Source organism: Salarias fasciatus, chromosome 19 (genome assembly GCF_902148845.1).
Source record: "Salarias fasciatus chromosome 19, fSalaFa1.1, whole genome shotgun sequence".
Lineage (NCBI taxonomy): Eukaryota > Metazoa > Chordata > Actinopteri > Blenniiformes > Blenniidae > Salarias > Salarias fasciatus.
This window is the reverse complement of record NC_043763.1, coordinates 15,513,767-15,645,638: the sequence shown is the minus strand read 5'-3', so window position 1 is coordinate 15,645,638 and position 131,872 is coordinate 15,513,767. Positions and strand designations below refer to the sequence as shown.

The window sequence follows — 131,872 nt, the reverse complement described above, 5'->3', positions numbered from 1 at the left end:
ACTTTGCAAAACAAACGGCTGTGCTTTTTGTGTTCACTGCAGCTGCAGATTTTAGTTATGATGACAAAAAATGCTCACAAAAAGAAAAATGATTGGCCAAAAGTACAATTCTACATGTATAAAAGCAGCAAGCCACAGTGGGCCTGAGTGGGCGACGCCTCTGCAGTCCCAGAGGAGCGTTTCGGAGATGGGAGCCACTGCAGTATCACCCTTCCCCACCGTAATGATATTTCTCATTATGTTCAACTTAAAATAAAAACAGGTTTGAGCACAAAGTTCCCACTCATCTTCCTTCCTCTAACTTTCCCCCCCACACAGTTCACCTACAGTGCACGTCTATTGCGTTGGAGCTAATTTGCTTACACAGCAGTGAAGTCACGACGACGTAGATTCTTCTTCTCTTCCTGTGTTCGTAGTGAAGCTGCCAGAGGTTGCAACTTTTTGATCTGTGGTCCACAGGGGAATTGGAAAAGTGCGACTCCAGGCAGCTTTCTGATGTTCGCGCTGATCAGAAAACATCCAAACTGGGTCGCACGAAAACACACACACACATACACACACGTGAGTATTAGGACTGTGTGAGCTGTGGCATGCATTTTGTCTAAATGGCCTGGAAGCCAGCAGAGCATGTCGCATGTAGTTAAGGTGACCCAGGTGGTCTAATTAAAAAACTTCACTGCAACCCAGGCCATGCAATCTACTGAAAAAGATATTCTCAGCAACCTCACTTAACCTGACGATCAGATTAAATAAATATGAAATTCGGCATGTAGCTTTAAGGTAAAGCTTCCTTTTCAAACAGGACTTGATGCTATCGCGCTAATAGTAAGGAAAAAAAACAGACGTCCTGTCTCTGCGCTTGAGAGCTCACAGGAAACATTCGGGCGGCTGCTGTGTGATTATGAAGACAAGATCAAAGTCGCTCCAATAGGCTGTTATTATATCCGCCGCAGCTTTCCCTTTTACCGAGAGCGTGCTGTAAACAACGCGACGAATCTAGTTTTCTCATCGCTCTCACCAACAAACGACTTGAATCACTTCTGTAATGATCTCAGCTCAGTGTAAAAGAATGAGAGTCGATCTGCTTCTCAGTGATCTGTCAAAACAACGTCATGTTATTAGCTGATGCACTTTTGCCAGTACTGCGACTGAATTAAAGCACTTGAGGTGTGTTTGGCGACGTTCGAGTAAAAGGTTTTCGCGCTCGGGGCTGTGCGCCCTTAAAATGAATTATTTCACACATTATAAAGGATCCTTGTAAAGAATCCGCAGCCTCCTCGCAGATGCGGCATCAAAGAGCATGAATCAAAGTGAAGCAGGGTCTGTGCGGCCCGGTGCAGAGGACGGCTTGTTAAAGGAGCGTCGCCACGCTTTAGTTCCAGCCGTGTGGGAGGCGGGGGTCATCCTTGACCCTCTGGTCAGTGAAAAGAAACGGACCTTAGGACTTTCCTCACCGGATCCTTTCTTGAAAACCAGGGAGCCCGTGTGGTGGCAGCAGCCGATCAGCGCCATGTCACGGGAGGACAAAGAAATCAACCCGACAAAACTGAACTCCAAACTACAAACCAGCCTGCAGAGAAGTAGTGGGTGTAGCAGAAACTCACAGCAAACATTTTCATAGTGCAAAGAAAACATGAAAAAGCAATGCACCTACACACACACACACACACACGAGTCTGTTTTGTTGGGTTGAGCAGGAAGATACAGACAGACTTCACAGTCCCTTTGACTGAAGGAGAGAAGCTGCAGCACAGAAATTACAGTGAGAAAGCTTCAAAACAAGAAACTCTGCAACTGACCAGGAGTTACTTCAGTCCCAGACATGATTACAGTACACAGAAGAACTCAAATCTAAAGACAAAAAAAAATAAATAATAATAATCCCTTGTGTTTTACACAGCATGGAAGGAAACTTCAGTGCTTAGTGTAACAATGTGATTGCTATTTGCAAAAAAAATATTAAAACTTAAAAAAAAAAAGTCGTTTTAATGCAGTTATTGAGGTTTCAGTGGGCTCATTACTTTACGACATGTGAAAACTGAAAACTTTCCTCTCATCACATAACTCCAGAGACTTTTTGGGCTACTCTTGGATTGTCGCTAATAACTGCAATGACAAAAAACATTTGTCATCATGAGCCACGATGGCGGGAACAGATATAGCTGCACTCTTAAAAAAAAAAAAAAAGACTTCTTTTCTTCAGTTTGGCAACTTTATTCTTCCCAGAGGTATAAGTTTAATTGATTTTCTTTCCACAGCAGCGGGTAACATGGGTTTCATTCATTCTCATTTTTTTTTCTCCAACTCCAACTTACAGCTGCCGCAAAACAGATTAGTGTTGTTTCCCGATCAAAAGAACATGTTTCACGGCAAAGTGATACCGTGGGGCAAAAAAGTATTTAGACAGCCTCCGATTGTGCAAGTTAACCCCTTTCTGAAAGAGGTCTGTATTTTTCATCATAGGTACACTTCAACTGTGAGAGAATGTGAAAAAAACAAAATCCAGGAACTCACATTGTTGGATTTCTAAATAAGTGTTTGGCAAATAACAAAACTTCAACTCAACACTTGTAATATAAGTTTTGTTGGCAATGACAGAGGTCAACTCCCTCCACAGATTTTCTATGGGGTTGAGGTCCGGAGACTGGCGAGACTCCAGGACTTTAAAACGCTTCGCAAACTTCAGATTGGCCTGGACATGTTCTGGCTTAAACGAGGAGGCACATCGGTGAAGGCAGGTTTTATAAGACTGCGACAAAGTCAAGAAAAGAAACTGGAGAGGAGGCGGGCGGAGATTCTAGAGGGAATCTCTCCATTGAGGTGACAGATGTAGCTGCCTCCTCTGACTGGGTGATGGTTTGTGTAACGTCCTGCAGGAAAACCTCGTGTCATGTCACGTACGATCTCGAAAGGAAATCAAATTCTCTGATCTTTTCAAAAGACCACACAACAATCAGTTTGAGTTGTTGACTCGGCCTCCAAACTCCCCAAATATCAATCCAATTGAGAATCTGTGGGAGGCGATGGACAAACAGATCAGCTCTCCGGAGGTCCCACTTCCCAACTTGGGCGACTTGAAGGATCTGCTGCTGACTTCATGGAGGCAGATTCCCCAACACACCTACAGAGGTCGAGTGGAGTCAATACCTGGATAATTCAAAGCTGTTAACATTTAATTATAATTCTACGACTGATTGATATATATTTAGATATATGTCACATTTTCGTTAACAGTCTTTTAAAGATAAAGTCCAACTTTTTTTATTTTTCATCATCAACTGTAATTGCTGCTTTGTAAAACAGCTTTATTAGAATTTCTGCTTATGCATGAAATAATAAATGTGTTTGAGGCTGTGGGGACTTTTTGGCTTCTAAGATTGAAATTCTCCATGTAAAATCTCATCTGTTTATTCAGTGTTACCTTTGAAACCCAAAACTTGATCAAACCCTCCTCCCTTCGAGGCGGCCCCTGCCTCGGCTGTGTCACAAATCATTATCCGTGCTACATTTCACTGTCTGGTTCTTCCAGACGCCCATGCTGTTTTGATGCATGCTTCACAGTAACGCCAATCAATAAAAAATATTGGACTTTGGTGCGCCGGCTCTTCGCGGTGCCCCGGGGCTCGCTGATGATGTACAGGCGATAATGAAAGGTCAGTCGCTAATCGAGCCGGCCTGCAGAGATGGCGGGTTCGCGCCACGCAGTGCCCCAGAGGGCCCCTCCGAGAGGGGCTATGAAAGTGTAATGCTCTACAGTAGACCGGCGGCTTTCATGGTGCTCATGTTGGACTCGCTCTAACACTGAGACACACAGCTGAACTAATCTCCCCTGTCGAGACACGAGGCTTGTTTCTATCTACAATGTAGTCCAACACGCACGAATAATGAAAGTGCATGGTGGCACATGGGAGGGATAAATTAGAGCAATTTCTATCCTGCCTTTTTTTTTTCAGGATCATGATAATAAAAGGAATAAGTTGGGTTTCAAGTGAATTAATTTTTCATTAAAATAGATTTGAATAATATTTAAATGCTATGAATAATTTGTTATCATGAAATAAAGCACGGTGCACAGTCATGAGAGCTGCATGGGTGTGCAAGAGGACATACCAGATTTTCAAAGGAAGTGACCCTCAGAAGGATGCCATATGATGCTTTAACATTCCTGTGGAACACCAACAAAGCAATAAAACAAAATGTTGTTTATGGCTTGAAAAATGTTTTTTAGCTTTAATACTTGAGGATTGGTCTTTAAAAAAAAAAGTTCTTTTGATACCTTTTATATGATCTGTTGGTGTTGTTTTATATCACTATGACTGTGTTTAAAGATCTGCAATTTCTTTTGTAGTTGAAGGAACACAAAGACCAGAACAGTGATTATCCTACATCTGTTCTCTGGAAAATCGCACCCTGATCATGAAATGACCAGGCACACACACCCCTGTTAAATCGCCGAAAATAGACAAATCCCCGACTACCTACACAAATAAAAAGGACACAAGCCAAACGGAAAAGGATCATTTCCGATTATCCATTTAATGGTGTAAAAACATATTGAGGACAAGCAGATGGAACTCCATATTAATAATTGTGTTTACGGCTCCTTAAGTTGATTTTGGCAGCCTTCAGTGTGTTGGAAAAGTTTTCACCAGAAGCGTATATTTATCTCTGTTGCAGAGAACAGCAGGAGGAAGCGAGGAAGCAAGTTCCCACGGTATTTTTGAGACTGATATCCTCCTCTGCCCAACAAAAAAATGTTATACGCTAACACACACTCACATACTTTTAACATTATTTTTTTATTTATTTAACACCTTTCTCCATTGTATATGGTGAAAAACATGCACTGTGAATGTTTGAATATTAATGGCTGGTGGTTTCTTAAGTTACCTGCACAGTTTAATACATTTTAAATCCACATTTCTGAGAAGCACAGTTCCACTTCATTTGCATTTCTGGTCACTGGTGATTGTCAAAACAGATAGAAGTTGTCAAGATAATTACCAGTGTAATCAGCTTTCTGGCAGTCATCTTCCATTCAGCGCTGTTAAATCCTTTCCAAAAAGAGTGTAACACATTGAATCTAAAAAAAAAAAAAACAAGCTTTGTCAAAAATATGACGGGAGTCTTTTTACCTCATGTTTTGTGCACTAATTTGAGAAAATCTCCAGTGGATTAAAGACACACGCCTGTCGTAATCCATTTAGTGGGACCGTCCCTGTGGTCACATTTTGTTTTTCTGTGAATACTTTAACGTCAGCGCCTCAGCCGAGCGTGTCCTCTCACATCTCCACAGCGTTTCCGCAGACGTGCACTCTTAAAAGAGGCGCATCCGAAACGACGGTAATTAAGACGAGCGGAGCATTTTGTTCCAACGGTAGCAGCCCCCAACACACACACACGCAGACACACACCTCCATTTAACCCCACTCTGGTCGTAGTGGAGCACCACTCATCTCCTCTCTGTGGAACTGCCCCATTAAAACGCCGCTTGTGGCAAAGTGTCAGCAAGAGGTGCAGAGTGAAAGATGAGAGCAATAACAGAAAAGAAGCGCATCACATTGCATCAGTAGGCGACCCCCTCCTCCTCCTCCTCCTCCATCCGCCCAGCATGGACCCCAAGCTGACACAAACCAGTGGGGAGAAAAGACGCTGGATGTGACGTCCACTTTACAGACTCTCCCTCCCCTGAGCGGAATTAGCTCGGCCTGGGAACTTATGAAGACGGCCGTCCCCGCAGAGCGCTACGTGCGTGTAAAGAATTACAGCTGGCCGCCCGGAAGGACCGCGGTGTGAATTATGCTGAGGTCTCGGAGAGTTACAGTTGCATTAGAGACGTCCTCTGGGCTCCTCTTGCAGCCCATGTGAACGCCGGCCCTGCAGGCAGCTGAGTGCTCCGGCTTCGATCCGCCGCGCTGCGACCAAACCCGGAGCTTTAACCGTCTTCTGAAGGTTCACAGACAAAGAGCAACATGCCATCTACTTAACGGCGTTTCTTCTCAGTGTATGTTTGTTCTTACTTTTTAAATCTTTTTCCTGCAGTTTGCCAGCGAGACGAGCGACCGCAAATGACTAATATATATGAGCGTGGATTCGCCGCCGCGGTCGTCCCGCAGACACTACATCACAGAGGGAGAAAAGCAAAGCTAGGTGCTGATTAATTCAAACATTAATTCTGCTTACAACAAGGCTCCCAGTCAGCTTTAAATAGGCCCATTGTTCAACAGAAAATTCGCTCTCGCAAGACAAAGTCGTCTTTTCAAGGCGGCGTGCCTGTCAGAGAGTCGCCAATTAATTTGGTTCATTCTGGAGGGCTGGCCAATGGCGGTTAGTTTTACACCAATTGCTTATTTCACATCTCTATTCAAGCCACAAAAAAAAAAAAAAAAAAAAAAACTGACCTACTTGCAAGCTCTAACGTTTCATGAGAAGCTGACATTCGCGTCAACTTCGAATCACCACTGGAGGGATCGTCTTTTAGTCGTTGTGGAGGAACGGGATCAGGAGTTTTCTCGGGACGACTGCTTCCTCTTCATTTTTAGAATAAAGACACCATAATAATAATTAAATAAAAACAATGGAGGCATTTATTTTGTTGAAACACATGAAATAATCCATAGCAAAGCCTCAAGGTGTAATGCTTGTAAGCTACATGTACAGTATTGTAGTGAAGACCACCTACACCAAGACAGGGTCAAGACCAAGACCAGAGGAAACAAGAACAAGACATGAAGAGGTTTAGACTGGTCTCGAGACAAAGACCAGCCTCCAGTACTACAACTCGATATACAGAGGAGGATAGATCAAAGATATGGTCATTTTGATGTTCAAACTTTGCTTTTGTGTTTCCGATTTTTAGCTGAGAAACAAAATTTCCATTTTCACAGATTTTGGCAAAATAATATGGTGATTAAAGCAAATTTCTAAAAGTACTGTTTGCAAAACACGAGTGCATTCCAATGTGTGTTAATTTCTTCTTTGCCAACCTCTGGTGTCTGAAAGATTTCCAGTTGTGCATTGCAGTGTTTGGAGACGGGGAAAAGGGGAAGGGGCAGAGCACAAAAGCCGACTCCGCTCAAGCAGCCTTGTTTTCATCACAGTAAATCTTCAAAGACACTGACCAGGTGATTCATTATTCCGGGATGTTTCGGAGGAGGGATAAAACACCTCCCTGGCACCTGTGGAATCAATAAGAAAAATTCACTCGAGGACAATCTTCCAACGGGTAAGATGTGTTCACTCTAATTGTCCGCATTGGCACAAGAAGAATCTATCCAACAATTACTGGTTGAATGTCAGCCAGCAGTCAAAAGGATGAGGCGGGAGTCAGCGGCTTCGCTGGATGAAGAGGTCACGGCCATGCTTAGAGGGGTCAGGAGAGCTAATTAGATGGAGTGAAAGACGGCAGACCTGAGGGGGTAAATGCAATTACCAACAGAATGAAAGACAGAGCGATAAACCCCTGAGATATCCCATGAAACTTTTATGTTTTTTAACTCAAAAACCCCTCACACACCTGAAGTACAAAACCAAATCAGTGCAGCCCTGCGTCAGTGGGTGAGCTCTGAGCGCTCAGCCAGCAGGAGTCCGACTGCACAAACAGCTCTTGGCTCATCACCACGCCGCAAACAGTCTGATCATAGCGAGCTGGAGCGATGAATCTGCCTCCCTTCTGTCGGGGAGTTTATGGACAGTGCGACGGCTGCGATGATGATGTAAAAATCTTCTGGCGCGTCAAATGAAATGATGAACTGAGAAAAAAAAAAAAAATCGCAGTGCAATGAGATAACAAAGATCACCTGCGCCTAAAAATATACACAGCCCCGTCTCAGCGGGCGCCGTGAGACGGGTAGAACTGTCACTTCAAGCGCTTCTGGAAAGAGAGTCGGCGTGAATAATCATTACAGCCTGCTCAGCTTTTTCTCCCCGAAAAGCAGCAATAAGCAGAAGGGGTAGTGCTGCAGCATGGATCATATTGTCGGTTTGATTGTTTGATCCGGGATGAAAGGCGCACGGGAAACCCAGACGGCTGTCTCTGCTTGGCTTGCTTCCAAAGGCTGCCGCCGTTTGGAGGCGACTGGGAGCCCCTCAGCAGTGTTTGGGAAGGATGTCTGGAGGAATTTAAATCTGCAGGAGACCGCGGGTTAACATTTAACAATGTCTGCAGGCGCAGTGGTAATAGGAGCAACAGGGCATAAATGTACCCCCTAAAGAAAACTCTCGATACATGAATCAGCTTTGTGAGCCCAGAACACTTGCATGTAAAAATAAATCATCTGGAAGAGCTGGGGATGGGAATCACTCTGACATACATGGAGAAATGTTACAGAAGTGATTGGATTCTAAGAATTCTGTGAAACCCTACAGTGTTTTTTAAGTACAAAATTCCACTATATCTATAATTACACTCTCAGTATAGAAAAAAAATATTAACCAATGCCCAGAATGAAACACTAGAATGATTTCAAAACACTATGTATTGCTGTATGTATATTATTATATATCCCGTAACACCAACACAAGATTAGATCTAAAGAACAGCAGGCAATTTGAAAGAGTAATGTCAGGAACTTGCTGTGTTTACAAATTCCCTCTTGTTGCAGTAGTGCATTCCTTCAGTGAGAGCGCGAATGATGCCATCTAAGCCCCAGCAAACACCAAACACTCATTAGGAAAAGTCTGAAGAGTGGAGATTTGATGAGTCTGAACGCAGAACAATTATTGCACTGTAAAACAAAGAGAGGAAGTGACAGACTTCACCAGCTTCATATCGCCACCGCAGCAGATCCGAAATGATTTCACATCTCTGCACCCCCCGTCGGAGGTCCGCCTCCCACAAACCTGCTGCAATAATCCAACTTCCATTGCGTTTTGAATGCAGCAAGGATGAGACAGTTAAGTAGTGGGATAAACCCTACTTAGCAAAATGTGTTGTGTTCACTACTTTTGGCCTGATTTAAAAAAAAAAATGCCAGCATGAATGTGGCATGAACACTACAGAGCCAACTTTCCTCTTTCATGGTGTGAGTTGAATTGCAAAGGTGAACAACGGCTCCAGTGAATAACTGAATTTTAGCAGGAGAGAAGAAAAGCGATGAATCATGCAGGTCAGGTAGAAGATGACAGACAGGTCTGCATTTGGAGGGTTGGATCAATGAATGAACACTGGGGATCAGGTAAAAACTTATATCTGAAAGTAAGATCAGTCTCCTTTTTTTCTTTTGTTGTAATTTGTATCCAAGATGACAAAAACAACAACTGGATTCATAACACAAGGATGCAGTTTTGGTGCCTTAAACCTATGACTGCTCCCCAGTGTGTCCCACTGTAATCTGATTAAGGAAGGACCAGTAAAATGATAAATACTGACGACAATGAGAAAAAAACCTTTTTCTTCTTATCAGGTCATCAAAGAGAGCAATGACCACAAAACCTAACAGATATGCTATAGAAAGTGTTAAAATTCTGTATCCATTACCGAAAAAACTAATTTTCAAATGCTACACACCTGTCCACCTAAGATAACACTGGTATTCTGCCTCACTACATCAAAGCTCCAGTGTCTTGTGTGTTGGCACTAGATAGTAGCAAAAGGTCGACAGTGACCCAAAGAGGATGCCATCCTGAGGATACTTCACAGATGAGCATCTGCATTTGAGCGCACAGCTGTGTCCACAGGAGCAGAGAGCTGAACGAAGACGAAATCCTGCAGGGGGGACTCTGCGCCTGCCCGCTCAGCTCTGAGTAAAGCAGTCCCGCTAAGCGCCACTGGCACATGGATTTTAGGAATCAGAAAACAAGTTCAAAAGGAGTGGAAAAGCTTTGGTCATGACCCAAAAAAAGAAACCTGCAAGGGACAAAGCAGCACACTGGAAAAAAAAAAATATATCAGCCTGCTAACAGAGGGAGGGCATTGCAAGACAGATCCCACTAGGTGTGTTAAAATACATTCTGATCGGGTAACATGGGCACGACTGGGAAAACTGAGAGACAGGAACTCTGCTGTACAGCTCCTGATATCAGGGAAGCACGCACTAAATAAAAGGAGACACGTAGATTCAGTGTGCTGAGCTACTGTAGCAGCTGTTGCTGAAAGGCTGCAATGAAAGGTAATGTCCCCTGGAGTTTTTGGTGCAGTGAATTTGTGAGCCTCACTTAGTTCCAATTTCCCCCTTTGACTTCTGCTGAGAGCGAGATTCGCAGCCGGAGACGACAGCTTCAGAATCAGCCGCGAGGAACATACGCGCGCCCTTTGCATCGCGTGTTATTAACACCCAGAGTCAGCAAACGTGAGAGGAAGATAGGCAGCTTGACGCGCGCGCGTGCATATTTACCAGCGAGGGCGACCAGAAAACACCAGTTTCACGGTGTAATCGTGGCAAAATGGTGGAGCGGAGGCAGGTGTTTAAAGGGCTCCCAGCTCACGGCACGACAAATAAAGCATGATGAGCACATGTGAGGCGTGAAATCCCAACACAAACACAGGCAAGAGGTTGGTTCCTCTGAGCTAGTTTATCAAATCCATTGCAGCGGGCATGAAAACAGGAGAGACAGAGATGCACATGTACAGTATGAATACAGTATCAACAACGAGAAACATTCTCCTTGGAATGTATCCATTTCAAAACAAATAGCATATTATCTCACAATATCGAGTGCTGTTATCCATCAACGAGCCTCTGATACCGGAATTCACAGAAGAAATTTGGTAGTGGTCCAACTACAACTCAAACAACAACAAATATCAAAATCTATGTGGCCTCATTTCATCAACCATCTGACACATTTCCACTTTGATTCAGTTTACTAAAACACCTTATGTTAAGTGCTGGGTTGTGAATATCTTGAATCTACCAGAAATAGATTTCATGTTTATGTGACTTTGGAACGATTCAGTATCGTTCAATCTCAACATGCAAAAAAAACCCACTTTTATTCCTAACAAGGGCAGCGTAAGATATCATAAAATTACTGTGTTTGCAATATTAACATGATATATACACACTGGAAAATAATGTGATAAATTATGCTTTCTTGTGTTCATGCTTTGCTAATTCCAACTGACAAAAGAGTACAATTACCTCAGTGAGTTTTGTTCTTGATTTACAGCTCTAATATAATTTCTTGCCTTTTGACCACTTTTGACAAAAAAAAAAAAAAAAAAAAAAGCTCAATGAAAAAATTACCAAAAATAGCAAAGCCAATTCTGAAATGCTGCTTGTGAAAACTGCAGAGAGAGGCGCACGTGATGGAAAGAAATGAGGAAAGGAAAACACACAGCTCAGACCAGTTATGTTCAAGAACAAATCACCAAACAAAGCATCTCCTTAAATATTTGTATTCATCATAGACCAGATGGTTGTCACGAATACCCAGCAACATTATTGCCTGTTAATGTAATACTGTGCAGCCCTACACTCCGGATATGCCATATTTGATGTTGTAAAATTATTTGATAAAGTATATACTGTAAACTCATTGAGCAGGGGAAATTACAGTCTTTAAAGCATGCTGAGGCTCTTCCTACAGCGTCTGACATCCATTCAGTATTATTATAATCTGTGGAACCATTGAAAACTACCTGCACTGTCACTACACAAAATCTCATTAACGCTCCTCTTTTTGATCATCTTAACGTCTCGCGATCAGTCAGAGACGGAAGCAGCTTGCAGTGTGAATCTGTTTAGCTGTCTCCTCTTCTTCTTTTTTTTTTAAGTCATTATAATGATTGGCCTGTGGCAGCAGACCACAGTACAGCTGCACAAGAGAAAATGAGCTTCTTTGAAGTTCCCTCTTTTGAATGGCAACACAGATTGTTGTTGTTCGGCCTTGTTTCAAACCTGGAGTCTGCTTTGAATCCCCACAAAGAGACCTGGCTTATTATGGCCCCAGTCGCCTGTCCATACTTTCGCCTTTTTAGGAAATGACTAGTAATTTGAATTGGCAGGATCATGCTTTGCTGAGCGAGACGGAGCTTAGATGTTGGTGATTGTGCTTCCATGATTCATTGGTATTACGTGAGTCTTTTTCCAGACTCCACTTGTTTTTTGGTTTTTTTTTTCGTATCAGCATTTTATGTCATCTTATCATCTACGCTATTTTGCCCAGGACAGCATGTGCTGAGTACATCTGGCTTTACCTCTCAACCAGAGTGTAATTTTTCAGGAAGTTACTGAAACATGAAGAATAGAAAGCTATTTTATGAATACACAGTTTTGCAGAACTGTAGTTGGTGAAAATAAAATGTTGGGAAAGTAAACTGTCCAGAAGGACTAAAAATAATATTTAAAGACTATTTATCAGAGCTTACAAGTTATTTTTGGGTCGAGAATTTGGAGAAGTGGGCTTAAGCTTGGAATACTGAATTTATAGATTGGAGTCCCGATGCCTCTTAACAAAACCCACACCAGCTCCCCAGCTGATGCATTTCCTATAATGTGTAATACACTTATCTATGATGGGTTAAATACAGCAAAAGTAATTTGTTCTTTCTTATTTCAAAATAGAACCTTTAATTTGTAATAATTTTACCTGTCACCTTATGAAATCTTAATAGCTGATGACAATATAACACAAGATTTCCAGAACGAGAGTATCTGTTCTTTAAACAAAGTGATTATTTATCTAATGACAACGAGGAGAAGGAGGAACAGCATACCTGGGATAAACTGTCAACATATGGACAGCTATTAAAATTGAAGCTGGTGATTATATAAGGCTGATGATATGTCCCGCTTACTGTCATATTAGGAGTTTAATGAATTAGTTACTGTCAACAAAACACATCTGAGACCCCGGTTACACAGCAGCACTTCCAGTGAATACACATCTTTTTTTCTCATTCTCATTTCAGAAAAGTTTTGCCTTCAGATGGCAACATCGGTGTCCATCTAAACAGCAGAGACACTAAAAACGACGGACTACTACAGGGAGCTGTTGATTCTTACTGTAATGAAACCACACAAGTACAGAGAACATTAGAGCAGCAAAGTTAGATTGCTATATTAATGTCTGAAAAATGCTCATTGAAACTTCAAAACGTGTAAGTGTGTCATGAATTTTCTAATTAAAAACTTTCACTTTACTCCTAAAAGAAATTACACTCAGGTGTTGTTTTCCACGCTGGATAAATTCACACCTCATTTCTGGTTTGTGAAGGAAAAATTGGAATTGATCCATGAACAGGGCAGAGTTTGACTGCAAATTGAGGAAAGCGGGGTTTCCTGGAGGCCCCGGAGGCCCCGGAGGCCCCTGGAGGCCCCCAGAGGCTGCTCCCAGGCCGGTTCTGCCCCATTTCTCATGGCCATGTAGGTTAGTGGGGAAAAAGGCTCCATGCTAAAGGGAACCTAATGGATGCTGGCGGCGGGCACAGCGCTGCCCGCCCGGACGGCGACAGGAGCCCGTCTGTCTGTCTAACGTCAGATGAAAGGAGATGCGGGGCTGTCACTGCTCTCAATCACATCTCTCTGAGCCAAAACAGCGACTCTAATGAAGTGAAGTGCAGACACAGAGGCACAACCGCACGCTTTGTAACCACAGAGCTTTCAGAACAGATCACTGCTCAGTCATCCAGTTTATCTATTTGTACTTAAAAGCCCCAATTAATTGTATTAGCAATTCATGAGATATTTACCGTGCCAAACACATTACCGGTTCGACTGGAAGGAATTACCGGGACGCAGGTTCCTTAACGCTAATTTGACAATAATGAATTGTAATTCATTTGAATTTCAAAACAAGAAATAAAATCAACTTGATATGTTGCTAATTGTTGCGAAAAGACATAGAACAGGATGCAATAAAAGCCTCATAATTACAACCGTGCCTTTCACGGCTTTAATGAGAAATTTCACATGAATCTAAAAAGACCGGGATGCGTAAGCAGAGGTCTGACTGAGACTCAACCGAATCTCAGGATCGGGACTGTGCTTCCGTCTTCACTGAGGTGATGCCAACATGCAATTAGCAGATCTAACGTTGTTAACACTCTGCTTCAGTTTAATGTGATAACTTTCACAAAAGTGCCTTTTTTTTTTTTTTTACACCTGAGAAAACAAACAGTACTTCACCTGTAACCGCTTCATACATACGACAGTTTCATGCAAGGTGTTCAAACTGTGATTGGAGCCGCTCACGGTTCACTAACTTAATCAGAGGAAACAGAGTCGCTGACTTTGCAATCAGAGGACAAAACTGAACAACGGAAATAAACTGGGAAAGTTTGTTGTGTGTGGATCCTGGACTGGACTCGGTCTAAATTCCTAGTTTTGATCTCCATGAACTTAGTATTAAATTGCACCAACTGTCAAGAGTGCTATATATTTAAACCTACTAAGAGCACTTAAGGACCCATATGAAACTAGTATTTAAATCTTTCTGCAGGACTTTACAGAGGCTTCTTACACCGAGGACGCTGCATTAAATACTATCTCCTGGGATTTTCTTCATTATGAAGCATCACCAAATCCATTTTTACTGTGGCCCATCTTGAGGGATTATAAAAACTATTTTTCTGATTCACATCTGGAGCTGTCTGCTATTTTGTTGGCATTGACTATTACTTTATTAGTATTTTATTTCCATGAGGCTACATTTTCACATAAACTTCCATGAGATATTTTGATCTGTTCTTTGGAAGTGACTTACAGAATAATTTCATTCTGATCTGATTTAGTTCACGCCTACTCTGGAAAGCAGAAACAGGAATGCTGTTGTCACTGCTTTGGACTGTTGCAGTGAAGCTGGAACTGACTGTGAAGCAAAACTCTCCAAAACTGTAAGTGATGACTGAAAAAAGTGGGGTTGCAAGCTTTGCTCTCTGACAGGATCTCTTTTAGCCATCTGGTCTGAAATACAGAGCTCGAAACTCCACTACTGAAAGCCTCCCTGGCAAAATTTAACCCATGTCAAGACAGCAAGTCCACCCAAGGAACAGCTGGGGAGAGAATTACAGTGTTGTCCAAGTAAAGTTTAACAGCAGCCCATGTGTAAAATCCATTTTTTAAAGGTGTTGTGCTTGTTTATGCAATATTTCCCAAGGGTGACCACCACCCCGCATTCCTTTTAAGAGCTTAGGTGTACCAACACTTTGTTTGTGATCTACATAGATTTGCCAAGTCGTAGTGAAAGCGACAGCTGGAGATGAGGACTGACTTCACTAGTGTGAATGAAACTGTTTCATTTTGATCACTGTTTTATGTCAAGTCAAGCACAGAACACAATATCACATGCTTCCAGATCCTGTTCCATGCTGTCATTATCGCTTATTGAAACACTTGAAATATTTTTGGAGGGATTGTGTCAAAGTTGTTACAGCAGTTCAGCTTTCAATTCACCATGGATGGATGCATAGATTTGCACAAGTACCCATTTTGGCAGCAGACAAGAAACAAGACAATTCGGCCCAAAAAAAAAAAAAAATTAATTTGTTTTTGTTTTTCGCATGTGTTACAACAAAACGAACGGTTTGAAAAAGGTGTCACACACTCATTTGCCAGATGCTCAGCTGAGGAAAACTGTGAATCCGCTCACCAAGTCAAATGATGAGCTCCACTCCTCCAAGTATCACACAGAGGCCTCTACTACACACTGCTGGTCTGGGAACAGCTTCGAACCTCCGTAGATAATATGGATTGAAAAAGAGGTTTGAAAGTTGGTTTTTCCTATTATTAATGCAACCCTGAATATATCAAGATGAATGGATTGACTGGATTATTACTTGACAAGTTATTGGTACACATCATCTTTTTTGAACAGGATCAAATTTTGATGTGTGTGGAGAATTGAACTGAGAGACTTTATTCAGCCCAGATGGAAATTTTTGAAAACAAACAGGAACCCTCCTCATATTTATCACAGGAATATGCTCTTAATCTTAATCATGTGTCACCGGTGTCTTTCTGCAGGTCAAACACAAGCTAAAAAGAAAAATTAGCAGAAAAGCCAGAGCATTTCCATTTGAAGGATTTGGTGCTAATAGTGTGTGAAACTGTGAAATGAGGTGTTTCATCTGGTGAGGTTTTTTTTTTTTTTTTTTTTTTTTTTGCTGGAGCCTGGTTTAATTGACCATTTTTTTGTTTTTTTTTCTCCCACACCTGTCACAGCCAATCGTGAATGAAAAAAACAATAAAGGTATCACCTACACATTTGCCTCCCACTCATTAGGAGGCATGGAAATGAAATGACAGGTGAAGACAACAGCGCTTCTCCATGAAAAAGTCTGCTTGCCGAGTTGAATGATGAGCTGGGATGAAAGCGGAGACATGCAAATTTAAAATAAAGCCTCCCTGCCGTCAAAGGAAACAGAGTGTGCATTGACAAGGAGGAATTGCTAACTAAACTAGAGACACTGAAGAGGAGAGGATGATAGTGCAATGTAATTTTTATAGAAAACGAGCGGATGTTAAGACGGGTGTAGAGACTGCATGGGGAGGTTAATAATGCTGCACAGAGCTGGAGACAGTTCCCAGGCTTCGGAATGAGAACATATATTTTCACCGGTATATTGCTGTTTGTCTCTGTATTGAATGTTTGACCAAAAAAAAAAAAAATTGCAAATCAGGTACATTTACGTCAGTGCCGAGTTTAGAAAAAGCAGATCTGCTTATGGTAAATATAGTTCAACAATTGTGGAAATGAGTTTATTTGCCTTCCTGCCAGGAGTCTGATTTTCATGGCAACACTATCAACTGTTTCATCTGCAAATGGAAACCTCTAGGCTGATGTATAAGGAAAGATTAATGACATATCAAAGCAAGCGGAGTCAAAATTTTCCTTTAAGTGATCGCTGCTATTTCACACTGATTTTGTAATTTAGCTCCAGCTTCCAATCGACAGCCAGTCGACGGTGGAAAGCCATAGTAAACCACAGCAGAATATCAAACAGTTATCTACATTCAACAAACACAAGATCGTAATAAATATTTAGAAGTAGGCATCTGAGACATATTGGGAGAAATATGATAATCCAACATGTCTCATTGTTGCTTTTCTGAAATAACTACAGCCAGTTTTACAGAACAAAAGTCATTTTTAATGTCTCAAAGTATTGGAACATACCTGTTATGTGATGTTTTTCTTCCCAAGAGCTTCATTATAAATTGAAAAAGATTAGCAAGCACACTATTTTTTTTTTCCAATGAAAATTCTGTTCATCATTATAACAATTAGAGACACCTATGCTGTAATTAAATCCACTGTAAGCCGTGAAACTTGTTCCAGTCATTATCTGTGATAGCACGAGCTGCCTCGCTGATAATAGACGTCTGGTTGTCATTATTGGGTACATCACACGTAGGGAGGAAACATAGCTCACTTTTGTTCAACGGTTAATTTAGAGAGGTCTTACAAGTAAATGTGACACCGCAGACACCAAGCAGCACACACAGATGGACGCAGACGTACAGAAGGGTGAGTGAGAAACTCAGACACAGGAGGACCCAGTGAGGGTGAGAGGGTGGAGTGACAAATTCCCCAAATCATGTATTAATGTATATATGGTGATATAAAGATCGTTGTCTTGAATGTGGCTGCTGTTGTGGAAACTAAAGCTGTTCAGCTGTTTCACTGAGAACTAAGAATTTCTTTTTGAGCATCTGAAGACAGCAGTTTTCGAAAAGCACTCCCAGAAATGACTTTCGAGAGCACGCCATAGCTGCAATCAATAACTTTTCATGCACATACACAAGTAGATCAACAATCATCACAGCGGAGGATTTCAGAAAGCTGCTTGAGCTGTCAATATGTTTTTAATTAATCAGTGCCTCTCCGACCAAGTATACATTTACTTCCATTTTCTCCAGCATCATCTGGATTAGTGGAGACGCATTTATCACACACGCCAGATAATGAGTCGGCCAACGCGATGAAGAAATATGGATAAAAATGTGCTTGAGTGATTGCACTGTACTTTGGTCATATGGTTGCATTACGATAAACACATCACCAGCTAATGGCATGCTGTACAAAGAACTGCCTTTCCCCCTCTCTGCACATGCAACTTTTCTGAAACAAACATTCAAAACAATGCTGTTTCTGGCAGATTGTTGTGCGTAACCAATCTCCTAAAATGAAGATCAAACTGTGAGACAACAGCATAATGGGATAATGACGTAATGAGACATGAATCATGACACAGGGAACAATGAGCTCACAACAAATGCAAGAACACTGTGTGACACGTAGATAAAGCACGAAAATAAGCTTTCATTTGTGTAAACACAGATGTCAAACCTAACAATACAATAGGACCTAACTTTTGTCCAGAATGATACAGGCATTAAAGCATTGACTCAATTTTTTAATCATGTATAACAATATTTAGAAAGAAACTGTTATGAATGAGACACTTTCAAAGCAAATGACTTTAGCCAGAGGGTTCCTGCTGTAATCTGTACGGACAAAATTTCAAATGTGTGAATTCCAGAATACGCCGGAAGCCGCTACAAAGCAATACCTCAACTAAAGTTGCAGATGTATTGGAGGAGACAAACATGATTGTCTGAGCCGTGGTCCGAGTGCATGAAAACCTGTAAGGAACAATGTAATGCAATCATAGCGTAAAAACATGGTCAGTAAAGTGGTTATTGGTTGGTTCTGTTTCAACTTGGGGGTACTTATAGAGGCTGATTGCATCAGTGTGTGGTCTGCAGCCTCAGAGTGCTGAAAAGGTAAACTTAATCCATGCAATGTATTTTTTAGACCAGTGCTCAGCAGGTGGCTGCAAAGTGGTAATAATCGAGGCTTTGGGGGAATTTAAACTGGATACAAAAAGGCAAATGCATGCTCTTATGAATTGAAGTTGAGGAACCTTAAAGTGCTTTAGAAGATAAAAGAATTATAACATGAAGGGAAAAGGTCCTGAGGCATGTTTATGTAAAGTGTGGTACTGAAGTACAGTAGACTCAAACGCTTATAATTGGCCATGATTGTGGTAAAGTAGAAGAAAGTGCTGCACGTCCCATCAGAACAGGAAATGTATGAAAGATAAAGATAAAGACAAAAAAAAAAATGCATTACAACAAAATGGATGGACAAATTGAAGTTTCTGGGTTTCATTACTGTCTTACTCAAGGGAAGTGGTGATGTAGAGATCAGAGGAGTGAGCTTTTCATCAGAATGTCACCGGGTTCAAATCTCTGTACCTTCTAGAGATTTTGCAGGAGGAAGCGAAAGGTACTGCCTGTTCCTAGCTTAACGAATGACGTTCCAAGACTGCTAAATTCTCCTAATGCACTGCAGAATGGCTGATAAAAAATGACCCCAACATAAGAAAATCCCTCATTTATTACGACGTTCTACTGGCAGGAAGCAAATCTGAAGGTATATACCACCAATATTTAGTTGTTAATATTTCACATTCACTAAAAAACCGTGTTATAAAAACAAGAATATACATTTAATGAGGCACACTGGGCAAAGTCCTCCGGCTGCAATGTGCTTGTGTTGTGTTAGTGAGGCTGTAGCTGCAGTGCTGCTCACAGAGCAATCACATCAGTGGGCCAGCCAGGGGGGTGCACACACTTTGGAGTGGCTGTTGATGGTCAGTGACCTTGAAAATTTCAGCCAGAGCCAATTTTGTTCTTTTTTCTGTAGCCGACTAGCTGGCTGGTGGTCCACATGGGCTGGCTGCCCAAGTTTGCTGTTGCTGAGCTCTAGAAAAAAAAAAAAAAAAAAAAAAGGAAGTTCTTTTTTAGGGGCTCACAGTGCTCATGTGGGTCGTTGATATATTCAGTAATGGAGAGGAGAGGTGGAAATAGAGCAAATGCTGACAGGACTCAGAAGAGGTTGGCCAAAGAACTTGTAAAAATAAGAAAAGAATCATGTAAAAGCTGTGATAAGACAATTCAGAGGACGATTTGATGGAAAGAGTTTGTGTTTTCGCAAAATATTTAGCAGCAAGTTAATTATTTAGAGCTATATTCGGGTATTTTAAAACCGAGTATGTCACTGAAACTGTAACTGAAAGTCCAGGAAGAGATACTCCATCCATATGGAGAACCGTTGGCTTTACTGCTGAGAAAGCACACCGAGTCCCCAATGTCTCACACTGAAACAGGAGTTAAGTTCAGCTGTGCAATCTGAACCATCGAACTGCTTCTGACTGAAAAGATTTTCCACATTTGCTTATAGCAGAACACGCAGACACGGTGTAAAAACGATGCTGATGTGAAAACTCGGATGTATTTTGAATGTAGCAACACAGATAAGCAGAAGCGAAGTCCTCTCTGGACACACATTTTTCCAGGATGAAGCACCAGAAAATGTGGTTCTTGCTCGGAGACGCTCAAAACGACCCGCACTTCAGTTGCTTTGTGTTGTATCTCTTTCCACCAGATGCTACCTCTTTTGTTTTGAGAACTCCAGTGATACATTAAATTTTATTTGTAGCTTTTTGGAATTCAACATATTCCAAGATAACTGCTCTTATTTTTCAGAAATAAGAGCGTATTTTTCACTTACATCTTTGTAATGTCAACATCAAACAAAAAAAAACATTCAAAAATCCCAAAATAACATAATAGTTTGTGATTTCAAAGTTTTAGACTGTACACCATCACAAAAAAGTCAGCATTTGGCTCTGTGGGTGACATAAATTAATAATATTAGTGCTACTCTCTTATAATGTGTGACTTGAGATGGTAACCCTTGCACAATGAAAGCTGTTTCAAGGAGCTTCTTTGTTTCAGTCATGCAAATATTAAGAACGAAACATGAAAATTAAGATTTACTATGTGAGCTTTACAATATATTATCTCATACTACTATTACAGTTCATCCATACATTCGTCTTCTATACAGCTTAACCAGAGCTGATCACAGCTGACTATAGGCAGAAGAAATGGATACCCAGAGGAGGCCCTCAGTCGATCACGGTGCAAATTAGAGAGTCAGACATCAACACTCACCCACAGTTTTACCAATAGGCAATTCAAAATCAACAAATAACCTCAAATGCACCGTGGAAGGATACGAGTACCCCCAGTAAGCACACACATACTGTTACATGTGCAGGGAGAAGTAAGCTCTATAAGAAATGTCTTGTGACTCAAACCGTACGGTTATAGTCCCTAAGCTACTGTTGTAAATGCATTGAAGGACAGCAGGTAAGCTGTACAGAGGATTGCTCGATGCAGAATAACTCAAAAGACAAATTAGAGCAATAAGGGAAGCTAATGCTTGTAAGGGAGACACAGACAAGTGCAGATCTCCTGCCCGATCGATCTATTGTGGCCCAAAACTCATCTCACTGTTTGCTGCAGGGAGCTGTGGGGAGGTACAGTATGATGTAGAGGAGGTTTACCTGAGGATTATGCCTGAAAAGCCTGGAGAAGATAGCTGTCTGGTATCTATAGCCTGTCCATTACTACTTGACTCAGAAACTGTCTTAGTCTTATCTTGCAACAGGCCACAGGAGGCTGCAGAAGAAATTGAAAATAGTGGCAAGAGACCGAGGGCGGACACCACCTGTGGTCCGGTGTACAGACACTATTACTCACGCTGAGGCAGGACAGTACCCAAAATGTGGTTAGATGAGTGGCTATACCATTTGGGGCTTTCATTGTAATTGTGTTACATAATTAGAGCTGACTGTTTGCAGGAGCAATCCACTTTCTGAATCGCTGATGAGCCATTTAGAGCCAACAGCGTCAGCCGTCCCATTAGTATCGTGCTGAGACCATTAGGACTAATATTAGTGAATTACTGTGTATACAGTGTGGAGATAAATACACAGTGCAGGTATTTGTAGTCCTTTCAGTAACTCAGCCAAACTCCTGTGATGGAGAACGGCTGGCTGCTCACCACACTTCATGTCCACTGTGGAAGAGTGACTATAGACATTTTCTGTCTAGTCTTTGGGAGAAAAAGAAACAGGGATGTCTGAAAATGTCAGAAATATCCTCAAGAAAAATAAAAAACACAGCATTATTAACATCTATTAAAGTAGTTCCCCCGGTAGAGGTGTGCAGACAGTCACTCCTGGGAGATATGGTGCAATTTAGAGCAGCATAATTGAAGTAAAGCGGGTGGAGAAAAGGCTATGTCTGGGTCTCATACGGTGTCCCATTAATTTGGAGTGACATTATCCCCAGAAGAGGAAATTAAAAGGCAAACACAATGTGTGTCGCCGGTGGATACATCCGTTTGTATGACCGAGCTCCATGTAAATGAAATTAAAATATGACATCATTGATTCGCTGCTGTTCACTGACTCGTGGCGGTCGCGAGAGGGCGCTTTGCACCACTCGTCACTCATCGACGTCACTCTGACGTACCAGGAAGTAAATTGAACACCACAAACAAAACTGGAAGTGGGTCTTCTCTATCATTAAACTATGCGCTGTGGAAACAACGTATGAGTACGAGTATGAGATGGTTATTCTGTGATAGTTAAAATCATCTCCTTTTAAAAAAAAAAAGGCTGTGAAGAGGCGAATAATCTTCCCCGAGAAAAAGGAACAAGTAAGTCAGGACATCAATGCTTGCATCTGACAGTGTTCGCTCGTTAGCATGCTAGTCTGATTTACCCTGATAGAGCAGTATATTGACGTGCTCTTTTCCACAAAACAAGGATAGAGACTCATAAAAGGTACGGCGCTTCGAAACGTGATCGTGAATGCTGTTAAACCGCGGGGGTCGGTCGGTTTTTTTTTTTTAACATTCGCTTTCACGAGCAGCAACAAAAGACGCTAAAGGAAGTCGGTATCCAGTTAACAAGGGAACCATTTAATCCGAAACACCAGGCAGAAGTTTGTGTCGAGATTGTCTGACACCAAGTCGCTTGTAAAATATGTTTTATTAAATTCAAACTATCTGCTGTTGGTAGACATCTCTAACTGGTAACACTAAAATGTCAGCCTGTAATTAAACACGTATGGCTGGTAAATTCGGCTATGTCTTGATCTACTAAAGTGTAGATAATGGATTTGCAACGTATTGTTGGGTGATTTGCGCAATCTACCCATGGTGCTGCACTTTTAATTTGTGATTGCACTCTGATTGTGCTGTTTGCATAATCTATCAATCTTGCACATTTTGTTTATTTCACATGGATTAAATGTCAGTGCAAGTTGGTGGGTTGAAACATTAGAAAGATTGGAAACATGATTAACAAGTCAAATTATGCAACTTATGACCAACTTTCAATAGAGACGACCTCAACACCCTAATTTTGAGAAAATAATAAAAGAAGAATGAGGCTTTGGTGCAGTGTGTGTGTGTGTGTTTCAAAGGTTGGTCAAGGGAGGGTTTTTTTTCTCAGCTCAATTATTTTTTTTCGAGGAAATGTTGATCATAAAGGCTTATTTTGGACTATTTTGTTAAAAATATGCATTGCTGTAGCTGAATTCAATGTAGCTAATAGAAGAAGGGTTTTAGAGCCAGACCGTCATTGTAGTCGTGAGAATTGCAAGAAAGTATCTTAAAATTTGCCAGTTATCTTAAGTTTAAAACTTCTTAACTTGTTCCAGAAGTACTTTTTGATTTTTTTTAAATCTCTAAATAGCCCATGGATCTATAAAATCTTTATTGTGTTAAAGATAAAATCAAGTCAGACATTAGATGTACATTTATCCCTTGCAGCATGGCGTATCGATGTTGTTCAAGCTTGGTAAAAGTGCTCTTCCTCCAAAATCTTAAAATCATTTCTTCACAGTATTACTCGGATGTACTGTATGCAATAGTCTTGTCGAATGTTGCAATATCAATATGAATTGTGTTAAATGTTAATACTCAAGGCAATGATGTTTATGTTTTTGAGATTTTTTTTTTTTTTTTTTTTTTTTTACTCTTCTGGTAGTTGTGTGTGATTAACATTCAGTTCAAAGTCTGCTTGTTTGTAGAGTGATGATCATTTTCTCATTCTAAAGTAGATTCAGCTGTAGTTTAGCAACAGATTCCCAATCAAAGCAGCAGGTTTGATTCCTCTGTCTTTGCCTGACTCGGGCTTTTCAGAGTTCAGCGGTGCGATGTCTTCCGGTTGCCCCCCCCAGTCTCCCGCTGTGGCGAAGTCTGAGGTAGCAGTGGAAGGAGAATGCCCGCTGCTGGCTGCCACCTTCGCTTACTGGGACAACATACTCGGCCCGCGAGTGCGTCACATCTGGGTGCCCAAGGGCGACCAGTCGATGTTCCTCAGTGATGGAGAAGTCACCTTCTTGGCAAACCACACCCTGAACGGGGAGATTCTGCGCAGTGCCGAGTGCGGCGCCGTGGACGTGAAGTTCTTCGTCCTGGCCGAAAAAGGCGTCATCATTGTATCTCTGATCTTTGACGGCGAGCTGAAGGGAGACAAGAACACATGTGCCTTGTCAATTATACTACCTCAGACAGAGCTGGCCTTCTACTTGCCCCTGCACACCATCTGCGTGGAGAGGCTGAAGCACATTATCCGCAAGGGACGCATTTGGATGCAGAAGGTACCTTGCTATTCGCACTCATCCCCTGACCTCTCACTCCCTGACTTCATATTCACACAGGAGCAGGCAAATACACCCCCCCCCCCCCCCCCCCCCCACCACACACACACACACACACACACACACATGCACACACACGCACCCATAAAGCCTTCTTTGAAACCTGATTGTGCCCTAGTTCTTGATTTTAAAAGGATATTAAGTGATCTATCACATTTGTTTTGCCCATTTGGGATTGCGGCAGCATTAGCAGAATAATAAAGTTGCCATTCCCGAGCACAGAGGAGTAAGTCGACTAATTAGGTCTGAGGTCTCCGACAGAGAAAGCTGGTGAGCAGGTAATAACTGGAACAGAGCAGAATAACATGACGCACGACTCCTAATGAAAAACAGTATCGCCACAGCAAATACCACCGCAGAAGAACAAGGATGTTTATAATTGTTTTGTTTTCTGAATCACATCCCTTTTTTTTCCCCACTTTGAAATGGCAAAATATAGGTTTTATTTAGCCCAACGCGCTTGCGGTGTTTGTGTTTGACACACTGCGTGGGAGACTCATGCTGTAGCTACATGTGAGATTCTTGATTTCTAGAACTGATATTAATCATCCAGCATTGACAATTCTCAAGGCTCCGTTGTCCTCATAATGCTATATTTTCTCAACCTCAGAAGTAAATCCTGCTTTAAAGGGGACATAATGTGGTTCTCTAGACACCAGGGGTGTGGAACTAATCTTGAGTTCAAGAGTATTTCTGTCCATCATTACTCATCTTTTCTCTAATGTTGCCCATTGGCTAACTTGAGGTTGAGTAATATTGAGCTCTTTGTTTTTATTTGGTGATCAGTTTCTGTATGACAGTGCCTTAAAGCCTCTGGTTCTACATTTCGCTCTGACTCTGGGTCAGACATACACCGTCATTTCTTGTGCCACAGGCATGTCTTTTCATGGAAACGAGCTGGTTGCCATGTAGACGGTGACACTTTCCTCGCATCAGGAGTTGAAGCCAACAGTCGCAAGCCTCCATTGAAGCAGACATGCCCTCAAATGAGTCAAGCTTAAAGTGAGCCTGTTATGTCAGGTGGAAAATGATGCTGTGACCTGGAGCATGGCTGTAACATCTCATCTGGACTGCAGTAGCTGTGTGTGGGGTGGGGCAAAAAAAAAAGGAGAATTCCAGCATTGATCCCCTCACATTGTTTCATTATGCTGTATTTTTTGTGTTCTGAATGGAATATTAAGCACAAACTTGGTGCTGGCGCAGGTCACCCAAAAGGATGGAAGAGCTTGTATTTGTGAAGATTAGAAAGTCAGTTGTGTGTTTATCAGTTTTTGTGTGAACACAGTGTATTCCAGGTAAAGTAGCGCCTGAGAAAATGAGGCTGGTGTCAAATTACACACTCAATTCAGTATGTTGGCAGACTCATCATTTGAAAAAAATATCTTCTTCACAGTTTTAAACCAGGAGAACGTGAGACAGAGCTGAAACACACAGCTTTTATCAGGCAAATGATGACTTGGGCAGCTTTGAAAGAATTTTTCATCTGTTAGTAATAAAGAACCATTAAGCAGTACACGGATACATCAGAATCTCCTCATTGGTCTCCTCACCTCCATCACCTTGCTTAAAGTGTATCTGTTATTTTTCCCTCCAGGGAAACAATATCATCTCAATACTGAGCGTGGAGATCGTCCTCATCATGAAGCTGCTGGCCTCGATGAAGACTCACAGCGTGCCTGAAGATGTAGATGTAAGCAAACGCACAAACAACACCGCAAATAGGTTTTGTTCCATGTGACAGCGGCGGATCGGAAAGGAAATGAAAAGGAGGAACATCAGTTGTGTTTTTGTGAATACCAGCAGCGGCGCAGTGAAAGATACTGTCATTCACTATTACAAAAAGTTCCTGTTTGTCTTTGTTATCATTTCCATTCCTGATCCAACGGCCTTCAGACATGGCAGAATGAAAACAGAGTGGATTACGTGTCGTCTCAGCATCACATTAGCTGGATCCGAAAGAATTTTTCAATTACAGCTTACATATAAACTTCATTTCGTCTACTGTTTTGAAAATTTCATCTTTGGTCTGTTTCCAAGAGGTTTTTACAGAGGCAGGTTCTGTCTGTGCCTAGATTACCACCCAGTGTGATTCAACACATTTGTTTCCTTCTAATATGCAAATGCAGAAACACAAAGCTGCTCCACAGAATCTTTCATTGTCATTTCTATTATTTGCACCCTTTTTTCATCGGAGAATGTGCCCGTCAGCACTTTTACTCTTTTGTTTTAAACCACTTTTCTAAACTTCCTCATTTATTCCCCCCCCTGCTGTGCAGATAAAAGACACGGTGCTAAATGACGACGACATCGGGGACAGCTGCCACGGGGACTTCCTCCACACGTAAGTAAGCAACCCGCACATAGTCGAACGGAGACAGATGACGAACAGCGCCCGTTTAACACCCATCAACCTTCAAACGATGATTAATAGCTCTCGACGTAGCCAAAGTTTTCTCCAGAGCAAGAACGACGGGTCGATCGCCTGTAAGCATCGAGTGTCAGGAAGGTCCGGCATCACTATCATCTTAGCATCATCGGAATTTTTGATAAAGAATGTAAATGCTGTATGTTATTTCAGTGGATGGGACATTTATTCTGTTCATGACCAATGAACAGATTAATTGTTTATATTTTATGTCCATATACATCTTTAAACTAATCCTACATTTAGGTTTTGAAATGCCCAATGAAGCATTTTGTTTTTCATTGATTACTGCTGCAGTTTATATTTCTAATTACCATGAAAACTGTGTTTGATTGCAGCGCTTTGAAAAAACCCAGTAAATGATGTCTTGCATCAGCCAACGATTAATCAGTTCCCCGAAGGCTGTATACAGCATGTGTTTGTTCTGGCTCAGGGAGGAGGCCGGTCGCCATAAATTATTCTCTTCTGTGAGAACGAAGTCTGCACTGTGGTCAGATTTTTATTTTTACCAGAGTTGTGAGACAACCGTGGCTGACAGCAATCACCTGTCTGTAAAATAAGTCAACGTTTTGCTGCCCTGACCAGAAGAGCCTTCTCCGATGTGGGGCTTTATGATATTTATTTACATTGATCTGGCACTTTCTGAATTATTTTTGCTCTCACTTTTGATTTATTAAGATTAATGCTGAATTGATTTTTGTAAATCATTCAGAAATAAACAGTAAACAGAAGTAAACATCTAATTTGTATATGTCTATCATTGATACAGTATATTGGGCGTATTTCCTTTATAGCCGGACCGGTGTAAAAAGATTCATGCACATGATGAATATTTTGAGAAGCAAAATATAAGACAATGTTACACACATTTTCTAGCTTGAAAAGTCTCTACATTAGGGTAATTTCTCCTCATAAATATCTGTAAAACTAATATTGATTCACACTGTCTGATTAAATCATGAATGACATGTTAAATAAAAACCCAACCTTACATATGATTTATTTAAAGCAGTGGCATGTGGTTGAAAACCTAGGCTAATTTTGTGCAATAATTTTATCATACTTTATGTATAACATTTTAAAGTTAAATGCATCAATCAAATGAATTGACTGGAGGAGAAATACATAAAAACAACATACAAGCAGCAGCATCTCTGTATATGATTGAAGTATTAAAAAAAAAACAAAAAAAAACATGTGCACTGCATTGATTTAACCTGAGGTTTGCTGTGAATGCTCTGTTTGGATCAGGTTTCCAATGTTTGTACAGCATTGGTTGACAAGATAATGTAGCTCGTGTCAAATTATGGGCACTCACTGCCTGGCATTGGCAAGCTTATAAAGCTGCACAAATGAATGGAATAAAGGTTTTTTTTAATTTTTTTCAAATATATCCTGAAAGTCACTGGAGTGGTAGTAGGCGGGGGTAAAAAAAAGGAGTCAAATTAGAAACTTAAGGATCACAGAGCTGCCGTCACCTTCACTGTAAAGCCTCAGAAATGCTTCTCAGACACGGCTCCTCCGTCTCAGTCGTGCTTCTTAAAAGCAGTCAGTAGTAATCAGAGCAGCGCTAATGAAGCTAATCAGCTCTAATTTGCATGTCCTCCTCTGTGTGGTTCAGGGCGATCAGCTCTCATCTGCAGACGTGCGGCTGTTCAGTAGTGATCGGAAGCAACCCAGAGAAAGTAAATAAGGTGAGTCCACAGACACATCTGTAGTATACACGTACACGAGTCGAAAATTATACATTAGGAGTGTGGTCGAGCTGTTTGGGTTTAATGAGCCCCGCTTGCGCATTAGTTTTATTTTTCAGAGTCAGTCTGATCTTGGCAGCACAGTCGCAGAAGAAATATGGAAAAAAAAATAAATAAAAATGAAGCTAGTTGGGCTCCATACCTGAGGTAAAAACTCCATAAGCTGAGATCTACAGCATGAAAAGGCTGCAGTTTTTCTCGGTGAATATCAAATGCACACACAGCATTAATTTGGAGTTTCATTGGCTGGAGGCCTGAATTGAGCACCAATTAAATGAAGAGATTTTTGTACTTAACAACTCGCCCTGAGCTCAGTGTCACATTAAGGACTTTAACCAACATGCGGCTTCTTTGGTAAGTTTAGTGCTGAGATGCTGCTTGTTAAATCAACTTTCTGCTGACAGTGTGGATGAACCCCAACCCCTGAAATGAAGTCTCAAAACAACCTCATTATCTACATTTGCACAGGCATTTACAGCACTGATAGGAGTTTAGAGGATTTTTTGGTAGGAAACAAAGCCTGACTAATTGTCGCCAAGCGGCTGATGGATGAAACGGGGGGTTTTCTTGCAGATTGTGCGAACTCTGTGCCTCTTCCTGACTCCAGCTGAGAGGAAGTGCTCCCGCCTGTGCAGGGCCGACTCCTCCTTCAAATACGACACCGGCCTGTTCGTCCAGGGTCTGCTCAAGGTAACCACCGGCTACTCATACCAGAGTCAAAGAACCTGCTTTTTGTTGTATTTTGTTTGCCTTTTTCATGTTTCCAGTGACCTGATTTCTTTTTCAGACAAAGATATTTTGTTTGCAAGATTGTTTTCAATCTGTGTCGAATTCAGATCTATTTAAGTACCCATATGTTCTCCTAACAGCTACGCCAGAGATAGGAAACTGCCACAAAGATGGAACTCTGTCTTCCAGAAGGCCTATTCGCAGTGAAATGCCACCACCATAAAGAGTTATTTGTTCATTTTGGCCATCAGTGATTTACTAGTTCTACGTCTGTGAAGATTGAAGTAGAGGCAGTGAAGCCGGATGAGTTCAAGTACCTGGAGTCAACAATCCCGATCGATACAGTGCTAAAAAAAAAAAAGGTGAAGAAGAGAGTGTAAGCAGGATGGAGTGGGTGGACTGATATGTGACAGAAAGACAGCAGTTGGTGTTTAAAAAAAAAAAAGGCAGTTCTGAGACTTGCGATGACAGTTTGGAGACAGCGGCACTCCAGAAGCCGAGCTGGAGGTCGCAGGAGTGAAGTAATGAAGACTTTCATTGGGAATGACTAGGATGGATTAAAAGGATTAAAAACGAACAGACCAGAGGCGTAAGGTTGAGCAGTTCAGAGATAACGCTAGAGAAGCCAGGTTGTGATGACTGGAGGACCTGCTGAGGAGGCACAGTGAATATAATGAGACAAAGGATGTTGGAGATGTGGTTGTCAAGCAGGAGGAGAAGAGTAAGACTTCAGTGCAGATTCGTGGACACAGTGAAGATTAAGATGCTTTGTGGAACAGGAGATAATCGAGTGAGATGGAGGTGGATGACCCCTGAAGAGAGAAGAAAGAAAGACGCTATAAACGTCTTTATATCTGTAAATTTAATTTGGTGTATTCAAGATTTTCAATGTCAATGTGTTGGCAAAGCAACAACCTCAATGTCACAACAACATCTCAGCTCACCTCAAAGAATATTACACCGAAACAGTTCTCCACCTGCTGCAGCTGCACTCCAGCGAGTTAATGCTTGTTTTTGAGTCATGACCTCTCTCATACGCTCGCATGGTTTGTCATACTTGAGTTCGACTTGAATTATTGAAACAGTGTTTAACCAGATTAATTCATCTGGAGAGAGAAACCGATCATAAAGGGAAGTCCAGTAAGACAGTATGTTTCTAAGTTTGATAACTTAATGAATTAATTCACCACAAAGTTAATCAAGAGAAACGTTTTCACAGCTGTCTGAGTTGCTGGGTTTTTCTCATTTGTGTCTATTTCTGGGAAAGATAGAGAATATTGTGAATATAATTACACAGTAACATCAGCTTGAAAATCTATAAAGGGTTTATCTTAGCAGTTAAATAGTAGTTCCTTGTTATGTTGGAGTGTTTGACTCTAAAAAGGCTCCGTTGCTGCTGAATAGGCCCGAGGTCATGCAACTGTAGAGAAAAATCAATCCAGCGGGTTAAATACATCTCTGAAGAACAACTTGCTGCTGCTTCCTGATCCGAATGAAGGCCAGTCAGTACAGACGTAATGGGAGCAAAGCTCCGCCACACCTTCACAGCATTCCGCTGTTACTCTATGACCTTCTGCCTAACAATGCGTTTTGCCTTTTTTCGCTGGCAAAACAGCTCTGACTCATTAAGGTATGGGTCTGTTTTTCAGCACATCCCACAGATACTCGTTTTTGACTAAAATATGTGAAATATGAAGGCCATGTCAACACCTCAAATAAGATTTGTTCCAAAAATGATTCCTTAACATACTGTTGAACCATAAAAAAGTGTTGCAACATTTCTACCTTAAAGTGGATTTGGTTTGGAAATATTCGAGTAGTAATTGACTTTGAATGGCTTTCCTCCATCGCTTCATCATTTTTTAAAGCCGTCTCTCTGGACACAAGACAACAGACCGGGGCCACGTGTTGCTTGTAAGCTGGCAGTTCACTATATGTTGTGTGTCTGTGAGCTGATTGACTTGAACAAGCCTCTGATGAGTCCATCGAATGCTCTGGAGTATGATGTGATCGCCGGTTCAGTGATCCAACTGGAAAGTCTGATCTTTGCACAAAGCAGGTGAAATGATAGATGTCGCTCATTAGCTCCAGTGTAATTGCTGACTTAAAATGTGCAACATCCATTTTCTGTTAGAACTTTGTTCCTTTTTTTTTTTAAGTTTCTGGATCTTCAAAGTTTGTGGCATTTCCCAACTTTACATGAAACATCAGACTTTTTGATGTGGTCTCAGATTCCTCTGTCCTCACTGTTGTTTCTCGGTACAAATGCTCCAGAGAGCATACAAAGACGGGCTGCATTTCCCCGTTCACTTTGGAACTTTTAGATTCAGAGCGGTGCATATAAACACGAGACATCAATCGGAGTTTGGAGATGAAGATCACAGACTTCAAACCCCTTTTTTGTTCACTGGCCTTCTGTAGTCGCAGCCTTCAGTACCTCAAGAGTGTGTGCGACGTGCTGATTATGAGAAGTTCTGCTCCGGGTGCATGTGACTCGGGAGGCACATTGCGGTCAAGTATAGAAGCGAGTTTTCTTTGCGAGGCAGATGGCTCATTTTGACAACAGGAACAGACTGAAAACAACATGAATATCAGCGGGAAGCTTGTTGGTTCAGTTGAAGAGGTCAGTGTGGCACATGCTGGCTCGCTGAGGCTCTGCTTATAGATATTTGCATCACATATGACAAGATTAGCTCCACTAAACCAGATTCCACTGACCCAGGGAGAGAAATAAGGTTTCGCACGGACACATCATCGGCGTCCCTGCTTCCGCCCTCTTTCCCAGGACTCCATGGGCAGCTTCGCCCTGCCGTTCCGCCAAGTGCTCTACTCCCCCTACCCCACCACACACATCGACGTGGACATCAACACGGTCCAGCAGATGCCGCCCTGCCACGAGCACACGTTCAACCAGCGGCGCTACATGCGGTCGGAGCTGAACGCGCTGTGGAAAACGGACAGCGAGGAGGACATCCCGCCGGAGACGGTCATTCACACAGACGAGACAACACTGGACCTGTAAGCCACGCTCAGATCCGTCGTGTCTTTGAGTAATGACTTCTGGCTTTTGATTAAAAAAAAAATCTCACACTTAATAACCCAAAACACTCTCTTTTTCTTTAGGAATTTATTTCAAGATGTCCCACATAAAGACACTCTGGTGAAGTCATTTATTGATGAGGTGAGAAGAATATGCCAACGCTTCAGATGGAATATTTTTTTCTGCAACTTCCATCAAGAAGCAAGAAACTGTTCTTATTATCTTTCTGTTTTTATTTGCTCCCACTTTATGATGGAATGACTGCAACCCATATGAGATGCCACTCTATTAATATCTCATTAATATCAGAAATAATTTGTGTCTTTTTGATCACATTTTGGCAGTCACTCAGTTGTTAGACTGGGAAATGTATCGTGTTTAAAATTAGTTTGTAGCAGTTTTGTGGGAGGTGCATATCTCTAATTGTCATAATTTTAATTTATGGCCGTCTTAGTGTGCTTACAACAGAAATGGATGGCCTTTTAGTTACTTGTGAGTCATTACAGACATTTTTGCAACTTAAAATATTATTGGATTCCTAAGTTGAGGTATTTCTGAAGCTGGAGTATTTCATGTTTGGAATTTATGATTTTGGTTGGGTTTATTCCAAAAGAATTCTCCAATGAAAGTCACCTATACACACTACATCAAAACCTGCTAACGCTTTCATTCATTTATTCCACCAGATGCCCACCAGTCTTTTCATACTTCCATCCCCCTGAGCTCTTTATTCATCTGTCCCCCACTCATCCATCCATCCATTCTTTTATCCTACTAACTTATCCACCCAGTGAACATCCATCAATCTATTGTCCATTCGTCCCACTCTTCTGACCCATTATCCATCCATCCATCCGTCCATTCATACCATTCGATCCAAAACTAACCATCTGTCTGTCACTGCCACCATCCATTTATCCACCGGAGCACCTGCTGAGCCATTCTTATCACACAGCCATCCGTTCAACTCACGAACCCATCAAACTGCAGACTGTCGACCGATCCATTTACTCCATCTATCAATCTCTTTTTGCCCACCTTCGATATCATCTTTTCTGTCCATACCACTGATATAATCATCCACTCTCATCCATCCTAGAAGTACGAGCAGTTTAAGATGTGAGAGCAGCCAAATCTGACTGAAGTCTTATCTATTACCATGGCAACCTTTCCCCTGGCTGGCCACACACACACACACACACACGCACACGTAGGTGATGGTCATTGAGTTCATTACCAGCTTCGTTCTGCACGCTGTGTGCTGTTTGTGTCTCACATCGCTGCATGTGGTTTCACATTTGAACTTCAAGCAGCAGATAAAATGACAGCAGAAGCTGATGTTTGACGCAGTGTATCCAGGAAAGCCCCTTTCCAGGTCTGTCTGTGTGGGTTTTCCACTTGGATTTCATTCTTGGTTTGCTTGGTAATGTGTTGTAACAGAGAGCCAGTTGGGACTTGTTTTTATCATAATTAAAGCAAACTTGATTTTTTTTTTTCATTTTTTTCTTTTTTTTTTGACAGCGCTGTGTAAGGTTCTCAAGGCGGAACAAGTCAATTTCTTGTCATATTTAGTTTGAGGTACCTTGCTGCTGAACACTGGCTGAGATTTGTTTCTGGCTCCGCAGCAAATACTTCAAATACTTGTTCCCATGTGACTGAAGTAATCTCCAGAGGCCACAGACAGGGAACATTAGAATTTATTCCCCAGGTGCGACCCGCTGTTGGTTTCCATGAAACAAGTCTCAGAGTTGAGGTTGCAAGTTTTCCTCACAACAGCAACAAGCAGTGTGTGTGTGTGTGTGTGTGGTTTTTTTTTTTCTTTTCCTCAAGGTTAGCACAAAGGAGGAATGGGGGGGGGGTGTATTATTCCTCCTCTCCCCCACTCCCACTTCTTTCCCCCTCAGTAAAGCCACAGCCCAGACTACTAATTGACATCCTGTGTCTTACCCAGGTGTTCATGCTGAAGCCGGGCCTGTCCCTGCGGAGCACCTATCTGGCCCAGTTCCTGCTGCTGCTCCACAGGAAGGCCCTCACGCTGCTCAAGTACATCGAGGACGAAACGTAAGGGCTGTTACTAATAACACTTTAATCCAAGTAACTGAGGGACTAACGCGTGGCTGCGGGCCACTACAGCCGAACGGTACGGGTTGTTAATTGACTTGTTTTCTGTGGTTGTGTTTACCGTGACGGTACGCCATCGCGGCTGACCTCGATTTGATCCCCACGTCGCCCTACAGCCCGCCTTCCCAGTGGAGACAAACAGAGGCCCTCTGGAAACCTGGTAGTTAAATAGCTGTACCAATGTTTTCTGCATCTCTGTGTGTTTACTGTGGAGGGATGGAGAGAGAACAGCAAGCGCAGAAGGACTACATGACTATAAAACTGTGACAATTTTGAAGGATTCAACAGTTTTCTGAAAGAAATTAAACACTAAAAAACTTCAGTTATTAGTCCTGATGCATCAACATCCTCATTGAAGCCACAGAGGATCACAGTTATTTTATTTTAGGTACAAAATACAAAGACGTAATCGTAGTAGATTTAACAATTTCAGTTCAGTTCATTCATCTGTACACTTTGCTTCAGCTTAAGGCTCTGAGGTGCTGCAGCCAATCCCAGCGGGCTAATTAAACTCAAGCGTGTCTTTGGACTAGTGGGAGGAAATGGGCGTAACCCAAGAAAACCCCACACACCAGGAGAACATGTCAACGCCAAAAAGACCACAGTCTGACATGCTCACCTACGGATATCAAAAGAAAAACCTCCCTACGTTTCTAAAGAATTTCACTATCACTAAATAAATTCCTTCGTACATCACTGTGATTAATATTCATAATTTTATGATGTTGTTGGGACGCGTCGCTAATCGATAGAGAGGTTAGAACGAGGAAGTGCGGGGTGAGTATATACCCATATGGAGCAATCTAAAGGAAGTGGAGCATCCCTTCCCCTGCCATCGTAAATTGAGTCGCACAGAAATAGGGACAGCCGGGATTCAGCTCACTGCAAATGCCTAAATCAAGATGAAGGGAGGCGCGTCAAGGAACAGCCAGAGTGGAACGCAAGGAGGCGAGGGGACCGGGCACGGTAACTTTTTACAGGAGGAGGAGAGCAAAGAATGGAGGCACCAGGAAACTAAACTCCTGATCAGATGAGTCATCCTTCACACTGGTCTGAACAGGCACACGAGTATGACTGGGAGGCTTTTCTCAACGGATCCATAAGACCGAGAACTCATTTTAGTGACCTGCAGGATCTGTCCACAGTAATACAGAGGCTGCTACAGTAGGTTTACCTGATCAATATACAGATTATTCAGCTTATTGCTGGTGTTCAGTGAAAACATCTTAAATTATTACATTGTAAGATTTTTTTTTTTTTTTTTACATCTTCCATTTGTATTTAAATCTTCTATGATGTTCCGACAGGTTTTTTTTTTTTTTTGTCTTCAACTGTAAGACTAATGTAGTTTATGTAGTTGCAACACTGTCATCAGCAATCTGTTTTCATGATCTCACTGTTTGGTGCCATGTCATGCTGCCGCTTGGGGAAAAAGAAAAACAGAAGCAATCTGTTTTCTGCAATTGTAAAACAACATTCTCAAAGATGAGTCAGAACCTCTCATCATGTGTTGAAAACAAGGTTTGAATTCCAAGACCCCCTTTCACTTGATGATCGTACAGATTGTTGGGAGCGCTCGCTCTGTTTTCCACCTCAGCGTTCGCGCCCATCGGTGGAAAATATCAGGGAACTACTTCAAAGATGGTTCAAGGATTTCTTTTGGTGAAAGATGACATTCCTCTTGATTGTAACTCTGCCAAGTGTGATTTGACAATTCTTCAAATCATGTTAATATATATTTCTCATTTGACGGATAAAAGCCAAAACATCTGAAAATATAGACGAGGTCACCGATTCTCCTGATAGCTCCTCATTCTAAACACTTTAACACCTTCCCCTTTCAAATCAGTGTAAACAACCAGCATAAAAAATTTTTTTGTTTGTTCATGAACATTTATTTATTTATCAAGCCACAAAAAAGCAATTCCGGTCTTGTTCAGGAGAGGCATGTTTTTGTCAAGAAGAAATCCATTTGATTTGTGCATTTTTGGAGGAAGAAGCTCTTTGAATTCCTTTTCAAGATAATGAATCCTTTATCCTGTAATGGCAGCTCCCCCCATGTACTCGGAAAGTAAATATATATATATGTCACACAGACTTCCTTGATCCCTCCAGCTCACCTCAAGACCAGAAATAGTGTTTGCTTCGTCATCATCGTTATCTAAACCACGTGTGTGCTGTTTTATCCTTGGCAAGAAACGCTTGTATATCTACAGCCGTTTGGCAGAAAAGGGAGTAAGATGGCCTTCGGTGGCCTCACATGACGTTTTACAATAATGTGTTTCTAATCCAGGCAACACGTGTCTCTGTTTTTTTTCCCTCCATCTCCCAGATCTATTGAATTACTCCAAATGGGTTCAGTTCCCTGAAAGAAAACAAAATAGACAGTTGTGCTTCCAATCACACTTTGCTCCCAGCGGGTTCTAGTTTTCTGGCTCAGCTCCAGGAAACTTTGTCCTCGGCTCCCTTCAATTCATCGGAGGGCTCTGCAATCCACCGTGTCTCAGTTGAAACTTGTCATGCCGCCCTCCCCCGTGGTGACCCCGGTCATCGCTCCATCTGGGCTCGACTCATCTCCGTCTGTGCCCAGCAGCGGCGAACCGACCTTCCCGCCACTCGTCACTTCGACAAATCATTCCTCTGATTGTTTGCCTGTTCTCCCGTCAGAAATAATCCCAATCCCGCCGCCGAGCGACGGCCCCGACGTATCTCACTCCGGAGACGTCTGTAACTGGACGAGCAAAAGCCATTATTCGTGAACGCGTGCGAAAGCATAAAAGCCGTCTTGTTTACGGTGCCGCCGACAGGCAGAGGTCAAAGGGCGCGCTATTTTACAGGTGCCTCGACAAGATTGTTTATGCTCAGTTGCCGTCCCCCAGCAGCATACATAATTCATGGTGGCGCCGTGCTCCTGTGCACAGCTGCAACCAGGCGAAATGCTAATAACACAGGTGCTCTGACCCGGAGGTTTCGAGGCTGTTATTGGTTGCGGGCGTAACCCGACGTGTCCGTTTCTCTGTCCGTGTCTTTGACAGGCAAAAAGGGAAGAAGCCGTTCAAATCGCTGCGCAGCTTGAAGACGGACCTGGATCTGAGGGACGAGGGGGACCTGAACATCGTCATGGCCTTCGCCGAGAAGCTGAGGGCGGGGCTCCACTCCTTCGTGTTCGGGAAGCCGTTCTACACCAGCATGCAGGAGCGGGACGCGCTCATGAGTTTCTGAACGGCCGCACGCTCCGTACTGTTGTTTTTAATATAAAGGTCTGGCTGCCAACGCAAGTGTTTCTCTACCCTTTGCTGAAATTGACAGAACTGTTTGTCTTCCTGGTGCGTCTTGACGTGAAGTGTGATTTCAAAGCATGGGTTTCACTGCTGTTATGAGCCATTCGAGTTCAGCATTTGATATATCATCTCGGTCATCTGTAAGCCTCGTGTGAGTATAATGTTTTTCGAAGACTGATTCTCGGCTGGATAAATTATTCATGTATTCTTTGCCTTCTGTTAATAGAGGATCTGTATTAATTCATGGTGTTAAAATTGGCTGAGGTCCCCACCAGGACATCCGTGATATAATTTAAAAAGGTATTTATTAATCCCCGACTTGTTGGTGTCTGTGCTGCCAGATTCATACAACCACCTCGGCTGGACCTCTGCACCTTTTGAACTTTGAATTTCAGTTCAGTTAATGAAGGCGTTTGCCGAATGTGGCCAAAAGGTTGTGAGTAATCATTGAGGAGACAAAACCACTGTAAATGAAATTTCCTGACGGAGCAGATCCGTGTGCGGCGCTGACAGAGTGCCATCATTAAATCCATTTACCCAGTTGTGTGTAAAATGGATTTTGTTCCTCCTCCCTCAGCAACAGCCAAGTTATTTGCAGGAAGGATTACCCGGCTTTACAGCAAACATAAATTTGCAGCAGTCTTAAAGCCAACCAATCTTATTTATGTGTCATTGTAATATGGTGACATTTGTGTTATATTTACGGTCTTGAATGCTTTTTTTTTGCACTTTGAGATACGCCCATGCTGATTACAGATATTCTCTGCTGCATTTTCACTACATGGATCATCTGTTTTTTTTGGGGTTTTTTTTTTTTCTTGATTGTACCTCAGCTTGTGCAGACAACTCAGTGAATAATAAATGACAAATCTCTCATCTTTTATGACGTCTTCAACTCCTTCAAACTTGATCAAAGTCATCTGCATAGGAATGAATAGTTAAGCAGTTCTCTGATGAGGTGTGTGTGCTTACTATAAATTTTCCCTGAACTTGCTTTATTTGCCTTCACTCTAAACTCACAAGATCACCGTTTTTGGGTCAAGTCTTTCAATTCTGTAAAATTACTGAGTGCATTGTTGTGAAAAATTTATCCTGGAATAAGAATTCTGAGAGAAAATGTCTTTTCTGGTAATTTATTGAAGCTCCAGGGCACTGTCCCACACAAGACCGTGGGGTATTTAAGCACGAAGGTGGGGGCTGTTTCACCCCAAACACAAACAGATGCTTCCTGTCAACCATCAATGCATATGCATACACATTATTTTCAGACAGGCGTGTCTAGTTTCGGTCTGCTGTCATGATTCTTAGAACCTCTTAAGGCTGTCGATATGTGTGCACAGAGGTGAGATGAAAATGCTCGTGCAGCATTTTAAAAGTTTCCATACATGTATTCAAGTCACTTGGAATTTTCCTCATTTTGAAACAGTAGTTTAAAAAAACAAAAAAAGTTTTCATGCTTAGTTTCAGAATCTTCCGGAATCCAAAAGTCTAAATTACGCAGGTTATAAATGCCAATGGTAATTAAATTTTCTAATTTAACACTGGCCATTGTGAGTACAAAGGCGATATTCCAGTTCTTAATTTTAGATGTGCTTTGTGTGGAGATCCAGCCTTCCTCCCTTCCCTCTGAGAATGAGGTTATCACCATGTTATGATAGCAGGTTTGTCAAGTAAGAAAAAAAAGATACAGAATCTTTTCTGCAGAGGAAACGAAACTGCTTGTGCACAAAGTAACAGATTTTTATGGATACAGCATTTTTTTTCAACGGAAGCGGTTTCAACAGACTTCACGTGATCAGTCACGTTCGCCCATTCACACCATCTTTCAGATAATTGGGAGCAACTTGGAGTTCAGTGTGCTGCTCAAGGATGCATGAATGGGGTAAAATAAAGGATCTAACCATCATTCATGAGTTTGGAAAAATGACACACAGCCAGGGTAGAAATATTCATCCCAGTTCAAAGCTGTGGTGGATTTAAGAACTGAGGACAGCTGCTTAGTAATGTCCAAACCTTCCTTTAATATATTATCAGCTCCATCCGGTAACATAAATAATGTCAATACCTTTGTGCCAAATCAATCACTTCATCCATCCTGCCGGCACTGGGCTCAGCAGTACTCCGCTGGATTGGACCTCTTTGTACTGCTGAGCTACATTTGCATTTGGAAAGAGATTTGAAGATTTTTAGTTTCCACATGTCAACATGCCTGCATTAAATTAAAAATGAAAGAAATATAGTCCTCTGTGAGATATAGACCATCTGCTGGAAGTATTTTTAAGAAAACACTTGTCCTCCGAGTTTGATCAATTATATTGATTTCTCCTCATCAGTGGCCCAACTCAAACGGCTCAGGGATCATCAGTCAAATAGGAAGTATAAACAAGGTACAATACAAAATATTCGTGCAACTTTATTCTTATATCATGTTGTGGGATTAAAACCATTACAATTAAGTAAACTTGAGCACTTAAGTAAATGCTTATTAATATCAGTGAAGTTAAAACTGTCTTTAATAATTTGAATCAATTCTCTTCTAGTTTCATTATTACAGCGTAGTCTCAGAAAACGTCACACATCTTTGGACTTGGGGCGGTTATAGTACAACAATTGGACAGCTTCTATCAAAGTATTCACCCAAATACTCTTCAATAAAAACTAAGAGTCAAAGTAGTAAAACCTAAACTTTTTGTGCCGTTGAATATCTTTATTCTTGTTAAATATCAATAAACAGAAGCCTAAGCATATGTGATCATGACCTGTGAGGGTTGGTACTGAAGGATTGTGAAAACCTTGGTTGTCTGATGGAGTGGCACACTGTCCAGGCCCTCACTACTCATAATAGCTGGGCTCTACTTCAGTACCCCATGGCCCTACCCAGGACAAAGCAATGTGGAAGATGGATGGATGTACAAAATGACAATTTGTGGTGTGACATACGTAAAATGATATTATATCTGATTTGTTCATTTACACTGGGAGTGTGATTACACCACCTTATAATAGATGGATGCATACTTTATTAATCTTGTGGGAAATTCAAGAGTTCCCTGGCTTACATAAATACCAAAAAGATAAGACAGCCTCTGAGGTAAGTATATACATAAAAAAAAAAATAAATAAATAAAATGAAGCATTTAAAAAACACTTTTCGTTTGAGGATCTAAATGCAGTATTTGCACATTTCAAGGAACAAAAGGTTAAAATGACTGAGGTGCACAATATTTGACGATTAAATTGGTCTTTAATGTGATCCTGACTGGCTGGCTCAGGTGTGGTTTCTTGGGGATGGAACTCGACAGATGTCTTCCACAGGGAGGGCACCTTCCCTTGATGCAGGCTCATGTTGAAGATATCTTGGAAAGGCTTTCCCTTCTCGACAGCACAGGCCTTTGACATCCTGAGATGCACACTGTCCGGTCCAGTCCAGTCCCTGCTGACATCCTCTCTGGTTATGGTGGTGGGGAGGGGATCTGTGACCTCCACCTCTCTTTCATGTTGTTTAGTTGGATATTTCTGCTCCATCTTTCTGCTGTAGGAATCCCTTTCATCTCGCAGACAGACCTTGAGTTCCCAAATCTAATAATAAATGATAGAAGGTTTAAATGTAATAGAAAAAAAAATATATTTATTTGAGTTAAATTAAGAGTGAAATAGGTTTAACAATCAGTCCTTACTGGTGCAATCCACTCCATGTGATGCACATTGATTGCAACCTTTCAAGTTTGCTTTTTTTTCCTGTATCAAGTGAAAACGATTATTTTTTTTTGGAGTCATTTCACAAATATTGATTCTGTACATCATAAATAAAACTTGCATTTTCAGATGACATGCAACACTTGCCTTCCCCCTCTTGCTGTGTGGTGAACTGTGACAGCTTAAAAACTGCGCCGCGCAAATCCCTCTGTTATAAAAACAAATGCGTTGATTGGTTGACGTAGCCGTCAGTCAGCTATTAACCCCGCCTCCCCCGTTCTTTCTCCCTATTGGTCAGAATCTGACAAGCTCGTCTCCTCCTATTGGTGGATTCTGTGACTGCTCTCGACGGAGCAGGAAGCGCTCCGAGCTGGCCGCCTGCCAGGTAAATATTAAACAGAGGATGCTAGCTGCACCCGTGTCCGACGCGACAAAAGAGCACCAACTCCGGACCAACTGGAGCAAAGATGAAACCACATGCTTCTTCGACGACGTTAAGGTAAATGACGAGCTCGTGCCGACGTGTTTTTAGAGTTTAAAACGGGAGAAGTTGGAGGGTGCGGCCTGCTGTCATTAGCTTCAGCTAAGCTCACTGCTAACGATATTTAGCAGTTAGCGTGATAACTCTGTTCTTTGTCATATTGAATGTTCGTGAGCAGAAAATAGGCTGGTGTTATTGGGACCGATCTCTTGAAGAAACGAGACCACTGTGTGATTAACACAGGCGATAGGTCGCATTAAGTCGGTGTAGCAGAACTGAGGATAACAGGAAATTACTCAAAAGCTGGGATTAGCTGGGTGTGTGGTTACTTTCAGGTTTGGATTCCAGGTTACACCTCCAGTCACATAAATTGTAATGACTGTTATGGGTAATACATCTGGTCCTGGTAAACATAGACTTTATTCCAAGGCAGGTCGATACCATCACTAATAATAATCATGATGAAATGTCCTCATGGGTAAATATTGCTGGGTTTAATGATACATCCCAAGTCATTTACAATAAGAGCAGCTGATAAATAGAAACTGAAACTGTTAGTATGTCAGTCACAAAACAACAACACTGGTGGTCATCAGTGTTGTTTCCTTAGCTAAACCTGTTGGCAGGAATGAAGCTTAATGTCCAATGACTAGCTGTTAACTTGTAATTGTAAGATTGCTAGTAAAGTGTAATGCTCTCAAACATGAACATAATATAGATTGAAGTTAATCTTGACACTGAAAGTAAAATCTGAATGTCATTTTGTTTATATAACATGAACATGGTCATTCACTACCATTGAGTTCATTGTAGTTCTTGCAAATGATGTGAATAATGACAAAATAAACAATTAATAACAATACAGCTCTGTTGATGTATTAACCCTCTAAGTGTGGCTATTCAGAGTATATTGTGTTTCAAGTTATTCTTATTAGTGTAAGGAAATGTTGGTCTTCTCATATGTGGAGATAATACATTAGTCAAGTGTGTGTAACTCCCCAAAGTCTTTACTGATGAAATTGTCAACCATCTGCTGTTTTTCATGCCCCTATTCCATTGTAGTGTGACAATCTTCAACTAATTGAAACACAAAATTCCAGGATAAACGACTATTAAATCTATAAATTTAATGTGGAGTCACACTGCACTGTGTTGTTTTGTATGTGTTACATGAATACTTCACCAACTTCCCGCAAAAAAAAAAAAAAAAAACATTGTGAAAGAGGCAGTAATGTGAGTTGTATGAAAATAGTTAGCCAGTAAATGAAGGGTATCTCTCTGCAGTCCAATAATCACTCTGTGATCTGTTGTAGTGGTCATAAAAGAAGCGCAGGACCCTGACCCCCAATGAGGACCCTGACCTGGACCAGACTGACATGCTTCATACTCATTTCTTACACTTTCCAATTTAGATAAACTGTATTGTGAAAGGTGTGAGGTGTTCTGCGGCATAAAGACACATTTTTTAAGTAATGTTTTGTGGAAAAAAAGTCTTTCAAATTACAAGCAAAACATTTGCAAAATTGTGACATTCAAGGAAATGATGTACATTTTTTTCTTATTGCAAATTTCCTGAGTTATTTTTGCGATTAGTTTTATTTGTCACAGCTCAGTGAGATGGGAGCTTAAAGCAGGTGTACTCCTTCTTGTAGAGAGGTTTGGTTTGGCACTGTCTCATCCACCTGTTGTAGGAGTCTCATCTCAAGTGTCTGAAGGGTGGATATGATGAATGCAGGAACTTTGAGTGTTATAAAACACTCAAAGCATAATCATATTGATGAGGCTAAATTGTTCTTTTTCAGTACCATGACATATCCCAATCCCACAAGTACTGTAACATGTATTTGCTTTTTCTTGGCTATACTTATTTGAATTCATTTCCATTGATAATTCTGGCCTTGCATCTGAAATCATTACTACCATTGCTTTCATAAAATTATTCACAATAGGGAATTTGAAGAAACAATACTGTGATACTTGGATGCAACCTTTAAAACCAGAGAAATGCTGATGAATTGATGATATAATGTGGAATCAACATGATATAATTAAGTATTACAGCTTTACCAGCATGCATAAACACGATTTATCATGACAATCTGCTTGATAAGTGTTTTTCCCCTCATATCCTCACATTCAAAACACTTAAAAAGTTATTTAATAAGGTGTGTGGCCTTTTTCAGTTTGTTAAGACTGAGTCGGTCTCATTTGACATTTGGAATTTAATTTGGTTCATCAGTATTGCTCTTCCTGTGTCACATCAGCAATATTTTCCGGGTAGATATTGGATTTGTTTCATGTTTCATACAGATTTTGTCACTGCATTTTTAACATTGAGGGTGCAAAACATGATGAGCATATCCTCTTTTGTTTCAGACAGATTGGAGATTTTGAAATCATTTCTGGCTGCTGAAAACAAGTGCAGCTCAAAAGGCTCAATACCTAATTGATTTTCGAGCTGTTTATGTGAGACACTTCAATTTGTTTGGAATTGTTTGACTTCATTAGATGCTGTAGAAGTGCACATGTGCCAAGCTGGTTCTAAAAAGAAATATTTCAAAAAGTTGCAATTGTTCTCCCCTAAAATTCATTGTCATTAACATGTTGAATATTATGATTTTTTTTTGTTTTGTTTTTAATTTAAGTTCTACTTACCTCTAGTAGGAACAATTGTGTTACCATGACATGAAAACTGCTGCATACTGGCATCATGAAGCAGCTTCAACTTGCAGTGCTGATGTTACTGAATTCTCTTTTAACCTTTTGTCTGAATATAATAAAAGCTTTTCTAGAAATATAAATATGGCTAAAAGAATCTGGCCTTTGTCAGGATTAATAAACATGTGACTTCGTCTTAAGAGTTGTTCAGTGCCGGTGAGCTTCCTGACGACTGAGAAAACTATATGAATGTTTTGGTTAGTAGTGACATGTCCAGTTCTGTGAATGTTTGGATGCAGAAGTAATGAAAGTGGAAACATGGATAATAGCACAACTTCTGACGTACCCATGGCCTTCTATGTTGTGAAGAGCTCTGTTGGGATATGAAGATGGTGCGGGAGCAGTTTCCAGTAGAACTGCATGTCCTGCTCCATGCAAAGCTTCAGAAGTACTGCATTTACCGTGCATGGTTGGAATACTACAGCAATGTCGTAATGCTTTGTTGTCAAACTGGCTTCTAAAGAATTGATGATACATTCGTTCTCTTGTAAACAGATCCTTTTATCAGTTTCTCTTAACATTGTTTTCTGTTGGAAAGTTACGAGATGCACTGCACAGTTGAATATGTGAGATATGTTGGGAAAGTCCCTGACAGGATCAGGTTGAGGTGCGTCTAAACTGAAAGTTAGTACTGGGATTACAGATGACAGTATTGAGTCAGTGTCAGGTTTATTCAGCCAAACATGCTGAAAACATCAACCTGCTTCACAGGAATATCTGCTCTGAGTTCACAGTGACTGAATCACAGCTGGGTCACGTGCACAAGGTCATACACAGGTGAAACATTTATTTCGTGGGATTTCTAAAAACTTTCACAGACTGAGTCACCTCTTTCAAATTAGCCAGACACTGACACTCTTCCCCAAACTGACTTTCACAATGCAGACCTTTATCATTATGGGGTGATCAGTGTCCTGTGGTGCCCCCATTAAATCAATAACACTATGGAATTTTTAAAGTATGATTAGTCTAGTTTAGGTATTGAATTTACAATAAAGTATATTGTTGATTTAAAAAAAAGTGTATCAGATTCAGTAGAAGTTAAGATGACATCCGGTCTCTTGATTGCAATGTTGGTGTTATGTTTGCATGTCAGCATCGTTTGTTATCTGCCAAAGTCATTGTACCATCTGGTTTTTGACTCGGGTTGCTTTCACATCTTCAGTGGGGATGAGGATCTAAATTTTGATTGGACCAAAATGCAAATTTCATACTTTGTAATGGTTGTAAAGGAGTTTTTTTTTGGCACACTTTGTTTTGCTGATGTGGTGCCAACTTTCTCCCATGTTTTGGAGTGTCATGTTTCTGTGACAGCTGTGCATGATGACATTGGGCTTGCTGCCATCGTGCTCATGGCTCACCATGGCTATCGACAGGCTATCACCGCGGAGTCGTCACCATTCCATCATAGGACAAACACTGAGGCCGTCACACATACCCAGGTTCATTTCCTAGGACTGGTGATCAAGCAACCTCAAGTGCGTGTTTGTGGACTGCGTGAAGAAACCAGAACAAAACCCATGTATGCACAGGCAGAATATGCAGACTGAGCATCAATAGGCTGTTCCGTCAAACCTGTACTTGTTCCGTGTTTGATGAAGTATATGCTCCTGGAACAACCAACATTGCAGAGCTTATTGGATTACACAAGTGTTTTTCGCACAAACTTGTGTAGTCACTGAGGCAGTTGATGTGAAGTATTGTGTTATCCTGCTCCAAACCTTGGGTGTAAAGTCATTCTTTTGGAGCATAATTTTTGTATAAAAGTCTAAACTTGAGCTGATGCATTCTGTAAGAGTTCGCATTGTGTTTGGTTCCATCTCAGTGGTTTTACAGCCAACATCATTTAGGGTGGATTAGACCAGGATTTGTGTTCGTGAGTGTGTTTTGGTGCATAGCAGCAGTTGGGTATTTGACTGGTAAGCACAGGCTGACTGAGATCACAACATGCACTTATAACTCCACACACACAGCTCCCTTCCACTCACAAACAAACACAGTAATCCTTCCTGTGCAGGCCAAGTTCATACATGCAAATGCGGTCAATGGCCTCACCTCATGCAAAGTACGCCCATCGCGTCATGTGTTTTCTGTGCCTGGAGGTACCAGCTGTAAATACCTGAATATGTTACAGCTTAAGCGCGTTGGCAGTAATATTTTGATGAGAACCTGCAGTTTTTTTTTTAGTTCCTTTCTAAATATTGATCTCTTAGAAAATGCTGTTTGTTGTGTCATGACAGACGGACATGAATCTCTTCACATACCTTCATGCAAACATGAGGATGTCTGCCAGACAAGGTGCTCAACCCAACAATGGGAGAAAATAAGGATTTGTGTTAGTGTCTCGCTAAAGAACACAGTGACACATGTACAGGTGAAGCTGGAAATTCTACCTCAGTGACGGCAGGGATTTTCATTTGTAACATAGCTTTAAATTAGATCTCAGTCATGTGTCATTTGGGTGAGAAATTATGTTGTTTCACCCCAGAATCAACCCTCCACAAGCAGCAGGACTGATGTCTTTTCCTTTTTTTTTGTCTTTAGATCGTACATGTGGCCGGCAGTGTGTGTCTCTCTGTGCCGTGAGGCCCGAGGTCACTGCTATCAGGGATTTGTTCTCAGACTAATCTGACCTGTGGCTGTTTCAGTTGTAGACATCGACCTGAGAGCCTGTAGCCATGGATGGCCATGCTGCCAAAAACAATGAAAGCACCTTTCCCAGCTTGGGGGATCTGGATGACTTCCTCACCAAGCACAACTCAAACTTCATCTGGCTCCTTGCAGGTGAGTGCGCTCCATCTCTGACCAGTGTGGAAATTTCTCAAAAAGTAATTATAGGAAATGCAAACTTGAGTAAAGCTGCGGTCACACCCTGCTGAGCAGTTGCATGGTTCCACTTACTGGAGTTATATTATTCCTATTTCTCTCACTTCATTAAAAATTAACAGTTGTGGGTTCTTTTTTTTTCTCATTTGGCATACATTTAGCTTTTACTCATCTAAAAATAAGCACACAGATTTATGTTTGAGATGCTTACAGTCTGTTCTTTCACACAGATACATTTGTTGAACTATTAAGATTCTATAAACTCTTATGGCACATATTAAATTAACCAAAGTCTGGAGGTTTAAAGCACAATAAAAGTGGAATATTCACATTATTGTTCTCATCTGATGAATGATTTTTAGTAATATTTGTTTCAGGCTGCAGAGTCTGAGTGCAGCTCCCAGCAGAGGTTTGGCGAGGTTGTTTCCGCCAAAACAGGGTGAAAATGAAGTTCCACTATACCCAGGGTCTATCGCAGGGTTAAAACATTCACACTCACACCAGTTGCCTAACACACATGCTATCTTCACGCAGGAACTTAGGTAAGCTCCTCTTGCTGTGAGAAGAGAGCGCTAACGATTTCACTGCCATACTGCTCCGAAATCCACATTATTAAAAGTGTATGGAAATGTATTCTTACGTATAGAGAACTCATTATATCGTAGTTTTTCACATTCTGGACACCTCATTACAGTAGGTTTTAATGGTTCACAGCTCAATTTTTCAAATCCATCCTGCACTTGCTTGTCATGTTACTTACAGCAGATCACCTGGTCATTAGTTTTTTTTTCCACCTTCTCACCAGTTTTCTGCAAACCAATCAGTCTTTTCAAAAGGTTATATTTTAGCCAAACGCCACGCAGAGTATTTAGAGTCATGAGAACGTTCTGCAGGTATGGGTTCCTTTGCCTGTCCTCAGCATTGCGTCCCTCCAGTGAGCCAAGGCTTCCGCTCATTTCTTGTGTCACTCACAGCCATAAATTGGGCCATTTTTATTTTCAGTCTTGGCTCAATTTTTCCTGATTGGACATTTTGCAGGGAGGCTCTCTGCACAGTGAAACAACTTGCTGACAACAGCATCAAATGGTTGTAATTTGACCCCAGCTTTGGCCTCTGCTTTTTGAGCAGGGGATGTGGAGTATAGGTGGATAGATGGGTAAAGAGGAGTAAATTTATTTTTAGGCTCACACACATTACTGATATTAACAAACATTTTTAAGGACTTATGAGCGTCGGTTTATAGATTTGAAATGAAGTGCAATTAAACTTTTTTTTTCTCCTCCCTTTCAGCCACCATTCTATCCTGTGGATGGATCATCTACTTAACTTATTACAACTCACGCAACATTGGCCTCATCCTCACCCTCATCATCAACAGACTGTACAAGGATGGCTACGTTCACATCGGTACGTTCAGCCCCGGGGCCGGCCGACTCCGTCGCACACTCGTAAACAGGGCGGAGCGCTGTCAACGCGCTCCGTTCTGTTTGCTGAATATTTCATGATGAGCTACGTCCTCTGGGTGATTATCGCCACTCCGCCACAATGGCACGGCGCGCCGAACAGCAGACCGAGCTGGAAATCATTTACCAAGCACCTCCAGACCATAAATCCTCATGCATCTCTGCTGGCATTTTATAGCATGTGATTAGTTTCTTCCCAACCACATCAATTCCTCCACTAAGGAAGACCTCTTGGCAGCTGCGTGCGCCCCGTTATTCACCTGCCAGCCGAGAGTGAGTCCCAGCATGTCATTTGGATGTTAAATCTGAACGGAGACTCGCTGAAGCTCCTGGCACCGGGGCGATGAATTCACAGCACGTCACGGCGGCGCATGTTGACAGAAACCTGCAGCGAACTGAGGAGGAAGTGCAAAGCGATTAGCGAGGAAGTGTTAAATGTTTAAGAGCAGGGCACGGCTTAGTTACCCTGGCTTCACCGACACATGTCTGCACAAAGCGAGCAGCGTGTACTGACTAATGTATGACTGGGAGATATTTAATTACTTTTTTGATGAATAAACAATATATTCTCAAAAGGGGAAACCGATTAAAATGCTATTTAAATATTTAAAAACCATGGGGGTCTCACAGGTGTGCTGCATCTGCCTCCAGTCTAGTGGGTGGGGTGCAGCTTTCAAGCAGGGCACATGCAGAGCCATCAGCAGGAAGGGCGCCACATAAAACACTTGCTGTGCGCTGTCACTCTGCGAGCGCGAAGTAATTCACTCGGAGAAAGACGTGCCTTCAACCAAGCCAGTCCATATTCAGCGTTCCGTCACAGTAACAGGCCCTGACCCGCGCGCTGAATAAGATTATTCTTAAGGATATGCGATTGAAAAGCTGTGCAACTCTCACACTCGTGTTTTCTCCTTACATCAATTCCACCTTTTGTTTAGGAGTGCTTTGACTGAAAGCGAAGGCGCGTTGCTCGAATTCAACGTGCCGCGCTGTGATAACGCCGAATTCTCAGTGAGTGATTGTTTCTCCGCAGGCTCCTTCTCCTTCTCGGTGCTGTCGGGGAAAGTCATGTTCAGGGATGTCTACTACATCAACCAAGACATGTCTATCAGGTAATCTGAGCCGGGCCTCATTGTTTGCTTCTCCTTCATCATCCTGAAGCTCGGTCATTGATTGTTTTTGTTTCCCCTCTGCTGCAGAATACAGGATGGCTTTCTCATATTCCGCTGGTGGAAAATGTATAACCCCAAACAGAAACAGCATGGTGAGTGAACAGGTTTGGCGATGTATAGGAACATACTTGAAGAGTTTGCAGATTAATAGTTTTAAAAAAGAATTAATTAGTCACTGAAGAACTTCAATCCATTTTATGGCACCTGTGTGTTCTCATCTCAGAGTGACGTAGCACCTTTTAATGACACTTTTAAAATGTTCTTCTGCTGTTACCTTCAAAAGCATAACTCTTTTTCACCAAAGTGGTCCTACCATGAACGTTCAGAGACACCAATTTGAACTTCTGGGTATTTTATTTTCACCTGACATTAAAATTGTTGGCCGACGAAAAGGTTTGAAAATTTTCTTTGTTTTGTCCTCCTGTAAGCTGTGGTTTCCTGTTTTCGCTACTGTCATTCTGAGAGTGTTTCTCTGAAAGTAGTCTAAGATGTGTGAGTATTTTACCCTTTCATACTGTCACTTCGTGTCAGTGCTGATGAAGCAGTCTCACCTAAAATCGTGTTCTTTAGGTGCCAAAAGATCTCGATAGAGCTGCTTGTTTACACTGTTTGAGCGTCGGCATCTCGGTGTACGTGTGCGAAATCTTCACATCGCAGGAGCCTGTAATGTTGGAGGCAAATGAACTCAATGCTCCTGAATGTATGAAGCAGACTTTTAAAATGTATGCTTGTCAAACTCATGTTAAAAAAAAAAAGAAAAAAAAAAAAGTCAGCCAGGAGTGGAAGAGCACTTCAGACTGAGATCAGAGTTGTATTTTTTTGTCCTGCATCAACAGACCCCAAGGCAGAGACCAGGCTTTCCGTGACAGTCAATGGCTTCGAGTTCCACGTCTACAATCGGACCGACCTTTACGCCCGGCTGCAGGAGACGTTCGGACTGGATCCCACGCTTCTGACGCCCAAGAAAGATGAGGAAAGGGGACGAGAGGACAGAAACCAGACACTGGAAAGGTACCACCGAGGACTCGTCACACAGCTTATCTTTTTGGGGGAAATCGAACATGGACATTGATTTGAAGTTAGGTGCTGCTGGGAATGCAGACAAGTAGCTAATTGCTTGATAAATTGCCAGTTCTTACAAATTTCTACAATGACAAAACGGTGGAAAACAGATACTGGCGTTAGTAATTACTCAGTAAATAGCTTCTCAATGGTGCCATGCAAGAGTTTGGTGTCGTCTTATTAATCCAGGTCGTCAGTTCAGCACGATTGACTTAAATGTGTATTTAAAGGAGTGTTTTGGAATGAGAAACGGCTGCTGCAGAAGCTGCAGAATCTCACTCCCTGTCCTCTGCGTTGCTATAAAATGCATGAGGAGCGCAGACATATGTTGTCATTTCTCACTGACAGCGAGATTAATCGTACCCACCGGAAAAGTAGCACTACTCAGCTGTTGTGAAACTGAGTGTCTGTTGCATCCTCGTGCAGCGTGAACATCCAGGCAGAAAGCACAGATCCGACGTCGTCTTGGCGGTCCCTCATTCCTGTCATCAAAGTGAACATCAGCACCGTATGTACGGCTGAAACGCCATTGCTTTTCATGGACTCTGGAAAGAAAGCAGGATTGTCTTTACTGCATGAGCGAAAAACACTGTTTTGGATTCTTTCCTAATACATTTGCCTTCCCTGAAGGGTCGCTTGGCGTTTGGGAACCACCACCTCCCCCAGACGCTCTGCATGAACTTCGAAGATGCCTTCCTGACGTACGCCACCAAACCTCCATCCAGCCACCTGGACCAGTACATGCACATTGTCAAAGGCTCGCTGGAGAACGTGCGCGTCATGCTGGTTCCCAGTCCGCGCTATCTGGGCATGCAGAATGATGAGTAAGTCGCCTCCTGATGTGGGGGGAGAAAAAAAAAACACATGACCGTCCTCGTTATCTTGCCTGTTGCTGCTATGCCAATTGATGAACTCGATGCTGTGTGAATCAATGAAGCTGAGGCAAACCTGATGAAAAAAATAATATTAATAGCATCATGAACTGTTCAATGTTTAATATGAACCCCCCCCCTCATAGTGTGAGCTCATGTAATCTTACCTCTGAATTTATGGATTGGCTTTGTGCCAATGGTGGAATATAAGCCCTGCATTTAAAGGCTGTAGTGCGAAAGATCTGGATTATATTTACGTTAAAATAATTACAGTGATCTCAAAGGTAGAGTAGACTTCTTAAAAGTCGCACTTATTTACCCACAGTAACTAGAGACCGGCACTCTTGGTTTTTCAGCTCGGTCATAGTAATACATCTATTTAGCTTAAAGCATTTTGAGAAGCCGCTCTGCTGAGGAATGGCTGTAGAAATACCCTTTGCCACTCATTTTTTAAGCCCGTCATAATGACTGCAGAGAATTAAATCATTACATGGCTTGAAATTCTGTGCAGCAGCGCTCTGCCCATCTTTCTTCCTACTTCTTATTTTCATCCTCAAGACACACACCAGAAATATACATATTGCAGCATGTGTGTGTCTGCGATGTGAATTTCAATCACACGCTGGCAGAGGACCGACTCGGGGTCTTTCTCTCCTTGTTTGTGCAAAACAAGAGCTTATTTAAAATGAATTACTGACACGGCTTTGCATTTCGCAGCGATGAGTCTCATTTAGCTCACTCAGTTGAAGCTGCCTCCCCTCTACAAAGGTTAGGTTATTTATATCCAAATTGGGCAGTTGACAATTTTATTACAAAAAAAAAAAAATGTTGGCAGAATGTTTTAATCAGGAGTCCCCTTTTCTCTCCCATAATTTTTCACCTGCCAGCTTTAACTGTGCTGCTTAATAGGCGGGAATGTCTTAAACCATTATTCACACTTAATGTGAATGAGGGAAACGACTGAGGGAGTAAATGCATTAACCCTCGGTGATTAAAAAAATCACTCCTAATCAGGAACCTGGCAGCTGTAGGCATTCTTCAAAGCCTTGTATGATCCCAATCTCCTTAATATCATCACGTATGTTGCAGTTTGAAAGGGATGTTGACTGAGAAGCAGCAGAAATATGTGCAGACTGTCTTCATGTCAGACTCGGGCTGAATATTTAACTGGGTGGTTGGCTGCTCGGTAGATGTTTTGAGGAGAATAAGTTCTGACACCTATTGATTGCATGGACCCCTGTCAAAACAGCCAGAGCCGCTCCGCGGCCCGCTGTGCGTCTGTCAAGAATAAGCCAAAGAGTTCCTCACCTTTCCCCGTCGAATCTGGTCTCGGCATTGGAATTGTGACCTTGTGGGTTTTTTTTTCCTCCATCTAGGCCTCCCAGACTGATGGGCGAAGGTTTCGTGGTGATGCAGTCCAACGACGTCGACATCTACTATTACCAGGACGAACCCGGTAAGCTCATAACTGCAGACAGACTCTTGGAAGTTTCCAACGTAAATGAAATTGGCACGCTGTTGGAGAAAGGGCTCCAAGCCTTTGATGCAAATTGCAGCCAGTGATATCCAAGCCTCTCCCTGCAGTCTTTCAAAGTTCTCAGCGACAGAACTTGATCTATCCCCGGACTAACGCGACTTGTCATCTCCTTCCTGAGTGGAGGCTGAGCAGCCTGGGGTTATGTGCACATGGGGAATAAATCCACAGGGAAATGGATTTTTTTTTTTTTCAGCCTCACACTGCTACATTATTGGCTCCTATTGTACACATCATTACCAGCAGATAGACAGAGTGAGTAACTGGTGGATGTCAACTCCAGGATGAAGAAAAGGAAGCAATAATTGTACATCATGTCACTTAAAAAGGTTGATTAAAAAAGAAAAAAAGAACATTTGTGACAGGTCTGTTTCTGCTTTGTATTTGTTTGTTGTTACCTGATGATTGATGTGTGTTTGTAGGCCTGGTCCCCATGGAGCAGGAGGGCGGCGAGGAGGCAGAGACATGCAGCGAGGGAGACAAGCTCCAGGATCTGCCTCCGTGTTGGGGGCTGGACATCGTCTGTGGAAAAGGAACGGACTTCAACTACGGGCCGTGGGCAGATCGCCAGAGGTGAGGAAGGAGCAAGCGCTTTCAGTCTTCCTGCTGCAGTATGGCGAGCGATCACTGGGGAAAACTAACCAGCCCGGTTGAGCGCTGTTGGCTGGTTGCTCAGCTGTTGGCACTTGCATGAAGTGGATTGATTACAGGCTTGAACTTGTGTATCTGTATCTGAGGAGCTGAAGAAGGAAAAGAAGAGATATACAGTGCACTATTTGTTGTTGTAACGCAGGAGGTCTGCTGAAGGGTAGACCTCCAGAGAGTGGCCAGTAAAGTGAAGAGAGGCCTTCAGTAGGTCAGTGTAAACTTGATATGGCATTTGACATTCTCATGGAAAAGAATGGGGTGTATTTTGTAAGCTTTTGAAAAAGATAACTTGATGTCAAGCCTGCAGACTTGACATTCTCACATCCTCTTAAATATAGCTTTTTCTTTTTTTTCTTTTTCATTTACTTGGAGAGTAAAGATGATAAAGACTGCGTGTCGAATGGGGAATTTTACAGCAAACAAACTGGTGCTTTGCAGGGACTGCCTGTGGAAGTTCTTCCTCCCTGCTGACTACCAGGCCATGAAAGTGACCGAGGTGGCCCAGCCAGGAAAACCCCGGCAGATCCAGGCCTTCGAGCTCCGCATGAACATCATCGCCGACGCCACCATCGATCTGCTCTTCACCAAAAATAGGGTGACTTTTGCACTCTCTGCCCTCCTCGCCGCTCTCCCCCGCTTTGATCTTTCCCCCTCTCCCGGCTGCCTCGCTCGCCGTCTTTGTCTTTATTGCTCACCATGTTTTAGCAATTGATATTGCTTCATGTTTTATGCTTTTTCAAATTTTCCTCCTGGAGTAGTGCGGGGATGTTCGCAGCGCTATGTATGTGAAGCGCATCCTAAGTCCCAACATGAATACTTGTTGAAAATAAAACTTGAAACGGCTTGATTCAGAGGAGGTAGTCACTTTCTTACCCCTTTTGAACACTTTTTTTTGTTCCCATTAGTTGACTCTCTTTTATTTTAAGGCTGTAAAGCCCTTTCTAATAATTTGACAGCATGCGTGATATTTCTGTTTGCCGTCTCGCCCCTTCTGTTCTCTCACTCTGTCTCGCTCTCTCGCCCTCGCCCTCTCTCTCTCTCTCTCTCTCTCTGTTACTAGGAAACCAATGCCATCCATGTGAATGTAGGTGCAGGCTCTTACCTGGAAGTCAACATCCCCATGACCGTGGGAGAGAACGGTAAGAGTGTGCTTCACAGGAGACAACAACCGGCAGATTAAAATCTCACAACGTTAAATGCCACTCTCGCATGAGATCAGAGTTTAATGCAGATCACACAAACAGTTTTTCCATTATGTGGCGATAATCCATGGGGCAAATATAAAAGTACAATGACTTGTGTGTGCTCGAGTAGAGCTGATTATGCGTAGTGATATCTGTGTCTGTAATGAGATTTTTTGCTTACACAGCGTACGCATGCAATCGGATTAATGCACAGATAATGTTTGGTGTGTGCATACTGAGATTTTTTTTCTTGAGATTAGACCTGTAAATATGTGGTTTCAGTGCTACCTTTGGAATTTGTTCTCCTGTTAAGACAGGAAATTTGTGTGAAGCAATGTGTTCACCCTCAGTCTGGTCTCACAGGCATACCTTTGTCAAGAAATGTTCTTCGCAGGTTTCCCAGTGTTTCATATCTGAGCTCTTCTACAGTGTTAGAGATGTGGAGGATGTTGAGCTACTGTAACATGACACAGTGCAAGAGTACAAGGCTGTGCCTGTCAGTCTATACCGAGAGAACTATTAAAAATTGATACTATTGGTGTTTTTGCTGTCATCGGTTGAGGGCTTCCTGCCAGTATATATGTTTTTATGGGTTTCTGAACAGACATAGAATTGACTTGCAGTTCACTGTGTTGTGAAAACAGACCAGATGCCTTCCAACTGGTAAGTTCAAAAATGGCAGCGCTCCAACAGATGTCACAAGGAATGATTTAAACAAATGTGAGAGAGCCACACGAAATGAGAAAACCCAGCAGGGAGGCCAAACAGGCCGTGTGTGTGTGTGTGTGTGTGTGTATGTGACAAGGAAAGCAAGGCGACCGGTTTTACTGGGCGAGACGTAGGTGGCCGTGTAATCTCACATGAGAGGGCCTTTTTAGTTGTGTGACAGGCTATTTTTTTTTTCACAGCAGGTATTCAGTCTTAGCAAAAGGCACACAAGTCACAGTAAATGGAGACCAGGCGTGTAAGCACTCTGTAAACTGGACAAAGTGTTTGTTTTTTTTTTCTTTGTTGTCTTCTTTGATTGTGGAACCACAAGCAGACGAGCTCCGCAGCAAATACACACTGCATGGAAACAGTAAAACAGTCTGAGGACTGGGTGAAACCTTTTTGAAAGCAGACTACAGGAATTTCTCGGTGTTAGAACTGAAGCCGTGTGAGATACGTTTAATAATTGATCACACTGAGCAGATACGATTCTGCCTGTCATCCTTCAGTAGTCTCCTCTGCCCCCAGAAATGAAGTTATCATAAGCAGCGCTTCAACTTCTGGTGGCAAATGGCATTATCTGCGCTATCCCAGCTGCAGCTGTGACTTTAGAGAATTGATGTCCTTGCATTGTGGCCTCTGCCTCTGCCTCCAGGCTACTCCCCCACTATCAAAGGTCAGCTGCTTCATGTGGACACCACCAGCAGCATGCAGTACAGGACTCTCCTAGAGGCCGAGATGTTGGCTGTAAGTAGAAGACAAAGCGCTCAGAAGATGTTGGAACTGTGTTCTCCATCAAGTGAGTGTTTTCTTCCTCTCATTTTTGTCTCAGTTCCATGTGATAGCCAGCTACCCCCGGGTGTGGAACATGCCCCAGTCATGGCAGTGTGAGATCGAGGTGTACAAAGCTACATACCACTTCATCTACGCTCAGAAAAACTTCTTCACCGGTGAGTGAAGCAAACCCCACTACTACACTAACATTTAACACTTTCCAATGCACAAGGTTTTTTTTTTTTCTTTTTAATCTCTCCTTCTTTCCCTTCTTTTTAGATTTAATTCAGGACTGGGCAAGTGACAGTGCCCCTGATATGTACTCCTTTGTGCCGTATTCTTGGAAATTCAAGATCCTTTTCCACCAGTTTGAAATGATCTGGGCAGCAAACCAACACAACTGGATCGACTGTTCCACCAAACAGCAGGAGAATGGTGAGGAAGACTCTCGGTTACATGCATTGACCAAGAATGGCAATGTCTGCGGAACTGATTGGCCAAATAAAGAGCAATGTGATTAATTTAGGTGTTTCATCAGGAAACACTAGGAGCCTGGAGACAATTTCTACAAGGAAGTTTGATTTTTAACCTCTTATGACTCACATACCAACTTTCATTATTCCCCATTACTTGATACTATAAATGAGAAAATATCAATACATGCGTGTTAATTTAATAAACTGAATTTATTTGTGTGCAGTTAATTTTTTGATATTTGATAATTCAAAAAACCATACTGCTCATATGTCCTTGAGGTAGAAGTAAAAGTTTTGTGTCTTTCAATATAATTTAAAATGAATTTCCTATCTCGGCTTTGCATTAAACTCTTCAGTCTTAATGTTTCTTCTGGCATCAGATTCAGTCACTGAAGCCAATTTCTCACTTAAAGATGCAATGAATGTTAACGTTAAACTATGCCCATTTTCATTGACGTCTTTCCGCTTTTTGGAACAGCAGTGGAGAAGCTATTCACGATATTGAATCAAAACGTTCCTGATTTATCATCTCCTTTCCGTTTTATGCAGCCCTATAGCTCACAGCACTGTCTTACTTCTTCTACTTCAAAAGTGAAAACGCCATTTAACGATGTAGCGTAGCTGACATGATCTTGTAATTTGACATTGGCATCATTTGGTTTTTAATTCCTTTTACAAAAAAAAAAAATAAAAAAAAAAGAGTGAGAAAAAGATCTGGAGCATTTGAGGAAGACCAAGGTTTCTCCTTGTATTAAAATATTTAATCTAATTATTAAATGCTTATAATGAACTTCAAGAACATTATTACATTTGTCACAATGAATACTGCACTAAAAAATTACACAGCCTTGCTTATGTTCAGTATTCCTCCCATTGTCATTAACATAATTGACAAGATGTTATGCATGGTGAGTCATTTGCAACACAACCACATCCCTCTAATTGTGCTCCAGTCTGGGGAAAAAAATACATTCTTATCTGCTGTCAAAATTAACCAAGACACAAGAAGCGCTTCCCTAATGATTTGCACAGCATGGGGCGCAACAATACCGAGTGAAACATTACGGGTGAAACATGGGTATGATTCCACTCTGACAGGTAAAACGAACAAAAATTAGCCGCCACAGATAACCAGAGCTGAAGTTGCTTTTGCTCTGTTTCAACAAGAATGAAATGACACGCTGTCCTGCAGTCACTCTGCAAGCTCCAAAAAGCAGCCGTGTTTGGATAACCGCTTAAAGACACTGCTTGATTGATTGCTTGATTCGTGGCAGAAGTTGGGGGGAAAAAATAGTGGCCTGTTATACAACACAAAAAAAAGGCTTAAATTCTTGTTTTTTTCTGCCACTTAGTCTAGATCATATTTAGTTCATGAGTCTTTATAGTTAGTAGATCTTTATTCCAGCTGAAATGAAAGATATTTCACAGAATTTGTTGAGGAGCATTTATAAGAAGTAGTTTTTTGTGAAGTAGCAAATATTTCTGTCCTGCTTTGTCTGTTTGGAGCTTTACTATTAGCGAAATAGGCAGAAATCCAGCCGCAGTCATGAAGGCGATCAATACTGTAATCCCTCCTTAACACTGGACGCCTGCGTCCACGACAGGATACTTTAACTCTATTAACTCATGATATATTGTACAGTATATACTTCACTTAATCCCAGAGCAGGGCGCACTAATCAATTACTTTATTGATCTTCCATAGTGTACCTGGCAGCCTGCGGCGAGACGCTCAATATAGACTTCACTTTGCCTTTCAATGAGTTTGTTCCAGCCACCTGCCATACCCGCTTCAGCTTGAAGGTGAGTCCGGCTTTAAATCAACACTCGGAATGGCATTTTTCACTCAAGTGCGCTGAAGTATCGCCGCATTCGTCAGATCCTTCGCCCACAGACGTCTGTGGTTTGACTGCGGCTCCTCTGTCCTCCGCAGGCAGAGGACACAGACATGCGACTGTCCCTGCCGGAGTGCCACCCGAGCCGCTATCCCCTCCTCACCCTGGCCAAAGACTACCAGAACGTCAAGCTGCCCCCGGACATGTTCATGCCAGGAGAGAACCAAGGAGCGCCCCCTCCGAAACCCAGCAAGCCCCGCTGGAGGAACATCACCCACGCCGAGTGAGTTCCACCTGGGACTTTGCTTCTCTCTCTCTTTTTTTTTTTTTTTCTTTTTCCTCCCTCTCTCTGGCTAAGAGCACAAAGTGAGCGTGTTCGCAAAGAGCAGGATGACTCACCATCGTAACACTGACTCACATCTTCACAGAGCTTCAACAGGAATCAAGTAAATGTAGCAATAACCTGCCTCCACTTTTGGTCCTCCGGTTGCTCGAGATGGAAAAGAGTTGCTTATCAAGGTTATTTTGACATTTTGAGTTGCGGTGGTCCAAAGTTATAAGCTGCCGTGTAAAGTCAGCTGATCTCCTTCAGATTTCTTCCTATTTATTTGCTGAAAATACGGATTAATTTATGAGAGACAGGATAATAAACAACTACGCCTGCTTCTACACTGATCACTTTAAAACTGTTAGTAATCTCAGCTTGGACCAGAGAGGACAGGAGTTGATGCATCATTTACTGTTACTGCTGAATGAATGACTCTACATCTCCACTAGGTATTGCAACTAGTATTTGCTGTACTTGTAATGAACATTCCCTCATAGTCGGAGAGGAATCCATCCATCCATCTGTAGTTCTTCAACTGCAAGCAGAAATCATCTTTCTGTATTACCTTAAGATTTCTTCTCCTCCTAAATGCCCTCTGAACTTCCACTCCCTTTCAGTGAGGTCATGAAAAACTGTGGCTCCACTTTATTTTCATCTTCATTATTGCACATCGACACGGCCCCCCTTTCCAAGAATGCTCCGACACATTGCCATTTACCACTTTGTAACCCAGAGGTCACCAAAGTTCAGCCCAGCTGAAGCTGCGCTGCTTCGGCAGCACATGCTTCGTGCACTCTGTAAGTGATAACTCCATCTATAACATCTAGATCATTCATTATGCATAAGTCTGGGCCAGACTATACTGATATAGCCCTGCTAGAGACCTACTTACCCCCCTCCGGGAGGTTCCGATCGAAGGCTTTCTGGACCAGCGCACCCTGTGCTGCCGTGAGAGCCGGCGCGACCTATTTGCCGCGTTTTGCCTTTACTGTACGTCCTCCACCTGCATGGGTCATAAAGCAGATAATGAAGTGGAAAATGCAGTTGAAAGGGCGATAAAGCACGTTGATGGTGTACTCACTGTACATGTTTGTCGTCCTTCCACCAGAGCTGGCTGGGTGGATTGCTGGAGCGTGCCCAACTTCTTGCTCATCATCGACTACACCTGGCATCCCATCTATCCCCAGAAGGCCGACGAGCAGCTCAAGCAGTCGTGTAAGCTCAACACCACGTATCAGTTCTTTGTTCCTCACAAAGCCGGCTTTACAAAATAGAGAACAAACAAACTGTCAAATCACTGGGGTTTTTTTTTCACGGTCTTAACGTCGGTGTGATTCGTCACCCAGTTTCTGAGATGGAGGAGTCCATGCTGTCAGCTCTGCGGCCGCCGGAGCACACCTCGGTACCTCACAACACCCAGCAACGCTACACCTCCTCGTCTGCCTCGGCCGCCCACAGCCGGGCCCCCACTGACCCCTCGGAGCTGCCCCCCGACAGGCTGCACGTGGAGATGGAGATGTCCCCCGACTCTCAGATCATCCTCTATGGGCCTTTGCTCCGAGCGCTGATCGCCATCAAGGTGACGCACCTATTCATTTGGAAGCCGTTGTTGATCCGTTTCTAAAAATAAAACCATCCGAGCAACAGGCCGTGACTCAGCTTCCTGAGATCCTTTCCGGTTCTTTTTTTAACAGGAAAACTATTTTGGGGAAGACGACATGTACACGGACTTCGAGGAGGCCGTGTCCAGCCCCGTGTTGTCGACCTCCACCTCCTCAGGCCTTGGCTGGTCTCCGCTGGGAATGGAGGACAGCGAGCGGAAGGAAACGTCAGACATCCATCCCCTGGACCTGCGGCCTTGGGATATCACCGTGCTCATAAACCTCTACAAAGTGCACGGCCGGCTGCCAATGGTAAGACCGATGCCTGCCGGGAGTTTGACGGCTTGGGTTTTAAAGGAAAGCGAGAGACGTGGGAGCGGTGTAAAAGTGCTGCAGATGGGGTGCGATAATAGATTACGAAACATTTCATCCCAGCAGTGTGGAATAAAAACATGTGGTCGTGTTTGTGTAACACAGATTCTGAAGGGGGATTCATACAGCTGAATGTATCCTCTCACACTAGTTTTACCAATGTCGTTTCAGTCAGAGGTGGGTCAGTGTGCCTCAGACACTTCACGCAATCGAACAACAACTCCTCATGCCTTTCTAATGAGGAGAACAAATTGTACATCTGAAGACCTTCAGTGAGATAAATAAAGCTATTTAAAGCATTCAAACTGATTTGAACTCTAAACAGGTTTAAGTGCCCCCTTTGAAAGTAGTGGCAAGAGAAAAATCTCAAGCTGATAAAGAAGAGTGACGCACGCAGAGGAGCACGATTATGTAAATCCATTTCTGTTGCACATTTCATTCACTTTTAAGAACATGTGCTCATCTCTTGATTTTGAAAGGAAATGTTTTTGTCTCCATGTCTCCGTGGCGGTTTGTTTATGAAAGTGAGGCGATGCGTGACCGCGCGTGTTTGCTTACTTTGTTGTGTGCTTTCAGCACTGCAGCAGCGAGGGTCCTGAGGGTCCGTCAGGCTTCTTGGAGCGGCTGTGCTTCGAGATGAAAAAAGGTTACAAGGAGACGATGCTTCAGCTGCTCCTGTCTCCCATACACATCTTCGTCAGTGACAACTACCAGGTAGCAACACAGCACAGCCGAACAGATACGTCATGATGCTCGCAGAAATAAACATGTCTGTTAAGATTTAGGATATTTAATCTATTTGGCTTGAGTTGTTAATAAAATGCAACAATGAAATTCCCACAAAAGTCTATGTTTTAATCTTCTAGCTGAGAGAGTGGCTCTGTCCTCAGAAAGCTCCCGGAATAAAGCCTGCAGTCAGTGTTGCATAACTCACTTGCAACAGCCACATGTTTGCATAAGCATCTGCATTTTGTAGAAGCATACAAAATTCCTGATCTTTAGCCACTCGCTGGATCCTGTTTGCTGCTGAGTGAATAACTTTCTCTAATCCCTGACAGAGGACGTGTCGTCCTCATCCCCCCTCCTTCAGCCGGATAATCAGCACTTTTCACTGTACGTTGGAGGGATATTAGAAAAAGCGGCTACAGGTTGCGCTTCCGGAGACCGTTGCTCGAAACATTGAGCGCTTTCATATCGCAGCAGTGTCTGTGGGTTTTTTTTTGTGGCGTAAGCTGAAAAACGAGTTTGAGTTAATCCCTTCCTTTCACCCTGCAGCGTCCGACAGCGGACGGCGTGTTGCGGGACGGCCACCTCAGCCTGTCGGGCCTGCAGATGAGGGCCCACGCCATGTTCTCCGCCCAGGGCCTCCCTCTGGGCAGCGACACTCTGGAGTATGCCTGGCTCATTGATATGCAGGCAGGGGGGCTCACTGGCAGGGTCACCGTTCCACAGGTTTGTGCGCACTAGCGTGTGACAGTGATGTTTTTCTCTGAGAAGTTTCAACAGCTTGTCTTTATAAACTGCCTCTTCCTCCTCATCCAGATCTATAGAAGTGAAAGGCTCATCTTTGGCTTCACTATAATGTTCTGGCAGATCAAACACTATTCGCTCTGATATGAATGCAGCATCTTATCCAATTTCCAATGTCAATATTTCAAATTTATTTCAAAATCCTTGATCATTCGCTGTATTTGTCGTCTGAAATGTTCGTGCGCTGTGCAGGTGGCCAGTATGATCGAGTGGGGAGAGACGTTCCTTTTCCACGTGGTGTCCAGAGAATTCCAGCTTGACCAACCCAAGCCGTCTGTCATCTGCCAGCACGGCGTCGACCGGCGCATCTGCGACGCCAAGGTACAACGCCGCGACGTGTGGTACCAATATGGTGTCCTCGGGTTTTCGCAGTTTCGCCACGGCGGCTGTCGAAGCCGGGGTTCGAACCACTGAGCAGCTGCATGTCTGGAAGCTGCTACACTCGGTCAGAATGTGTTTGGGAGCAGTGAATGTTTGTCACAACACAGCAGAGGGAAAGGAACGGCTGGGATGAGGCTGTGTGAACATTTCTCTGATGATGTGCAGTGTGACTCACAGCTAACAAAGGAACTTCAACCTGAAAACCCGACCACTGAAAACAGCTTCTCACCTCACAACACACATGAAATTGACAGGATTGAAGGTGCATGGTCCCCCCATCCCTTTTATGTTTAATTTGCACAATTTATTAATTCTTAATTATTTTTACTTTTATTCATTTAGCGTCACCAGTAAGAACTGCTGATCATTCATTCACTGTTTTCTCAACAATGACAGGAGATGGAATATATATTTTAAGAACAGACTTGAGCCCAAGTCTATTACGGCAGACTCACTTAACACCGATGTGTGTGCAGGCAGAAACAAGGTGTATTTCACAGAATGTCATGCTTATATGTGAATGCTAATGAGGATGTTTCAAAAAAAAAAGAAAAGAAAACAGCCTGTGAGTCCTCATTAGTTGGTGACAGCTGAGCAGCTGTGGCCACAGGCAGTGTAGCTGGATGTAAAGCTCCGGCTGAGAACTCCACAGCAGCTCAGCTTCTTTATCAGCCACTGAAAAGTTTCTGGTCTTTCAGATGACCTGCCTTCCTGGTCACTGCCGCACATCCGAGGAGCTCAAGTACACCATGACACGGCTGGCGATGGATGGAGTTGACCTCTTCATCGTGGAGCACGGGTGTGCTGCCAGTGTCAAGGTAATTTCAGTTCAATTCCATACTATTTATAAAACACCAAACATAACCGTGTCATGTCATGGCTTTTCACTTTCAAGTAAAATATAGAGGTTAAAAGAAAAAAAAAATCTTAAACCGCCACCTGAACGAGCCTGAGGAATGATGCACGGGGAAAAACTTCATTTTAAAAAGTTGCTACCTCTAACAGAGCCATTTCAAAGAGATGCTCTCTTCTGCTTGGATCAGTTGAAACTTGAAATCATTAAAGAGACAATAAAGCAACAAACAGGTTGACATCAGACAGCAAACTCATCAACATGCTGCAGACTGATGGTTGAGAAAGACTTGGATCATCAACTTCCAGCTCGACAGCTAGCGATCTCTGCAGGAAGGAGCAGAAAAAGCATGCAGCGATGGCATATCAATGCATGCGAAGTGAAGAGTGCTCAGTGTAAGTGCTCTAGCAGTCGAAACCCAGCAGATTAACTGTCTGAGCCAGCGGTGGGAAGCTGCTTTCTCCAAATGGTCACATGAAAAATTACTACTGTTGAGGTATAAGACGTAAGTTGACTTGAGTTTTAGTAAGAGTTATCTCTTTATAAAAAGCTTTCTCTTTTCAGTGACTTTTATGAGCCGTTATTGCCCCTTAGTCTTTTCCATTCTCTGTCTAGAAGTCATAACGTTTTTCTTAATTTTAAGGGAATAAAAACTGTTTTTGTCATTAACCATTTCTTCCCACTGTGAAACACAAACCTTTTATGAGGTAAAGATTGCATTTTCTGCTAACCGCAACCAATAGGCACCACCAACAATGTAATAATGTGCAAAATGCGACCATTTCAGATGGAATAAAGCCAATAACAGTGAATTGAATTAGATCCGGGATTCCCCAGTGACACCCTGAAATCTGGTCAAGAAGAGCTAAAGGACCACATATGGCTCCCAGGTCTGGTCTGAGCTGTTAAATTCTATGAAATGATTTAAAGTGTGGGGCAGATAGCAATATAATAGCATCTCTGTATGTTTTTTTGGAAATGATACAAGACTGGCATCAGAGATTGATTAGTGGAAATCCAACTTCAATACGTTGCTGTTTATCATGAGATTTTCATCAATATGTGATCCAAGCAGTTTTGAGAGAAGCATCTATTATGCATTACGCACGGCTCATTGGTTTCCATGGTCTTTGCACATCCCATTTCTCCGTAGTTGTTTACTTTTCGGTTGTTGTTAGTATTTTCGGAATACTTTCACAGTGCCTGGGGAGCAGCAGTGGCACAAGAACACCATATTTAAAGCCATGGAGGAGATTGGTTGTAGGAGTGACTTTGAGGTAGAAGATTTATCAGGCAGAAAGGATGAGGAGTTACGCAAGGTAAAAGTCATGGTCGAAGACTGCTTTGCGAGCACTTCTGTAGTTAGAATATGTGCTTCTTTTTTAAACTTTGATTCCCTTTCAAGAGCTCAAAAAGACATTTTGTACACTTCAGTTACTATTCACTGTCAAAGAGCTGAAAAGCCCACCTGATCCGACTTCAACCTGTGGAGGATTGATGCGGTTACGTTATCTCTGTTCAGTTTGGCACAGATGTTGTCAAGGAGTTTGTGAACGAATTAAGTGACATCTCTTATCATGGGAACGTTGACGTAATGGTATTGCCCCTTGAATAACAACGCGTTTTAGTCGAGCATGAATAATGTGATTCCTCCCTTTGTGTTTCAGAGTTTCACCAGGCACCAAGCAATAATTTTACAGGCACTGGGGGTACATTCTCTGAGGTCTTGCCTTTACATAGGAACCAAGGTTATGCATGCAGACTTGCTAATTGTGGAGCTGTTCTTGATTTATTTTGGGGATATCTAATTAGGTGAAAATGGCCTCTTAACACCTTGGGGCTTAAAAGGGTTGAGAGCTCAGAGTTCACAGGTTCTGCAAAGCCCTGCCCTAGGGGTTTCACACACTTGACCTATTTTGTCCAGCTGACAATAAAAAATGTCAGTCATGATTCAGTAATAAATATCCAGTGATGAATTTTTCGCAACTAATGTAAAACTGCTCCATCGATATGGTTTGGATATTTTGAAAACATATTGTGGTCCAATAAAAAGGTAAACCATCTTCAAGTTAAGTTATAATCTCTGACCAGAAAACTCAAATTCAGTCTTGGCCTGTGCAGACGTGGTACTGTAAAGTGATTTCTGATTTGTCTCTTTCCCCAGACTGGAATTGTCCGTGTGGCCAACTGCAATCTGCACAACCAGGCAGTTGGAGAAGGCATCAGCGCCGTGGTGCAGGACGTCAACATCAGGCAGTACATCGAGCAGCAGCAGCACAGCGAGGCCACCAGGCTGCAGCTGGCCGGACAAGGTCAAGGTCCCGGTCAGCCGCTCGGTCTCGGCCAGCCTCCCCTGCTGCGGCGCTCGGTCTGGCTCGAGGCGGGCTCAGTCAACCTGAACCTCATCACGGCCGATATCGCCCTGGCCGCCGACCACCCAGCCAAATGTGAAGTCCAGAGGCACTTTCTGGAGCTGCACGACGCTCAGACCAAAAGGTACAAAGCACACTTAATTTGTTTATTTGATTTTCAAACCATTTCTAAATACAAAATACTCCCTCTTCCCCTACTGCTGGACTTGTTTAGGCCGCCGGCCACCGTTGTTCCACTTTATTTGTGGATGTGATTCCATTTGTTAGCACCTGCGAAATGAACCGCAGCACAGTGGTCATGATCCAAACGGCTCACGGAGCTGGAAATGCTGAGTCCCGTTTTCAGAGTGGAACCGACTCTCTGTCCACATGGCAGCAGCGCAGAACGAGTCACTCAGTCAGCTCTTAATGCAAAGTGGTGCTGTTTAAACAAAATGAGTTTGTAAGTGCTTTACACTGACTCTGTTTCATGATTGCAAACCAGAGAACTAGCCACTTAGTGTTGCATTGAAGCCGACATTATGAAAGTTTGCAGTTCACAACTATCTGAAGGCCACTTCATCGAGCATTTGGAAGTTGACTGAGATGTTTATAAACTGAAAGAAATGCTCAAGACGTGTGTCCCCTGTTAGTAACTGCGACTCAATGCAGAAGTAGCAAACAGAAGCCCGTAAAAGCTTTCCAGATCACTGCAGTAGGCCTTTAGCCTATTCTTCAATTCATCTCAAGAAATCTCATTAAGGCTGTGTTGTAAAGAGGATGACTAGCTCACTCCCGCTGCTTTGACAGCTGAAGGACAGCTCAGTTAGTGGCCTTCAGGTCAGACTTGTAAGATCAGCAGGTGGAAAGTCCTGGCATCTTAACTCGGATCTTCAGGCATTACAGAATCAATTTGTCATCGAATCATATAAGCCAGTCTTACAAACTCAACACAGACGCAGAATATACTTGCTTAACAGTCACCAGCTGCATGTACAGTCCACTGTAATACACACATTCGATATTACACACCTCTTCCAATAATTCTACCCTTTGAAAAATCATTTGAAGTCTTACTGTAATTGTTCAGAGAGTTTTGAGGTTTACAGTTGTAAATTACCATGACATTATGTGAAAGGGTTTCTGTTGCAAGCATTGATTGGAGACATTAGTCCATCTTCTACACTGTTTCATCCCCAATAAATTTGCATGATGACTACACTTTTGCCTCTGGCCTGATCAACCTCTCCCGCTTCGTCTCCCTGATCTTCAGACTCTGGTTCCTGTGGCCAGAAGAAGCCAGCATCCGCAACAAGAAGAGCAGGAACCGCTGCGGCTGCCTCGGAGGGTGCCGCTTTTTCGGCGGCACCAATATGGGCCTGGACTTTTTTAAACTGGAGGAGCTGACGCCCTCCTCCTCAACGGCGTTCTCCTCCTCCAGCACCGAGGCGGACATGTGTTACGGCCAGTCCCTGCTGCAGCCTGGGGAGTGGATCATTACCAAGGAAACCCCCAAAGTGGATGGTATGGATTGGCTCAGATTTACTCTATATGCTGTTTTTTTTTCCCCTTTCGTAGCCTAAATCTCCCGTGAAGTTGCTTCGGGGGTTTCTTGAGGATCCTCAGCAAAATAAAGATTAGTTCCAATCGATGCAATTTAAATTTAATACTACTAGTGCGAGGGCTGAGTTCTGTCACCAATGTAAATCCTTAACGGAGAACTTTTTTGTATTTATGACCTTAAGCTTTTCGTCTTTACTTGATGCTCCAAGTGTATCCAAGTCTATTTTCTCATTATATTCATGCAAGGCTTTCTGACACTGGTAAAACAGCAGCACAAGGCCGTCGGATTTATGCAACGGCTCTTTATTCTGTTTTCTCAGGGAGGGTCGTGGGACTGAAAACAGACACGCACTCTCCTTGCCTGCCTCCGGAGCTGCCTGAGCGGCGGGCTCAGCAGCATCTGAGTCTCCAGGTGCCTCAGCGCTCCCACAGCTCCGCCTCGTCCTCGGAAGAAAACAGCACCTCCAGCGCCGCCCTGCCTCTGCTCGCCGGAGAGAGGGACAGCCCGTCGCCCAGCACGGAGGAGCGCATGTTCCCCGTGAACGGCAAGAGCCCAGCTGAGTGAGTAACAGTCACACGCATCTCATTTGGTGCCAGTTCCTGCGATTGTAGCGTAGTTTTTCAGGACCATCTGAGTACGAGGAAAACCCAGCATCGGGTTGCATCGGAAATGAATCACTTGAAGACATTTACAGACTTTTAGTTTCTCGATTTAAGCAGCTAAATCATCTCCCAAAACATGTGATGAAACATCCCCAATGTGCTGATTTACACAATTTACAATTGTTTTTATATATCTACACCATCTGCAGATATCTGCTAAGCTTTGAATTATTGTTTGAACAACATAATGATAATAACCTAATCTGTTCTTTCACATTTAAACTTGCTGCTGGTTGTTTTTTCACAATTCAAAAACAGCTTTTCTGTCATTTCCATGTTTTTTTTAAAGCATTTGTTTTTTTTAAGTGAAATAATTTATTTGAATTCAAAAGTTGAGATGAAATAGTTTTAATAAGAGATTTTGCTAATTATTTAATGTACTTCTGTGCAAAACTGACAAATATCATTTAAAGTGTAACATCATTGAATACTTAATTTAACTCCACATAGACTTCAACAGATTTATCTCTGTGTGAAAATCCACTTCGGCATGGCCTTGTTCATGTTATGTAATTGGCTTGGCTGTAGCAAGCCAGTCATTAGCTATTGTTCCAATTGCTAACAGGAAATGGGAATTCCAACAATCTGCTCATTGTGTTTTTGTAGAAGGATCATGTGGGAGCTATAAAAAGTGAGATCTTTAATCAGACCTGGCCCATCTGTGACCAGAAAAAAATGTATTTCCATCCCCTCCAGGATGTGTTGGAGTAGATCTCCACCCTGTGTGATTGTTCATCTCTGACAGTAGGGAAGGTTAGAAGTATTGGTTCTAAAAGTGGGTTCTGGTGGAATCTGATCTCAGTGTCATTTTTTTTCTTCTTTTTCACATCTTCTCTATCAGGAAGTGTGTAGATGTGGTTTCTCGTGTTATTCATGTTGGAGCCTGACTGTCGCACGCTCTCTTGTTTGGTTGCAGCACCCTGGGGGAGGTCCCGGAGGTCTCCCCAGTCTCACCCAACAGCTCCCAGGACCGCTCCTCGGTGCGCTCCCCCCTCTGCTCCCCTCTCAAACGCCAGTCCTCTGTGCACTCGGGCCGGCTGGGCAGCACCAAGAGCCTGTCGGCCGCCGTCTTCACCGACAAACCCCCGCCGGTGCTGTCAGGAGGCGTCCAGTTCAGCAGCGAGGTGTCCCGCAGCGACGAGAACGTCCTGGACTCTCCTCGCCAGCGCAGGAGCTACGGCTCATTTCCGTTCACGCCGTCGGCCGACTCCAACACGTTCCACCAGTACCGCTCGGCCGACTCCAGCATGTCCGTGGCCGACAGCGAGGCCTACTTCTCCGCCGCGGAGGACTTCGAGCCCATCAGCAGCGCCGACGAGGGCCCGGGGACGTACCCGGGCCGCAAGAAGAAACGGCGGCAGCAGATGCAGCAGCCGCAACAGCCGCCGTATCACATGGAGAACTACAGGTCAGCCCCGATGACGGCACGCTGTGGAAAACTCTCCAGATGCTGCTAAAACTCCACATAAGTTTTCTGAGTCAAAGCTTTTGAAAATTTGAGAGGAGACAGGGCGCGTGGTCAGATCAAGCACAAGGTTAAGCACAGGATTAAGGTAACGTTAGATTAAAGACGGCTCACAGGAACATCAAAGAGCCTCTGATTTCTCATGTGTACAAGCAGAGGAATGAATAACCTGTCTCGCACAGTTCTGACCCTGCCGGATTCCTTTAAGTGTTAAACCTCATAAATAATGTCGAAGAATCTCTCTGGATTCATAATTTACATGGTGGAGATGATGATGATGGCGAACGAAGGTGTTTGGTTCTCAGAATTCAAATTAGTGGTAGTCGATTGCAAAAGATGAAAATACGTAAAATCTGTCGTCTTTTCAAAACGAGCACCAATTGTTTTGGAACTGCTGTGATGGCAGGGATCATAGTGAAGCCTGCAGCAGGCGGTTAACAGCAGCACCATATAGCTTTGCAATGCATTACAAATGCTTTGATGGAGCAACGCAAAGAAATGCGTTAGCCGTGTTGTGTCATTTCTAAGTGCAACACCCAACAAGTTTTGAATTTCATCATGTAAACCAGCTTGCCCCAGAGCCAAACATGCGGCAGCGCTCAATTTATGTGGTTCCATCATGCATGCATGGACGGCTGTGATGGAGAGAGGGGTTCTCGCAAATGAGATGTTTGATCCATGTGCAGCCACTTACTGCTGCTATGTTTCATAAATTGGATTTCACTCATGTTTTCCAACTACCTCGTCATTTTTCTATTACCATAAATTGTTCTGGCATTGATTTCAGCACACTTTCTGATTGTTCCAGCCTGCATAAAAACACAAAATAATCAATTTGCTCTCGTGAAACCTTCCAACTGGTTCGAGCCCATGGAATTGCAAGGCTGAAATGAAGAAACACAGTTCAGTGCAGCAGAAAATTATTTTTCTCCAGTTGCTGTGTGTCGGGTTTGATGGGTTTCTGCATATGACCAAAGCCTTGTGATTCATTTGAAGCCCTCACTGTTAAACATTTTGACCTCCCCTACAGCCGGAGCTCCATCTACCACAGCGTTGAAGGTCCCCTTACCTATGTTCTCAACGGGGAGCTGATAACTGAGCCACGCCCCCTGCCGCTGCCTCCCACACTGCCCCCACTGCCGCCTGTGCCCCTGCCAAGCCACATGTCTCAGGCCTCCTTCGTGTCCGCACTGGCAATGGAGGAGGAGAGCTCAGTGGAGGCTGAAAAGACTGCTGAACCGGGCCCGGTGACCCGGCAGCCCCACGTGATGGTGTGCTACCAGAACTACCTCGCTCACTACCAGGTCCGATCCCCGCACTTTAATACTGCAGCATTATGTTTTAGTCGTTGTGTGTTGTCTCCCAGTGATACTGTCATGTCATTTTTCCTGATTCGCCATGCTAATACTGATCACGCAGCTTGACTTCCTACATTACTGACTTCTTTTCTGGAAGCATTGTCTCAGGATAAGTTGCAACACTGCCACCCAGTGGCTAAAGATAATAGCACATTAAGTTTTCCAGTTGATTTTCTTTCTCGAGCCCCTTTGAGTTTGTTGTCACTGTACTCATATTGGCATGTACTCCACATCTGCATCGTTCTGTACCATGCAGCCTCTAAACTGTGCAGTTGTGTTAACCATCTATATATTACACTTAACTTCTGCCAGGTCTCAAATTGGTCCGTGAAGCAGCCCACCAATAAGAGGACGTCAAAGTCTTCTTTGCACCGCCCCCTCGACCTGGACACACCCACCAGTGAAGAGAGCTCCACTTCTTTCGACCAGCTCTCCGTCCCCAGCTTTAAGGTCTTGTTTTCTGTATAAAGTTTGTACTGTACTGTGATGCAGTTTATGGTCAAATCCTGTCTTTAGATATGGTATAAGAATTTTGTTCACATTTTGATACTAAAGCTGTTTGGTTTTTGTGTGTTTTATTTCCTCTATACAGGTGATCAAACAGGGCCTATCAGCCAGTTCTCTGTTAGACAGAGGAGTTCAGCTGATGGGAGAAAACAACAGGTATTAAAACCATTTGTTACTGTTGCATTCTTCTTTTAAAAGATGGTGGAATTCTGAGTAAAATGCATTTGTGGAATGAAGGGCAGAGCGAAGTGTGAGACTTCTGGCCATCAAACATTTTCCCACTTTCACAGCCAACTTGTTTATTGTTGTTTGTAATAAATATAAACTGTCAGAGAAACGAATCTAAAGGAATGTTAATGTTGTGGTGGCTGAATGATTTCACCGTCGAGACATTTCACCTATTCTTCAATGAAAACAGTATCTGCCGTAATTCATCTGCAGAAAGTTGCAGTAATGAATTCTGTTTTCCTGATAATTACACATTCCCTCAACCATTTCTTTTGCCTGCGTTTACAGTACACCATACACCCCTCTGGATAAGAGGGCCATGGAGAACACAGATGAGGATACAACCACAGATGACTGGACTTTGGAGCAGCCTCTGGCACAGACCAGAACCACTGCCATCGTGGAGGTTAAAGGGGCCATCAACGTGGTGCTCACTCCTCTTGTGGCTGAATCTCTGGACAGGTAGCAACCGCTTTTCCAGTTTTATGACTCCTTGATATAACTATTTGAATTTTCTAACTATTATTTGAATGCATTAATACATAAAAAAATGCAGTGTTAGTCTTCAGTACGAAGTGTATGTTATACACGTCTAGACTGACGATGCTGTCAGCTGCAATATTGCTGTTTGACAGCAGCACGCATACTACGAGACACTAATTCTACTTAATGTCTGTTAGGCAAACAGCTGCCTTAAAGTCTTCTACAAGCTGTCCTTTCTTAGTTGAAGGTTATTTTTAGCCCGAGGCTGAGATGTGACCTTAAGCCAATTTAATCCCTAAGCACAGTGCATCATGGATCTAAAATTCTGCTGACAGTGCTCCGCGGTCTGGCCTCATTCTTGATTGTCTGGCATTATGAATCTTTAGTTTGCCAGAGGACAGCAGTACTTGGGTAACTATGCTCTTACACTAACTGATGTCTCGCCTAATGCACTTTGGGAAACGGAGAGTGCTGCCAGATTGTAGAGAAGTTGCCAGCATCGAAGTAATAACCCATTAAAGTTAAACATCAGCATTTTACGCTGTCCAGGTCTGATGATAACTTCACAGTATATCTGTAAGACGCTTGTAAAACAAAGTAGTTATGATGGTGTTTTCATGTGGCTAAAACCAGGTGGTGAAGCCCAGTTGGGGTTGCTCACATGACAATAACAAACAGCCAACAAACTGGATTAAAATCCAAGCATAACGTATAAACGTGTCTATTTTCAGGTACATCGAGTCCATGGTCCACTTTGCGAGTATCCGACACCCAGCAGCCATTCTGGATGACCTGCATGGAAAAGTTCTCAATGAAGCCTATCAGATCAGCAAGTCCACCGTCACCGAGTCTGTAAGTACAACAACAACAACACAGCAAATGCAAACGTTCCCCAATCCGAGGGTTTGGACAAATCATGAAGAGGAGTCAGGCGTTATCGCCCAGCAGCTGATGTCTCTCTGCTTTGGGTTCGGATCCGCACAGAGCCAAACGGGCAAGCAGGAGCACAAGCTGTCCAAGACAGAGGGCACCACCCCTGGCTCCCTCAACATCTCCCACGGCCAGACGGACCTGTCCGTCAAACCGGATAATGTGAAAATCAAGGGCCTCCAAGCCAACGTCTCCATCCCCAAGGTGAGTGCCATGACCCGGAATAATGAGAGGCCAACAGCGCTTCTCAAATTGTGCTTCCCCCGCCAGAGGCCCGGCAACAGGCACCGAATCATGAACGTCACTCCGCATTTAAACCAGGAATATATGACGTCTGTGTTTTCTTTTCATGTAGAATGGGGGGAAGAAAGCGTACAGGTTATAAACATAGTGCGTCTCTTGAATGTAGTCTGTACTGCCAAAAATATCCAAAACAGCTCTGTAGAAATCACATATTTGTATGCAAATTTGTTAAAATCAACCAACTACGCAGCAGGTCTAATTAATATTCTCTTGAGTGTTGCAACATTCGAGCAAAGAACTCGTCTCTTTGAAGATATACTTGTGTACTTTACAATGTCCTCGCAGTCAGAGTTGTTAGATCAGCGTTGGACGGAGTTCTGAAGTGCTATTTTCAAGTGTTTTTGTTTTGTTGCGTGTCGCTTGCAGGTGAACCTCTGCCTTCTGCAGGCCTCGGTGGAAGAGGGGTCACCGTCGTGCTCCAGTAAGTGCGTCACGCATGTGTCTCTGGTGGCGCTTTGCTTCGACAGGATCGCTACCCAGTTCAGAATGAACAGGTAACTCCTCCGCCGCCCGTCTGTGTTTGTGTGCATGTACACTGACGGCGCTTATTTTAAATTAGCCGTGTGCTCTCAGGAACGAGCAACCCCTGTTTTATGAGAGTGGAAAACAGTACGTAATCATATTCATTTTCCGTTTCACTGCTTAAATTGGCCATAAGGTTTGATCGAATCAGCATCCAAGCCATAAGTACACCCACAAATATTTTTTATTATTTGTGCATTACGTACAACCGATAAACATTCACAGTTCTGTTGGGGAAAAAAAGAACCAAACCTTGAATTTTAATATCTGCTTGAGTGCTACAGCAGCAATAACCTCAGCCCAGCTTTTCCTGTCACTGCTTGTTCAGAGCTGCACAGTGTTCAGCAGGGTTTTCGGGCCGTTTTCCAATAAAGCGCTGCTTCACTCAGCCAGGCCCTTAAGGTCTGCAGTGAAAGACAGTCCAAGCCTGTCCACAGCATCTCAAATCAGATCGAAATGTATTTATATATTTTTCACTTTGCATGTTAAAAACAACAACACAAAGGTCAGTTTTAACCTACTGATGATGTGATGTTGCAATAGTAATCCTGTTATCGCTGTATAGTAATGTCTGTTTGATTCATGTCTGAGCTACATCTGAATCACTCTATGACAAAACACATGCTGTTTTTTTGTGTGTTGGTTTCAGGGGTATTGTAGAAGAGACTCCCAACACCACAGAACATGGGCGACCGTCTGTCATGCTGGAGAAGTACGCCTCAGCCACCAAGATGCAGCCTCAATCCTCTGGCTCGCTGCGCTCCAACGCAGGCATCGAGAAAGGCAAGGAGATCGCTGCCAGACTCAACATCCACCGGATCCACAGCCAGCTCCGAGGCCTGGACTCCACAGGTCAGGAAAACAATCCCAAAGTAGCCCTTTTTTTGTTTATATCACAAAATGCTTTTCGGTTGAAAGGTCACCGACACTTTCTCCCTCCGTCTGCAGACATCGGCACATGTGCGATTACAGCAATCCCCTTCGAGAAGTCCAAAGTGCTGTTTGGCCTGGAGGAGTTGGAGGAGTTTTCTATGGTGGATGAGACCGACGCTCAGGCCTCGGCAGGCGATCTGGGCCGCTCCGCTGCGTCTCTAGAGAAATGGGGCTGGATCATGTTCGAGTGTGGCATCGAGAACCTGACAGTCAAAGGTAAACCGGTCCCTCTGTGCAAGGATCACTGCTGCTTGCAGCCAATCAGGCTGAATTTGAAAAGAGGAGGCGGTGATAGTTGGAGATGTGCCGTGATCTGTGTGACAGGAGGCCGACAGTCAGGAGCCGTCCTCTACAACGCGTTCGGCGTGATGGGCCGCTCGGACGCCGCCGGCAAGACGGGAATGTCAAAGTCCAATGGCTCCACCGGCTCTCAGACAGGAAGCGGTTACAGCACCGACGTGTCCGATGACAACCTGCCGCATGACGCCATAAGCCCCGCCTCCGATGTCAACGAGCATTCGGACTCGGACGACCAGGTGAGATACGCACGCATTGCTCCAGGACTTTTTGTGCCAACGTGGGGAAAAAAAAAAAGTCTGAACCGATATCGACTTTAAAGCAACCTGCAACTCTCCAGTGATTAACAAGACAAAGCCTTTTTATAAGTTATCGTGGCATTTATGGGCTGGAGAGTTTAGCTCCACTTTTTCATTTAACGCTTTTAAAAAGTCAGCAACTTACCTGTAGTGTGTGAAGGCTTTAAAGAGTTTAATGTCTCCTTGATTTTAGTGTAAGAAAATAAGTCAATGTTTTCTAGCCTTAGAAACATGAAAAATAATATAAAGAAACTCATCTATCCAGTTTTAATCTTGTCTGTAGGCTGATGGTTACCTAATCTCTCACTCTGTCAATTGATTGACAGCTGTGAGTGGAATATTTTTGCATCGTATTCCCTTTTCTTTCCCTGTCAAAGGTTCCCACTTTTCATATGAGTCATCCTGCGCTCAATTCATCCAGTAGAATTGCATTTGAAGATAAACACTTCACCTCTGCACCAACTTGTGAAAGCAGCATGAACTGAGGGGAGTGTGTAACACACATTCAGTGTGATTGGCTCCTGAAATGTCAATCACCTCTTCAGTATGCTTTAAAGTTTTTTTTTTTTTTTTTCACAACATAAACGCCTAGAAATCAAATAACAGTTGATACCATTTTGAAAAAAAGTAGAAAGCTTGTAGTATGAAGGTGAAGAAGTAGGAACCAGAAGCTACTGTTGGATCTAAGTCTGATGTCATGACGCATCTTCAGTGGCTGACAGGAGTTTTCAGATGTGCAAAATTTTACACAGGAGCTCAGAGTGAAGCAGATAAAAAGCGAGGTCTGTCCAACCGACAGAAACCAGTGGGCCTGTGATGCACCTGTCTGCAGCCTGAAGAATCCTGAGAGGAAAAAAAAGTCAAGCGACTCAACAACGTATCGAAATGCAAAGAGGATATTTTAGACTGGTGCTGGTCAATTTATAGCCTTCAGAAATTGTACTTTTTGTCTGAATAATTTTTTGTCTGAATTTGATGACCCAAACTTAGGTTGTTTCGTCAGTCAATTTTGACCAATAAAAGCAACAGAAAATGATACACAATAAGAGAATAATGTCGAATGACAGGTAGAAATGCAAGGTTTAAAAAAATGCTCTAACCAGCATGTATTAAAATGAGAAGTATCCATGTGGGACGAGCAGAGAGCAGCTCGTCTGTTACGAAGCGCCAGCAGAGAGGCATCTGATTTATCCAAAGTTGGCCCACTACTAGTTGTCATTCAGGTATGGGCTCTTTCACTCTCATTAACTTGTGCAGCGACATTGTCTGGTAATCAACATCAGACTGATTGAAAATAATCAGATCAGGCCTGATTAGAGTAAGAGTACACGCATCATCCAGGTCCCACTGCGCTTCTGAAAGTAAATTGACTCTCTCCTTGATGGTATCTTTGACCTGTCATCATAGAGAAGTGCAGTGAATCTTTTCCCCGTCGCTTCATGTTGAATCCCTCCCTCTCCGGCTCTGCAGGACGAAGGGGTCGAGTCGGACGACCTGAAGAAAGACCTCCCCCTCATGCCCCCGCCACCGGATTCCAGCAGCATGAAGCTGACCATCAGAGAGATTTGGTTCAGTTTCGCCGCGCCCACTAACGTGCGTTCACCCTCGCAGGCCATCTCCAGGTACGACTGCTTCTTCATTCACATTTCCAACAAACAGCAAAGCTCTGAAATGGCACAGTTCAGTTTAGCTGCAGCTATGATAAATTGACGGATCAGTGTTTATCTTGCTGTGTGTCCGTGTGTGTGTGTGTGTGTAGGCAGCTGAATCTGCTCAGTACAGCCACGCCGGCCATCGGGGCCTGGTTAGTCCCAATCGACCAGCTCAAATCTTCCCTCCGCAAGCTGGACATGGAGGGCACTCTGCGTGTGTGTGCCGTTATGGGCTGCATCATGACAGAAGCCCTCGAGGTCAGCAGTGCACAGAAACACACACACTTTATCAAGCATGAGGAAGCTGATCGATTGGTCAAAGTTTCAACTTTTCAAGTGTTTCTTCTCTCTGTTTTGACACCCTACCAACAGAAAAAGAGCATCCACATCCCAATCAGAAGCAAGTACAACCGTGTGACCAAACGAGCCCGCTACCTGCACGAGAACCCCTCCTGTATGCTCTGTAACATCCTGCACCGCTACCTGCAGCAAGCCGACTACTCTGTCATTGAGGAGGCCACCATGGTGAGCGGCGGGCCCTTGACGCTTCTCACTCCTGCGAAGCACTCGGCTTCTATATGTGTGGTTGTAAGGCTAATGTAATTAAGTTGTATGGTCCAAAAGTTTTAAAGAACAGGCAATTACTGTAAGCGGTCCTAAGTGCTATTGGCTCCACTTCACTAGTTTAATGAATCCATCGGAGTGAAGCTGTGGCACTAATCCAAGTTTTTTTTTTTTTTTTTTTAATTCTCCTTTGTCACTAGAATGATGGCGTCCCAGCGCTGGTGACTCTAAAGAAAGGCCTGGTCGCTTTGGCCAGACAGTGGATGAAATTCATCGTGGTGACTCAGGGTTTCAAGGCCATTGGGCTGATGAGGCCCAACCAGCTGACCAAGCCCAAGGAGCCCCAGCAGAGCGCGGGCGACACGGCGCTGGGTCTGGACAACGGAGCCGCCTTGCAGAGCGACACCAGCGCCGACGGTGCCGAATTTGAATTCGACGCAGGTGGGAACTTTGAGCGCACTAATGTTATCGTGAGCCACCCATCTGTTAGCCCAGATGGGCCGTGAAATTCTTAACCTTTACTTATTCACCGTGCGCGCGGAATGTTATCGACGGATTAGTGCCGAGGAGGCGCAGAGTTTGAGCCGTCGTATTTAGGTTTTTACAGTGTTTATGTAGGAGTTTTTATTTGATGTCATTATTGCGAAGCCACAGTGAGTGAACACACCATGCTGCTGGAGGGAGCATGCAGCCGCCCCCCGCCAAAGGAAGCCAACACCGGGCCCGTCAGCGGAGTGGAGATCATGAGGAAACTGTCCAAGTCTCACACTCACAGCGAGTCAGCTCTCAGGATAAAGGTACGACTTTGTCCCGTTTATGTCCCGTCACCTAACAGTTGTGGTTTTAACACAAATCTGCATATTTCCACAGCAGTACAATCATTTGGGTATTAGTTGAAGATACAATAACTTGCATTGACAATTGATTCGTCTGAAGGATAAACTGCAAGTTGAACTGAGCCTGATTCTTATTGTGAGATCAATCTATCCATAGATTTATCCAAGATAGCACATTCAAACACTTTGTCAATCAGCAAAGCAAAATACCTTCGATAAATTGAATTGGGGGGAAAAAAAAAACGAGGCGATAAAGTCCTTCAGCCTCTTCCTGTCATTGTGTCAGGACTTTTTATAGACCCCTAGTTACCATAATGACTTTTCAAAAACTTTTTCAGAGTGAAGACTAATTGTTCTTGCTTGACCGCTTTGTGAAGGTGATTCCATCTTTGGAGAGCCAGAAGGGATCAGAGTTCCCTCTGAGCGGCAACATGACATTTTTCTCTCTCTGCCAAATTAAAGTGGGCTGTTTTTATACCAGCCCTGCTTCTGCTGAGGCGCCCGAAACGTTTTCGCTCAACTCAGGCTTCAACTTCTCCCATGATGTTACCAAATCTAGCGTATCCCACTTACTGTCATCATATAAAGGAAACTCATAAAGCGCAGATGTCACCTTCTCCCTGCAACATGTGTGTGTCGCACCCAGGGCTCCCATCCCTACCAGTCGCTGAGCTACACCAGCGGTGACACAGCAGCTGACTCCCCCGCCCATGTGAGCCGCGCGGGCCTTCCTGCCAAGGACAGCCCCAGGAAGGAGAGCCTCCTGAGCAATCTGACAGGCAGCTTCCGCAGCCTGCACAACCTGCTGGAGGGCACGCCTCAGAGGAACGAGCCGTCTGCCACCGCCGCCGCCAAGAGCAGCTCCCTCACTCGCACAGGTGCTCGCATCCCAACACCAGCTCCACTGCCGCCGAAGCTTTTAGTAAACACTGATCGGGAGGACGGTGGTACAAAGTTGTTTTTTTATTTCATGGGATCCTGTCCTTGTCATTTCCGCTCCAACACTGACCTCTACCGTTCAGCGAAGTGAGGAATAAAAAAGTACATTCAACTCTGTATCACTGACTGATGAATACATTTAAAATGGTAAAAGCATGTGAGCAGAGATAGTAATGTTCTCTTTTTCATCCCTCGCTGTAACAGAAATAATTTCTTTACACCATCCAGTCTTCAGTTATGCTCTCCATGGTGTAAAAGTGAACTTTTAACCTTTTCTTCGCTCAGGTACCGACATGCTCACTGAGCACCCGCTGCTGTCGGAGCCGTCCTCCGTCAGCTTCTACAACTGGATGTCCAATGCCGTGGGAAACAGGACCGGGGCCGCGGTCCAGGAGTCTCCGGTCAGCCGCTCGCAGCACAACAGCCTGCAGACAGGTCAGTCAGCGTACGCCTTGCTTTGTTGTGCAAAATGTACCGATTGATTTTCACAAGGTTAGGATTTTTGTACATTCTCTTCAGCTCCTCTCTTTCTCTGTGCTGGCGCTTTACCCTGCTGTTGAAGTAAATGCTGATGTGTAACGACTTGTTTCGATTCTCATCGGTAATTTTTCGACCTGAGGACTTGTGTGTTTCATTTCCATCTGATGTTGTTTTACTAGACTCGCTGGATTCTCTTGTCAACCAGTACCAGTACCAACCACTACCGGTTGACAGCCCCGAAGGAGGTCAGGGATTGTTGTTCGGTGTTGTGCTGATGGTGTTAGTTAATTGTCTAGCCAGCAGCTGTGTGCGACCCTCATTAGTTTCATAGTCCCCTGGTAGATTAGAACGACGTAGGAACTGGTGCGCTGTTAGTGAGAGAGAGAGAGCCAGTGTCGTCCAGTTATAATGGAGGTAAATTCACTCTTGCAACAGCATGGAAAGAAATACACTGCAATCAGTGCAGCAGATTGGTGTGCTTTCCTGTGACGGTAGGTTTTATGGAGTGGAAAAGAAGCAGACCTCCCAGCAGCAGATTGCACTGCTATCGGTTCCAGACATTCATATGTAAGAGTTTAAATCGTTGATGAAAATATATTTGTTAAAACTTACCAACTTTAACAACTTCTGTTACAAAAATGCAACTAAATCTGGTTTTGAAGTCTTTTTAAATTAACATGCCAGTTACCTTTACTATACTTTACATGATAGAATCTGTGTAAACAGATCACATTATGAGCTCTTTTGTTCCTCCTGTTTTTAGGTATTCGGTCTTAGTCCACTTCAGTGTTGTCAACTTTTCTTTCAAATCCTGAAATTAACAAATGGATTTAATTAATTTAATGGATGGTTGATAATTAGCAGCTACACCTGCCAGTGACCACTCTACAGCAGCTAGAGTGGACATTGAATCCTGGTTTATGTGCTGTTACTGCTGAATGAGTCCACTGTCTGTAATTATTAGCTGATTCTCAATACCATGTTTTTGATGGGGAATTCTTCAAAACAAACCGTGCAGCCTTGAAGATGACTTTCTTCTCATCTTTCAGTGGGAGTAAATGCAGTGTTGTTTTTTTAGCATGTACACACACACACACACACACTGTGCACATAGCGCAGAACAGATGACAGATATCCATCATCAGCAAGCTTCTCATCACTCCTGCACATGTCACACAGCTGTTCCAAGTAGATGCATCACAGCAAGTAAACACCAGGCCGTCTTAGATCATTTCCTGTAAACAGCTGACACAAAATATTCCGACAGACCAAAGGAACAGCAGGTGCGGGCAAGAAAATATGGATGACGCTTGCAAAGTTCAGGTGTTCTGACAGCTTTTTGTTTTTCTTCCTTCTGGACTTTTTTGCACTTTGAATGTTTTCGTTTCATGATTTACGTTGATTTCAGAGAGATTTTAACGGACTGATTAAGACTCATTTTAACTGAAACAAAACTTAATGTCTGTCATGTTCCCTTTCAGGAATCATCTTTATGTTACAATTAATACAGCACATTGAAACAACTGCATTAAAGGAAAACGATGGCAGCTTCAGCTGTGAGAACAATCTCCTTTTCAGCGTGACAGCACAAGGCTAAAACTGAATTGTATAATATTGATGATGGAACGCGCCTTTTCCTTCTTCCCTGGTTTTATTAAGGGGAATGTTCTAGAAGTGAAGAACAGAAATAGCCTTTCAAATGCCTCCCAAAGGTACACTTTTTACTTTAATGCTTTAGCTCAACTTCAGAACCTTGACTTTTTAACTGTTACTGGAGTAAAAAGTTGAATCGATCATTCACACTTTTACAAGTTTATTTTTCTTTTTTCAAGTGTCTGTGGGTAAGCTTTAGTCAAGAACGTTTGTTCTTTTGCAGCTTCTGTCCTGCAGTGAGGAAATGTGTAGCCATTCGCAGAGCATAGTCAGAGCTTTTCTTTCCTGTTAATCCTATGAAATGGTAATATTATGGGATCTCATTTGCATTTCAGGCACTCGTATGTTTGAACAATTCTCATATGTCAGGCTTTTTTCTTCTTGAAGATAGCCTTGAAACTTTCACAGCGTCATGGAACAATGAAGAGAACGTGTGATTTAATAAGTATTCAAATCTTCTTTGGCAGCAATAACCTGACCTAAGCTCTTCCAATGGCTTCTGATCAGAGCAGAACAACTTCCCCCCGCCCCCCCCCCGACATTATCCCATATGAAACAGTCCCTTCAAGCATTCAGCTGTTATTTATCTTTGGTGGTCGATTTAGTTTCCAAGTAAATTTTTCTTCTCAGTCAAAGTAGCTCTGAATCTGTCTTCAATGGCATCTTCAGCATCCAGCGGTGTCCCTCATTCCTCCCCCCCTTCCGCTCTTTTCTCCTCTCCTCCCACTCATTCGCTAACTTACAATCTGCTGCTCTCTGCGTCTTATTCATTTCTCTTAGCAGCGGTTTATTCTTTGGAGTCGTCGGTGCAGATCGCAGAGAAGATCGATCTCACCTTCACTGCTCCGAACAGTCGCCGCTCCAGTTTTAGATGTGCGGAACGGCTGGATCCGTGCCCAGGACGATTAACTTTGTCATTACTCGTTCGCCCAGGTGTGAGTCAATGACGGCACAACAAATTAGCAACAGCAGTTCCTCACAGACAAATGAAGCGAGAGTGTGAAGTGGAAGTGGCTGTTTACTGTTCCAAATTGCGCATTAAATGGTCATAAAGTTCCCGTTAACGCTTTCCGTTGCCTTCGGCGTCATTCATTAAACCGCGTTGGTAATGAGGAGCTGGAGTGGCGAACTCTGATGCCTGACCGCTCGCTCACCGCTGGCTGTGCACGTCCGCCACCCGATTCCTGACCTGTCTGCAAGAAAAACACAACCTGGAGGGCACGCCCTGCGCTCCGCCGCATGTTTGAATGAAATACCATGCAGGTTAATGACACACTGCGGTAACGTCTCAGACAGCTATTCCTGATGCGAATGATCATTAGAACTATGTGTGATTTTCCTCGCTTGGAAAAAGTTCGCAGGTTTATGCATGTCGACACAGTACGCTGGTTTGATTATCCTTTTATTTAAGTCTGTAATATAGCAGTATTTCAGTGAGTATTTGCAGCAGTGGAGTTTTGATTCAGAATTGTGACTTATCTGTGGAAGATGGAAGGACGAAAGGTGCTCAAAATGGTCAAGATTTGTGGGAATGAACGCTGCATTATTCCCTTTCACTGTCAGTTTAAAGGCCCTCATTTTAGAAATGAAATACATTTAGCTTCTCATAAATGGCCCAGCCGTATTCCAAGTTGGTTTTGACAGGCTGCTTAGTGTCGCGGGTGGTTTTCCATTACTTTAACTTATTTTACTTCATTCCAAGGATATGATCACTCTGAAATTGAATTTTATTCATCCTTAATGATATTGTTTGGCCAAAGAATTATGAAAATCTCAAAGAGAGGAGAATGAAAGCAATTCTGCTTTTGCTGGGATTTTCTGGGAGATTGTTCATTGGCTAATTTACATATTTGAAATGTAAAAATTCTAAATAAAATATTAGAAAGAATAAAAAAACACATTAAGCGTATGATTGGAAAGCTGATTTGCTCCTTTCTTATCTCTCTTTCTGCTTTGGTGTTTTGATTGTTCTGGGAGTTAAAAGCAAGACAATTGAGTTATGGAGGCAGAATGTGAAGGGATTGAGGGGGCAGGCCCAGAGGAGCTGCTCTACTTTGAAGCTTCTATTAAACAGAATTACAAATGCTGTTAATATTATAGTTTTGATCTGAAATTGGCTGAAATTGTTGAATTGGTGAAATCACGAGAAGAAAAATGACTATTTCTCTACATTTTTCATCACGTTCATCCCAGTCCTGTCCCCTGTTACCCTCAGGAGGGACGTGTAACCTGCCCACCATCCCCTCGGCGTCAGACTTCAACACCGTGCTGTCCAGTGACCAGAACACACTGGACGGGACCCACTCCCAGCATTCCCAGCACAGCACCAGCCAGGACGACATGGCCGACATCGAGGAGGGGAACCAGTGCCCGGCTGCTGTTCAGCTGGCCGACGCTCAGGTAAAGCTTAGGATATTTTTATTGGCACCATCTGTTTAAAAGCAGGCAAAAAATATTGTGATCGTAGCTAACTTCTGGAATAGTAAATTAAAAAGTAATGAACCGTACTGTGATGGTGTCTGCAGTTTGCCAAAAGCCTGCTTCTTTCTGCGCTCCCGTAATCTCTTTCCCGTCCCCTCAGGTTGTGTTCAAGCCTTTGCTGAGCTACACCGGCATCCAGGCCCAAGACACCACTCCTCTCAGCTACAAGATGTATTTTGGAGAGCACCTGTCTTTTTCTGGCAACCTGGAGTGTCTCCGAGCAGACATCGTGGACTCAGACACGTCCAAAGAGCGCAAAAACAAGCGATCCAAGAGGTAAAGTGATGGTGAAATCAAATATATTCATTATTCCAGTGCTTCCCAAACTGTTTCCTCCAGAGCCCCGTCCTCAGTTTGCGTCTCAGACAGGCTGCAGGCCTCCACCACCCAGTGTGTGATGGTTTTCCCCTCTTTGCACAGACAAGGCATGGTCAACCTGCCTCCTCTGGAGTTTAAACCGGCGCTTCTCATCGAGACGTTCAGCCTGAACGCGGTGGTGATGGAGAAGTCCACCAGCGCCCCGCAGGGCCCCTCGGCGGTCCCGCTCTCCTTCCACGACCTCAACCGCCGCCACTACAACACGTTCCACTGCGACTTCACCACGGCGTGCCAGTCCATCAGCCAGCGCGTGGACATGGCCCTGGTGCGCCTCATCCACCAGTTCAGCACCATGATCGACGACATCAAGGCCACCCAGACCGACATCAAGCTGAGCCGCTACACCGCCGGGTCGGCCTCCCCGACGCCCACCTTCAAGGCCCGGCCGTACCGCCACTTTCGGTCCTCGGACTTCAGCCGCAGCTCCCGCGGCAGCCTGAACGGCGCGGGCCGCAGCGGGACCCAAACCCTGAAGAGCAAGCGCGGGGCGGGAGGGGGAGGAGGCGGAGGTGGAGCAGCAGGGGCGGGGATGTCCGGTGGTTTGCCTCCAAACGGACCTCCGTCGGGCATGGATACGCTGGGCAGGAGGGAGCCCAGAACGCGCAGCTCCCTGGGACGCTCAGAGCGACGCACCTCCAAGGTAAATACAGGCTCTGAATGATGTCTGCGACTGATGAGAGACGTGAGCTGCGGTTTTCTTTATCTCGGAGGATGCACGTGTTGTTATTGTTTGATAGATCATAGGAGGAAAGTCATGCACAGCTTGAGAGAATTTGCAGTGAAGCTCAAAGAACAGGCGTGAAATGGTCTACTTATAAAAAAGGAAAAGCCAGAACGGGGCAGCAACCAGACTTCAGTCAACACCTGAACTGTCAGGAAGTATTTAGAACAATACAGAAATGAACACAAGTAAAACAAAATAGCCATGCACATTAAGACCCACATACTTTCTCACACACTTCCTTCCTCATACAGTCGTTACAAATTGTTCCCATAAAAATGTACCCATGTTATATTTTACAACAGTAAATACTACCCTAATAGTATTTATTGCCAGAAATGTAAGTATAGAGCTCAAATTTGATTTTTTTTTAAATAAATATTTTATAGTTTTGTGCCATTGTACGTTTTTTATACACATCAGGAGCACGTGGAAGAAATTGTCAAAAACTGTGCTCGTTCTCCGTTCCTCCTCTAGAGGGAGCCACAGATCAGGAGATAATCTCCGAGCAGGCAGCATGAACTTCAAACACTCAGATCTCATGTTTTCAAAGGAAGAATGTGATGGCCAGCTCAGAATTCACATGCAGAACTTAAAGAAATGCTCTGTAAATGCGTCTGCGTGGTTATTTGGCCCGATCAGCTGGAGCCTCGGCTTCACGCTGTGAGGAGCTCAGAGCTCTTTGAAAGTAAATTTTTATTGAAGTTGTGAGGAGGGACCATAAGTAGATGATCTCCCGCTGTTCTGCCCGCTGACGGCAGCTTCCTGTAAACCACAGTGTGTGTTTTCATTAGGCGGCACGGCCTTGACGGGCCACCGCATCACAGCAGCCATCCAGTGACAGCAAAAGCAAGCAGGCCAATAAAAACAGGGCCAATCAGCCCTGTCTGTTTATTTACGCATTTCTGTGGCATTCCTGTTTGTTTCATAACGCCGAGTGTTGCGTAACGTCTTCAGGTGTCGAGGAAGGGCTCCCGTGACGTGGCCGACCACATGGCGATCCAGATGGACGACTCGGACTCCATCACAGTGTCGGAGCAGAGCGAGCCATCGGCAGAATGTTGGCAGAACATGTACAAGCTGCTCAACTTCTACTCCCTCATCTCCGATCCCACCGGCATCCTGGAGAAAAGCTCCCCGGAGAACTGCCTTTCAGGTGGAAATCAGCTCTCCGCAGCCATCCGCTCCCCCCGTTTCACTGCCTTTAGCGCCGCGCTGTCCTGCTTCACACTTCACTCCTGCCTCGGTCTTCCTTCATCCCTCATGTTTTCAAATATCCTCGCTGTGCTTTTTTAGGTTTCTTCTTCTCCATCTGCTCCCTCCGCTCTGCCGTCTATACTCGCGTGTTAGATCTCCCTTGGCGTGTCTTCTTCGCCCCCCGTCACCACATTATGACCGCTTTATTTACAGAACTCGCATGAAAAACTGGCGCTCAAAAAAGTCCAGAACGAGGAATGTCTCAACAAAGAAATGCAAATGAGTGTTTTGATAAAACCTACAAAGTCACAGAAAAACAAGAGCGAGACGTTGTCGTACAAAGATTTTCAAGCAATGAGAACTGAACTGAAAATGTATTCAGATCGCAACAATTGGTGGGAGAATCGTGAGGTTCTGACACTCTTTCACCAAGAAGTATTCAAGCTCATATTTTAACTCTCTACAGCCAAATATGTGCTGAGTGTACAAACTTTTCAGTCACTCTGGGATCAAATATTTATTTCAAACAAACAAGGTAGATGGGATTATTTATTGGAGCAGATAAGTCGGGGAGAAATAAATCCTCACATTGTAACACGAAAACTTATCGTCATATATTTGAAAAATCTAAAACATATATAACATAACATTCTTACCTCCTGGCATTGAAAATAACTCAGAAGATGGAGGAATAAGTAGAACAGAGGGGATGCATGTTTACCCTCAGATGAGCAGATAATGCCTAATTATAATTTGCTTTTGGTGAAAATATTGCAGTGCTGGACTTTCTCCCCTGTGTCACAGTTGATATTTGTGTTATTTCTTCATTTGGCTTCAGTTCATCCCGATGGGATGTCTCGCGGTTGTTGTGACCCCCGCATTTCCCCAAAGAGACCATTAAGCATTGGACAGGAGGCTGTGAGGGGCTGGAAAGGGTTTCGCCATACTTGGTTCACTGAGAGAAAGACTTTTCTCTGAGGCTAAAAAACTTTTTTCTATGGCATGGATGTCGTCACAAGCTAATGTAGGTCAGTTAGTGAGCAATAAAGGAGCGACTTCTGAAAACAACCCACCCGTTCATTATTGAGAAACTTCATGTTTAACTGATGCTTTTCTCCCCTGCTCCTGCAGAGGGTGGGCGTCGCCCCTCTGAGCCCTTCTGCAAGGTGATCTTTGAGAACGAGCAGCAGGAGCCGGCCACGCCCAACAAGCCGCCGGGCGCCGGCGGGAGGCGGCGCAGCCTGGTGAGCTCCGAGCCGCAGCACGTCACGCTCATCGTGTTCGGGATCGGGATGGTGAACCGCACGCACCTGGAGGCCGACATCGGCGGGCTGACCATGGAGGCCGAGCTGAAGAAGATCCACGGAAGCTTCACCCTGAAGGAGAAGATGAAAGGTGAGGCCGCGGCTTCAATATCAAATATTAAACTTTACGTAGCGCCTATCATGCACGAAAACACTAAAGGTACTACGAGCACACACATCATGAACCAAACTCCACATGCATTCTCACATTATTCTGACGGACGACGCAAGTGTTATTTAGAAGTTGCTATGCAAAAATGGGACCTGAAAAGATGTGAATTGCTTCAATAGAGTGTTTACCCTCTGTCGTTTTTAAATTCCCTCTAACTATATTCAGTTCAAATATCACTGCAAATGTCAGGACACAGAAGTCAATACAATTAAATTAACAAAAAGATACCCACCTTCCAGTCAACAGTTCTGACTTTGAAATGATTCACATTGAACAGCTTAATAACATTCAGAAGCTCCTTTCAATGAACACTGCGAGGAATAAGAGGGTGGCGCGTCACTCATACATGACGACTATAAACGACCCAGAAAAGATTTTTTTGTTTTTTTTTTTTTCTTCTTCTTTCCTGAATGAATAACGAAGGACATGAGGGACACGTCGTTATTCCCGTGTGAAGCTGCGCGTTCATAAAATCATCGGCATTGCTCATCAGACTTTTAGAAACTTGTCAGCTCAAACTGAAAACTTGGCGTTTGTTCCACTTAATGTTTTTGTATTCATACCACGCTGGAGTTGGACCGACACCCTGAGACCAGCTAATCAAGCAGCTCTCGAGGTGCCCAGTTGAGCACGACCCAGCTTAGTTTTCCTTTCACTCCCGCACAGCTGCTCTCAAACCAAAAATCAACTAGTTGCACTAAAACCGGCCGTCGTTGGAATCCATCGGTGATGGTTTTTTTTTTTTTGTTTTGTTTTTTTTTTTTAATAAATTTGTTGTTTCCTCTCCTCGTGGCTCCTCTGTTGCCTCGGACCTGAAATGCTTCCAGATTATTGCCGTTTCTCCGGAATAGACTCGATTCTGTTCTCACTGACTGCTCCAATACATTAAGGCAGATGGCTGGTGAATGACTCACGCCACTGGTCGAAGAGCTTCATTGCTTAAAGATGAAAACTCTGCTTATGTTTGCATAGTGAGCAGGGTTGTGTCGGCTTTATGTATTTTTCAAATCACAGCATCGCGACTTGACCTTGTAGCTCATTAATCACCAGGTCTTAGTTTGAAATGAAATTTGGATCCTTCACATCATTTGTTTCAGCATCTGCTCGATGTGGAAATCTCAAATAAAGCAAATATGTTTTGATCAAAGTTTTGATTTCACGCTCAACACAACAGCAAAAACAAGAACAGGGATGTTTCACTTGTTAAAAACTTTTCTTTGATCTGATTTAATTTTTGTTTTCCCCCCTCGCCCCCCTCGATTCACGGCAGATATCCTGCACCAGAAAATGACGGAGACATGTGCGTCGGCTCACATCGGCGGAGTGAACATCGTCCTGCTGGAAGGCATCACGCCTGACATTCAGTACGTACCTCCTCCTCCCTCACTTCAGCTGTTTGATGAATGCCGCTGGAGAAAGTTTCTGCGCTCTGAATGTCGACATAAAGAAGGAAAGCCTGAAAAAAAGAGGTGAAGGTGTAATTACACTTAAAATTGTTGCTCCAGCTGCCACGTTGAAGCGTATCGATCCCCACCGTTTTCTTGTCGCTCCTTCAAATTGGCTGTTTACGTCGCAATCTCTGGGCATTCTAATTGGAACTGCGTGGACGCTGAAGCAGGTTTGATTCATTATTTTGAACGCTTTCCAAGGTGAAGGATTATTTGCTTTCTACTGTGCTTTATTTTTACAACACAAGGCCAGCCTCAGTCTTACAAAGCTGAGCTGAAAACACTGACCTGAGAAACCCAACTGCTCTTAATTAACGTTGATTATCGTGCATTGCAGCTCACTGGGAGAGTTACACAGTTCTATTTTCCTTTTGCAGATAATTCAACCATCAGTTGTTGTTTTCTTTATTCTTTTTGCTTCCTCTAATCCCAGCCTTTCTAATCAGGTTATGCTCCTCATGTGTTTATATCCAGTTTGTTGCTAAAACAGATTGCTTGTTTAACAGAGGTTCCCACTGTGAGAGCAAAAGTGAGACTTAATGATGTTTTCATGCTGTATTTAAATGCAGCTTTTCACACTTTATCCGTTACTGAGGGGTGATTTTGTTTGATATCGAGGTGGAGCCGTGCTTTGGTGTGTTTGTTTACAACACGCAGCATCTGGACAGCAGGAAGAAGACAATGTGTGACGCAGTGGATTGATCTGTTGTGCCGATTTGACTTGGCTGTTTTAATCTGAAGGGTCAAACACTGAATGGAATTGAATACAAATCATTTTCAAGCCTGTACTTTGGAGCTATTTCCTTTCTGTAACATATAAGAAAAAAAAAAACATAACCAAACTCCAAATAAGAATATTGTAATGCTTTACCTAATTAACTCTGAACATTTTCACAAACATTTGAATATCAAAAACAAATGTGAGAGCTTTGCACGCATTTTGATCAACTTCTTTGTACTGCGGATCTCTGTTTACACTGTCTGATGGCTGTTTCACGCTTTGTTCTGCCGATTTCTTCTCTCTCTCTCTCTCTCTCTCTCTCTCTCTCTCTCTCTCTCTCTCTCTCTCTCTCTCTCTCTCTCTCTCTCTCTCTCTCTCTCTCTCTCTCTCTCTCTCTCTCTCTCTCTCTCTCTCTCTCTCTCTCTCTCTCTCTCTCTCTCTCTCTCTCTCTCTCTCTCTCTTTTTAATTTAACTCTTCCTTGCTTTCTCTTCCAACTACTTCCATAGACTGGAGGATTTCCCAACATCTCCCACCAGCACTGCTAAACAAGAGTTTCTGTATGTTCTGCATTAGTTAACCTAAACAGCACAACCGCTGCATCCTTCATTTGTCTGCGTCACCCGTCTACCATGTGTATTCACAACCGATTTCTCAGGAGTTGAATGAAGTGACTAGTTACTGAGATAGAACTAGCTGCCATTGTTACGGTAATAAAGGCCGGATCTTGAGTTTTGAAGGTTAACTAAAGTCACAATGAACTGATTTAATTTTCTCGTGGAAGTTAAGTTCGATTATGTCCTCCAGTGGTCGAAAAGGAAGTCTATAATGAAGAGGGTGTTATCAAAGGACATTTCATACTTTCAAACTGGCCCAAATACACAACATTAAGTGCTGTTTAGCTATGACAAAATATGTTTAATAGCATTATAGTCACTATATATTTTGTCATTTCGAACTTTAAGAAAGACCTTTAAAATAACTAAATGTCCCCTTTGGATTTCTTTAAAAGATTGGGTCCATTCTTTCCCACAGTTTTTCACAGTTTATTATCATATTAATATTTATTCATGATATTGTTTGTTGTGCCACAGGGATAATGTAGAAAAAAACCAGTAGTAGCAGAATTTTTGCACTGACTGCAGAAAAATCCGAGCAATTATTTTTTTTTATTTTATTTATAATGAACAGTAAATACAGTCATGCATTTGCATAAAAAGAGCAAACAAATGCAGAAATATTCCATGCATTAAAGTAAAAATTGCTTCTAAAAGAAAAATATATCACACTGGTCCAACTCAAACTGATCAGTTAAGTTGTCAATATTGTTAAACAGCAAAATGTTTGCAGATGGACTGTAATTAAATTAGTGTACAGTATCCATGTTGTTTCCAAGTCTCATACTGGGATGTCAGTATTTCCAAAAAGTTATGTGAACCGTGCATCAGCCATCCAGGATTAAATGTTTGTCCTTAAATGATACTTTTTTGAAATCAAGTCATCCTTTATGTAGCGCTCATACATAGTGTATGTTCATTTTTGGTTCTTTCCCGTTCTGGTTGCTCATTCTCCCTCCCCTGGATCTGCATGGTGTTCCTCCGTTTGATGTCCTCTCTCATCAATTCATCAGTCCACTTCATCTCCGGGCCTCAGATCTCAGTCGTGCGGCTCATCCGGGGTCATGTTGTGTTTCAGAACTGTGGTCAAGTGCAACATCGCCAAGTCTCAGGCCCTGTACAGCGCCCAGCGTGGACTCAAGACCAACAACGCCGCCGTCTTCAAGGTGGGGGCCATCATGATCAACATCCCCCAGCACCCGGCCACTCTGCACAGCATGATGGTCCGCAGCTCCCACCAGCTCTCCAAGCAGATCTCTGATCTCATCCGCCAGCCCTCCAACGCGTAGGTTTTTTTTTTTTCCTCTCCATTTTCTCTGCATTTTCAGCAGCTTTATAATTTTAAAAACAAGGTCGAGAAGAGTATTTTCTCACATACCTCATGATATTCATTTGTATTTTAACATTCAGTTAATTTGTAACGGTGCAGCGCTTTTGTTTAACATTGAATTATTTGTTTTTTGGTTTTGTGATGAGTTTCCACTGTTTGACAGCAGAGACATGTAGCTAGTTCATGTCGAGTTTCCGAGTCGTTAGTTTCAAAGAGGCCGCAGGTATTGACAGAAATGTCAGACGTTACCGTCCCCAGTCTCTGCGTCTCACGTGCAAATTCGCTTAATGAATGCATCCTCCAAGCCCTCACGCCACGGGATGCTAATGTTTGCTTTATCAAAGTGAAAAGTTAGTACGGCACAGCCACTCCGTCGCCTGCTTTCAGCGCCTGTGTGTGGCCCGTTTCCATGGCAATGTTCTGAATTATGTTAATATATTTATAGAGTTGTAGGTGTGCTCGGGATATTAAAGAACCTGTCTATAATTTGATATTCACCGGAATGTAAGGAGCTATCTGCCAAGCTCTGCATATTAAGCCGCACCTAACTGAATCAAAGCAGTGGTAGCAGTTTTTCGGCGTGCACAGCTTCCTACACACACTTTACCCCCCCTCACTTATTTTAGAGTTCTTTTTATGGAAAAATGTGAAGTGCCACTTCCAAAATCCAGTTCAGGCATTAACAACTAGTATTTGATGGAGCTCCCCCCTTCACATATTCAAATCGCCACTTAAGTTGATGGAAGACGGTCCTGACTGTGCAAGTGTGTTAAGTGTGTATATGTGTGTGTGTGTGTGTTCACAGTCAACCCCCGAACAGGGAGGACACCCCGACCCCACAGCCCTCCGACAAGGCGTCCAGCATCAATCAGACCCCCGTGGAGGCCAACGAGTTCCCCCAGCTCCCCGAGGGCCTGGAGAAGAAGCCCATCGTCCTCAAGTTCAGCGCCATGATGGACGGCATCACCATCGGCGCGGCGCTGCTGCCCTCGCTCAAAGCCGAGTACAAAATGGGACGGGTCAAGAGCCACGGCATGACAGGTTCGTCCACATTGATCTGTCTAAACTGTTAAAGAGAGCTCAGATTTGTTAACAAATTACTGCCGTGATCTGAATAAATTCCACAAAATATCATTAGAATATATTAAAGCTGCGTCTTATATCAGATTAAACAAATGTATGAGCTGAAGTGTGACTCGATCTTCAAAAGAACCTTGGCTGAATAGAGTTGCCGACTGAAAAAGCTTTGATTGTCCCCTGTGACTAAAATGCATATAAATAATTCGATTTTCCATGAAGTCTGCCGAGTAAGTATATAAACTTAATTTAAATAGCTCTATAGCACATTCTGAGTTGGTAGTTACTTACCAGTTGAATGAAGCGCAGATATAATATTTGTTTCTTTTGCTTCATTTAGTCAGTGGACAAAATATCAGGAGGCTTTTGAAAGTAACGCGCTATTAAAAGACAGTGAAGTGCTCACAGCTGCGTTCACAGACATCTGGAGCAGAGAAAAGGCGGTTCGTGACTCCCGAGCTGGGTGCATCGCCACATGCGCGGTGGGCTGTAGCCAGGGTTCAGTGCAGACTAATGAGTGCTGCAAGAGATTTGAAGTGACTTGAAAAAAAAATACGGTTGAAGGAGGTCGCAAAATAAATGCTGCAGCAACTCGGTCTCTTCCATGTTTTTGCTTCCTGGCTGTTGAGTCTGGACGCCAAGAGGAGCTCACCCCCAAGATATCATTAGCTTTAGACCTCGGGAGGAAGATAAGGCCTCCTCTGTATGGATCAAGTGTGGCAAGGACATCGCCACAGGTTGGATTCATTCACAGAGACTTTACCACCTGCGTTAACCTTTCCTGCTTCAACCTCTAGACAGTTAAAGTATAGGCTAGCTTTATATCTCTTTAACTTTGCAATGCCATTGCCTGCAGTTAGGAAAAGAATAAAGGCATTAAAAAAATGAAAAATATTTTATGCGTGTTTTATAATAATGCGCTGTGGTGGGATAGGACAGGCGCAGCACATTAAGGCCAACAAGTCTATCGAGCCAGAGTTCATTTTCAAAAGGAAAGTAATAACTAGTTTCTAATTCCTGAGGGCATTTTGGTAGGATTGCGGTTTTCTTGCTCGCTGCTGAAATGTTGCAGCAGTGTGGCAAAAAAATACCAGTTAAAGGGCACAAAGAGCGTTGAGGCTCTATATCGCCTGTGAATGGAAGGAGTCGTGAAGGCCTGGCCTCTCCTCTCCTCTCCTCTTCCTCTCTCTGAGCTTCGAGAATCTGAAAATGAAAGAGATTTGGCTGAGCAAGCCTTTCAAACTGCTGTTTCATCGCAAAGTTCTGTCACTTTCAGTCCTTCCTGGACTAAAAATTAAACATATGGACACACTAGAAATAGGAATAAGTGCTGCTGTGATAACATGAAGACTATCTTCACTATGAGCTGGAAACAAGACAGAAGTAGATGGCAATTTTTAAATTGAAAGCGAGACGAGCCAGAGGTTGGATTGTTGTGTCAGAACTCATAATGTTGTTTTTTTCTCTTTTTGCGATCAGGAGCTCAAACCAGTTTCACCTTTGAGCTGCCGAACCACAAGCTTTGCTTCCAGTCCAAAGTGTCCCCCGTGGACATGTCCACCATGTCGCCGTCGGCGAGCCTCACGCTGCCCCCGGTCACCATGTCGGGAGAATACATCATGGAGGAACACGAGAGCCACTCGGACCAGGGCTGGGCGGCGGACGAGTTCCCAACAAAGCAGGGAAACTACCTGCAGGGCAACTACCTTCGCTGCGTGGCCGAGGCAAGGCAGTGCTCAGTCAGCAGGAAACATTAGAGGTTTTCAAAGTTAGATAAAATAGTGAATAACTGTTTTTCTCTGGCGCACAGATCGGTTCGTTCGAGCACAATCTGACCACAGACCTGCTGAACCACCTCGTCTTTCTGCAGAAAGTCTTCATGAAGGAGGTCAACGAGGTCATTCAGAAGGTGTCAGGTACGGATTTCTTACGGAGTTGATCTAAACCAAACAGCTGCGAGTTCCCCTCGGTATTCTGCTGCTAAGCCCGCTCACAAATCCACTCATGTTCAGTTCCAACAGCAGCATTGAGGGTAATTTCATCTCGCTCCGTCTGATCAATATCGTTAAGCAGTAGAGAGAGGGCTGGGGTTTCCAGTGGACTCTAATGGTTGTCACATTCGATGGCGCTCCTCGGTGAGCTGCTCTCCTGTCCTTATTGTTGATGCAGGAGGAGAACAGCCCATCCCCCTGTGGAACGAGCATGACACCTCTACAGACGCAGACAAGCCCAAAATCCTTCTGTATTCCGTCAGCCTCATGTTCAAGGTAACTCATGTTCAGCTTTTTCTTTAAAAATTACAAAAAGCAGACGCGATCGGAGGAGAAGCAGCCAGGTCCAGCTTTTGTGTTGCTTCGAAATCAGTTTTATTTCGAGCGCCAGCCGAGCACGGAGGGAAGTTTCTGAGTGTCGGCCCCGTGTCCGCAGGGAATCCAGATGACGGCCACCACCCCCTCCATGCGGGCCGTGCGCTTCGAGACGGGCCTGATCGAGCTGGAGCTGTCCAACAGGATCCAGTGCAAGGCTCAGCCCGGAGGCAGCAGCAGCTACCTCAAACTCTTCGGCAAATGCCAAGTCGACCTCAACCTGGCCCTCGGACAGATCGTCAAGCACCAGGTCCGCATCAGGCTCTCACTGCATGCTTGATTATTTAACGCAAGAAAACAGAATAACTTTCCTTTTGGTTTCTTCCTTTCAGGTGTACGAAGAAGCAGGCTCAGACTTCCACCAGGTGGCGTACTTCCGAACGCGGATCGGCCTGCGAAACGCTCTGCAGGAGGAAATCAGCGGCTCCTCGGATAAGGAGGCTGTCCTCATCACGCTCAACAGGCCCATAGTTTTTGCCCAGCCGGTGGCGTTCGACAGAGGTCCAGCTCACTTTTTCTGCTAACATCTACGCTCTCACACAACATTCCAGCCTCTTTCACCTCCACCGCTCACTTTTCAGATCAGGTTTTCAATGTCCGTGCGCTGTTGATGCTGAAGGAGCACAGCGGGAGCTGGAGGTCCCGCTGTGAAACACTGCAGAAAGTCATTTTTAGTTACAGTGGAAGTGCTTTCTGATTGAAACCCACCTGACATTTACACACCTTTAAAAAAAACACACACACACACAAGTTGAGCATCTGCAACTAGAAAGGCTAAACCTTTGTTTTTTTGACTTCTCAAAAACCCTCACTCCTCATGTTTAGATGACATTTGAGTGTTTTTTTTTGTTTTTTTTTTCCCCTCTCCTCTGCCCCCAATCTCTCCCATCCCGTGTCCCCCTGCAGCTGTGCTGTTCTGGCTGAATTACAAAGCGGCGTACGACAACTGGAACGAGCAGCGCTTGGCGCTCAACAAGGACATCCACGTGGCCACCAAGGAGGTGGTGGACAAGCTGCCAGTCATCCAGCAGACCTCCGCTCAGGCCTTCAGCACGCTCTTCCTGCAGCTGACGGTCAACGATCTGGGGATCTGCCTGCCGATAACCAACGCGTCCCAGGTAACGTGCGGCTGCGCTTTGCTCACGGCCGACTCCCAGCGATCGCCACGTCACAGCGAACACCGTTACTCGTAGAGCAGGTTTAAACCGTTTTAGTGACGTCAGTAGATTACATCGACGGAACTGAATCATATTTGTAGAATAAATGAATATCAGAACAATGATTCACCGCTTTATCCCAACTTTTAACTAACATGACTACCATGTTTGATATAAATGCAAAACTATTGACACAGTGTTAATGAAATTTCTTTAGTTGTAATCTACAACCCTGACAGCTATTTATTGATCTGTTCTGCTTGTTTGAACAATTCTGATATCAGTGTTTCCCCTGCCACAGCTCTAACTCACCTCAACAGCACGTTTATGATGCTCCCCACATGTTTAAGTTATAACGGTTTCACTGTGTGCTAGTCTATTAAAGACTAGACTTTCCAGAGCAGATCTGCCTCGCTTATACATTTTTTTGTTTGACTTAAAATATCCACAAAGAAGCTCAGAAGAAGTAACAGAATTAATTGTACAGATTCATACTCTTTTGATAGCACATCACAAAAGTAAAATAAAGTTGAAGTCACACAAAATAAAATAGGTTTTTATCATTTAGATGCTAACTAATCATTTTATCTCTTTGTCTACTTCTTTTCTCATTTAAGTTGTTGAAATTGTTTATTAATCACAAGATTACTCAATCTCACACATGGTCAAATGTTCATAAATGATAAAATACAAGATTCCAGAAGAAATACACATTTAAATCTGAATTAGAATGTTACTGAATCTTTAGAAAATTCCGACATTTTGTACGGGTCTGCTTTTCAGTAGTAGTTTGTTTCACAAATCTGTTGTAATTAATTCATGATTTTAACAAGACTAGATAAAAAGCCTGTGAGAGTTACTTTGTTCTCTTTATTAGAAGAAAAAAATCAAAGTGATTTGGATTGTATCATTTTAACCGCGTATTTGAAAGACGACGCACACACACACACACACACAAGTGGAACCTTTCTCGGGGAAACACTGGATATTGATAATCGTCAATGTCAGATATGGTGTTACACTTACAGTATGTGCAGATATAGAAGATATCCCAGCTGTTATGTTGCACTTATTTCCATAGAGAGGACAAGCACCCGCTACCGAGGGCATCCACTCTGAAACTGGGGCCAGCACATCAGTAGGCCGGCCCAAAAAAGCACAAAAAGTAACCTGCAGTTTATTACATCTCTTGTGATGGCTTGTTGTGGGACAATGACTTACTGTGGTTCTCTCTTTGATAATCCATCATAAGTGCTCTGCTCTTTCAAAGTGGCGCCGCACGGCAACAATCAAACCCTTCCTCCGCAAAGCTGGAAAACCAACTAACGCAGTGTGAGCTGTGCCATCACGGCACAACAAAAAGGTTCTTCCAGCTGCTGCCAAAAGTGTTGAAGATGAAAGATAACTACTTTTTTTTAATTGAATAGTTGTTTTTTTTTCCCCCCATACACAGTCTGCACGAGATCAGTGGCTCACATGGCGGCCTCTGCCTACTTTACAGAACACATGTGGATTCTGGGAAATTACCTGCTTTCCTGCAGTAATTGCACCGAAGCTGCAGTCTGATTCTTACCCAGCTCACAGAAATGTGCGATCGTTACTGGATTGACAATGAGACTGCCGTTTTGGGAGCAGTGGAGACTTAATCCAGAAATTCTTGTATGATGGGTGTTTTTTTTTTAGTTTTTTTAATAATTCTGCAATCAAACTCAATCTAACAAACAGAAAAACCTGGTAACATTTTACTCGGCAACACTACGAGTGTGTAAGTGAAAAACTTTAATCATTGATTCAGATTCGACAATCACAGAGGGAAAAAAAAAGAACATTGATTGTAAATTTTTTGATATTTAGAGTGAAGTGTTACCAGCTAACTGTGTATTTTTCCAAGTCAATGGTTGGGGTTCCCTCTCTCTCTCTATTTCTCTCTCGCCTCCCTGCTTCTGCCCTTCGTCGGCGCCTTCCTGACCCTCTTCCCCCTTGCCCTTTCACCAGGCCAATCACAGCATAGACTTTGACACCGGCTCCGCTCTGGTCCTGACCATCGAGAGCACCCTGATCACCGCCTGCTCCTCCGAGTCTCTGGTGAGCAAAGGGCACTTCAAGAATTTCTGCATCCGCTTCGCCGAGGGCTTCGAGACCACTTGGGACGACTGGAAGCCGGAGATCCGGGGAGACCTCGTCATGAATGCCTGTGAGTAACACAGGCCTCAGTGAGCGCTGGTTTGAAGTCATTTCTGTCACATATTAAGGCTTTACTCGGTAAAGAAAAATTAAGATGACTATTTTTATTAATTTCCAGTACGTTTGTTTACTGGGAACTGCTGAACTACTGTGACCTAGAGACTTGCACTTGCTTTCGTGACAAGAATTGACTTGCTAGCCAACTAGCTAACTTTTCAATGTGTGTGTGTTCTGTATGCAGGTGTTGTCCCTGACGGTACATATGAAGTGTGTTCCCGGACCACAGGCCAGCCCTCTGCAGGCAAGTTCTTTTAACTATGCTCCCCTGACCCATAAAATATAGATCACACCCTCGAGTCGCAATACAAGAATGAGACAAGTGGCTGGAAATGTTTTATTATTCATTGCATTAATTTCACTCCGTCCTTCAACACATTTTTTTTTTCTCTTGCTTTCTTACACTCTTCGCTCTTCGTCCATCGTCACAGAAAGCAGCAGCGCCGGCACCTGGACTCTCAACGTGCTTTGGAAAATGTGCGGAATCGACGTCCACATGGACCCCAACATCGGCAAGCGCCTCAACGCCCTGGGCAACACGCTGACGTCGCTGACGGGCGAGGAGGACGTGGACGACATCGCCGACCTGAACTCCGTCAACATGGCGGACATTTCGGACGAGGACGAAGCCGACTCCATGTCGCCCACTATCCACATGGTCAGGGATCGCACTCGTCTTTTACGCTCTTTTAGTTGCAAAATAGTTCTGATGAACAATCGTAATGAGATAAATGAGATGAGTGTAGCTGTTCACAGATGGATGAGTTTTATGTTTTATGATTTCAGTCTGGGAAGTTCTTCAAAGAATTAAAAAAAAAAGTTTTCATGATTTGTAATTTGAGTAAAGTGGGATAAGTTCAGAAACTTACAGCAGGTGCCATTAAAAGAACAGAAATTCTCAGTTTCTGTTGAGTATAATCACATATCTTCATATATTAACATGTACACACGCACACACATACAGATGTAAAAATGCAGAATTTTTAATTAGTGGTTTTAGCACTTAATTTGATTTCTTGTGAGCAAATCCATCCGGGACGTCTTTATCTGTCCAAATCGGAGCAGATTACATGTGATTGTAGCTCAGCTCCGTCACTTTAATATCTCTGTTGCAGAAATTCATGAATAGCTCGTTCAGCCATGATAGCCCAGAAATGCAGAAAACACTGATCCAATTTTTGCATTTTGTACATCTATTATAACACAACAAACATAATAGAAAATGAAGGAGACCTGGTTAAATATGCCATTTTGGAAGAAAAAACAAACAAAGAACAAAAGTAAATTGATATTCCCCAAGCTTTTGAGATGTTGTGTTCATATTCCATTTGCGCACCTCCCCTCCTGGCCGACCTTTAACAAAAAAACCTGCGCATCTCAGTGGTTCATTCTTCTTGGTTTGTCCCTGCCGTTGTTTACAGAGTCCGACGAGCCCGTTCAGCCCTCGGCTGACCCTAAGGAAGCGCCTGGTTAACCGCATCCTGGGCCTGAGGCCCCAGAGCGTATCTGTCCCCGACGACTACTTAAACTGTGCAACACCCCCCCCACGAGCAGGCACTCCTAGGTTCCAGAGACCTGTCTCCTGGGCCTGTGTATGTGTGTTTTTCCCCCCCCTTCCCTCGTAGCGTGGACTCCTCTCTGGGCTTTGACTCGGCAACGCTGAATAATTTCTTGTTTCAATTCCACGGCACAACATTACAGCAGCGTTGCTGAGCATTTGCTTTCACTGCCCTCCTCATCAGGCTTCAGTGACGGGTGGGAAAAAAAGGGACGATTATTCGCTGTGGCGGTTCGCTCTTTCACTTTTGGGTGGCGGTGGGGGTCTGCTGTGAGAGGACACGATCCCTGGTGTTTGGACTAACCCCCTCTAACTCAATCATTATTTTCCTCAGGCAAATTTCGGGCACAGCAGCTGGTAATTGGTGGACGGCTCCCGTGTGTGGTCTGTATCAGTTTTACCTGAGGTCTGATGCTTCGGTCAAACAGGAGACCATCGACCCCAGGAGGCAGATGGTGATGGGGAACCAGGTGATGGACGCCCGCGGGAGGAAATTCACCAAGCGGGTGGTGGACATCCGAGAGCTGAACGAACAGGCCAAAGTCATCGACGACCTCAAGTAGGAATCACGCCGCATTCGACTGTTTTCTGTGGGAAGAGTTTAGGCTGCTTGCTGAATTCCCTTCTCTTGTTCGCAGGAAATTGGGGGCCAGCGAAGGCACCATCAACCAGGAAATCCAGCGCTACCAGCATCTGGAGTCCGTGGCCGTCAACGACATCCGCCGAGACGTGAGAAAGAAGCTGCGGCGCTCCAGCATGAGGGTAAGCGTCCGTTACAAAATCTGGGTTAACTCTAACTTGGACTGCGGCAGCACAATGCCGGAGTCTTGCCCCACTCCTGCTTTTATTAGCCTCTTCTGACAGCGTGTGCTTTTTACTCAGGCCGCCTCTCTGAAGGATAAGTGGGGTCTTGGCTACAAACCAAGCTACAATCGCTCCAAAAGCATCTCGGCGGCGGCGGGCCGGCCTCCTCTTAAAAGGATGGACAGACAAAGGTAACGCTCGAGGGCAGTGGAAGCCTCTCTCCCCGGTGTCAAATTAGCATAGAAATGGCAGCATTAAGGGTGCTTCATGTCGGTATTTACTCTCACCTTTGTCTCACGGCACCGCTGTGCTGCCGTTTTCATAATGCATTTTTTTTTTTTTTTTTTTTTTTTTTTTTTTTTTGAAAAACATTCCCACTGACCCTCTTATGGTGACTCACAAACGAGAAATATAGTTTCCAGAAAAATAAATGCTCGGCGCTTTTTAAAATGCATTTATTCAGATACGACACAATTAAGCTCGTCAGATTATATCAACGATTTAAACACTTTGGAAACCTTTGCCTCCCCGCTCGTCAGACTCTTCCGCTGGCAGAGTGGAGGTAAACCAGATCGTGTGCTGAAACCAAAAAGCACACGAATAATTAATTTATTTATTCCCTCCCACATGTTTTCATGTAGTATTAAATGGTAATCAGGATGGATGCTGCTCGGATGTGCCCACATGTTCTGCCACACTCCTTTCACCTCCTTCGCCTACATACAGATCGGTTGATACCTGACAAACATGGCAGCCAGTTTTTCTGAATCTGACAGGCTGCTTAATCATGTTGGCCTTTTAGCCTCGATTCCAATCGTTTCCAAAGTTTTCCTTGATGCGCGACCGATTAGCTGCAGGCAACTTGGATCAATGTTTGAGCCGCTAAAATGTTATCAGAGGGCCAGCGTGTGACCGAACAGTTCATGTCATGACCATTTCAAGATGTTTCTTTATTTATTACTGTAATTACAGAATTTAACAGCTAAATGACAGTTAAATGTGGTCTTTATAGTAAACTTTCTTTTTTCTTTACTTGTGAAGCCAGTAATGTTTTCTTTTCAAAATTGGCTTGCAGGCTTTAAAGAGTAAGAATGGCATCTTCATACGGCCCATGCTTGCTCTCAGCTATGTCTTGTGGTTTTTCTTTGTCGTGGGGAAATCTAATTTCACAGCCTCATCGCAGGTGGAGCCCGGAAACTCAACCACAATAGAGTCCCGTAACGGCAAACAAGCACCGCGTTTTGTCACCTTTTCTGAGAGTTTTGTGTCGCTACAAAGACGCTGAATGAGCACAAGCAGCTCCAGGAGGCGCTCAGATCACAATAGAGTGATTGCTGCAGCTTTGTGGCTAAAATACATTTCATGTTTAAAAATGTGAGCAATATCCAGGAGCAGCATGAATTTAGAAAACCTTCTGTAGCTTGAATTGGAATTTTAATCATAAATGGATTTCTTTTCAATTATTTATTGTTGGCAAAATATGGTAAACTATGAATTCAAAAAACATCAACACAAGAAACTTTTAACAATGAAAGGAAAATATTACAAAGCAACCAAAAAAAATGTTTTATGTGCACTGTGTTACACAACCAGCGTTTGGAATGTTTGCACATCTCATAACTTCACTGTTCCCTCAGCTCCCGAATCGGAGATATGGATGACTTGCCTGATATCCGAGTGGACGCTTCCTCTCCTGGACCTCGAGTCACTTTCAACATCCAGGACACGGTAACCTTAATTCTACAAACAGATTCACTTACCGAGCATAGCTGTAACACATCAGACGATACAAAGATTTTTCTTTTTTACTGTTTCATGTGAGCAGTTTTAATCATCCTCATCTCATCTTCCATTCCTGTGTATGTGTTTTATAAATGTCATTCTACCCTTCAAAGGTAGATAACAGTTAAGAAATTTTTCAATTCCAAATGATTTCTGAGGAAACTAAAATGGATATGTTGCCCTGTCTGGTCTGTACCAGCCTCTGAAAGAGAAATCCAGCTGTTAAATGCTCCTGTGGTGACTTCTCTCCCTTCATAGAATCATTATTTAAACCTTTAATATTAGTGTTACAGTCATGTTTTGAATGCAAAGCAATTTTAACTTGGTTCCCAAGAAAAACAGTAGTCACTGCATTCTGACTGAGCAGAATTGTGCTGATATTCACATTGTACAGGGAGACTGAGAATTTTTTTTTTTTTCTTTTGGAGTTATTTTTAACCATATATTTGTTCAATTGAAGATAAATACTCAGGCGTTGGACTCCACACATGCACCTGTCAGTCAAGGAGAGGTATTCAAGGTATACGCTTCAAAAGACTACACCTCACTAATGGCTAACCAACTGCAACCAGATACCCCGGTGTGCTCTTCTCCTCTGTGATCGGCTTGACAGCACTGAAAGGATTTTGAAAATGCAAACTCAAAACAGGATGAACCCCACGAATATACATCGCGTAATGTACAGACGGCATTATTAAACATTTGCATAATAAGTTTCTGCGATCTGCTCTTTGGGTCAGTGATTACGTTGTGTTTTCTTTCTCCAGCATTGATCGTGCCGACAGTGTGGTTTAAATATTTACACATGTTAAATAATGCCATTGAAATGTTGTTCCATCGACCACACAGGGCACGTCGTCCCCGTCTCCATTCGGATCAAATCAAAGCAAAACACATTTGCAGAGTATTATTCTCTCGCAAAATGAGAATAATGTGGAGTTGGAATGTTGCAAAATGGAATATGGCATTACTGACTCATCCTGTTTTGAAGCGGCATGAAAAAAAAAAAAATCGATTGGTTTTTCTTTGACCTTCACAACTGATTTCTAACGGCTCTGCATGGGCAGCCTCTGAACCACAGTGGGTAAGCTCGTGTTTGTCACAGCATAAGCTCAATTTCTCACACCTTACTGTGCAAACCTTCATGGGGATACAAAAACTTTGATTTGCGATATCAAACTTATAATTTAGCTTCAGCGGGTATCGTTCACGTCAAATGCTCACAGCATTTGTACGAAGATAGAGAAGGAAGCTGTTGCGATATTCCTTTAAATCTCATCTGCACACTTTGGTGACAAAGTTTTCTTTAACCTTTGTCATGGTGATTCACTGAGATTTTCTTATTACATGAGTTGTGGGAACTAGTTTTGTTTTTAAAAGATATTCTTCCATTTCTCATGTGTGCTAAGTAATGTCCAGGCTCACACCCGGTTAGCGCCACTATAAGTTTCAATCCAAAACTTAGTTAGCTTCGCTGTGACTTCTCATCCAACACCTGCTGAGCTTTTCTTTCGGGTCAAAGTCAACACTGTCCTGGAAAGGGAAAACTTTTCTGAACAAATTCCGTTGGCAGTTCCTCATTTAAACATTTGAATCTATACAAAAACAGTTTTAGGGTCATTTTGTCAGAATGTGGTTGCTAGGCAACCCATGGATTGAATTATAATTGCTCCTAAATACTTTGATGAAAATCTACAGAGCAATTTAAAGCGAGTTCTAAGTTTTCTGTTGAATATTTTTGTTCTTAATCTGCCAGCTGAATTTGTCTTAATGATGAATCTGTTTTAAAAGATTTTTTTTCCCCATCTTCTTTTGATGTAAATGAATCAGTGTTTTCACACTGCAGTGGCTCTATCCATCACCCTTTAATATTAAACCGAGCCCGACTGAATAGACTGACGGCATGCTGCTCTGCGAGGACGGCTCCCGCTGTCCGTCTGACCATCGGAGCGGCCTTGAACCTGCGCTCGTCCCAGATGCCGCTTGACTTTGTCAGAGACTCCCAGTGTGAACACTTAAGCTGATGTCCGGCAGCCTCTGTCACTGCCTCCCTGATCTGCCGTTACGCCCCGCAGTCGGGCTTCTTTTCCAGCTGCCATTCACAAACTCAGACGGGTCGACTTTCTGGGGAGTTTTTTTTTCCACCGTGCTTCACCTCTTCCTCCCGTCCGGCTGTCTGGTCGCTCTCTCTTTCCTCCGAGTGCCGCTCTGTGGTTCTCACAGAAAACACATGACCTCTCAGCTCCTTGGTGGATAATCACAGGCTTTGGTGTTTTGTGATTGAACAGAGACATAAAATTACAAATTGATCTAATATTTATGTTGATAATTGAGAATATTGAATGACCATAGTTATGCCAGTATCTCTCTTATTGGACTCCAAAAATCTAAAAATGTCTTCTGAACCCAGCACACCCAGTCTTGTAATACCACTTTGTACCACATGATGGTGTTCGGGGTCACTGCAGTCAAATTACATCTGAGATACAAAATGAAGAAGAAGCTACTAACTACAAACAAACTGAAGAACAGTCCAGTTCATAATTGAAAACCTGTGACCAACATGATCCAATCCACAGAACACCATTTCCTCCACTTATGATTTCTTTTCTCAACTTCCACTTAAGACATCAACTGTATTTCCCAGAATGCTAGTTTGATGTCCCTGAGTAGGAAGATATTGTGAGAAGTGTACTACCTGTCACCTGTGTGAGTTTGACTCTCTGTCCTTCTCTGAAGTTTCCTGAGGAGACGGAGGTGGACCTGTTGTCCGTCACCGTTGACGAGCCATCCCATCCCCATCATCACCTTCATCTCCATTCTCCATCCGACGGCCCGCACTCAGTGTTCAGTGCTCCCTGCACCCCTGCTGTCTTCTCACCCGCCCTTCCCTTCCAGCACGACGACATGAGGCGCGACGACCTGTCCTCGTCCTCCTCCGAAGACTCGGAGAAGGAGGACGAGTTCGAGCGAGAGCGACCGCAGAGCTATCGCAGGCCTTTGTGAGTCGTCTCCTTTGTTTGTGTTTTTGTTTGCTCAGGCATTCCTGTGATGAATGTTACATCAAAGCCGGCACCATTTATCTCCTGTGTAAATGCGTGAAAGGATCCCTTTTATGTTTTTTTTTTTTTTTATTATTTTATTATTAATAAAGCCAAGCCATTTTCCAGCGTTCACTGAAACCTCCCCTTGTTTTCTGCTTTTCAGTCAAGCATCGCACAGGAAGTCTTCGGGCTTTTCTGCAGTGAGTCAGCTGTTTAGCGAGCGCTGGCCCAGCACACCCGCCAACCGCGGCTTCAGCGGCCCAGCCACTGAAAGAAACATCGACTTTGAGCTGGACGTCCGCGTGGAAATCGACAGCGGGAAGTGCGTCCTTCACCCGACCACTCAGCAACCCGAGCACGAGGACATTTCCTTCAAGAGGTGCGCTGAAAGTTTCATTTCTCCCCCTTCGCTTCTTCTCCAGCAGTCAGGCTTTAAATCACATCCAGCAAAGCCCGCAAAGAAGTCTTATGCGTTCAGACAAAATAAGAAAATAAAGCGCATCAGTCATGTGATCTGACGCTCGCCCACCGCCGTTTTCTCCAGAAGCTGTGAGCGCAGCCTGAGGAGCCTGGACCAGGAGTCTCCTCCCAAAAAGAAGAAGCTGCAGCCCACGTACACCTCCACCACGCATCTCCTCGCCGGCAAGAAATGTCCCTCCTCTCTGCAGACCAAATCTAATGACATGGAGACCACAGTTTTCTACATTCCAGGAGTGGACGTCAAGGTTGGCAACCTTCTCTTAATGCCTCGACACTGGGGACATTTATTCATGATGTAATATTTGTATTTGTTAGCTCAAAGTTAATAGAAGTGCTGCTTAACTTGGATTAAAAACATAATTTCTTGTGTTTTTCTGTGTTATTTGGATGGAATTGCTTTCATCACTATGAGGGAGTGACAGATTTTATAAACAGAATTCAACAGAAGGGCCGTTATGATGACCAGATGGGGGTTTATCCTCCTCATCCCTCCCAGCAAAATTACACACTGATGTCACAACTGATAAGTAAACATTTGGTCAAGATAATCTGAACATCATATTTTACATGTTTGATCAAGTCACTCCATATGTGTCTGTGTTTTGTGAGCAGCAAGTTTTTGTCTCAAGTGGAGTTGATGAACTCACCAGTTCAGGTCACTAAGATGTCCTTTGGCACAAGATGTGGAGCACATCTGGAAGAGTCCCTGGTTTTAATCTGTTTTTGAACTTTCGTGCTCACTCAAGAGTTTCTTAATTGGATTAGTCTTGCCTTATATTTACGTAACTTTTGGACACACACTTTAAGAAGACATCTGAAAAAAGTTTTCACTCCCTCCTGAGCCCAGACAAGCATTAATTTTCCTTCAAATCAACAGATTTTCAAATATTTCTTTCTGCATCCTGCCTTACAGTTGCACTACAACTCCAAGACCCTGAAGACGGAGTCGCCCAACGCCTCCCGTGGATCCTCCCTCCCCCGCACTCTCTCCAAAGAGTCGAAGCTGTATGGTATGAAAGATATCGGCCCTCCCAACCCTCCCAATGCTGTCCAAAGCAAGACTAACTCGCTCCTACCTCCCCCGCCCCCACCTATTCCATCAGGTACTGAGCATTCCCTCATTTCTAATTGCATGCTCGAGCACCATCCGTAATCAGACTCTAGAGCGCCACGCCTCTTCGATCTGATGATTTACATCCACGTGCGGACTCGCTGAATCAAATGCATGTGATTTTATCCCTTATTTTTAAGGCGTGCGAATGGGCTCATTCATATTGACAGAGAATCACACCAGACGCAGCTGCCAATGCACTTCCAGTAAATTTAATGTTTCAGGGTTCTGTAGTTGTAGCGTGAAGCACAGGCATGATGTTCATCTGTGTCTTTGCAGCCAAAGGTAAGAGCAGTGGAGGAGTGAAGACGGCCAAGCTGTATGCCTGGGTGGCCCTGCAAACTCTTCCGGAGGAGATGGTCATCAGCCCCTGTCTGCTGGACTTCCTGGAAAAGGCACTGGAGACCATTCCCATCACTCCTGTGGAGAGGAACTATGCAGGTCTGTTAGTGTGCAGGATCCAGATTCGTCCAGAGTGCAACAACAACCAGCTCAGTTTCTGGTTCAAACTTTTTGTTCTGGTGTTTTTGATATCAGCTGTGGCGACCCAGGAGGAGGACATGGGTCAGTTTGATGCAGTGGAGCCACTGGAGGAATCCACCACCTCCCTGGTTTCCTCTTCCACATCAGCCTACTCCTCTTTCCCCGTGGATGTGGTTGTTTACGTCAGAGTCCAGGTACTGACGATGTGACTGTGATTCCTAAAGCTTTATCTATGCTGAGAATTCCAAGTTGTGTTTTTTATTTATTTTATTACTTCTACTTTATTGACACTGAACAAACCTTGTGTCACTCGTGTTTGCAGCCTTCTCAGATCCGCTTCAGCTGCCTCCCCATGTCCAGAGTGGAGTGCATGCTGAAACTGCCCTCCTTGGACCTGGTCTTCTCCTCGAATCGAGGCGAGCTGGAGACTCCGACGGGAACCCACCCAGCCGACGGATCACACCCGCCCTCCTCAACTCCGCCCGGCCAGCACATCCCCAAACTCCCACCTAGCAAAGGTGAGGGGATCACCAACTGGGAGCTTTGTTTTGGCCGGATGATGAAAACACTTTTATCCACAGTCTGTCACACAGCATGAGCAGATGGGCAGCATTAACTGGCTCGACAGGGTGTATCTGGCTCTGTATGATTTAATGTGCTGCACAGGTTGTTCTCTTTTTGTCCTGTTTATGATTTTGCTCTTTACTCTCTTCATGCCAGATGATGCAAGTTGTGCTGCACTTTTGTCATTTTTACATCTCCTGACGTGCATTAATTTTTACTCAGGCCTGTCGTAAGGCGTTAGAGGGCATTCACTGAAATACTTTTATGACTAAAGACAGAAGAATAAACATGTCATGTATTTAAAAAAAAAAAAGTAAAAAAAATGCAAACTGACCAGAACCACACATACACATATTTTTACAGCTTCAATATTTATTTGAATGACTGAAATCATTGGATGTCTTTAAAATGTGCAGCCTTGTTACCAGATTTCATACAGCTTTGAGTACAGTACTTCTGTTTTATAATCTCATCAGACATCGTTTGCAAGAAATGCTTCAGTAACAGAGACTGGAAATGTATTATTCATTTCATTAGGTCTTACTCTTGCATGAGTCAAATATCCAATCCTACAGTAGGTGTCAGAATTTCACAAAACGAATGAATAAATAGATTAATTACCGTGTGCCTTCTCCTCCATGTTTCCGTCCGTCGCTGCGCCTCCCTCCAGCATCTCCGCTGTTGGGGAGCCCCCTCGGCAGGAGCCGCCACAGCAGCAGCCAGTCCGACCTCACCGGCCCCCCCAGTAACTCCTCGGGCCTCAGCTTCACCGCCTGCATGTCTGACTTCTCTCTGTACGTCTTCCACCCCTACGGCGCCGGGAAGCAGAAATCAGCAGTGACGGGCCTGCCTCCGGGCCCAGGGCCATTAGGTATGCCACATTTCCTGTAATAGTCTGAAGTTTTAATTATAGAGGACTGCAGGTTTTGACTCAGAAATGTGTCGAGTGTCACTGCAGAGGAGGCAGATCCTTTTTTGGCTCTCGAGGATTCGTCTGATTTGATTGCTGCACTTGACCCCGCAGGTACAGTGGATGAGGAACCGTCTTCAGTGACGGGAAGAAAAGACTCTCTGAGTATCAACCTGGAGTTTGTGAAGGTCAGCTTGTCCAGAATGAGGCGCACCGGAGGCCCAACCTTCATCGAGAGCTTCATTCCGGCCAAAGGTGGAAAAATGGACACCACACTCATCAACATCTCAGGTACAATGTCATCCTTTGTTTCTTTCTTAAGATTTCCTTCCTTCAGTCGGGCTTGTCTGCGACAGTTGAACTTTGTGGCTCCGGGTTTCTCTTAAAAGCCGTCATTAACATCAGCGAGAGGTCTAAAGCTAATAAAGTGTAGAGGAGTGTTCCAGCTGATTGCTCAGTTGCATCAGCTCAGCTGGTGATGCCCTAAGTGCTCGTAGGGTAGAGCATCAACAATGCTCTTTGGTGCTGACATTTAGTAAACAACTTGAGCACTTCAGAAGCTCGCAGACTGCAACTAAAGGAAGCTGGTGGTGCGTCTTTAAGGAGTTTGAAGTCCAGAGATTTATTTTTCACTGTGTTTTTCTGTGTTTCCCGGCGAGCGATGCTTTCTTCTCATCAGTTTGTTCCAATCTTAAAGTTTGAAACTACTGTTTTGGGTTAAATGTCTTGTGTTCTGGGAGTTCTGGAAGCAGAACTTGTTTATTTGGATTGTGATTTAATTCACAGTCCGGATATTTGAAGCTTCTTCTCCAATATTACTGAAGCATTCAAAGCTGAATCTTTAGGGGATGTGAAAGCATAGAATTCTCCCAACTTTGGAAACCTCGACACAAAAACTTCCGCGGCACTTGAAATACAGCTGACAATGAGTGCATGAGCGCATGAATTAGTCAAAAGCCCCCAAAAAAACCCTTCTGAGTCCTGTTTTAGGGAGCGTATATGTGCGCTGTGAAAGCCTTAAAGGAAGTGTCTCATATTAAAACCGATGTGATGTTCTCTCCTCAGCTGTGTGCGACATCGGCTCGGCTTCTTTCAAGTACGATATGAGGCGACTGAGCGAGATCCTCGCCTTCCCGAGAGCCTGGTACCGCCGGAGCATCGCCAGACGTCTCTTCCTGGGAGACCAGACCATCAACCTCCCTGGTGACGTTTCAGTGGCTGCAGTCCATGATAAAAGGAACAGCCTGTGACAAAATAACAGCAGTTATTGTGTCTCCTGCTCTTTATGTGACAGTATCACTGAAATGAAGGACAACTCTCTTTTATAGCAGAATGAATGACACAATCTGGCTCAATGCTTGAGGCAAAAAGTGAAACCATGCAAGAAAGGAGCTGAAAACTCAGACATTTCTTGCACGTAACACACATGCTATGTTGCAACCAGTTTATACAGAGCGTAGAAGGCCCAGGTGGAAGACGGTAGCTTTTCGTGAATGTCTGACGAACCTTTTAATAAACATTTACGTACAATCAAAACTTCCACTTCTCTGAACAGCTCCTAAAAGGTTTGCACTTCCACATATATTAATGAGTCTCTATACACGGCTGTTGCGATGAATGCGTGGGTGGCCTCGCCTTACATTTGTGGTAAATATTCAGCTTTTGTGTGATGCAGTGAGGAGCCCTGATGTTCAGCAATACTCTGCTTTTTGAAACTCCCATAGATATCCTGAAGTGGGCAAAAAAATAGAAACCAATGGTTCTCTTTCATAGCATTCGTTTCGTGTCTCACATTGGGAACGCCTACAGCGTGACCTCATCAGAAGCTCCTATTGCACTCCGCCAGCCACCATTGGCTGGAGTCAAGCGCGTCAGTGTCAGGGAGGGTGGAGACCCTCCCCCTATAAATAGTCCTGACACTGCGCTTCCCGTCATTCTAAAACCTCTTCTCGCTACGAGCAGAAGTTCCGTACCTCCTCACTTGCGCTAGCTGTTTCACCGGGACCTAGCTTAACCGTCCACAGAACGAGCGAAAGACTCGGTCGCCGGGCGCTGGGTTCTCGGCCTGACACAGAAGCCGAGTGATACTGCTCAGACTAGCCTGTCTCCAAACAGTAGTCTGAGCCGCTGGCGAAAATAGCAATATTTTCAACGGCAGAAACAACCGAGTGGCAACACTCCCGAGTAGCAATACTCAGGGGCATTAGCTTTACCAGCTAACACTGAGGAAGAGTAGCAATACTCCCGCTATAAGCCCCTGGAAGTCGCAACACTTCCACCTTGCTCCCGCTACCCACTAGCCTAGCCAGGTTAGCGTTAGCCGGTGCAGCATAGCCCGCTTCACAGCTTTGCAGCTGCAGGTGAGCATGGCTAACGCCTTAGCCGCCACGGAAGCCGAGGCTAAACCAAAGGCGCAAGCCTGCCCCTGCGGTAATAAAATATCGAGCTGGGACACTCACCCGATGTGTGTCGTGTGTCTCGGCTTGAAACATGCCCAAGCCGCCTTTGAGTCCGCGGAAGAGTGCATCCACTGTGTTCGCCTCTCCCTCAAAGTGCTTCGTCGCCGCCTGGCTCGGTTAACGAATTTGTCCGGTGGCGACCCGGTAATGGCTTCCACCGCAGCAGGGCAAGAGCCGACGGATCTCATGGAGGTGGCCCCCGAAGCTGAGGCTGGACCCAGCTGGGGGGACCAGCTCGACTTTATAGATCCGCTGCCCATTGACGACTCCAACCTCACGGCAGGTCCGCTGGGTTACGTCGTTGAAGTGGCAGACAGCGGCTCTGACGGAGGATCGGATCTCCTCATGACAGATGAGGAAGATGATGATTCTCCACTGGCTCTGTCGGGCCGGGTTGCAAAACCCCAAACCACGATGACAGCTCCGGCAGGAGACGGGGATTCCACTTCCCCGGTGATGGACTTGGACCTGCAGGACGTGTGCAAACGCGCCGCGGTTAAGCTCCACATCCAGTGGCCTGAAACGCAGCCTGACGTGACGCGCTCCCGTTTTGATGGGAAAAGGTTGCCGAAGGTGAAAAGATCAGGCAAGCAGCTGCTGCCGATTTTTCCAGAGCTGCTGGATGAATTCACTGTCTCGTGGCGCGACAAGCCATACAGGGAGAAACACCCCGTGGCAGGCAGCTCCGTGCTCGACTGCGAGGGGATGGAGAATCACGGTCTCCGTAACATCCCTCCGGTGGAGCCCGTGGTGGCGGCTCATCTCCACCCGAAAACATCACTGTCCTCGCCGGGGTGCACACTCCCAAACAGTGCAGACCGCTTCCAGTCCAGCCTCACGGAGAAGGCGTACAGAGCGGCGGCACTGACAGCCCGGGCTGTTAACGCAACCTCCCTCCTGATGGCTTACCAAGCGGAGCTGGAGGAGGAGATGACAGCCGCGCCAGACCCGACACTGTGGGAGGAGATGTGCATCATCACCGACCACTGCCTCCACCTGCAGAAGGTGGCGATCCAGGCACAGGGCAGAGCGATGGGGCTGATGGTTCTGCAGGAGCGGGCGCGCTGGCTAAACCTCACCACCCTGACGACGAAGGAGAAGGAGGATCTCCTCGATACTCCTATTTCGCCGCAGGGTCTCTTCGGCTCGGCAGTAGCCTCCATGCAGAAGAGGTGTGAGGAGAAAAAGCGGGAGGATGAAGCCTTGAAGCTGTGTTTGCCGAGGAGGGCGCCGTCCTCCACGCCTCCAGCTCCCCGCCAATCCTATGCCAAGGCAGCGGCTCGGCCACCACCACCCGCTTTCAAGGTCCCCAGGGTGCCGAAGCCTCAGCCTGCACCCCAGGCCCCGCCGGGAGCGCAGCCTCCGAGAGGCCCGTGGCAGAGGAAGGCTTCCACACGGGAGGGATCTCAGCCTGATCAGCCTCCCTCCACCTCCACTCAGGTGGTGAGGAGGAAGAAGCGGCTGGCCTAGCCTCCCCAGAAGTTGGGAGCGATGTGGCCCGGCCCCCCTCTCCGGCCCCGCTCGCTCCGCCGGCAGCAGCGTTCACGAGCAGGTTCACAAAGCTCGGTTCCGTTTGGCGTCTGGATGTCGGGATGTTCGACCCGGCTCAGCGCCCCATAAAGAGGAGCAGAGACAGCGTCCAGCAGGTGGAATCCCCCAGCGGTCCACAAACACGTCTCACAAGCGCTTCTCAATGTTGTCAACATTGTTCAACATTAAACATGTTTCAACTGTCGCATCCAGGCACGTTGCCGAGGGCGCAGTTACAAAAAATGAAAAACAAAACAAAAACTGTGTTGAAAAACAAAACTTGTCATGTCCCGGAGGGAGTGATTCCTCTCTCCGGCACAGACGGGCCTGTGGCGCGAGTCTCGGCTCGCGCATGCGCAGTACCGAACAAGCAGCTCCGCGCGGCGATGCCGCTAGAGGGCGCCGGTACTCCATGCATGACAGATTGGCCTGTCAGCCCGCTGTCACTGAAAATAGCAGGCTGGTCAGAGTGCACAGACTCGGAGTGGGTTATCAGGACACTGAGCAGGGGATACCGGCTCCAGTTTGCTGTAACACCTCCGCAATTCAGGGGAGTAATTCAGTCACAAGCTCACGGCGACGCCGCTCGTTTTCTGCAGGAAGAGATTTCTGCTCTGCTAGAAAAAAGAGCTATAAGAATTATTTCTCCCGAACACTGCCAGAGTGGGTTTTATTCAAGATATTTCCTGGTTCCCAAGAAGGGGGGTGGCGGCAAACGTGCAATTTTAGATCTCAGAGATCTAAACAGTCACCTCAGGAAATACAAATTCAGGATGTTAACGCACGCCTCCCTGCTGCGTTTTCTGCGACCGGGCGATTGGTTCACCTCAATCGACCTCAAGGACGCCTATTTTCACATCCCAATATACCCACCACACCGAAAATATCTTCGGTTCGCCTTTCAGGGGACAAGTTACGAATATCTAGTCCTCCCATTTGGTCTGTCATTGAGCCCGAGAGTGTTCGTGAAGTGTACGGAGGCGGCGGTGGGACCCTTGAGGGGGCGGGGTCTCCGCGTCGCAACGTACATCGACGACTGGCTCGTTGCGGCATCCTCCCACCAGGAGGCAGCAGATCACACAAGGCAACTCACGGCACACCTGTTGAATCTAGGCTTCAATTTGAACCTGGAAAAGAGTGTTTTTCTTCCTTGTCAGAAAATCACTTTCATAGGCCTGTTAATAGACTCAGCTCAGGCCAGAGTGAGACTGACTGGAGAAAGGCTACAGGTGCTAAGAGACTGTTTATCCCTTTTTCAAAGGGGAAAATTTGTGTCTCTCAGGCTTTGCCAGCGTCTGTTGGGACTGATGGCCTCAGCCCTGGTGGTGGTGCCAATGGGACGCCTATATATGAAGGGAATGCAGCGTTGGGTGGCTTCTCACAAGCTGGACCCACGCCGTCATGGCGCACGCAGGGTGCGAGTCACTGTGGCATGCACAGCGGCCTTAGTCCCATGGAGAAGCACAAACTTCCTCACTCAGGGGGTGCCAATGGGAGTTATTACGTGCCGGAAAGTGGTCACGACAGACGCCTCCCTAGTGGGCTGGGGTGGCGTGTTCGAAGGGAGAGCGGTGAATGGGACATGGGCTCCTCACATGCGCTCATTCCACATAAATTATCTGGAGTTGATGGCTGTTCAACTGTCCCTGAAACACTTCCTTCCTCTCATGAGGGGACATCATGTGTTAGTCAGGACGGACAGCACCACGGTGGTGGCCTACATCAACAGACAGGGCGGCCTGAGGTCGTTGCAGTTACACATGCTGGCACACAGACTGATTGTCTGGAGCAGCAGACACTTCCTGTCCGTGAAAGATACTCATGTGCCGGGGATTCTGAACTGTGGAGCAGATCTCCTGTCCAGGGGAAACCCCCTTTATGCAGAATGGAGGCTTCACCCAGATGTGGTGAGCCTGATTTGGGAGCGTTACGGGCGACCATCAGTGGATCTCTTTGCAACGTCAGAGAACACTCACTGTCCCCTGTTTTTCTCGCTTCACGACCAGAATGCACCTCTGGGGGTGGACGCACTGGCTCACCAGTGGCCTCACACTCTCCTGTATGCATTCCCCCCGATACCTCTGATTTCTCCTACCCTAGTCAGAGTGAAGGAGGAGGGCTTTACGATGATTCTCATAGCGCCTTACTGGCCAGCAAAGCACTGGCTGGCGGAGATAACTCAGCTCCTGTATCAGGAGCCTTGGCCCCTGCCAACCCGGAGGGACCTGTTGTCTCAGGGGCGCGGAGAAATATTTCATCCTCACCCGGACAGGCTGGCTCTGTGGGCTTGGCCTGTGAGTGGTTTAATCTGAGGACTGTGGGCCTTCCCCTGAATGTGATTGAGACCATTCAGAGTGCTAGGGCCCCGTCAACGAGGACCCTTTATGGGAGAAAGTGGTCGGTTTTTGAAAAATGGTGCTCAGACTCGCATCAGGTTCCCTTCCAGTGTTCTGTGACTGGGATCTTGTCTTTCTTACAAGACATGGTGGATAAAGGAAGAGCTTTCTCCACCATAAAGGTCTATCTGGCAGCAATTTCGGCTTGTCATATTGGCTTCGAGGGGAAGACAGTAGGTCAGCATCCTTTGATCTGCCGTTTTATGAGGGGCGCACGCCGTAAACTTCCGGTGTGCAGATCTCTGGCACCATCCTGGGACCTCCCCTTGGTGCTTGATGCCCTCTCAGACTCACCTTTTGAACCCCTGGAACAGGTGGATTTGAAATTCGTGGCCTTGAAGACGGCTTTACTGCTGTGTCTTGCTTCGGCTAAACGAGTGGGTGAGATTCAGGCTCTGTCGGTACACAAAGCGTGCACGAAGTTCTCCTCAGGGAATGCAAGAGTGACTTTACAGCCCAACCCAGCATTCATGCCTAAGGTGTTGGGATCATGTTCTCCGATTGATCTCTTGTCCTTCAACCCACCGCCATTCTCCTCCGATGAGCAGAAGCGGCTACATATGTTGTGCCCGGTGCGAGCCTTAAGGGTCTACATAGACAGGACGAAAAGCTGTCGGAAGAGTGACCAGCTTTTTGTGTCTTGGGCTAAGAGCCGACTGGGGAGGCCGGTCTCGAAGCAACGGCTTTCTCATTGGATTGTGGGGGCTATTGCCTTGGCTTATAATGCCAAGGGACTGCAGCCTCCCGAGGGCCTGCGTGCGCATTCTACCAGAGGTCTCACGACTTCATGGGCACTTTTCAGAGGGGTCTCCGTTGAGGAGATCTGTGCTGCTGCGAGCTGGGCTTCCTCACATACTTTCGCCAGATTTTACAGGCTTGATGTGACGGCTCCAACATTGGCGCATTCAGTGCTTAATTTGGCGCAGCCCCAGTGATGTTGGATTTGGGGTGCTCATTGCCTCGTAACATCTGCACAGCAATCCGGGAGTCAGGATTTTCCCAATGTGAGACACGAAACGAATGCTATGAAAGAGAACTTTAGGTTACTTACGTAACCCCGGTTCTCTGAGTAGCATGAGTGAGTGTCTCACCAGACCACCCTCCTTGCTCTTCGTAGCGAGAAGAGGTGTGTGTCTTTAGAATGACGGGAAGCGCAGTGTCAGGACTATTTATAGGGGGAGGGTCTCCACCCTCCCTGACACTGACGCGCTTGACTCCAGCCAATGGTGGCTGGCGGAGTGCAATAGGAGCTTCTGATGAGGTCACGCTGTAGGCGTTCCCAATGTGAGACACTCACTCATGCTACTCAGAGAACCGGGGTTACGTAAGTAACCTAAAGTTTAATTTTATACATAAATTAATGAGTAATTGTCAGAATTATTAAAAATTTTGAACCATCTCTGATATTTATAAACCTGGCAGTTATTTTCATCTCCAAACCTTCGACTCCCTCCAGCCTCTGGCCCGGCCACCCCGGACTCGGCCGAGAACATCACCCAGCACCTCTCCCCCGAGTCCAGCCGCAAAGCCTACTGGAGGACCTGGGACGGCAGCACCGGGACGCACATGCCTCAGTCCCCCAACGTCTTCTCGGAGCACTCCACGGGGAGCAACATGTCCCCGAGCAGCGTGGGCCACCTCAAATCCCCCGCCCCAGGCCGCACCAGGAGCGTGTCGGACTCCTCCGCCCCGAGAAGAGGTGACGGGACTCACACTTTGTCTCATATGATGTCAGGAAAACATTTCTTTATCCCTAATTTTTATTTATTTCTTTTTTATTTATTTTTTTTTAGACTCTGTTTCAAAAACATCCACCCCGTCCTTCGGTAAAAACGGAAAGGCGGCCGGTCAGCAGGGGGCGCCGTGGGAGACGCTTGTGGTTTTCGCCATCAACTTGAAACAGCTCACCGTCCAAATGAACATGAGCAACGTCATGGGAAACAACACGTAAGGAGTCTCACCACTGTAGATTTACACTGACTACATACTCAAATACTCCAAAACCACATAAATAGTTCAACAGCCTCAGACAGAGCTTGAGACTCAGCGGTTTTAAAAGGAGCTGATGTATTTATTAAGCAGCTGTTTTCTATTTAGCAGATTTCTGGAATGAGTGAACCCGAGAAAAACGGTATTGGACAGAGAGAAAGATCACAAAAAGCCACGAGTCTGAAATCCACACACTGAAAGAAACTGAGAACATTCAGATAAAAAAACGAGAGGAGGGAGCAGAGGCATCACGACGGCAACACAAACACTGGGAAACCTTTATCAAACTAAGACAACAGAAATGAAACCTGACAGCTGTTAAAAGTCCCAGTTTACAAATGAAGAGGAAACATAGAAGAAAGGATGTCAAATGAAGTCGATGTAAACAAGATGTCATTAAGAATGAATGAGCCGTGGGAGTTTATCATTATTGACTAACAAAGAACTCTAATGAAATGATGAAAGAGGAGCACCATCTTGATTTTCGGGGGTTGTCCCAATTTAATTTTACAACAGGTCAGGATGAAGTTGATGTGTGTAAATCTGAATGAATTGTGGCATTTTCTACCAGATCTGCAAATAGAATGATAGAAAGGCTCAAAACAAGCTCAGACAGTTACAGAAATGCAAAAAAAAAAGATCTTCCCTTTTTTGTGACTGGGCTGTGCGACCACATGCATCATCAGTTTTAGTTTTGACAATATGAGGTACAGTTTGAACCAAACTTAGCAGTTGTTGAAGAGGAACACTGAGCCAGCCGTCACCATGGAAACCTTAACTTTAGATTGGGGATGGTTGTTTAGTAGTTTACCAGCGTGTCTGCTCTCTGTGCCGTTTCTTGCCACAAAGTAACCCCGGTATGACTTCTTCATAGTTAAAAGAAGTGCACAGGCAGCTCTTCCCTACAGCATGTTCTGCATATTGTCAAGTTCTTCTGCCACATCTCTCTTTAACAGGAGGAGCTGATAACGTGGCCGTCACCGCGCCTGTGCAGCCTGTAGTTCATCTCAGGTGCTGGGCCGTATTTCAACAGTCACTCCGACTCCTCATCTATACAGTTGCGGCTTTAGATTCTGCTGAGTCAGCGATAAACAGGGCGCACAGGGCTGTTTATGAGCTCTGCATCATCAAAAATCTTAAAAACAGCCTCCTCCCTGGAAATGCGTGGGCTCCCTGAACAACACTCACGTCTGCTGCTCCTTCCTCAGCAGGTCCGAGTGCAGCAGGAGGCTCAAATCAGATACGTCAAGGAAAGGAAAACAATGCAAAGTGCTTTGCATTCGCAAACATGGACTATTGTCAGTCAGAAAAGTAGATTAAATACAAGAAAAGATAAAAAAAAATGAAATAAATTAAATCTAAAATATCAAAGCAATTAAAAGAAGAACAGTATGCGCTTGAGCACACAAGTGAAAGATCAAATAAATCCTGTTTTTACTGAATGGCAGCCGCAAACTGACAGTGCGTCACTTTGGTTTAAATGAACTCACATTTGGAGCCATCCCGGAGTTTTGAGGTAGTTTGTTCCTCATATTTGTTGCATTAAAGCTAAAAGCAGGTTCTGCATGTTTGGTTCTGACTCTGGAAACAGAAAGCAGGTTTGATCCTCAGAGATCTAAATGACTCATAACAGAAGATCAGAGATGTGTTTTGGGCCTAAACCATTCAGAGATTTGTAGACCAGTTGTGAGATTTGGAAATCTATTCTTTGTTTGGCAGGAAGTCAGTGTAAACACCTGAGAACTGAACAGATGGGATCCACTTTCTTGGTGTTTGTCAGGACTCAAGGAGCAGCGTTTTGAATCAGCTGCCTGATGGATTTCTTAGGAGGACATTATTTCAGTAGTTAGATCAACTGAAGATAAATGCATGGATTGATTTCCCTGTTCTTTAACCCTGACTATGACTGTGTTCTTCAGATGACAACAAGCTGTCTGTATCGATATCTGTGTGCCATTTGCATTGATATGATATCACATTGTGTTGTCTGAAATCACTGGGAGCCTGTCGATGTTAAGTGAAAGTGGGCCCGGGATGGAGCCTTGGGGGACTCCACTTGTAATTTTGTTGAGTTCAGACTTGAAATACCTGTTACCACAAAGAAATATTTGTGAATTTAAACCAGTGTATTGCTGTCAAAGAGATTTTCCAAAAACCAGACCAGAGACTATGAAACTGTTGTTCTGACGTGTCGTTAAAGATTGCAAACATTTGTGCATGCGATTATCGTTGAAGCCTGAAACCGACGACCGACACATATCAGACTGTACTCGCATTTTTTTAAACACACCCACTAATCACTTTGTAGCAAGGTTGTTTGCATTGAGAGGGCGATGGAGGCGCTCGACGCTTCTTTGAAGACCGAGATGTGACCTCTCCGTTGTCGTAGACCAGTAGGCATATGATACTTTTTTAGGAAACAAATGCTAATGACACACCTACTGAGTGATTCGTGAGCTTTTTCCCTCTCCGTTACTTGTGTTTCTCTCTGGCCAGCTTTCTCTGCTATGAGTCATTTAGTGCATTCTCATGCATTATGCAGCAGCATTTACAACGAGCGTTCACCATCATGGTTTTTTTTTTTTTTAACTTCTTTTTTTCTTTTTCCCCCTGCAGCTGGACGACCAGCGGACTGAAGAGTCAGGGCCGCCTGTCTGTCGGCAGCAACCGGGACCGCGAGATCAGCATGTCCGTTGGCCTCGGCCGCTCCAAGCTGGACTCCAAGGGTGGGGTGGTGGGTGGCAACATTGACGTGAACACCCTGGAGATGGTCTGTGAGTAAACAACGTACAGTCTTCTCACACTCCTGCGGTTTTATTTTTTTTTTCCCTGCTTTTTTGCTATTGGCTCGTTTAAGCAGAGAGTAAAAGTTGGAAGTGGAGCCAAGCTACAGTTCAAGTGATTCGTTTCTGCACATCACTGAGAGTCAAAAAGCCTCTTCACACTGCTCTCTCTCACTCTCTGTATTTTATTTTTGCCATTTGACACTTGTTACAAGTGGATGGTGACTAATGGATTTCCCTGCTAGAATAACACTTTTCAATGACGGTTCTGCTTGTAAACAGTAGCAGGGATGACGTGTTTTAACATTCAGCGTTTCACTGACAAACAGCCAGGATTCTCCCTCTGCCTTTTGGATTACTGCAGAAAATAAGATACGGTTCGTTTGTTAGTTTTAGGATTTTGAAAATCTTAAATTTGGTCACCAGAATTCCGTGCGTTTATGTATGAGAATATTAAATCTAATTAAAATACTGGCTGAGCCATTTAAGTTTCAACCATACAAATGAACTCATTTTCGTTGTGTTGATGTAAAACTCCTGATAACTTCTCAAGTCTTTTCAAGTCGCTCATAAGTTTTTAAATCCTCTAATGATAATGGTTTGATGCCAGAAAATGAGATGTTGCCTGATTACATAAAAAAGTGCAATTAGTGAGTTTTTCCTATATTTTTTCCAACATAGCTTCAACTTCCTTTAAAGTGCTCATGTAAACATATACATATGTGAAATCCTTTCAGCTGCTCCAATTTAGCAGTGTAAGGGTTAAGACACATTAAAGTTTCAGAAACTACATGGGAAAGTCTCTTAATAATGTATTTCAGATTGCGGAATAAAACATGGTAATCTGTTGATGTTAAGCGTTGATAACAAACTTAAAGTTGAGAAAACCAGAAGCGTTAAAATGTTAATTAAAATACTTGTGTCAGAAGTCCTTCCTGTTGCTTTATCATAAATTGATTTTTACACAGTTTGTGAAGCCAAATGAAGACTTTTATGAAAAAACTGTGGATACAGGATGCTGTTGAAGCAGTTACCAGTGAAATATGTTTAAATCGCAATATAAATATGACGAGAGACTAACATTCATGTTTTATTAAACAGCTTGAAGTATCTCAAGAACAAACAGTAGTTTAAAATCTGTAAAGAGAGAAAAGTAGCTGTGTTAATGAGTTTTGATGTGCTCAGCTGTGTCACACAATTTGCTTTTCATTCATCCATCCTCTGTCCTCCCCTGATGAATTGCTTTCAGCAGTTCCTCTCAACTTGTCTCATTGGTTGAAAGTTTAGAGCTGTAGTTTATATGTAATTAGCATTCCATTTTAAAATGTTGGTTTGCCGATGTAACGTTGGTAGAAGTTTTAACAGCTTTCGTTTGGTTGTTGTCGCAGCCCACATTTCCGAGCACCCGAACCAGCAGCCCAGCCACAAGATCCAGATCACCATGGGCTCCACGGAGGCCCGGGTGGACTACATGGGCTCCAGCATCCTGATGGGAGTGTTCAGCAACGCTGACCTGCAGCTGCAGGATGAGTGGAAGGTCAACCTGTGTACTGTGGACACCAGCCTATCAGAGAAAAGGTGATTCACTGCTCTCATAAGTCGCGTTTAAATTTCATTTATTTAAATCTAGTGTGGTTTTTTCCCCCCCCCCCTCGTTTAGTCTGCTTCTCGTGGCTCATTAGAACAGCTGCCATCAAAAACCAGATGGCTTCAAATGTCTGCATGGAAAAACGCTTTAATATGCAGGTGCAGTTTCTTTGCTAGAGGCCCGTATTCAATTACTTAAGTGTGGAAACACAAAGCATACTAACCGTTAAAAACCATTTCAAAGCGCCGGGGCTTATGAGGAAAAACAGTGTTGACATTTATTGCAGACATTTCGGGGTGCTCGGCGAGTCGCCTTAACAAAAAGTGTGTTTATATCTGCTCAGAGCAGCACAATAGTGGAATTAGAGCCCATTAGATTGAGTGTATATGTGCTTTTTCTTTCATCTCCAAGACATTTCTGGCTGAACTCATTTCCTGCAACTACCTTTTTCAATCATGTTTCCCCCCCGTCTCCGCCGCCGCCCCCCCTCTCCTCTCGTCTTCCCCTTTTTCCCAGTGAGATCTTTGTCCACGGAGACCTGCAGTGGGACATTTTCCAGGTGATCATTTCACGCTCCACCACACCAGACCTCATCAAGATCGGCATGAAGCTGCAGGAGTTTTTCACTCAGCAGTTCGACACCAGCAAGCGGGCTCTCTCCACCTGGGGGCCCGGGCCCTACATGCCCCCCAAAACCCCCGTCATCAACATGGAGAAAGGAGCGGCGGAGCTTTGTAAGCAGGCCTCATTCTATACTGCTGGGCGAAATATTTAACGCGCACTCTGGCATAATAAGGCACGCGCAGCGTGAGATTGAGGCAGTGGGGCTGCTTATAGGAAATGAAATGATTTGTAATTCTAATGAGCTTAATTTGTCGAGCAGTTTTTCAAACTGTTGACAAGGTTGCTCAGCAGCCGAATGTAATCAGACACGCTCGCGAGAAACAAAAAGCACAAGCGGCATAAATTTCAAAGATGGAAAGCTGTATAAAAGGCATCGGCACAAAAAAAAAAAATAAGACGGCGTTAAACGCCGGCAGCGCGCCCCGTGTACCAGTAAGAGTTCATTTATCTGGCTGCGTCCACGCCGCCTCTCACCCCCCCTCCCCCCCTGTCTGCTAACCATCTTTGTCACACAGACATGGACGCGGCCCACCACCGCCACTGGCCCGGGGTGCTGAAGGTAATCGCCGGCTGCCACATCTCCCTCTTCCAGATGCCTCTGCCCGAGGACACGGTGCAGCTGGGCGGCTCCATGAGCCTCCACGGCAACCACATGACTCTGGCCTGCTTCCACGGGCCCAACTTCCGCTCCAAGTCGTGGGCTCTGTTCCACCTGGAAGAGCCCAACATCGCTTTCTGGACGGAGGCTCAAAAGATCTTGGAGGACGGTGAGGCAGGATGTTAATTTCCCCCACTGTAGAATAGAAGACATCCATTTTTTCGCACATGGTTTAGTTTTTATGTGTAATAAATTAGTTTTGGTAAAGCAGGTTGTCCTTAAATCCCGATGTGTGCTGGTTCAACACCCATCTCTTCCTGGACATGTGTCAAAGTGTCCTTGGGCAAAACGCTGAACTTGCAAGTTGCTGCCAAACGCTGTGCGAGCTCCGTGCAGCGCAGCTGTCACTATCAGTGTGTGAATGATGGAACGTTACAGACACACAGCAAGAATCATTGGAACGGTGAAAATGTACAAACTGTGGTTAAAAAGGTAAAATGTCGTGAACAATTAAAGTGTTTTAACTTTTCCAGCCGTGATCGATCGTCAGATTTTGGGTTTGTAAGTTCCTGTTAGAGTGAAGCCACGGGGTGAGCGCCGTGTGAGTCACGCTCTCTCGAGCATGACCCTGATCATTTTTTCGGTAGTTAAGAGCGAGCTAAGCCGTTCCAGTCTGATGAGTGCGGCGTCTCGGCGCCAGCCCGAGGGGACGTCTTCACAATCACACAGATGGTCAAAGGTTCTTTCAGGTTGTTCCCATTATACTTTTAGAACTTCTTGTGAGAATTTCTTCAAATCTGGATCAAGTTTTACTCAAATAAATACATAAAATTACATTAAAGTCATAGAAATAAAAGATTAAGAAACAAAAGATTTAATTTATGAGACAAAAAGACAATTAAAAATGCATTTCATGAAAACTTCAGATGATTGAGAGAGTGCTGCAGCGAGCAGTAAAGTTTCCATCCCTGATTTAAATAAGCCGAGACTCCTCTCCCCAAAGGTCAGCTGTTGTTTTGAGTTGTCTCCTTTCGTCGAGTCATCACCTTCCCTCCCAGCTAAATCTCTCTGGACAGATAAAGTTGCGGCGTCTGTTTGGTAAACGGATGCTTTTCCTCACGCTGCTATCCCCACCCATTTCTTCCCGTCGCATTCAGGCTCCAAAGACGACTCCACCTACATCGTGCAGACTCTGGATTTCCACCTCGGTCACAACACGATGGTGACCAAACCGTGTGGCGCCCTGGAGAGCCCCATGGCCACCATCACCAAGATCACGCGGCGGCGGCACGAAAACCCCCCGCACGGCGTCGCCACGGTCAAAGAGTGGTTCAATTACGTCACTGCCATGAGGAACGAAGGTAACCGTCCGCACCTTCTTTTACTGGGACAACTCCAACTCTTTATAGGCGCCACTGAATATATGCGTGTAAACAAAAAACACTAAATTCATCCAGGGAAACGGTGGCAGAAGCCTCATCAGCCTCGTGTTTTTTTCGCTAATCAACCATAAACACATTATTTTCAGCTTTAAATAGCCATTACAGTTCAGTTGGGATTAGCTTAAATAGCATGACTCATCAAATAATGGAATATTGAGCAAGAAGAAAGTAAGCCATGTTTAATTAACAATTTGTTAAATATGAATGCGAAACGTTCTCAAGTGGTGTGAAGTTGAACCGAGGAGCTGCGTTCGTGTGTGAGCGCTGTACGAGACAGTGTTGTATGTGAACCCCAGAGACAATGAGGAGGTACGCAGAGGAACTTGTGGCAATTTATTATGAACTGATAATTCTGAGCTGTCAATCAATGCTGATCTTCACTAAAACAATCCACTTCTTTATTTCAGAGTTTGGAGGAAATTTAATTAAGAATACTGATAAACAGATCTGTCTGATTAGATTGACACCATCCGATCCATATCAGAATAACAGCACAGCTGATGGATGTAGGAGACAATACAGCTTCCAAACGGGTATTAAAGACTTGAAAGGTTCTTCATTACAAAATGTGGCAGAAATTCAGAAGCATTCAAGCTTCCGTACTGGCGAGCTCCATGAAGCTTGATGTTGAATCGCGTGAGCACGTCAGCCATTATTTGTTTATTTCTTTACTTGATTCATTGAAAAACATCACAATCAGCAACACATGAATGAAAAACATAATAGCTTCCAACCAGTCAGTATTTAACAGTCAGGTCACTAAATCTTACTATATTAAATAAAGTGACAGCGAAAGGGGGAAAAAAAAAAAACCTCATGTCAGACTTTAAACTTTTCTCCACTTGAGACAGCTCAGACAGACGGCCTTTTCCCCCGAACACCTCCTTTTCTTTCTCCGTGCGCCGCCGCCTCTTATCTGAAATGTAAAGTAGGTGCAGATAGCATTTAACAGAGCCAGGGAGCGGGAAAGCGTGAGCGTGGCGTTAAAACCTCCGCACAGTTCCCACATGTTTTTATCTCCTGTCTCAGAGCTCAACCTGCTCAGGAACGTGGAAGCCAACAACCAGGAGAGCGGCGCCGCTGCCAAGAGCTCCAGTCTGCTGAGCAGCTTCCGCAGCTCCTCCAGCTACAACCACGAGACCGAGACCATCTTCGCTCTTCCCAGAATGCAGCTGGACTTCAAGTCCATTCATGTACAAGATCCGGATGAACCTTCGCTGACAGGTGGGAGTCTTCTCCACGTCTGCACAGCGTCAGTAATCTCACAGCAGGAGTTTGGATTTCTTTTTAAACGCATATCGGCTCTTTGTGTGATAAAAATGTGAATCACAACCGCACTGAAGCCAGTGGTGGTTTTGGAAACTCAAAGAAAAAAACCTAGTGAACATCTATCCTTTCATGTCATCATGCTGCATCTATCAATCATCCATCCATCATTCATTCATATACTCTAGCATCGATCGATTTATCCATTCTCCCGTCCATCCATCAGCCTTTTGTTCTGATTTATCCTGTTCAAGGTCGTCCATAGTTGGAGCAGATCTCTGTTAACTGCGGGTGAGGGCAGCTGATCTCTGGACAAACACAGATTCACACAAACAGTCGGTTTATGAGCTTTAGTTTACTTTACGTGTGTGTTTTTGAATGATAGGATGAAATCCATTCTCACATGGGTAGAACATGCAAACTCAGTGTGATTCCTTCTGTATCTACTTGTTATCCACCTGTCTGTCAAACCTCTACTCATTCCTGCGTTCATCAATAGAGTCATCTATTCTTGTATCAATCCATTTCATTTATTTGTGCATTCACCTTCTCTTCATTCATCCTTCTGTATATCCAGCCCATCATTCATTCACGCTCCCCGTCTCTCCCTCGGTTGTCATGTGATTACGGCGCAGCTCAGAAATCCCCCCGGTGAATCACGGCTAACGTCGGCGTCTGAAGCCGCTCGGGGCTGTTTTTTTTTCTTGTTTTTTTTTTTTTCTCCGCCTCACATCTTTAATTCATATCTGTTTCAGACGCCGACAGCAAGCCGAAGGTGGAGTGCAGCGTGGTGACGGAGTTCACCGACCACATCTGCGTTACCATGGACGCCGAGCTCATCATGTTCCTCCACGACATGGTCTCGGCCTACCTGAAGGAGAAGGAGAAGGGTAAGGCTTCAAACCGGACGGGCACGGCGGCGCATGTGCGTGCGTCCGTACCCGGAGGCTCGTTGGTATGCTGCTGGACGCCTTTCAGAGCGAAGGCAGCTGAGTGGGAGGTCAGGCGGCCGCCGCACGCGGCATTCTAAACAGCTTTCACACGGCCACAAAAAGAAAAAACAAATTAGCGCTCTTTATGCCGCCAACCTCGCGTTCTCCGGCAGCAATAAAAACGGCGCCGCGACTCTGTTGTGCGGGTCGGAGCAGCTGAGCCGCGGACGTTTGATTAGTGCTGATTAATTGAAGCGGGGCAGATGGGTATTTGAATCTGAATAGACGCGCGGCACAAAGCCGCGGACGGCGATCCCTGCGCTCTGCTTCTGGCCATTTGAAAAAGAAAAGACAAGCCGCGACCTGATTGCTTCTCTCTCTCTTTCAGCCCTGTTCGCCCCGCGGATGTTCGCGACGCGGCCGGGCCAGAAGAGCCCCACGGCGCTGCACGACAACGGCAACGGCGACAAGGACAAGGACGACGGCATCAACTACACCACGGTGGACTGGAGGGAGTTCATGTGCAACACCTGGCACCTGGAGCCCACGCTGAGGTCAGCCGCGCTCCGCCGCGCCCGTCTCGCTTTGAAATACACACCCAACTGAGTCGTGTTCATGCATAACGCTCGTTTCACTTAAAAGAGAAACAAGTAGAAAAAGACCAAATCCACTTAAACATTCATTTTTTCCAAACTTAACACACGTTATTGGTTTTTGCACTGATCCTCAAGTCATTCATCTGCAAAGGCGAGAGAGAAACGCGAAAATATAAAAGCAGTAATAACTGGTCATGAATGAACGCAAATAAGATATTCAGCTCATTATTTTTACATTTGATGACTGAGTCATTAGAATTATCTTTTTATAATACAGCAGCTGGCGGTGGACTCACTCATAAGATTACCCCACAGCACGGCGCGAAGCACGATGTGCATACAGTGTTTACAATAGAGGAGAAAGGAGAGCGTTTCTTGGAGGTGTTGCCAAAACAGAGTAGATATTTTAAGACTGTTAAGGTACCGGTGAAGTGAATCGTCACCTGAATGCGCTTCACTACAACATTTACATTCCCGGGCTGTTCCGTTGGGGCCAAACAGAGTTCCTGCTGTGTCAGATTGCCTCTCTTTATCCCAATATAAATGCTTTTTCCTTGTTAGTTCCACTTAAAGGATATAAAAAAAAAACCTGTGCTGCAGAGTATTCTGCCTTTATGAAGCTTCAGGAGGGTTTCACACTGATCCTGAACTACTGTGGTCGCAGAGGTTAATTCTGATCACCAGTTTTATCACTGAGTTACATGAACAGGATTGTTTTACACCTTTTTTTTTTTTTTTTTTTTTAATTAACTCAGATGGAAAAAAAACAGTGGATCTAATGAAAAAGGAAAAAAAAATGCTTAAACTGTGGCTAAAAACACAATTAAGACCTGGTAAAAGGTATTTTTCAGTCTGTACAGAACGTCCACTTCAGACAGCGCTGTAATGCCTCTCCTCAAACAGCCGTGATTGAAAAGATTCATTAGCTTTTCCCATAACGACTCGATCTGAAACAGTCGGCTGTAATCACCGTGTAATTGTGTGTGTGCGCTGAGAGCAACCGCGGTTGCTTCTAAAAGCAAAAAAAAAAAAAAAAAAATCAAGAAAGATGCCTGGAAAAAATAAAATAAGGCCTCTGATGTATTCTGTTGTCATCCTAAACAAATAAAAAGAGAATGTGTTTACTACCACATGGGAGAAAAAGAACAGGATTACTCTAGAGAAACCTGATTTATCAAGCCTCATAACGCAGAATATAAACAGTAATCTGTGTGACAACCTCCGCCCCTGCGTGTGATTTACTGTGTATTAAAGTCATAAAAAAGTGGAGCATAATGGAAAAGTCCATTTTAGTTCGCATAACTTAATTCACACTGTGAAATATCTGGTGAAATATCAGACGGACTGGAATATTTGAAGCGTTTTATGTGTTCTTAGTAATTTGAGCTCATAAATCAGGAAACTCAGATCAGATCGGATGTTTTGCCGGTTGTTTTAAACAGTGACCAATGGGAAAAAAAAAACAAAGCATCTTATTGCTGTAGAAATTATGTTTTCGGCGATATTCTCGCTATGTGGAGCTCCACGTGTAAATGAGATGAAGATAACGCAAGGTGAAGGCGCAGACCGCCCCCCCCCCCTCACCACCGCCCTTCAGAAACCGCTGAACTTCTCACCCACCTCCAGGCTCATCTCCTGGACGGGGCGCAAGATCGACCCGGTGGGCGTGGACTACATCCTGCAGAAGCTGGGCTTCCACCACGCCAGGACCACCATCCCCAAGTGGCTGCAGCGGGGCGTGATGGACCCCCTGGACAAGGTGCTGTCGGTGCTCATCAAGAAGCTGGGCACGGCCCTGCAGGACGAGAAGGAGAGGAAGGGCCGCGACAAGGAGGAGCACTGAGTGGGCGGGGGACCCGGCGCCCCCGGCACTGGACGTCACAAACACTGAAAATAAAACGGAACGAGAAGCACTCCCGTGCGACTGTCGAACACTCTACCTGCTAAAACCCTGTGAATCTCGGCATCAGTCGTTTACTGTGCTGCTCGCCACTAAGCAGCTGTGGTTAAAAGCGTTTTGCACCAATTTTGTTTTATTTTATTTTCCTGTATATTTTGAACAAAGTAGCACATGCTAGTATTGTTTGACTGCTTTAAAGGTAAAAACCCTGCCTCTTTTACCTGTTGTAAAATGACCTTACTGAAACCGCTTGAAATGATTTTCTGGCTTCAGGAAGAAATGATTTCTTAAACCATTGCCTTTTCTTTGTTTCCCATGGAACACATGGTAGGTATGCTTTATGTCATTTATAGCTGTAGCTTTATAATGTTTAAGAACAGTTCAGTGACGGTGTTCTTGATTTTTTTTTTTTTTTTTTTTGACGTGAACAAATAAAAACACTGGGAGGTTACGGCACATTACCCGCTCGGTGACCAGGATGTCCGAAACTTGCAATTTGACTTTGAACAAGATCATTATTTATGGGTATGTGAAAATGCAAAGTCTATATTATGTAATTAGCTTGGTGTGTCAAGCTTCTTTTTGTCTTTTTTAATCCACAGTAGAACCAGTGTATATAGTTAAATTTCTTAAATGTGTTGATTTCTTAACTTAATAAAACTATTGCCATTCAGTTTTAAATAGAGAAGCTCAAGTATGCTTTTTTTTCCTGTCAGTGTGCCGTCAATTTGCCGGTTTATATAGATTATATGGTGGCATGTTCTAAAAAAAGGAAACGGTTCTTGTCCCCGAAAGTCTCTCCTCAGCCAACAGGTGAATCCATCAGCGGCCTCCGAAATGCCGTGACAGCAGTGCAGGCAGGCAGATCGTTCAATGATTATGCTCAAATGATGAATGTGGGTTATTTAGGGCTTGGGGAAAAAAAAAGAAAATCTTCTTTCCAAAAGTTACATAATATACGGAGCGCTGACATTAGAATAACCCAGCAGTGGGAGCAGAAATCCCCCGAGATCGGTGCGAAACACAGCTTCATGAAAATGGCTGGGTTCCATTTTCGGCACATACTGAACGTCATCCAGCGATGATGCCGTGTTGGGAGATGCAGCGAGGAGATCTGAAGAATTTTAGAGTGACTTCAGCGGAAAACGCAAGCCTGGAACTCAAATAGGTTGAAATGATAGGAAGCGAACAAAGTCTGTCATTTAGCAAAACATACTGGTTAATTCAGGATTTGGTAGAAATGTCTTTGAACTGTGTGAGGATGTAACTGTTTCTCTTTTTTAGATTTCTTTTTTAACCTCACCTTTGATGTTCTTTTCTTGTAAGAGCCGCTAAAATGCTCCTTTTTTCCTGTTTTCAGCCAAAGTTCACATCCACACACTGTGTGTGTCCTTGTGACAGACTGATCGTCTGTCCAGCACAAAACACTTCTTTACTCAATGTCGGCTGAGATTGCTCCAGCTCC

At 44.1% G+C, this 131,872-nt stretch overlaps 2 protein-coding genes across 12 annotated transcripts; both read left to right on the top strand.

Moving 5' to 3' along the window:
- The first annotated feature begins 22,285 nt into the window (after positions 1 to 22,285).
- c9orf72 (C9orf72-SMCR8 complex subunit) lies at positions 22,286 to 38,699 on the top strand. Its single transcript, XM_030116479.1, has 10 exons — positions 22,286 to 22,461; positions 23,953 to 24,413; positions 26,068 to 26,163; positions 26,750 to 26,814; positions 28,520 to 28,592; positions 29,226 to 29,342; positions 32,167 to 32,399; positions 32,505 to 32,562; positions 34,373 to 34,482; positions 37,578 to 38,699. Exons 2-10 carry the CDS (start codon positions 23,967 to 23,969, stop codon positions 37,762 to 37,764), a joined length of 1,386 nt encoding a protein of 461 aa, XP_029972339.1. The 5' UTR covers positions 22,286 to 22,461; positions 23,953 to 23,966; the 3' UTR covers positions 37,765 to 38,699.
- A 3,175-nt stretch (positions 38,700 to 41,874) lies between these two features.
- kiaa1109 (KIAA1109 ortholog) lies at positions 41,875 to 130,816 on the top strand. 11 transcript variants are annotated; one of them, XM_030116463.1, is made up of 91 exons: positions 41,875 to 42,018; positions 47,367 to 47,502; positions 48,835 to 48,951; positions 50,038 to 50,116; positions 50,204 to 50,268; positions 51,013 to 51,187; positions 51,665 to 51,746; positions 51,869 to 52,062; positions 53,487 to 53,566; positions 54,067 to 54,217; positions 54,731 to 54,887; positions 55,353 to 55,431; positions 56,840 to 56,931; positions 57,017 to 57,134; positions 57,238 to 57,393; positions 59,140 to 59,237; positions 59,368 to 59,552; positions 60,706 to 60,812; positions 60,944 to 61,176; positions 61,292 to 61,510; positions 62,147 to 62,284; positions 62,846 to 63,022; positions 63,293 to 63,421; positions 64,180 to 64,299; positions 66,499 to 66,830; positions 67,959 to 68,209; positions 68,569 to 68,809; positions 69,828 to 70,319; positions 71,407 to 71,680; positions 72,047 to 72,184; positions 72,327 to 72,397; positions 72,758 to 72,931; positions 73,684 to 73,804; positions 73,937 to 74,086; positions 74,552 to 74,679; positions 75,357 to 75,559; positions 75,656 to 75,856; positions 75,965 to 76,176; positions 77,707 to 77,858; positions 77,996 to 78,146; positions 78,261 to 78,413; positions 78,653 to 78,893; positions 79,101 to 79,249; positions 79,935 to 80,166; positions 80,513 to 80,662; positions 84,576 to 84,760; positions 84,942 to 85,117; positions 85,262 to 85,859; positions 86,898 to 87,096; positions 88,269 to 88,532; positions 89,884 to 89,977; positions 91,290 to 91,340; positions 92,476 to 92,682; positions 93,533 to 93,768; positions 95,284 to 95,528; positions 95,615 to 95,720; positions 95,974 to 96,071; positions 96,232 to 96,420; positions 96,503 to 96,671; positions 97,077 to 97,288; positions 98,409 to 98,492; positions 99,323 to 99,521; positions 99,753 to 99,812; positions 100,000 to 100,226; positions 100,990 to 101,160; positions 101,555 to 101,685; positions 101,765 to 101,888; positions 102,009 to 102,121; positions 103,568 to 103,658; positions 104,173 to 104,232; positions 106,452 to 106,714; positions 106,920 to 107,135; positions 107,304 to 107,481; positions 108,150 to 108,339; positions 108,627 to 108,788; positions 108,885 to 109,024; positions 109,153 to 109,348; positions 110,065 to 110,265; positions 110,419 to 110,595; positions 111,370 to 111,507; positions 118,146 to 118,388; positions 118,483 to 118,636; positions 121,295 to 121,452; positions 122,850 to 123,039; positions 123,566 to 123,783; positions 124,189 to 124,440; positions 125,429 to 125,632; positions 126,743 to 126,937; positions 127,735 to 127,869; positions 128,300 to 128,465; positions 130,134 to 130,816. In XM_030116463.1, the coding sequence occupies exons 2-91, from the start codon at positions 47,397 to 47,399 to the stop codon at positions 130,348 to 130,350; spliced, it is 15,555 nt and encodes a 5,184-aa protein (XP_029972323.1). In that variant the 5' UTR covers positions 41,875 to 42,018; positions 47,367 to 47,396; the 3' UTR covers positions 130,351 to 130,816. The 11 variants fall into 11 exon arrangements, with proteins under 11 accessions (XP_029972323.1, XP_029972328.1, XP_029972322.1 ...); XM_030116468.1 differs by having other exon boundaries at positions 107,301 to 107,481; positions 108,150 to 108,246; XM_030116462.1 differs by having other exon boundaries at positions 107,301 to 107,481.
- Positions 130,817 to 131,872: the final 1,056 nt, after the last annotated feature.

Excerpts from the sequence above, each read along its gene's own strand:
- c9orf72 (XM_030116479.1), top strand. The coding sequence starts at position 23,967 with ATGTCTTCCGGTTGCCCCCCCCAGTCTCCCGCTGTGGCGAAGTCTGAG. Across the intron at positions 29,343-32,166 it reads TCGTCCAGGGTCTGCTCAAG|GACTCCATGGGCAGCTTCGC; the intron begins GTAACCACCGGC and ends CCTCTTTCCCAG. Across the intron at positions 32,400-32,504 it reads GACGAGACAACACTGGACCT|GAATTTATTTCAAGATGTCC; the intron begins GTAAGCCACGCT and ends CTTTTTCTTTAG.
- kiaa1109 (XM_030116462.1), top strand. The coding sequence starts at position 47,397 with ATGGATGGCCATGCTGCCAAAAACAATGAAAGCACCTTTCCCAGCTTG. Across the intron at positions 63,023-63,292 it reads GCAGGGTCACCGTTCCACAG|GTGGCCAGTATGATCGAGTG; the intron begins GTTTGTGCGCAC and ends TGCGCTGTGCAG. Across the intron at positions 64,300-66,498 it reads GGTGTGCTGCCAGTGTCAAG|ACTGGAATTGTCCGTGTGGC; the intron begins GTAATTTCAGTT and ends CTCTTTCCCCAG.